Genomic DNA, 142,188 nt, shown 5'->3' with positions numbered 1-142,188 from the left:
ACCCTTTAAGCTCTACACAATGGATCTATCCCTTTATTCAAGTATTTATTATAAAAATTATCTTTTCCATAGAATTATTTTAGCCATTACTTTATATTATCATTCCTATTGGTAAAAACCTCTGCATTGTCAAAGCCAACAACTATTTTGAAACATAAGTCTGCAACTAGATTTTGACATCAATAAAACATCGAAAGATCAACATATATAACCATTTGAGTTCATAAAATTTCTAACTTAAGAGACATATAAATATTGAAAATTTGAAATCAGCAAAAGAAAATGAGCAACGACAATCTTTGGACCAGCCAACAACAAACACTTTGTAAATTTGTAAAATAACCAGCAACGCATCAACACAAGCAGAAGTATCAAGCATTTCGATCACTTAGAACCCGTCTTCCAAGCCTTTGGGTAAGAATACACTGGTAAGCACGGTCTTGGATTGTAGTGATGCCTTTAGTATCTCTTCACCCCGAAATAAAAAACCAGACGAATGCCATAAAACCTGAGTTTATTGTAGCAACTTAAAACTGAAACAATAAAACGACACTCACTTCATTAATGCCTACATCAACCACTTTCTCTTCCAAAGCATCAACTTGTTGAACGTTGAACTTATTGAGCATAGTTATGCTTGAAATAGTTGACATTGCTGTCACTGTCGGATCATCCATGATTGTATACGTAACGACCCCTTTGACGTAACCACCCTCAATTACAGCAGCTGATGAAGTTGAAACCTTATTTGGGGGGTTCACGACTGTTGCAGGGATGTTCATGGCATGAGAGCAAGAAGGGCAAGTAGATGTTGAATCATTTGCATAGTACATATGTTGAAAATTGGACTACCATGCTGCTGTAATATTTCCGGATGAAGTACATGCTAGCAGTTGTGCATGTTGTAGCAACATATTTTTTGTTTTAGTTGCAATGTAATTTAGTTTGGTTGAGAATGAACTTTGATTCTGATGTTCTGATGGTATGATTGAGTGTTGAAAGGTGGCCACAATGCAGCAGCATGCAAGTAACCCGGATGAAATGCAGCAACATGCAAATGACCAAGCCACCAAGCAGCAGCATGCAAATGTCCATGGTGTAATTCGGTTGAAGAACCTTTTTGGTAATAGTTGACTTTTGTTAGTTTGGTTATAATATTTTTATGTAATGTTCAGCTAGGAATTAATCATGTACTTAGCTGATTTAGCAGTCATTTAGGTTGTCTTTAAGCTGATTTAACAGCTTGGATACTTGCACAAGCAAGTTTTAATACTCTCAATGCTGATTAGTGGGGTTAGTTGAATATTTGATGATGTATTTGGCCATAAATGTATTATTTTTCTTATTGAAAAGAATAGCAAAATCAGCTATCAACCATAAGCTCCCTTGCTACACATTTGTGAGAAAGTAAAAATATTTCTTGCATCTTGCTTCATTGTCTTGTTCTGTTCTGTTTTCTTCCTCTGCTGTCAAAAACCCAACAACATACGACAATTGCTATTATGATTTATGACCATTAGGACATCGGTAAAACCTTAGTCTTGTAGATGATTCAATGTTTGGCAACAAGAGAGGAACATTAGCTGCCAAGCTTGAAGAATATTTAGGTTTTGACAAGGTATCCTTGTTTGTTGTCGGCAGAATGTATGCATCGCCCAAATTCTCAACGCTCCCGTAAAGGTTTGCAAGGCATCCAACCATGCCTGCTTCTGAAAGCAGTCTTATAACGGTACCTGCAGCAGGCAATAACAGTATGTTGAAGAGAAAATCAACGATATTTTTGCCAGCTTCAGCTTAAAGAACCCTTCTCCCTTTCGTATCTATCAGAAGCTTCAAGGTCATGGTAATGGCAGCCGTTGCGGTCGCCACTGAAATAGTCGATCTGAAACGGAGGCAAATGCAGAGAATTCCCATCCTATTACTGCTTGCTTTATATATAGAGAGAATTGTAAAGGACAGAATGAGCTTTCACTAAAGAGAACTCTTGACTTTCCACTACTTCATCTATACGTAGTTTGAAACTGCCATGTAACATTAATGGAGTTTCATTACTCCCACAAGAAATCATCAATGACTTACGTTGAATCTGTTACCATATAGAATTAATAGAGGAAAGTTCTTTCATAAATTTTTGCCACTTAAAGTTCAAACCAATGGGCTTCCATGAAATTCATCAAGAAAACTATAACGATCAAAAACCTTGAAGAAAAACAGTCATCAATGTATAAATTAGTTTATATTGGAAATTAGGAATGCAAACCATTTTAAGCTTTTGTTGGGTGTAAATTATGTTAAAGTTACTCTATTTATTCCTAAAAAACAATTTTTTATTTTAAAATTTTGATTAGCATTAAATAATATAATTTTAACTCGAATTCAAACTGCATGCAAATATAAACGAATTTAAAAAGGAGAATGAGAACTAAATACCTTTTTTTATTAGATAAAAAAGTTCATTGAGCTATTTTGGTAGTTTCATAATTATTTTGAACTGAATCAACCCAGGGATTATGGTCAGGCTTCATGGTTGTTGTTGGTCATTTTCTGTAGTTGATTTCAACATTTAGATGGGTATTCTTTCGGTATGAAAAAACCCTGTAAAATAAATATGAAAAACATAAATTATTTTAATCGAGTCAAGCTCAAATTATAAAGCTTGAATTGAGTTTGTCAAGTTCAAAAGATTAAACTCAAATTGCTATAAACAAATTGAAATTGTCATGCTAGCCCGATTAAAGCTCGTTTATCTAATAAAACATTTGTTCGATTCTCATGCTTGGCTTCGTACAGATGAAATAGTGGAAAATCAAGGGTTCTCTCTTCTTTTTATTCTTTTGGCCAAAGGAAAATCAAGAGTTCTCTTTAGTGAATGTTCATTTAATTTTGTCCTTTAGAATTCTCTCAGTATATAAAGCAAGCAATAACATGATGGGGATTCACTGCAATTCCCATCGTTTCATATAGTCTAATTTCAATCCATGGCAACTGACACCACCTCCACCACCGTAATCTTGAAGCTCCTGATTGATACAAAAGGGCAGAGGGTTCTATATGCCGAAGCTGTCAAAGATTTTGTTGATTTTCTCTTTAACATATTGTTATTGCCTGTAGTTACTGTTATAAGGCTGCTTGCAAAAGAAGACATGGTTGGATGCCTTGCAAACCTTTACGAGAGCGTTGAAAATTTGGGTGATACATACTTTCAACCGACAACAAACAAGGATACCTTGTTGAAACCTAACTATTCATCAAGCTTGGCAATCAATGTTCCTCGCTTGTTACCAAACATTCAATATAAAACCACACAAAGCATTTACTGGTGTTCTTATAATTATGGTTCACATTGTGGTAAGTATTATGCAAATGATCCAACATCGAAGTGTCCTTCTTGCACAAATGCTATGAACTCCCCTGCATCATTTGTAAACCCCCCAAATAAGGTTTCAACTTCATCATCGGATGCAAATGAAGGCGGTTATGTGAAAGGTGTAGTTACATTTACGGTCATGGATGATCTGACGGTCACGCCAATGTCAACTATTTCAAGCATAACTATGCTCAATAAGTTCAACGTTCAACAAGTTGATGCTTTGGAAGAGAAAGTGGTTGATGTAGGCATAAATGAGGTGAGCTTCATTATCCCCATTTCTCTATACGTTGCTTTAGACATAGGTTTCATGGCATTGGTCTAAATTTTTGTTTCAGGGCGTGGAGTTACTGAAGGCGTCGCTACAGTCCAAGAACGCGCTTACCAATGTATTCCTTACCCAGAAGGCCGGGAAGAAGCCTTATAAGTGATCGAAATGCTTGTTACTTTCTGCTGCTGTTGATGCGTTGCTGGTTTGTTTACAAATTTACAAAGTGTGTTGCTGTCGGCTTTTTCATTTGTATTTCTATACTTAAATATCTATTTAGTTTTATCAGTTATGAAATCAGTGGTTTTGTTGATGTTACAATCTGGTTTCAGATTATTATGTTAAAATAATTGTTGGCTTGTACAAAGCTCAAGTTTTTTACCAATTGGAATGTTGAACCAGTATCAAGGAATTTTATAACATAAATTTTATCATAAATAGAATTTGATGATTTTCAGAAGTACTTAAAAGAGGGATAGAAGAGCTTAAACTCTAAAATTGCAAATAGTGGAGGAGAAATTTACGCTTAATAATTTTTAATTAATTATCATATCTTATTTTATTATAATCAAAAATATTTTATTATTTTTATTCTCATAAATATTAAAGTCATTATTTAAGTAAAGTTGATTAGTTAATTATTAAAATAAAATAAATTATCTAATTTTTTAATAAATTGAATACCAACAAATTTTGTTAAATTAAATATTGGCCAAAATTTTAAAAGTTTTACGTGAATCAAATAAACTATTTTCAATTATTAATCAATTATTCTTTTCTTTTCTTTTCATTTTATACAATATTGGTCAAAGATCACTTTGGTCTTTACACTTTTTCTTTCTTTTTTTTTGCAATTTATGGAACATTAGTTAAATATCACTTTTGGCCCTTCTATTAAGCCTAAAATTAAAATTTAATCTTTATATTTGAAATTATTCAATAATTGGTCCTATTTTATTTTATAAATTTTAGTCCAAATAGTTAAATTGATAAAATTTTTGAGGTCATTTTTTAAACAAAATATTATTCTAATAAAAAATTTATTTTGGTATGATAGTCGGAATAAGTCTTTTATATTTTAAAAAACCTACATCAACTACCAAAATTATTGACCAACTAATGGTATGATTTTCCCCTTCATTATAAGATAGCGGTAAAATTGCAATTCCGCACTATAGGAAAATAGGGCTTTAGCGGCGTTTTTAACGGCGTTTTATCAAAAAACGCCGTAAAATTTGTAAAACACATAGCAATAGCGGCGTTTTACCAAAAACGCCACTAAAAATAGAGCAATAGCAACCTTTTTACCAAAAACGCCTCGAAAAATGGAGCATTAGCGGCGCTTTTGGAAAAACGCCGCTAAAAACCAGAGCATTAGCGGCGCTTTTGGAAAAACGACGCTAAAAGTCATATAACCCCTAAACCCAAAAAAATCATAAACACTAATCTATAACCCCTAAAACAATAATTATTAAAATTTATGGTTATACAATATATTAAATATTTTCTTATATAATCGTAAAAGAGATAGTATTGAATTTAAAATATCGAATTAATTATCATTATAGTTTATGGTTTATGGTTTAATATTTATAGTTTAGGGTTTATGGTTTATGAGTTAACTATGGTTTAAGATATATGGTTTAGGGTTTAAGGTTTAGGAGTTAACTAGTATTTGAAGGTTTATGATGAATTATGGGTTTAGGGATTATGATTTAAGGTTTAAGAGTTAGGGTTAGAGTTTAAGGTGTAAGGGTTTGGGGTTAAGGGTTAAGGATTTAGGGTTTAGTGTTTATGGGATAGGAGCTAAGAGGTTTAGGGTTTAGATTAATTAGTATTTTTTTAATTTATATATTAAATGATTTCTTATATAATTGTAAAAGAGATAATCTTAATTTGAATATATTAAACAATTGAGAAGTGGACAAATGTACACATTCAAGTGAACATGAAACAATAAAGGAAAACAAAATTGAAGTGCAAAAAAATGAATATATAGAAATACCATTGTAAGATTAATACAGTGAAACAAGGAATAAATTATGTGCAATATTTTTGTATATTTTAGTACCATCATTATTTTTGTATAAGATATATTTTTTATTCTAATAATATCTTAAAACACAAATCTTGTATTATGTATAATTTATTGCACCTATCCTTTACACTTATTAAATTTTAAAATTTATACAACAATTCTAAAATTTTAGCTTTAGCGATTTAATATTCATAATATTGTAGCTCAAATTATGTATGTGCCCGTATATCAATTGTGAATCCTTCTATACTATTGTACTAATAATATATATTAATGTATTATGTGCTGTATATTAATGTTAATGTATTACTATAATATGTAGCTCAAATTGTCAATCCGTCTATATTATTGTACTAATAATATATATTAATGTAATATTGAAGAGTTAATTGATTAAAAATAATAAATGCAAGTACAAAAAAAGAGCAAGGTACGGAGGGGTACAAAAAAGATTCAAAATTACTAACAACAAGATTTGAACCCAGGTACTAAGGTAAAGAGCAAGCAAACTTAACCAACTAAGCTAAATTAACTCATTGTTATATTATAGGAGTATTATTATTATCTTAATTATATTACGTTACGCTCTAATGATTTATTGGACCTATTCCATACACGTGTCAAATTAAAAAAAATACAACAATTTTGTAAAAAAAATCCGGTGTTTACTTCAAATAAGTAAGGAAAATAATGATTTGAATGTTTTAAAATTGAATTTTAAACGGAAAATATCAAAATTTAGAGGGAAAAAAATCTTTTTTGACAAAAAGTGCTGCAAACCGCCTTTGGCAGTTTTTCAGCGCGTAGATCTCGAAAAGTTATTCGAAATAAAAAAAATCATCTCAATTGGACAATCAAGCGAAAAGTTATGGCCTTTCAAAGTTTTCGAAGCTAAAATACATAAACTGTTGATGAATTACTAATTCAAAACTCACCGTTTCAATTGTTCCTACCACGCACCATTTCAATTGTTTCCACCACGCACCGTTTCAATTGATTTTACAGATCCCGCCTCTAATCCTCCCAAAATTTGACATCCCTCCAACTCTACACAACGATTCAAAATGTTTTCCTTTTTCTTTTATTTTTCATTCTTTTCTGTTTGTCAATTTCCTTTGTAGGATTTTATGTTACCTTATTTCTGCTATTTCATTCCTTTAAGCTGTTTCTATATGAGATTTTCTTAAGATTCATAAGTGTTTCTATACGTAAAGTCAGTGGCTTGCCCTTTTCCCAAGTTTTCCCCCCAAAATAAAACTCTTGCTCTCTTGCTCTTTCTCCACCGTCCGAAAGCGCTTGAGGTTAGTCTTTCTTCTTCTTTTTCAATTTATTTGTTTGCTTCGTCAATGTTCTTGTTTGATCTGTAATGATGCTCGAATCTCTTTTGAAATTTAAGCAACCGTCCTTTGAAAGAAGGTTTCACATCGTCGCTTCCGACTTGAAAATGGCGGTTGATTTATCTATATTTCGCTTTATTACATGATCGGAACTTAAGGGTTCTGCTTTAGGGTTTTTCTATCGTTTAATTTTGGGATAATTGATGAGTATGTTTAAAGGATGAGAGAAAAGAATTTGAAAGAAACAAGGAAGATCAATATCTATTTAATATATTTAATTCTAAGTCTGTCCGACTAAGAATGTTTTATGGTCTTTTTCTTCTTAATTTTAGTTTCCCATGATCTCGATTTTAATTTTTCAGGAAAGAAAGTAATGTTCTTTTTTATTCCATTGTTCATAGATTTAGGGTTAATTTACGCATGTTGGAAAGATTTACAATTTTAATTGAGAATTAGAAGTCTAGGCTTGTAAGTGATATTTCTTTACACCTTCATACTTTAGATCGTAGGTAGAAATAATGTGCTTGATGAAGATGAGTTAAATTTAAGGTCTATTGAGAACTGCTTTGATTTGGAATGGATAAGTGCTACTTGGAACTGGCGGTGCAGTTAAATATATCTGCAGATCTTACTAGATACTATCATCTGCGTCTCGTTCCTTTGTTATCATCATGCGGAGGGTCTTATGACTCTTTTTCCTATTTTTTTCTGCAGAGCCGTATTATAGATCTCTGAAGTTCTTCTTGGATATCAGCATCCTTTTGACATGAATTTGTAGCCTTCTTTTCTATTTATTGGTTTTGCTTATCGCCTTTGTCTTTTGGTGGATCATCTTGATATGGACTTGAACTTGGTGGAGTAACTTCAATGAGAACATTGTTTGATCAATTGAATCTCGAGGTTTAAAATGACCTTTGGAGTTTATTCCACGAAGTTCTAGTCCAAGACTCTATATTAGTCACATCTTACGTGGATTAAACCTTGAAAGGTTCATCTTTGCATTTCTATATGAAGATCTTTTGGAGCAATGACGTAGAAGATTCATATTGCTATTCTTTTTAGCATGTTGCTACTACCTAAATTAGTCATGTTTTAAGCCTTTGGCAGTAATAATTAGAAAATGCCTATTTAAAATATTCAGTTCTTGTGATTCATTATTGTCTTTGATGATTATATTCCCTAATTTGATTTTTGTCTTTGGTCTTGATCGTTAATTCTAGTTTGAACCTTGACCACTTGATTAGATATACAATGACTATTGACATGTGGTCCTTTGGTCGCATAGTTCTTGAACTGTTTCTTGGTGCCATTATTCCTGTGTGCTTGAATTTGATCTTCTAAGGCGAATGGTTGAAATTCTTGGGTATGCTTCTTGCTTTGATGGTCATACATATCTCGGCTAACAATTTGTCAAGATTTCTAGGCATCATTTTCTTGCGGTGATTTTATGTATAGCTTTTCTTTGGTTGATCTTATAACCGAAGCGAGATCTTATTGTGTCCAAATAGGAGAATTTCACTTATCATTAAATAAGCGCATGCAATTATCAAATTTCATACTCATTCATCTCTTATTTTTTGTCTATCTTAGAAATTCCAGATTCAAGGCGTGTGTATCTAATGCTTTGACAAGTTTGTAGGCATTCATACTAAAAATTTCCTTATGCTAAACAAAATGTATAAGGAAAGAGAAACAAAAATTTGCATTGATTTTTCAGATCACTAATATTTTTCAACATCACAAATTGAAAGTTCAGTCTACCTCTCTCTCTTCAGTTTCTTTTGTTCTACATAAAAGTATCATTATGACAAGTCGATCCTCTAAGATGATTCCTCTATTGAATTGGCAAGATAGGCATTAATACTTATGAACGAGATCATGCCTTATAAGGGGTGAGTTAATGCTGCATTTTAGGATCAACGTGAATAATTTATTTCTTGTATATAAGAACCTTGAAGGATGTGCTAGAATTTTCAATATCCTTAAGGCTCTGCTTGGTATGGAGGATGGAAAAGAGTGAGGAATGCTTAAGGTACAAAGTAAGAATATGGTTATGAATCTTAACCAATGAAATTTACGAAAACAAAATAAAATTTTGTCCAAAATAAAATTTTCATGCTTACGAAAACAAGTAAATAGAGAAAATTCCAATGAAATGAAGCTTTTTACTGAAATTGCATTAGAACTTCTGCTAGTATGTGCTCATCTAGCTGAGTTAATTCATAAAAGTTCAAAATATCTTTAAGACCCTTCCTACTTGATTTTCTTGAACTATGTTTGATCAGTTGCTGTTTCTTAGTTGTTCTACTATTTTCTTGCATTCAATATAAATATTATGATACTTATTATTTTCTTATTCTTTATGCGTACTTCTTTTTGAAGGGTTTTGTACAAACTTTCATTTTCATCTTGTTTTAACTTATCCTAAACCAACCTGGTTACATTTAGATATAATTAAAATTTGTTTTTAGCACTCATTAGTCATTTCTCATTCAGTTAGTCATATCTTTGCACTTGTTACGAATAGCCTTTTATATGTGGTTATCATGTAGAGAGCAACCCCCTGATTATGTTCTAAAGGAGGCAAAGGCAAAAAACACAAGTAAGTTCTTCAAGTGCGTCGGAGAATCCTATAGGGAATAGTGAAGTTTGTGGCGAAGTGCTTACCAAGTATTAATAGAAGAAGAATATGAAGCCGTAAGAAATTTTTAGTGACTAGTTCTTGTTCATTTACATGTTGCATCTCTTGTCAAGTTTTTCATCCGATATAATTGTTGCTTGTTTCGTTCGGAGGAGTTAAAAACCGTTGATTGGAAAAGAGTATTTCAATCATAAGAATCTTGAAGCGAGAGTTACATGCTATCCTTACCTAAAAACTTGCCTAAAGAAGATATCATTAAAGGTTAGCATCTAACTTCAACATTGAATGTACAGACTTGGAGTGGTGAGAAAATTTTTCTAATGTGTAGTCTGTGGATAACTTACTAAAGTCTGCTGCATAATAAATCTATCACGAGAGTCGATACGATTGGCTTTGATTGATTTCTTGAGGGACTAGTTGAGTTTGATCCGCAAAGCGGTGGTCACCTTTCCGGTAGTTGAAATTTCCCATGAGCACTTCTTGTCATGCTATTCCAACTAAGTATGAAGAAACATAAGAGCTTTAACATCATTGTGCAGGCTTCCAAACACCCTTTTGTTACCGGGGAACCTTTCACACGCCCATATAGGCCTCCCCTTAAGACCCCTCACTTGGTAAGGGACTTACGCATGCAGCTCTGCAATTGAAGAAGATTGAACCTTATGTCATAAATCATAGATTTCTATTTGTATTTTGTTAGATTTCTGGTGTAGTATGATAAGTGCGGTATTTTGTTTGGCGAGATGTATTTATATCATAGATTATTCTTCTTCTCAATATTTTGATAATGAATTTTAATTTTTTTATATTTTTCAGGACTTTTACAATAATTTATAATATATTTTTTTTTAAATTTTTATGACCTTTAGCGGCGTTTGTGGGAAAAGCGCCGCTAAAGGTCCCGACCTTTAGCGGAGTTTTTTCAAATAAACGCCGCAAAATTTAGCGGCGCCATCTATAAAGGCGTTTTTTGCGGCGCTTGTAAAAACGCCGCGAACAGTTTTAGTGGCGCTTAAAAGCGCCGCTAAAGGCCTAAAAAAACGCCGCTAAAAGTCAGTTTTGCTGTAGTGCCGGTTTCTCTACTATGTCCACATTTGATATTTAATATTTGTATTTAAATTTTACATAATTTGGTCATTTACCTTCACAATGAAATTAATTAGTCCAAATAATTCATTTACTTATATGTGATAGATATCTTATTATTTTACTATCATATTCTTTGTATCCTGGCAAGTGTCCAAGAATAAAAAATGTTATTTTTAGTTGAAAGGTTAAAGGTAATTTTTTAATTATTTATAAATTTCTTGGCTAAAAAAAAAAAGAACCTATGAAGGTGGCACAGTTGGCATGCCATTGTATTTTTTAAAATTATATAACAATGGTCAAATTTCAATTTTGGTATCTATACTATGCTAAAATTTAAGATTTAATATTTATATTTCAATTTTTTACATAATTTGGTACCTCAACTTTAAAATGTCATTGATTTGTCAAAATGCTTTATTTTAATTAAAATGATGATGTAATTTTTAAGAGTTGTTAACACTATTAAAATTATCTATTTAATCCACATCCATTACAATTTTTTTCCTATTGCATGGCTACCATGTGAGTATTTTTAAAAAATTTAAAATGTCACTCTAGCGAATTTAATAAAAAATTTAATGGTGTTAACAATTAAAGTTGAATTTTAAATTGAAAAGTAGATGGACTAAAGTCTTAAAATAAAAGTATGATGACTAAATTATAAATGCACAAAAAATATATAGATTTGAAATATATTTTAATTTTAAAATTTATTCTATAATTTAATTAAAAATACTTAACCCAACCTTGGTAGGGAGTTATACTAGTTTTGTTTAAATTGAATGCGCTTCAAAAAATATTTCTATTTTAAAGTAAAATTCTTAATTTTTGTTAAATTAAATATTAGCTAAATTTTTAAAAATATTTACTTGAATCAAATAAACTATTTTCAATTCTTAATAAATTATCTTTTGTTAAATTAATTAATTACATATCAAAGAATTTTATTACTTTCCTTGATTGAAGTTCTTATTAAAGTATGCTTCCTTTAACATGATGGGGATTCACTGCAATTCCCATCGCTCCATATACTCGAATTCAATCCATGGCAACTGACACCAATAACCTTGAAGCTTCTGATTGATACAAAAGGGCAGAGGGTTCTATTTTGTGACCTTAAAATATATATATTTTTCTTCGATAACATTTGAGAACTTAATGGCTTCTGTCCAACTAAAGGAAACTGTCCTTGAGGATGACAGATAACTATTGATTGTTGAATTTTGTAGTGAAGGTGTCCTTTAGTTATCAGTTCACTACAGGAAAATAGACTTTTAGCGGCGCTTTTTTTAGCCTTTAGCGGCGCTTTTAGGCGCCACTAAAACTTTTAGCAGTGCTTTCTAAAACGCCGTAAAAAATGCTGCTATATGTAACGCCACAACAATTTGTGGCGTTTATTGGAAAAAAATGCCGCTAAAGGTCAAGGCTTTTAGTGGCGTTTGTAGGAAAAGCGCCGCTAAAGGTCAAGGCTTTTAGCGGCGTTTGTGGTAAAAGCGCCGCTAAAGGTCAAGGCTTTTAGCGGCGTTTGTGGTAAAAGCGCCGCTAAAGGTCAAGGCTTTTTAGCGACGCTTTTTTTACAAACGCCGCTAAATTTGGCAGATTTGTAATATTTTTTTCACCAATATTCAGCCCTTCTTGTATTAAAATCCAACCAAATACAACAAATATAATATAAAATGCAGCCAAAAACAGCAAATTTAACATAAAAAATACAACCACAAATATTAATTCTAAATGATACTTCAAATTTAACTAAAGATATATGATATAATTAATAATAAAGTATAATTTAAAATATTTTTACAATAATGTTAAACGTGACAAAACTTAAAAACATTCTTACAATATGAAAACTAATGTCTAAGACGGCGGCTTTTGCGATTGTTGAAACATATGCATCATCTGCTGAAGCTGTAGCTGGAGGTCATCGTACTTTTTGCTCTGTTCTGCTACCATCGCTCGTGCCTCTGCCTCTCTCACTGCAGCCCGCTGCCTCCCTCTCTGCTGCCTCTGCTCTAAGTTGTTCTTGGAGTTCTTCATATTTTCGTTGAACCTCGGCAATTTGCTCAACCGTGTTCGCTTGCATCCGAGCTATCTGGTCTCTTAACCTCGAACTTCACTTGAGCTTGACTTAGGAAGGCATGTATTCTTGGGAGCCGGATCCAAAATATTTGGTCGGGTAACACCGGATCCTTGAAATCGAACCCGACCGTACCTTTCAGACCCAAAACTTCGGTGATAATTCATTATCAATGTTCTCAAGATTAACAGAACTATCACTCGAAGCAATCGCTTCATATTCGCCTTCTTCTCCTTTAGTTTCACCTAAAAATCAATTAAAGAGTTAGAAACGAAATATATAATAAAAAGAAATGCAACATAACTTAACATTTTTAAAACTACTAAGGATGAATTGAATTAAACAATTATAATTAAAGATTATAAATATTTAGAATAAATCAAATATTATTAAGTGAATATACCATAATTTCTCCACTTCGGATGTCATCGGAGATCCATCTTTCTTCCTATCGTAATCTCAAAAAGTCAAGGCGTCCAACTTTTGTCCGAATTTGACTTCCTACAATATAGTAGTAAGAATATTATTTAATAATAGAAAGTTATTAATATTTGAAAGAATTAATAAATTCATAATACCTCGGCTCTCATTCTGAAGCAAAACTTCTCGACCGCTGGTAATGCGTGAATTTTTGTTTTGCTGCACGCTTGTTCCAACTCGCTCACGGTCCTACATAATAAAATTATTATTACGTATATAGTAAACACTATACATAAGAGTTTGGAAATACGCAATACCTCTCCTTTCTTTGAATTTCAAAATCTAACCGCATTTTCCCATTGATACCTCAGCATTCCTGGCGGCACATTTCTCAGTTTTTCCTCGAGGCTTATGTCTTTCTTAAAATATTGTTTCTTTAAAGTGCTTTTATTGTCTCTCCATCTTTTACCTAATGCCTTCTTGATATAATCATCGGAGACTTCTAAAGCAAATCTCTCCTAAAAAACATAAGTTTAGAATGTAAATATAAATGAAACTTAAACCAAAGTATTATAAATTGCATTCACATTTTGTTACCTTAATATTAGCGAGAGCTCGATTTTTGTTACTATCGGGCATGTGATGCCATGATTAAGTAGTTGATGGGCAACATATTTGCATTTCGTGCTAAAATGCCCAAATAGCTCGCTAAAAGTCGAGCTTCAGATCCAACAGTGACCATGAGTATTTCTACTTACTTTAGCACGCTCAATGGGATCTAAGTCGTATAAATCTCTAAGTAGCGTCGTCCTCGAACTCTCAAGCGTCCCACCACTTTCAGCTAAAAATGATATACTATTATTATAGTAAAATTGACAAATAATTCAATAATAAAAGTCAACACATGTAAAATGAACATAATATTACTTTGAAATTCTTCAGCTCATCAAGTGTCTCCGCACATTCAAGATCCAACAACCGTCTCATTGTTCACTATTTCTTTCTTCCGAATTTGGAGTATTCGGACAATACTTAAATCTCGTACTCTTCTTCTACGATTTTTCCTGCAATACACATAAAATAATTAAAGTTTTAGTAACAAATTACAACAATAGTAGTACATATAAAATAGTTAAATTATATAACATGACAAAGATTAAAATTATAATATTACATATAATTAAAAATTGTAAAATCTTACTACATCATTATTCGTAAATATCTTCATCCACATCATGTCGAACCCATTGATGTTGTGTATTAGTACTAGGGATATTTTCATCTAAGTTTTGTTCTGGAAAAGGTAATGTTTCTGATCTTTCGACGATGCCATCTCTACTTTCATTACCCATGTCAAACAAGTCTCTAGGGGTGTTCCGGAGTACAACATACCAACCCTCATTAGTTGGATCTGTAGCACCCCAAACCCTGCCCAGAAGTTATGGTCGGATCCGGCATGCCACATCAAAAACGTAAAAAAAATTTCCATTCTAAGTCCAGAAAATCGTACTTGATGTTCAAAAGATTAATTCATTAAGGGTTAAAGTGAATGGAAGCTGTGCACTAGGTAGGAAACTAGAAAAGATGTGGTGAGTCCATCAGACTGCTTAAGTACCAAGCTCCCTTCGGATCCAATCCTAGACATACATACCGCCATTGCCACACCTTAACGTCATGGATATTTCTAGGAAACCGATTTGATTAAGTCATTTTTAGGAAAAGTGATTAATTTTGGAAAATACTTTCATTGCGGAAGCTTTGCTTGTTGCCGTGTTATTTTGAAATCAACTGTTGTTTTTGAAAACGCGCCTTAAAGCTATCCAATTTCAACAGTTAAAATAAGTATTACCTATCTTAGTAATACATATTAAAAAAACCATCAAAAATAAATAAGCGGCCTTATTACATTTAAAAACCCAAAACTTCAAACGTAAATAAAAGGATGTCCAGTTCACCAGAAGAAAATCAAACTTTCAGAATAGGTGGCCACTCCGAATTCCCTCACGACTCCAAGCCCACTATGGTTGGAGATTACTGCGTGGATAAAAATAAAAGGGTGAGTTTGGGGAAACTCAGTGTAAATTAACCCAACCATAGCCTATATCAGCTTAAACCACGAAATAGAATAAGTTGGCCTTAGCCCGAATGAATTCAAAATAAAGCCCATAGGCCCATAATGAACGTAGCAGATATTACATGTTTATGCGAAACCCAACCATATCCAACCGTATACACCCCGTACCAACCTTACACGTGTGGGGAGACAACTCGACCCACCCAACCGCCACACACCACGTAATTTGCAGCATGGCTTCCGAAGCAGATAATGTGACAGAGTCACCAGATCTGAATAATCGTGGCGAGCCACTGTATCAGATATATGTGGCAGAGCCACCAGATCAGATATTTGTGGCAGAGCCACCAGATCAGATATTTGTGGCATAGCCACCAGAACGCTTCCTCCATAATATAACCCATGTCCCCATGCAACAGATATATAATCATGGCATACATCATACAGAATCAGATCGTCATGCTTTTCAGTCAAAATTAACCCTAGGGGTATAACGGTAATTTTACACCTAGGGGTATAATAGTAATTTTTCATACATAGGGGTATTATAGTAATTTAGCTACTTTTAGCGTTTTCATGCATATCCTAACTATTTACGTACTATCAGAACACTTACCGCGCATACTTACCGAATTGGGCCCGTTGGCCCATGAACCGATCTTTGGCCCATTAAGCCCAAATTATCAAAAAGTATGAAATCGCGCGTACTGCAGTTTATTACTTTAGATTACCAAATATACAAACCCAACTATCTTACGAGCATTCGCACACTCGCAAATTCCCAAAATATCGACTTTTCGGCATTTCGGCTTTTCGGCTTTTGCCAATCTAGTCTATGAGAGGGTGTCGATTACACACATTTTTATGACGATATGTTGATTGAGATCCACACACGAAGCGCCTACAATTGGATTACTAACACGTTAATCTAACTATTCAAATACGAACTACGATTAACCCCTTACAATATTCGGCCAACCACACCTACAGATCATAGTAAGCTTATAAGAAATCAATAAGCAACTCATTAACAAATTTTTGTCAATGTTTACCACATAATCATAATTTCACTGCAAGCTGTCTTCCTGAGCAACAGTCACTAAATCATTTATAACTAGAGCTACGAAACTCCAAATCAAGTTCCGTTAATTTTCCCTAAAAATAGACTCATATATCTTCTATCCATAAAATTTTCAGAATTTTTGGTATGGCCAATCAATACCAGATTTTTCTTAAAGTTTCCCATGTTTCACTGTTTGACTAATCTGACCACTCTTTATTACGAATCAAATTTCTCATTGTACAGAATTCAAAATATGTTCTTGTTTATTTCATTAGAAACTAGATTCAATAAGCTTTAATTACATAATTTATTCAGCTTCTAATTCTTCTCCCACATTTTATGGTGATTTTCCAAAGTCACATTACTGCTGCTATCCCAAGCAGATTTATTACCAAATCACTCTTTCAAACACCTATCTTGCATGCATGTTATTTAAACATGTATATCACCAATCAATCATCACATATCTATGATTTTTACTTAAGCATAATCTCCATTTCATCATTTTAAAGCACAACATGTTAGCCGATTTTTCCTTTAGCATCTAAGGCATATGCATGCTCATTTGTTTGGCTCAACTTCACATATCTTCCATTTTTCATCAAAAGAACATGAAACAACAACCATTTCCTTCATTTTAATTCATGACCAAATGCTCACAACACAACCAAAAATCAAAATATACTTCAAGAGTTAAGGTAGAATCAAGAAGAACTCATGAACCTCAAAATAGAAGCAAGGTACCAAGAACTTACCTTCAATTTTCCTCCTCCTAATGACCGAATACTCAAGAGCTTTCTCCTCTCCTTTCTCTTCTCTAACTTTCAGCTATGATGAACAAAGATGGACAAAACTTTGTTCTTTTCACCCCTTTTTCTTTTAATAAAACTTCATATTTCATCCATTTAATTCTTTAATACAAAAGACATGATATTCTTATCATGAAACATTTACCTAACCCATTATCATGAAACATTTACCTAACCCATTATCATGGAACATTCACCTAACCTATTATCATGAAACATTTACCTAACCCATTATCATGGAACATTTACCAAACCTATTATCAATTTGTATCAATTTGTACCATAAATTATGGATATCAAGTGTACATTTTGTCTACAACAACATGATGGTTGGCCACTTCATGTAAAATGGGAGGTTTGTCATGCAAATCCTCCTATTTTGCACTCCTATTTATTTGGCCACTTCAATTTAGCCTATATCATTTTCAAACATTTTCACATAGGTCCTATTTTATAATTTCACCCCCTTTTTCTTATGGAACAAAAATTAACTAAAATTGTCGGGTTCTATCTTAAGTTTGGGCTTTCTAGAGGCCCACTAACATAATTAAACCTATGCCAACATTCACAGGATTCCCGAAAATTGGGGCGCTACAACTCTACCCTCCTTAAAGAAATTTCGTCCTCGAAATTTACCTAATCCAAACAAATGAGGGTATTGTTGTTGCATCGTCTCTTCGGCTCCCAAACTCGAAGTTTCCTTCCTTAACTTGTTGAAAACGAGCGACCAAAGACTCATCGTTCAACTGTTTTTCCTTAATCTCGATCCACCCAAGTTGGCCTCACTTGCAACTCACCAAGCAGACTTCCATCATCATCTGAGACTCAGACGAGCAAACATTGCTCTCGGATCGAATCTGACTCTACGACTTAGAGCATCGGCTACCACATTAGCCTTGCTTGGGTGATACTCGATCGAACAATCATAATCCTTAAGCAACTCAATCCATCTCCTTTGCCTAAGGTTCAGCTCCTTCGAGTCAACAAATACTTAAGACTCTTATGGTCGGTGTATATAATACACCTTTCTCCGCATAAATAATGTCTCCAAATCTTAAGTGCAAATATCATGCCGCTAACTCTAAATCATGAGTCAAATAGTTTCCCTCATGAGGCTTAAGCTATCGTGATGCATATGCAACCACCTTACCCTCTTGCATTAACACGCAACTCAAACCCACGTGTGATGCATCACTGTACACAGTAAAATCATTCCAGCACTCATCGAATTAACACAAGTGCTTCAGTCAAAACTTTCTTCAAATTCTCAAAAGCTTCCTGCTGTTTCTTAGTCCATACAAACGATACTCATTTCCTTATGTGTTTTGTCAGAGGTGCTGCCATCACAGAAAAAAAAACCTTCCACAAACCTTTTGTAGTATCTTGCCAGTCCTAGAAAACTCCGTATTTCTGACATTGACCTAGGCGGCTTCCACTCCAAAATCACTTCAATTTTCCGAGGGTCCACCTTAATCCCCTCAGCAGAGACCACATGTCCTAAGAAGGTTACCTCCCTCAACCAAAGTTTAGACTTGCTGAACTTCACAAAAAGTTCCTTCTCCCTTAACACTTACAGCACTATACGGAGATGCTCATCATGTTTCGTTTCAATTTCAGAATATACCAGGATATCGTCAATAAAGATGACTACGAACTGATCTAAAAATGGTTGGAACACACGATTCATCAGATCTATAAATGCTGCAGGAGCGTTCGTTAGTCCAAATGGCATAAGCAGAAACTCGTAATGACCATACCGAGTCCTGAATGTCATCTTTTGGATGTCTGCCTCCTTGACCCTTAACTAATGATATCCAGATCGAAGGTTGATCTTGGAAAATACAGAAGCTCCTCTAAGCTGGTCGAATAGATCGTCAATCCTTGGCAGTGGATACTTATTCTTAATCGTCAGTTTGTTCAACTGGCGATAATCAATGCACATCCGCATCGTACCGTCCTTCTTTTTCACGAATAGCACTGGTGCTCCCCATGGAGACACGCTTGGCCTAATAAAGCCCCTATCCAACAACTCTTGAATTTGAGCATTTAACTCTACTAACTCCTTCGGTGCCATCCTATATGGTGTGATTGACACAGGCACCATTCCAGGCAACAAGTCTATTCCAAACTCAACTTCTCGATTCGGAGGCAATCCTGGAAGCTCCTCCGGAAAAACATCTTGGAACTCCTTTACGGTCCTAACCTTTTCCACTGTCAGTCCCTCCTCTTCTGACTGATTTACAAATGCCAAATAGACCTCACAACCTTTCCGAATCCACTTTTCGGCTCTTAATGCCGACACCACATTGGACAAATAATCTCTTCACTCACCTATCACCATAACCTCCTCATCCTTCGTGGTCCTTAACACTATTCATTTAGCAGCACAATCCAGAGTTGCTTTATGCTTAACAAGCCAGTCCATTCCCAAAATGAGATCAAACTCTCCGAATGGTAACTCCATCGATCTCCGTGGAAAATCTTACCTTGAGTTTCTAAGGGTACATTCCTATACAGTTTGTCTACCCTAACTGAGTGACCCAAGGGACTTAGTATAGATACCCCACTCACAATCTCCTCGGAGCAGTCCAAGTCGTCCATAATCCGCTCGTGGCCTCCAACCAATATTCCGCCACATTCGGGCTATACCGACACGCCCTAAAGGTCTCCGCTCCGTTAGCTCAAGTCATTCGAAATCGATCCTCGAATTTCGTTGTTCGAACTTGTCCCGCAACCCTTTCCGAACACGAAGCATTACTCGTGACAGGCATCATCCTCGACCGCGATCATGAGACTCTACCTCTGTTGTCGGTGGTACCGGTGCATCCACCGCCGGCATATGTCTCAAGACGAAGATCTCGCTCAAGCACTTCCTCGGCTCCGCCCACGGCCTCTTGTACTCATATCGTATTATCTTGATTCGAATTTTATGCATCAATTAATATTCCGGTGTTTATTACGAGATGTTTTATGAATCGACAAGAGTTCAGAGTTTGTTTTCGCAGAATCGAAGTCTAGCTACAATTTCAGTCTCTTATTAGATTTTTCTATGGTTTCAGTATCATCCTATCTAGAGTATCCTAGCAGGATTTTAGTACGCATGATAAGTCGAAAAATATTCGTAAGAGTTTAGAGTAATACTTACGTGCTTGGTAGGAGATTGAATGCCGACTTCTAAAGATCTAAATTTTGAAAATCGAGTTTTCGCATTCTTTATAAAATTTTTGCTTTCGAAAATCTTTGTTTTGTAAACCCATTCCACACCGAGTTGTTGCAACCTAGGCTCGATACCACTAAATGTAGCACCCCAAACCCCGCTTGAAGTTATGGTGGGATCCGCATGCCACATCAAAAACGTAAAAAATTTCCATTCTAAGTCCGTAAAATCGTACTTGATGTTCAAAAGATTAATTCATTAAGGGTTAAAGTGAATGGAAGTCGTGCACCGGTAGGAAACTAGAAATAAGGTGGTGAGTCCATCGGATCGCTAATACCAAGCTCCTTCGGATCCAATCCTAGACATACATACCGCCATTGCCACACCTTAACGTCATGGATATTTCTAGAAACCAATTTGATTAATTCATTTTAGGAAAAGTGATTAATTTTGGAAAATACTTTCATTGCGAAGCTTTGCTTGTTGTCGTGTTATTTTGAAATCAACTGTTGTTTTTGAAAACGCGCCTTAAAGCTATCCAATTTCAACAGCTTAAAATAAGTATTACCTATCTTAGTAATACACATTAAAAAACCCATCAAAAATAAATAAGCGGCCTTATTACATTTAAAACCCAAAACTTCAAACGTAAATAAAAGGATGTCCAGTTCACGGAAGAAAATCAAACTTTCGAATAGGTGGCCACTCCGAATTCCCTCACGACTCCAAGCCCACTATGGTTGGAGATTACTGCGTGGATAAAAATAAAAGGGGTGAGTTTGGGAAACTCAGTGTAAATTAACCCAACCATAGCCTATATCGGCTTAAACCACGAAATAGAATAAGTTGGCCTTAGCCTGAATGAATTCAAAATAAAGCCCATAGGCCCATAATGTAACGTAACAGATATTACATGTTTATGCGTAAACCCAACCATATCCAACCGTATACACCCCGTACCAACCTTACACCGTGGGGAGACAACTCGACCCACCCAACCGCACACACCACGTAATTTGCAGCATGGCTTCCGAAACAGATAATGTGACAGAGTCACCAGATCTGAATAATCGTGGCGAGCCACGTATCAGATATATGTGGCGAGCCACCAGATCGATATTTGTGGCGAGCCACCAGATCGATATTTGTGGCATAGCCACCGTAACGCTTCCTCCATAATATAACCCATGTCCCCATGCAATGATATATAATCATGGCATACATCATACGTAATCGATCGTCATGCTTTTGGTCAAAATTAACCCTAGGGGTATAACGGTAATTTTACACCTAGGGGTATAATAGTAATTTTTCATACATAGGGTATTATAGTAATTTAGCTACTTTTAGCGTTTTCATGCATATCCTAACTATTTACGTACTATCAGAACACTTACCGCGCATACTTACCGAATTGGGCCCGTTGGCCCATGAACCGATCTTTGGCCCATTAAGCCCAAATTATCAAAAGTATGAAATCGCGCGTACTGCAGTTTATTACTTTAGATTACCAAATATACAAACCCAACTATCTTACGAGCATTCGCACACTCGCAAATTCCCAAAATACCGACTTTTCGGCATTTCGACTTTTCGGCTTTTGCCAATCTAGTCTATGAGAGGGTGTCGATTACACAATTGCTTATGACGATATGTCGACGAGATCCACACACTAACGCCTACAATTGGATTACTAACACGTTAATCTAACTATTCAAATACGAACTACGATTAACCCCTTACAATATTCGGCCAACCACACCTACAGATCATAGTAAGCTTATAAGAAATCAATAAGCAACTCATTAACAAATTTTTGTCAATGTTTACCACATAATCATAATTTCACTGCAAGCTGTCTTCCTGAGCAACAGTCACTAAATCATTTATAACTAGAGCTACGAAACTCCAAATCAAGTTCCGTTAATTTTCCCTAAAAATAGACTCATATATCTTCTATCCATAAAATTTTCAGAATTTTTGGTATGGCCAATCAATACCAGATTTTTCTTAAAGTTTCCCATGTTTCACTGTTTGACTAATCTGACCACTCTTTATTACGAATCAAATTTCTCATTGTACAGAATTCAAAATATGTTCTTGTTTATTTCATTAGAAACTAGATTCAATAAGCTTTAATTACATAATTTATTCAGCTTCTAATTCTTCTCCCACATTTTATGGTGATTTTCCAAAGTCACATTACTGCTGCTATCCCAAGCAGATTTATTACCAAATCACTCTTTCAAACACCTATCTTGCATGCATGTTATTTAAACATGTATATCACCAATCAATCATCACATATCTATGATTTTTACTTAAGCATAATCTCCATTTCATCATTTTAAAGCACAACATGTTAGCCGATTTTTCCCTTTAGCATCTAAGGCATATGCATGCTCATTTGTTTGGCTCAACTTCACATATCTTCCATTTTTCATCAAAAGAACATGAAACAACAACCATTTCCTTCATTTTAATTCATGACCAAATGCTCACAACACAACCAAAAATCAAAATATACTTCAAGAGTTAAGGTAGAATCAAGAAGAACTCATGAACCTCAAAATAGAAGCAAGGTACCAAGAACTTACCTTCAATTTTCCTCCTCCTAATGACCGAATACTCAAGAGCTTTCTCCTCTCCTTTCTCTTCTCTAACTTTCAGCTATGATGAACAAAGATGGACAAAACTTTGTTCTTTTCACCCCTTTTTCTTTTAATAAAACTTCATATTTCATCCATTTAATTCTTTAATACAAAAGACATGATATTCTTATCATGAAACATTTACCTAACCCATTATCATGAAACATTTACCTAACCCATTATCATGGAACATTCACCTAACCTATTATCATGAAACATTTACCTAACCCATTATCATGGAACATTTACCAAACCTATTATCAATTTGTATCAATTTGTACCATAAATTATGGATATCAAGTGTACATTTTGTCTACAACAACATGATGGTTGGCCACTTCATGTAAAATGGGAGGTTTGTCATGCAAATCCTCCTATTTTGCACTCCTATTTATTTGGCCACTTCAATTTAGCCTATATCATTTTCAAACATTTTCACATAGGTCCTATTTTATAATTTCACCCCCTTTTTCTTATGGAACAAAAATTAACTAAAATTGTCGGGTTCTATCTTAAGTTTGGGCTTTCTAGAGGCCCACTAACATAATTAAACCTATGCCAACATTCACAGGATTCCCGAAAATTGGGGCGCTACAACTCTACCCTCCTTAAAGAAATTTCGTCCTCGAAATTTACCTAATCCAAACAAATGAGGGTATTGCTGTTGCATCGTCTCTTCTGGCTCCCAAACTCAGAAGTTTCCCCTTCCTTAACTTGTTGAAAACGAGCGACCAAAGACTCATCGTTCAACTGCTTTTTCCTTAATCGATCCACCCAAAGTTGGCCTCACTTGCAACTCACCAACAGACTTCCATCATCATACTGACTCGACGAGCAAACATTGCTCTCGGATCGACATCTGACTCTACGACTTAGAGCATCGGCTACCACATTAGCCTTGCTTGGGTGATACTCGATCGAACAATCATAATCCTTAAGCAACTCAATCCATCTCCTTTGCCTAAGGTTCAGCTCCTTCTGAGTCAACAAATACTTAAGACTCTTATGGTCGGTGTATATAATACACCTTTCTCCGCATAAATAATGTCTCCAAATCTTAAGTGCAAATATCATCGCGCTAACTCTAAATCATGAGTCAAATAGTTTCCCTCATGAGGCTTAAGCTATCGTGATGCATATGCAACCACCTTACCCTCTTGCATTAACACGCAACTCAAACCCACGTGTGATGCATCACCGCATACGATAAAATCATTCCTGACTCAATGAATTAACACAAGTGCTTCATCAAAACTTTCTTCAAATTCTCAAAAGCTTCCTCATTGTTTCTTAGTCCATACAAACGATACTCATTTCCTTATGTGTTTTGTCGAGGTGCCGCCATCACGAAAAAAAACCTTCCACAAACCTTTGTAGTATCTTGCAGTCCTAGAAAACTCCGTATTTCGACATTGACCTAGGCGGCTTCCACTCCAAAATCACTTCAATTTTCCGAGGGTCCACCTTAATCCCTCAGCAGAGACCACATGTCCTAAGAAGGTTACCTCCTCAACCAAAGTTTAGACTTGCTGAACTTCACAAAAGTTCCTTCTCCCTTAACACTTACAGCACTATACGGAGATGCTCATCATGTTTCGTTTCAATTTCAGAATATACCAGGATATCGTCAATAAAGATGACTACGAACTGATCTAAAAATGGTTGGAACACACGATTCATCAGATCTATAAATGCCGCAGAGCGTTCGTTAGTCCAAATGGCATAAGTAAACTCGTAATGACCATACCGAGTCCTGAATGTCGTCTTTTGGATGTCTGCCTCCTTGACCCTTAACTAATGATATCCAGATCGAAGGTTGATCTTGGAAAATACAGAAGCTCCTCTAAGCTGGTCGAATAGATCGTCAATCCTTGGCGGTGGATACTTATTCTTAATCGCCGTTTGTTCAATGGCGATAATCAATGCACATCCGCATCGCATCGTCCTTCTTTTTCACGAATAGCACCGGTGCTCCCCATGGAGACACGCTTGGCCTAATAAAGCCCCTATCCAACAACTCTTGAATTTGAGCATTTAACTCTACTAACTCCTTGGTGCCATCCTATATGGTGTGATTGACACAGCGCCATTCCGTGCAACAAGTCTATTCCAAACTCAACTTCTCGATTCGGAGGCAATCTCGAAGCTCCTCCGGAAAAACATCTTGAACTCCTTTACGGTCCTAACCTTTTCCATCGTCGTCCCTCCTCTTCCGATCGATTTACAAATGCCAAATAGACCTCACAACCTTCCGAATCCACTTTTGGCTCTTAATGCCGACACCACATTGGACAAATAATCTCTTCACTCACCTATCACCATAACCTCCTCATCCTTCGTGGTCCTTAACACTATTCATTTAGCAAAGACAATCCGAGTTGCTTTATGCTTAACAAGCCAGTCCATTCCCAAAATGAGATCAAACTCTCCGAATGGTAACTCCATCAGATCTCCAGGGAAAATCTTACCTTGAGTTTCTAAGGGTACATTCCTATACAGTTTGTCTACCCTAACCGAGTGACCCAAGGGACTTAGTATAGATACCCCACTCACAATCTCCTCAGAGCAGTCCAAGTCGTCCATAATCCGTTCTGTGGCCTCCAACCAATATTCCGCCACATTCGGGGCTATACCAGACACGCCCCTAAAGGTCTCCGCTCCGTTAGCTCGAAGTCATTCAGAAATCGATCCTCGAATTTCGTTGCCCGAACTTGTCCCGGCAACCCTTTCCAGAACACGAAGCATTACCTGTGACAGGGCATCATCCTCGGCACCGCGATCATGAGACTCTACCTCTGTTGTCGGTGGTACGGTGCATCCACCGCAAGCATATGTCTCAAGACGAAGATCTCGCCAAGCACTTCCTCGGCTCCGTCCACGGCCTCTTGTACTCATATCGTATTATCTTGATTCTGAATTTTATGCATCAATTAATATTCCAAAGTGTTTATTACAGATGTTTTATGAATCGATAAGAGTTCGAGTTTGTTTTCGCAGAATCAAGTCTAGCTACAATTTCATCTCTTATTAGATTTTTCTATGGTTTCAGATCATCCTATCTAGAGTATCCTAGCGTGATTTTAGTACGCATGATAAGTCGAAAAATATTCGTAAGAGTTTAGAGTAATACTTACGTGCTTGGTAGGAGATTTGAATGCCGACTTCTAAAGATCTAAATTTTGAAAATCGAGTTTTCGATTCTTTATAAAATTTTTGCTTTCGAAAATCTTTGTTTTTGTAAACCCATTCCACAGCCGAGTTGTTGCAACCTAGGCTCTGATACCACTAAATGTAGCACCCCAAACCCTGCCCAGAAGTTATGGTCGGATCCGGCATGCCACATCAAAAACGTAAAAAAAATTTCCATTCTAAGTCCAGAAAATCGTACTTGATGTTCAAAAGATTAATTCATTAAGGGTTAAAGTGAATGGAAGCTGTGCACCAGGTAGGAAACTAGAAATAAGGTGGTGAGTCCATCGGACTGCTTAAGTACCAAGCTCCCTTCGGATCCAATCCTAGACATACATACCGCCATTGCCACACCTTAACGTCATGGATATTTCTAGGAAACCAATTTGATTAATTCATTTTTAGGAAAAGTGATTAATTTTGGAAAATACTTTCATTGCAGAAGCTTTGCTTGTTGTCGTGTTATTTTGAAATCAACTGTTGTTTTTGAAAACGCGCCTTAAAGCTATCCAATTTCAACAGTTAAAATAAGTATTACCTATCTTAGTAATACACATTAAAAAAACCCATCAAAAATAAATAAGCGGCCTTATTACATTTAAAAACCCAAAACTTCAAACGTAAATAAAAGGATGTCCAGTTCACCAGAAGAAAATCAAACTTTCAGAATAGGTGGCCACTCCGAATTCCCTCACAGCTCCAAGCCCACTATGGTTGGAGATTACCTGCGTGGATAAAAATAAAAGGGGTGAGTTTGGGGAAACTCAGTGTGTAAATTAACCCAACCATAGCCTATATCAGCTTAAACCACAGAAATAGAATAAGTTGGCCTTAGCCCAGAACAGAATTCAAAATAAAGCCCATAGGCCCATAATGTAACGTAGCAGATATTACATGTTTATGCAGAAACCCAACCATATCCAACCGTATACACCCCCGTACCAACCTTACATCGTGTGGGGAGACAACTCGACCCACCCAACCGCTACACACCATAGAATTTGCAGCATGGCTGCCAGAACAGATAATGTGACAGAGTCACCAGATACAGATAATCGTGGCAGAGCCACCAGAATAGATATATGTGGCAGAGCCACCAGATCAGATATTTGTGGCAGAGCCACCAGATCAGATATTTGTGGCATAGCCACCAGAACGCTTCCTCCATAATATAACCCATGTCCCCATGCAACTGATATATAATCATGGCATACATCATACAGAATCAGATCGTCATGCTTTTCAGTCAAAATTAACCCTAGGGGTATAACGGTAATTTTACACCTAGGGGTATAACAGTAATTTTTCATACATAGGGGTATTATAGTAATTTAGCTACTTTTAGCGTTTTCATGCATATCCTAACTATTTACGTACTATCGTAACACTTATCACAAGATACTTATCGAATTGGGCCGTTGGCCCATGAACCAAATCTTTGGCCCATTAAGCCCAAATTATCAAAAAGTATGAAATCGCTGCATCTTGCAGTTTATTACTTTAGATTACCAAATATACAAACCCAACTATCTTACGAGCATTCAGATACTCAAGAAATTCCTAAAATACCGACTTTTCGGCATTTCGACTTTTCGCTTTTGCCAATCTAGTCTATGAGAGGGTGTCGAGTTACACACTTTTTTTGCGACGATATCTTCGTGAGATCCACACACGAACGCCTACAATTGGATTACTAACACGTTAATCTAACTATTCAAATACGAACTACGTATTAACCCCTTACAATATTCGGCCAACCACACCTACAGATCATAGTAAGCTTATAAGAAATCAATAAGCAACTCATTAACAAATTTTTGTCAATGTTTACCACATAATCATAATTTCACTGCAAGCTGTCTTCCTGAGCAACAGTCACTAAATCATTTATAACTAGAGCTACGAAACTCCAAATCAAGTTCCGTTAATTTTCCCTAAAAATAGACTCATATATCTTCTATCCATAAAATTTTCAGAATTTTTGGTATGGCCAATCAATACCAGATTTTTCTTAAAGTTTCCCATGTTTCACTGTTTGACTAATCTGACCACTCTTTATTACGAATCAAATTTCTCATTGTACAGAATTCAAAATATGTTCTTGTTTATTTCATTAGAAACTAGACTCAATAAGATTTAATTACATAATTTATTCAGCTTCTAATTCTTCTCCCACAATTTATGGTGATTTTCCAAAGTCACATTACTGCTGCTGTCCCAAGCAGATTTATTACCAAATCACTCTTTCAAACACCTATCTTGCATGCATGTTATTTAAACATGTATATCACCAATCAATCATCACATATCTATGGTTTTTACTTAAGCATAATCTCCATTTCATCATTTTAAAGCACAACATGTTAGCCGATTTTTCCCTTTAGCATCTAAGGTACATGCATGCTCATTTGTTTGGCTCAACTTCACATATCTTCCATTTTTCATCAAAAGAACATGAAACAACAACCATTTCCTTCATTTTAATTCATGACCAAATGCTCACAACACAACCAAAAATCAAAATATACTTCAAGAGTTAAGGTAGAATCAAGAAGAACTCATGAACCTCAAAATAGAAGCAAGGTACCAAGAACTTACCTTCAATTTTCCTCCTCCTAATGACCGAATACTCAAGAGCTTTCTCCTCTCCTTTCTCTTCTCTAACTTTCAGCTATGATGAACAAAGATGGACAAAACTTTGTTCTTTTCACCCTTTTCTTTTAATAAAACTTCATATTTCATCCATTTAATTCTTTAATACAAAAGACATGATATTATTATCATGAAACATTTACCTAACCCATTATCATGAAACATTTACCTAACCTATTATCATGGAACATTTACCTAACCTATTATCATGAAACATTTACCTAACCCATTATCATGGAACATTTACCTAACCTATTATCAATTTGTATCAATTTGTACCATAAATTATGGATATCAAGTGTACATTTTGTCTACAACAACATGATGGTTGGCCACTTCATGTAAAATGGGAGGTTTGTCATGCAAATCCTCCTATTTTGCACTCCTATTTATTTGGCCACTTCAATTTAGCCTATATCATTTTCAAACATTTTCACATAGGTCCTATTTCATAATTTCACCCCATTTTTCTTATGGAACAAAAATTAACTAAAATTGTCGGGTTCTATCTTAAGTTTGGGCTTTCTAGAGGCCCACTAACATAATTAAACCTATGCCAACATTCACAGGATTCCCGAAAATTGGGGCGTTACAGGATCTTTCGAATAAAAAACTTGTTTCACTTGAGAGGAAAATACATATGGCTCGTCCATCAATTGTTGTCCAGTGTGAATCAAGCGAGAGAAATTCACCATTGTAAACCCAAATTGATCTTTTTAATTCCTCGAGCAAGATTAACATCGCCCAATCACACCGAAATAAGATAACTTTCCATCTGCCATAGTAATCCAACTCAATAATGTCGGTAAGAAGTCCGTAATACTCCACATTACCCTCAACCGGATTACTATCCCTAGCACTAGCATAACTTGTAATTGAAGAATTAACAACAACTCCACAATTTTGAGTTCTCCTCATTCTCTCGCGATACTTTGTATGAAATCTGTATTCATTGATGAGGAAGGCACTATATCTTTTTATTACTCGTTCGGACCTTGGGAAAGCCATTTAACTTCGTCATTGACGCCCTTCCCACTCCAAACCTATTGAATCGAAAGTAAATTAAATAATTAAAATGTATTATGTAAAAACATTCTTATTTGATTAACTAAATTTCGCGATTATATGTAACTTATTAACTTTAGTTACATACCGCTTGACTTAACCATTCATGAAAAGATTCGTGAATAACTTATTAATCTCTCGATGTTGTAATCTTCGAGAGCGTGCACGAGATCTCAAAATTTGTTTGTACTCGCTATATTAAAAACAAGTTTAATTGGTTAGAAGATAAACAAATCAAAACGCGAATATGTAAGACAATTTTATAACTTACTTAAGAACGGTTCAATTGAATCGTGGTTAAAAAGTACATATCGATGTGCCTGTATCCACGATATATCATCTAATTCTACAATTTCAACTTTGTCGATTGGTTCTCCATAACTTTGAAATAAATAAGTTTCGGCCAAGTCATTATCATTGAGCCCATCATTTCTACTTGGTCTATTCAATCGTGTTTCAGCATCTTCTAAATATCTAGAACAGAAGGTCATGCACTCTTCTGCCAAGTAGCCTTCAGCAATTGATCCTTCTGGATAACGCTTATTGCGACAATATGACTTCAATTTGCTTAGGAACCTAAACACGATATACAATATTTATCAAAAGCTGTAACTAAATGTATAGAGGTGAATGAATGAATACTTGAGAAATAAATTAGCACCTTTCTATAGGATACATCCATCGATAAAAAACTGGTCCACCAAGGATTGCTTCGTGAGGGAGATGGATTACCAAGTGCACCATAATAGTGAAGAAGGAAGGTGGAAAGATCTTCTCTAAATTGCATAAAGTCAAAGCCGCTCGATCCTGTACTTTCTCAAGTTCTTCGACATTCAAAACTTTGCCACAAATAGCTTTCATTATATTGGATAGTTCAATTATACAGGGCGTTACATTTTTTAACATACAGCACCGTAAAGCAATTGGGAGTAAATCTTGCATCAAAATGTGGTAATCATGTGATTTTAATGAATATAATCTTCTATCTTTGAAACTCACACATCAAGATATATTTGACGCATACGCATCTGGGACCTTTATATCCTTCAACACCATGCAGAAAACTTCTTTCTCTTTCTTTGACATTGAAAAAATAGAAGGCGGCAACTGATATTTCCCATTCGAAGTACTTGAGGATGAAGATCACGCCGGATTCTCATGTCAACTAAATCAAGTCGGCTCTGAAGATTGTCTTTTGATTTTCCATCGACATTTAAAATTGTCCCAATTATGTTCTCGCAGACATTCTTCTCAATATGCATGACATCAAGATTGTGGCGTAAAATGTTGTGCTCCCAATAAGGCAACTAAAAAAAAATACTCATTTTCTTCCACAACTCTGCCTCATTAGAATCATCCTCTTCGTCAGTTTCATCATCAAATTCATCCCTCGATCTTCTCCTTGTTTGCGTGATAGGTGGTTGATTCATCTTCCCGTAACTAAAGTTAATATCTTTTAACATAAACAAGATTTTAGATCCAACGGTCTGCTCAGAGCTCCTCGTACTCTTCAAGAGTCAAATAGAGTCCTCTCAAATCTAAATTTATGATTTTCATCTAACCACCGACGATGGCCCATGTAAGAGAACTTCTTCCCATTATACAACCACTTGAACAAGTTTGCAAAGACAACAAGGACAGCATAACGTCCTTTAGTACTCCAACCCGATAAATTAGCATAAGCCGGTAAATCATTAATTGTCCACAATAAAGCCGCACGTAAATTAAAGTTCTCCTTTCTCAATACATCATATGTCTCAACACCCGACCATAATTGTTTTAACTCTTCAATAAGTGGCTGCAAATAGATGTCAATATCATTTCGGACCTTTCTCTCGGGGATAATCATTGATAAAATAAATGAAGATTGCTTCATGCAAATCCATGGAGGCAAATTGTAAGGAACAAGCACTACAGGCCAAGTCTTGCATTTAAGTACTCATGATTTTAAATGGATTAAAGCCATCACCGCTAGCCCAAGCCTCACATTCCGAGGATCGCTTGCAAAGCTTGGAAATTTCATGTCAAATGATTTCCAAGCTAAAGAATCCGCAGGATGTCTTAATAATCCATCATCGGTCCGTTGATCATTATGCCACGTCATAGATTCTACTGTCTTTGAGGACATGAAAAGCCTTTGAAGTCTTGGTATCGGGGAAAATATCGCAAGACCTTGACGGCTTCTTTCTTAATCGTGCCCCACCTTCATCCGTATTCACATCTTCATTACTATTCATCCAACGAGACTTACCGCAAACATGACAAGATTGTTGGTTTTTTGATCACCCCAAGACAACATGCGTCATTTGGGCAACTATGAATTTTATCGTACCCAAGGCCCAAATCTTTTATTAGTCTCTTCATGTCTTGACAAGATCGGGAATTTTGCAAACGAAACATCTCTCTTAGAAACTCTAGCAGCATTGTAAAAGAGTTTCCGGTCCACCTCCCAAACATTTTAAATGAAATAGACGAATGCGAAGGACAATTTGAATATTTTGATCCTCGTAAAGTTCTTCATTCATTTCATTAAGTAAATTGTAGAACTTAGCCGCTTCTTCATTTGGCTCCTCATTAGGTGCACTTGTTCCGCTTTCAAGAAAAAACATTTCCACCAATATTACAATCCTCGATATAATAAAGTCGTGGAAACGATTGCTCACCATGACTACGCATATTAAATGCATCCCGTAACATATCTTCCATGTCATCTTGTCTAACATACCGATGGTAATCGATGATCGGGATAAGTCGGATTAATCGTTGAAGAAGTTCCACTAGATGTACACTCTCCATGGAAAATCCATTTTTATACCCCGAATAAAGCCATCAACAATTAGATGTTCGAGACAACTTCACGAAAATGCCAGAGATGTTGCCACACTTCTTACACGGGCAAAGAATCATATTCTCTTGGCTTGCATTTTGAAATGCAAAATTTAGAAAAGTTTGTACTCCATTTTGATAGGCATTGCTTACCCTTGACAATTTCATCCAACTCCTATCCATTTTGTAGTTCTTGAAATCTAAAGTTGACAACATATTACAAGAACTTAAATGTTCTCAATTGATTTAAATCATATCATTATACTAAATATCAAGTCTCTAATGGGTATAAACTAATTTAGGCAAGTTGCGTGATTTTCGACTATAGATTTAAGTATTATGTAAGTTAAGTAACTTTCGTAAACTAGTTATGTATGATATGATATATATTTAAGTATTATGTAAGTTATGTAATTTATGATATGATATATATTTATGTAAATTATATATTTATCTAAGTTATATAAGTTATGTAAGTTATGTAAATTATGATATAAAATATATTTAAGTATTATGTAAGTTATGTAAGTTATATATTTATCTAAGTTATATAAGTTATATAAGTTATGTATGTTATATAAGTTATGTAAGTTATATATGTTATATAAGTTATGTAAATTATGATATCAAATATATTTATGTATTATGTAAGTTTTTATTTCACGATGTGGAAAATCACATGGATAATACATATCAAATATCAAGTATCTACAGGTAAGTAAGCGGATTAAATAATATTTAATTAAATAATATTTATAAAAATTATTTTAATTAAATAATATACATGTCGTTCGTTTGTATTTGACAAATCACATGTGCGATTAAAATAGTCCACACTTAATTTAATTTATGTTTTACAAGTCATCTTTTCTTAAGTACATATTAAAGCACTGTGTGGACATCCGTATTTAGCTTAAAAGCTATGATTTAGTTTGAATAAAAGTTTAACTTAAATGGTAAAACGGATGATAATATTTGTAATAAAACGGAGAATAATATTTGTGATAAAACGGCCAAAAATATTTCAATAATAATTTAAATTTAAGTTAAAAACTATATAAAATATTTTATTAAATATTTGTATATTAGATGGGACATATTAAATTGAAACATTTGAATTTTTTAAGATTCATCATACGTGGCGTTGTTACACCTAGGAGGATCCATTATATCTTACAGCTCGATATAAGACAACCCGTCAAGTTTCCAAATTTATATACTTTGAATCTTTAAAATATTTAAAATAAGGTTGGAGAGAAGGTCACTATTGGTGTAATTTTGATAAAAAGTAGTTATAACTTTTAAAGAAATTTAGAAATATTAAATATTAAAATAAAACATTATTAATATAAAAAATAGTAATTTGAATATAATAATATCAAAAAGAATCGTAGTTTAATTTTTATAAGTAAATTGGAAATAAATTAAGGTTATATAAATATTCAATAGTAAATGAGCTCGATAGAACTTTTTCAAGTCTTTTTGAATTTTTAAGATTCATCATACGTGGCGTTGTTACACCTAGGAGGATCCATTATATCTTGCACTCGATATAAGGCAACCCGTCAGTTTCAAATTTATATACTTTGAATCTTTAAAATATTTAAAATAAGGTTGGAGAGAAAGTCAGCTATTGTTGTAATTTTAATGGACAAGCAAGCTACACGGTAATAAAATTAATTCATACCTATTCATACTTAAGTTGAATCAAATAATAATTAAGTTGAACCAAATATTTAAAATTAATTTGGAAACAAAATAGTTCTACTCCAAACAGAACTAGCAATTAAATCTTTACAAAATCGCAACCCCAAAATATTAATTTTTCCAAAATCATCATGATAAAACTATTATTGATTAGAATTTTGAAATAAAGCCTACCTTAATAAAACGTACCTGGTTTACTCCACTCCCACCAGCAAACAGAGGCTGGAGTCAAAAAAGTAATATTTGTTAAGTAATTTAAAGTGAAAATGCATAGAATGTAACGCCCCAATTTTCGGGAATCCTGTGAATGTTGGCATAGGTTTAATTATGTTAGTGGGCCTCTAGAAGGCCCAAGCTTAAGATAGAACCCGGCAATTTTAGTTAATTTTTGTTCCATAAGAAAAAGGGGGTGAAATGATGAAATAAGACCTATGTGAAAATGTTTGAAAATGCTATAGGCTAAATTGAAGTGGCCAAATAAATAGGAGTGCAAAATAGGAGGATTTGCATGACAAACCTCCCATTTTACATGAAGTGGCCAGCCATCATGTTATTGTAGACAAAATGTACACTTGATATCCATAATTTATGGTACAAATTGATACAAATTGATAATAGGTTAGGTAAATGTTCCATGATAATGGTTCATGATAATGGGTTAGGTAAATGTTTCATGATAATGGGTTAGGTAAATGTTTCATGATAAGAATTTCATGTCTTTTGAATTAAAGAATTAAATGGATGAAATATGAAGTTTTATTAAAAGAAAAATGGGTGAAAAGAACAAAGTTTTGTCCATCTTTGTTCATCATAGCTGAAAGTTAGAGAAGAGAAAAGAGAGGAGAAAGCTCTTGAGTATTTGGTCATTAGGAGGAGGAAAATTGAAGGTAAGTTCTTGGTACCTTGCTTCTATCTTGAGGTTCATGAGTTCTTCTTGATTCTACCTTAACTCTTGAAGTATATTTTGATTTTTAGTTGTGTTGTGAGCATTTAGTCATGAATTAAAATGAAGGAAATGGTTGTTGTTTCATGCTCTTTTGATGAAAAATGGAAGATATGTGAAGTTGAGCCAAACAAATGAGCATGCATGTGCCTTAGATGCTAAAGGGAAAAATCAGCTAACATGTGCTTTAAAATGATGAAATGGATATTATGCTTAAGTAAAAATCATAGATATGTGATGATTGATTGGTGATATACATGTTTAAATAACATGCATGCAAGGTAGGTGTATGAAAGAGTGATTTGGTAATAAATCTGCTTGGGACAGCAGCAGTAACGTGACTTTGGAAAATCACCATAAATTGTGGGAGATGAATTAGAATCTGAATAAATTATGTAATTAAAGCTTATTGGGTCTAGTTTCTAATTAAATAAACAAGAACATATTTCAATTCTGTACAATAAGAAATTTGATTCGTAATGAAGGGTGGTCAGATTAGTCAAACAGTGAAACATGGGAAACTTTGAGAAATTTCTGTTATTGATTGGCTAAACCAAAAATTCTTAAAATTTTATGGATATAAGATATATGAGTCTATTTTCAGGGAAAATTAACGGAACTTGATTTGGAGTTTTGTAGCTCCGGTTATAAATGATTTAGTGACTGTTGCTCAGGAAGACAGCTTGCAGTGAAATTATGATTATGTGGTAAACATTGACAAAAATTTGTTAATGAGTTGCTTATTGATTTCTTATAAGCTTACTATGATCTGTAGGTGTGGTTGGCGAATATTGTAAGGGGTTAATACGTAGTTTGTATTTGAATAGTTAGATTAACGTGTTAGTAATCCAATTGTAGGCGGTTCGTGTGTGGATCTCACAACATAGATATCGTCGCAAAGCAGTGTGTAACTAACACCTCTTTCTTAGTCTAGATCGGCAAAAGCCAAAATGTCGAAAACCGTATTTTGTAGATTTGCGAAAAGCGAATGCTCGTGAGGTAAATCGATTAATGTTTTTGGTAAGCTGCAATGTTTGGACGCAAAGTGCATGATTTCGTGCCCTCGATATTTTTGGGCTTAATGGGCCAAAATTGGAATGATGGGCCAACGGCCCAATTCGTAAGAAACCCCGAGACGTGATTCGTTAGTACGTGAAAGGTAGGAATATACATGAAAAACCCTAAAATAGATAAATTATTGAAATACCTTTAAAAGTGGAAAATTTACGCTTTTACCCCTAGGAGATAAATTATCGAAATACCCCTAGGGTTAAATTGACCTAAATGCATGTTTGATCGTTGTTATTTATCGCATGCCATGTTATTATCTCGATGCATGGACTGGGATATTGACGGAGGAAGTACTGAAAGTGGCTTGTCCACGTCTTGGAGGCTTTGCCTCAATTTATCGATAATCGAGCAGCAAGGTCACGAATCGTGGAGTGTTGGGTGCGTGGGTTGAGCTATTCCCACATGGAGTGTATGGCTGGTACGGTGGAGTGTAGTGGTTGGTGGGTTGAGTAGTCTCCCAAATGGGCTTGCATATGTTTACCGATGTTACATGTATTTTGAAATGGGCCTATGGGCCATACTGTTATCTGAATAAGGGCTAAGGCCCGCTTTATTGTAATCTGAAAAGGGCTCGCCCAAGACCATATTACTGAATGGGCTTAGGCCCCAATAGGCTTGAGTGACTTGGGCTTTGAATGGGTTTTCCTTACACACCGAGTTTCCCAAACTCACCCTTTTATTTTCATCCACGCAGGAAATCCCCAACCATAGTGGGCTTGGAGCTGTGAGGGAATTCGGAGTGGCCACCCGTTCTGAAAGTTTGATTTTCTTCTGGTGAACTGGACATCCTTTTATTTACGTTTGAAGTTTTTGGGCTTTTAAATATAATAAGGCCACTTAATTATTTTTGATGGTTTTAATATGTATTACTAAGATAGGTAATACTTATTTTAACTGTTGAAATTGGATAGCTTTAGGGCGCGTTTTCAAAAACAACAGTTGATTTCAAAATAACACGACAATAAGCAAAGCTTCCGCAATGAAAGTATTTTCCAAAATTAATCACTTTTCCTAAAAATGACTTAATCAAATCGGTTTCCTAGAAATATCCATGACGTTAAGGTGTGGCAATGGCGGTATGCATGTCTAGGATTGGATCCGAAGGGAGCTTGGTACTTAAGCAGTCCGATGGACTCACCACCTCTTTTCTGGTTTCCTACCTGGTGCACAGCTTCCATTCACTTTAATACTTAATGAATTAATCTTTTGAACACCAAGTACGATTTTCTGGACTTAGAATAAAATTTGTTTTTTACGTTTTTGATGTGGCATGCCAGATCCGGCCATAACTTCTAGGCCGGGTTTGGGGTGCTACATTTAGTGGTATCAGAGCCTAGGTTATAACAGCTCGGCTGTGGAATGGGTTTACAAAATTTAGATCTTCGAAAACAAAAATTTTATAAAGACTGCGAAAAACGCAGTTTTCAAAATTTAGATCTTTAGAAGGTGGCATTCCGAACCTCCGGCTCAAGCCTGTAAGTATTACTCTGAACTCTTCTGAATATTTTTCTGAATTATTTGTATGTACTGAAATCCTGCTAGGATACTCTAGATAAGGTGATACTGAAACCATAGGAAAATCTGATAAGAGACTGAAACTGTAGCTAGACTTCGATTCTACAAAAACAAACTTTGAATTACTGTCTGATTCATAAAACATCTGTAATAAACACTGGAATATTGAATTGATGCATAAAAATTCGTAATCAAGATAAATCGATATGAGTACTAGAGCTACTCAGGGAAGAGACCGTGGTCGAAGCCGAGGTAGTACTCAAGCTGGATCTTCGTCTTCTGAACACATACCCACTGGAGTAGTATGACCACCACCGGTGAATGAGAATGGGCCGTATGATCGGGCTACCGAGGATGATGCCTTGTCATAGGCAATGCTTCGTGTTCTGGAAAGGGTTGCCGGGGCAAGTATGGGCAATGGAGTTCGGGGATCTATTTCTGAACGACTTCGGGCTAACGGAGCGGAGATCTTTAGGGGCGTATCTGGTATAGCCCCGAATGTGGCGGAATATTGGTTGGAGGCCACAGAACGGATTATGGACAACTTGGACTGCTCTGAGGAGATTGTGAGTGGGGTATCTGTACTAAGTCATTTGAGTCACTCGGTTAGGGTAGACAAACTGTATAGGGATGTACCCTTAGAAACTCAAGGTAAGATTTTCCCTGGAGATCTGATGGAGTTACCGTTCGGAGAGTTTGATCTCATTTTGGGAATGGACTGGCTTGTTAAGCATAAAGCGACTCTAGATTGTGCTGTTAAACGAATGGTGTTAAGGACCACAAAGGATGAGGAGGTTATAGTGATAGGTGAGCGAAGGGATTATTTGTCCAATGTGGTATCGGTATTAAGAGCCGAGAAGTGGATTCGAAAGGGTTGTGAGGCCTATTTGGCATTTGTAAGTCAGTCGGAAGAGAAGGGACTGACAGTGGATAAGGTTAGGACCGTAAAGGAGTTCCAAGATGTTTTTCTGAAGGAGCTTCCAAGATTGCCTCCGAATCGAGAAGTTGAGTTTGGAATAGATTTGTTGCCTGGAACGGCGCCCGTGTCCATCGCACCGTATAGAATGGCACCGAAGGAGTTAGTGGAGTTAAAGGCTCAAATTCAAGAGTTGTTGGATAAGGACTTTATTAGGCCAAGCGTGTCTCCATGGGGAGCACCAGTGCTATTCGTGAAAAAGAAGGATGGTACGATGCGGATGTGCATTGATTATCGCCAGTTGAACAAACTGATGATTAAGAATAAGTATCCATTGCCAAGGATTGACGATCTATTCGACCAGCTTAGAGGAGCTTCTGTATTTTCCAAGATCGACCTTCGATCTGGATATCATCAGTTAAGGGTCAAGGAGGCAAATATCCAGAAGATGACATTCAGGACTTAGTATGGTCATTATGAGTTTCTGATTATGCCATTTGGACTAACGAATGCTCCTGCAGCATTTATGGATCTGATGAATCGTGTGTTCCAACCATTTTTTTATCAGTTCGTAGTCGTCTTTATTAACGATATCTTCGTATATTCTGAAACTGAAACGAAACATGATGAGCATCTCCGTATAGTGCTGCAAGTGTTAAGGGAGAAGGAACTCTTTGTGAAGTTCAGCAAGTCTGAACTTTGGTTGAGGGAGGTAACCTTCTTAGGACATGCGGTCTCTGCTGAGGGGATTAAGTGGACCCTCGAAAAATTGAAGCGATTTTGCAGTGGAAGCCGCCTAGGTCAATGTCAGAAATACGGAGTTTTCTAGGACTGGCAGGATACTATAGAAGGTTTGTGAAAGGTTTTTCTGTGATGGCAGCACCTCTGACAAAACTCATAAGGAAAGGAGTACCATTTGTATGGACTGAGAAGCAGCAGGAAGCTTTTGAGAAGTTGAAGAAAGTTCTGACTGAAGCACCTGTGTTAATTCAGCTAGAGTCTGGGAAGGATTTTAGTGTGTACAGTGACGCATCACACGTGGGTTTGGGCTGTGTGTTAATGCAAGAAGGTAAGGTGGTTGCATATGCATCACGACAGCTTAAGCCTTATGAGGGGAACTATCTGACTTATGATTTAGAGTTGGTAGCAGTGATATTTACACTTAAGATTTGGAGACATTACTTGTACGGAGAAAGGTGTAAATACACTGACCATAAGAGTCTTAAGTATTTGTTGACTCAGAAGGAGCTGAACCTTAGGCAAAGGAGATGGATTGAGTTGCTTAAGGATTATGACTGTTCGATCGAGTATCACCCAAGCAAGGCTAATGTGGTAGCCGATGCTCTAAGTCGTAAAGTCAGATTCGATCCGAGAGCAATGTTTGCTCGTCGAGTCTGTCGATGATGGAAGTCTCTGGTGAGTTGCAAGTGAGGCCAACTGGGTGGATCATATTAAGGAAAAAAATAGTTGAACAATGAGTCTTTGGTCGCTCGTTTTCAACAAGTTAAGGAAGGGGAAACTTCTGAGTTTAGGAGCCAGAAGAGACGTTGCAACAGCAATACCCTCATCTGTTTGGATTAGGTAAATTTCGAGGACGAAATTTCTTTAAGGAGGGTAGAGTTGTAATGCCCCAATTTTCGGGAATCCTGTGAATGTTGGCATAGGTTTAATTATGTTAGTGGGCCTCTAGAAGGCCCAAGCTTAAGATAGAACCCGGCAATTTTAGTTAATTTTTGTTCCATAAGAAAAAGGGGGTGAAATGATGAAATAAGACCTATGTGAAAATGTTTGAAAATGCTATAGGCTAAATTGAAGTGACCAAATAAATAGGAGTGCAAAATAGGAGGATTTACATGACAAACCTCCCATTTTACATGAAGTGGCCAGCCATCATGTTATTGTAGACAAAATGTACACTTGATATCCATAATTTATGGTACAAATTGATACAAATTGATAATAGGTTAGGTAAATGTTCCATGATAATGGTTCATGATAATGGGTTAGGTAAATGTTTCATGATAATGGGTTAGGTAAATGTTTCATGATAAGAATTTCATGTCTTTTGAATTAAAGAATTAAATGGATGAAATATGAAGTTTTATTAAAAGAAAATGGGTGAAAAGAACAAAGTTTTGTCCATCTTTGTTCATCATAGCTGAAAGTTAGAGAAGAGAAAGAGAGGAGAAAGCTCTTGAGTATTTGGTCATTAGGAGGAGGAAAATTGAAGGTAAGTTCTTGGTACCTTGCTTCTATCTTGAGGTTCATGAGTTCTTCTTGATTCTACCTTAACTCTTGAAGTATATTTTGATTTTTAGTTGTGTTGTGAGCATTTAGTCATGAATTAAAATGAAGGAAATGGTTGTTGTTTCATGCTCTTTTGATGAAAAATGGAAGATATGTGAAGTTGAGCCAAACAAATGAGCATGCATGTGCCTTAGATGCTAAAGGGAAAAATCAGTTAACATGTGCTTTAAAATGATGAAATGGATATTATGCTTAAGTAAAAATCATAGATATGTGATGATTGATTGGTGATATACATGTTTAAATAACATGCATGCAAGGTAGGTGTATGAAAGAGTGATTTGGTAATAAATCTGCTTGGGACAGCAGCAGTAACGTGACTTTGGAAAATCACCATAAATTGTGGGAGATGAATTAGAATCTGAATAAATTATGTAATTAAAGCTTATTGGGTCTAGTTTCTAATTAAATAAACAAGAACATATTTCGAATTCTGTACAATAAGAAATTTGATTCGTAATGAAGGGTGGTCAGATTAGTCAAACAGTGAAACATGGGAAACTTTGAGAAATTTCTGTTATTGATTGGCTAAACCAAAAATTCTTAAAATTTTATGCATATAAGATATATGAGTCTATTTTCAGGGAAAATTAACGGAACTTGATTTGGAGTTTTGTAGCTCCGGTTATAAATGATTTAGTGACTGTTGCTCAGGAAGACAGCTTGCAGTGAAATTATGATTATGTGGTAAACATTGACAAAAATTTGTTAATGAGTTGCTTATTGATTTCTTATAAGCTTACTATGATCTGTAGGTGTGGTTGGCCGAATATTGTAAGGGGTTAATACGTAGTTTGTATTTGAATAGTTAGATTAACATGTTAGTAATCCAATTGTAGGCGGTTCGTGTGTGGATCTAAATCAACATATCGTCGCAAAAGCAGTGTGTAACTAACACCCTCTTTCTTAGTCTAGATCGGCAAAAGCCAAAATGTCGAAAACCGGTATTTTGTAGATTTGCGAGTGTCGAATGCTCGTGAGGTAAATCGATTAATGTTTTTGGTAAGCTGCAATGTTTGGACCGCAAAGTGCATGATTTACGTGCCTCGATATTTTTGGGCTTAATGGGCCAAAATTGGAATGATGGGCCAACGGCCCAATTCGGTAAGAACCCTCGATGACGTGATTCATTAGTACGTGAAAGGTAGGAATATACATGAAAAACCCTAAAATAGATAAATTATTGAAATACCTTTAAAAGTGGAAAATTTACGCTTTACCCCTAGGAGATAAATTATCGAAATACCCCTAGGGTTAAATTGACCTAAATGCATGTTTGATTGTTGTTATTTATTGCATGCCATGTTATTATCTCGATGCATGGGATGGGATATTGACGGAGGAAGTACTGAAAGTGGCTTGTCCACGATCTTGGAGGCTTTGCCTCAATTCTTTGATAATCGAGCGAGCAAAAAGGGCAAGAATCTGTGGAGTGTTGAAATTTGCGTGGGTTGAGCTATTCCCACATGGAGTGTATGGCTGGTACGGGTGGAGTGTAGTGGTTGGTGGGTTGAGTAGTCTCCCCAAATGGGCTTGCATATGTTTACTGATGTTGCATGTATTTTGAAATGGGCCTATGGGCCATACATTATCTGAATAAGGGCTAAGGCCCGGTTTATTGTAATCTGAAAGGGCTCGCCCAAGTACCACTATTACTGAATGGGCTTAGGCCCCAATAGGCTTGAGTGACTTGGGCTTTGAATGGGTTTTCCTTACACACCGAGTTTCCCAAACTCACCCTTTTATTTTCATCCACGCAGGAAATCCCCAACCATAGTGGGCTTGGAGCTGTGAGGGAATTCGGAGTGGCCACCCGTTCTGAAAGTTTGATTTTCTTCTGGTGAACTGGACATCCTTTTATTTACGTTTGAAGTTTTTGGGCTTTTAAATGTAATAAGGCCACTTAATTATTTTTGATGGTTTTAATATGTATTACTAAGATAGGTAATACTTATTTTAACTGTTGAAATTGGATAGCTTTAGGGCGCGTTTTCAAAAACAACAGTTGATTTCAAAATAACACGACAATAAGCAAAGCTTCCGCAATGAAAGTATTTTCCAAAATTAATCACTTTTCCTAAAAATGACTTAATCAAATCGGTTTCCTAGAAATATCCATGACGTTAAGGTGTGGCAATGGCGGTATGCATGTCTAGGATTGGATCCGAAGGGAGCTTGGTACTTAAGCAGTCCGATAGACTCACCACCTCTTTTCCGGTTTCCTACCTGGTGCATAGCTTCCATTCACTTTAATACTTAATGAATTAATCTTTTGAACACCAAGTACCATTTTATGGACTTAGAATAAAATTTGTTTTTTACGTTTTTGATGTGGTATGCCGGATCCGGCCATAACTTCTAGGCCGGGTTTGGGGTGCTACATAGAAATAAGGAAAAATTTTAGCAACGAAACTTGTACGTACCTAGAACAAATGCCAATGGCTGTGGTGTATTTAGTTGCACCAAATATTAATTCAGGTGCTCGATAGTACCTAGAACAGATGTAAGATTATAAGAGTAGCACCAAATATATTTCAGTTTAAGCAAATATAGAAACTTTACCTATATCAGTTTTGCAAGTGCCTACTTGTACCAGGATCAAAGACACTGCCAATGAAGCTATACACCTTAGCAAAATATGGCAAAACTGCACAGTAAACACATAAGTTGGATAGAAACATGAAAACAGACCAAAAGAACATCTAAAAAACAAAAATGGAATCACCATTAGTATGTAAACATGAAAATGCACAGCTTTAAACAAACCAACTTTGCATGTGCAGAATCATACTCCACAAAACTCATAAACATTAACTTTATGTATTTATTTATCTATCATCAACCAAATATAACATCTCATCACTGCCATTTCCGAAACTAATGAATAAACAAATTACAGTCAAAATGTAATTCAATAATAAACCATACCCAAAACACATCCAACAACCATACTTAATTCACTTGAGACAGAAAAATAACAACCACAAATGCATATCATACCAATTAACAATCTTACCAAGATGAGCTAATTATAAACCATACTTATCATTACTTCATACCAAATCATATATCTAAGTAAAATGATTTTTTTCAAAATCATCATGATGAAACTATTCTTTATATGAATTTTGAACTAAAACGCACCTTAATAATTTCAACAAGTGGTCTACTTCACTCTCACCAGAAGCAGAGGTCGGAGTCGAAAAAATAGTATTTGTTAAGTAATTTAAAGGAAAAATACATAGAAATAAGTTAAGTAATTAAACAACGAAACATGTACCTAGAACAGATGTCAATGGTCGTGGTGTATTTATTTGCAACAACTATTAATTTAGGTCTTGGACAAGTACCTAGAACAGATGTAAGAAAAAACAAAAATTGCTTTATGTTTTCGGATATTTTCATAAGTTCTAAGAATTAAAGGCTCAAAAGAATCCATAGATTCACAATAATATAGCTAAACATCATGTACCGTGCAACCTGAATGATGATGAAAGATGAAGCATATGATTGAGTTCCTAAACTTATTGATGCCCACTTGGAGTATCATTAGCTTATTGATTTTTTAAGAAGATTTCTAGAAGATCTTGTGTTTTGAAGTAGTAAAACCACAAAGTGCAACTGACAGCTAGAAACCAGAGCATAAATAGTAAGGATGGCATAATAACCAAGAACAGAAACAACATACCTGCATATAAATGCTAACAAACGGTTCAAACTTTCTAGTAATATAAATGCAGAAAAGCACACAGCAATGCTGAATGGACAATTAAGAAGCTATGCTATTTAGACTCAAGTGTAACTATCATATGCATACTATATTAGTTTATTTGAGGTCCATTTTATGACGATTTTTATGGACAATAGGCAGTATTGTTTTACCATTGCTATGATTTCTCTCACCAATACATTAATAGTATTACTTGGAATCTTCAGTTTAAGAGCCGAAGTCTTATCAGCTAATCTCTGGTTTAATCCTACTATTACTATGAATCCTGTTATGATCAGCTCCCTAGAAGCTACCAATATAGTACACGGTTAAACTTTTAGAGTCGATGGACTTCTGTCCAAATTGGAAACAGCTTATGATGTGGGATTGACTTCAACTGCTATGCTCAATTGTTTCTTAGAAATATGGCATGCCTTTTAATTGAAATAATGTTGTTTGTGACAGGTAGTTAACCGGTATATTGATGAAGGTGTTACATAGCTTGTACCGTGAGTTTTATTCATTGATGAGGTCTTGTTCTTTTCTTTAGTTGATTTGTTTTAGCATACGATATATGTCCTTTAGATGCATGGATGCAATGTATGTTTCTATGCGAATAAGCATGCAAACAAATGTATATCTAAGATACTTCTTAGGTCTTGACTGTGCACATGCTCAAAGCATTTTACACATCATGCATGTTTATGTTCTCTAAATCATGGTTAGCAGTGCATATGCTAGACATGGAGTGCTTTTCATACTTGAATCGTGCTTTAGAGAGCTCACTATCTCCAATAGTAATTTTGCTACAAATAGAGGCATTTGTAATGTAAGGTAAGTGAAATCGATTTTGTCGAATTTTTGAAATATCGGCTGACTTTTAGAGGGCTAGCTTAGTTTTACATGTTGACTTTCCGGGCATGCGATGCAATTTGAGAATCAATATATTAGACCTCTTCGCAAGATGAATTATAATTATTTTTGTTTTGGGCCTGAGTTATATTTTCTATCATCATAAAAACAAGAACTCAATTCAGTAAAACTAATGTTCCTACTATATTAGTTTATTAGTATAAAATTTTTGGGTAAAACAAATAATTCATAAAATTCACAAACTTCAGAATTTATGTATTTAGAATTATGTATTTATATAAACCCACAAACAATTCATATAAGTTCAATCACGAAGACGACATCTAAACCTGACTAAGTTATAGAACACACACACGGATAAATATATATATATAACTCTTATTAAGCTTTCCAAGAACAAGATTCAAATTTCCAAATTCCAGTTTTCCAGCAGGAGCTATTAAAAGAAAATACAGCTCCACTTAGTACAAAACTGAATCAAGCAACACAAACCCAGATAATAAACTTGAATGAACTTAGATTATAACATAGCAAATAACAAAAATAACCAGTCAAATTGAAATCTGAAGCAGAAAAGAAATATGCTTTTCCGTTGAACCCAAAAATTATCGAGGAGATGAGCAGAGAAGAACTTACAGGTGTAAACGAAAATGGCAAAAGGGATAGTTAGAAACCTTGAAATCGATTTGAGCATTTCAGGTGTTTGGTGTATGATAGTGATATCCCATAAAACCAAATGAGAGAACCCCATCCATTCACAATTCGTCATTGAGAAGAACATTGCACGGCATATTAATTGAAGGTTTCAAAGAAAAGCAATTAAGTAAATCGAAATAAGATAAAAAAACTTTTAACCACTGGGTACTTAGTAATGCGTATATATATAGTGGGAAATGATTTAAGGCTTCATTTTCTATCAATCACAAGAGCTTGAATGTATGGAAGATTAAATTACTTCATAATTTACTAGTGAATAGATATAAAAAGAAAGGGACAAAGCAAAGACAATAAGCTAAAGGAGGCAAATTACATGGAGCAAGGCTTTGCCAATGGAAAATAAACCTCTTTGAAAGGAATAACATATTGTTAAATTGGTTCAAGAATCAAGTAAGCGAATAATCGCAATCCGCTTAATTCAATCTTTTACTCTTTGCTATTTTATTTATTTAATTTTTCTTTTAAAATTTCTTATTAAAGACTAGTCTCGTTTTGCTTGCATGATTAAGTTAAACAACAAGTAGATGCCTAGATGACACTATACATGGACCAAAACATTTTTCCTTTCTTTGATTCAATACATGCATCGCAAGATAAACAAGACGTAATTAAAAAGCCTTCAATATCACATATTTGTAGAGCGTTTATCCTCCAACTTTGACATTATCAAGATCGGTTTAGGTGCATACAATAAAACATTGATACGCCCAATTACTTATCATCAAACCATTCAAATAACACATGCATAGAAACTCTTATCTTTATTTGCGGTAATCACAAATGTAAAAAAAAAAAAAGTCATCTTAAACTTTGGGAAGCTTTACGCATACCAACCCGGCGAACAAGATTAGATTCTGTAAAACCATAAGAACACTTGTAGTTATACAAAATAAAAAATAAAAATAAAAGAGTGCTTGAGAATTGTTGATTGCATGCAACTCTTTACCTTGATACAATCCAAGCGATGTTTTAGGATATACAAGAAATAATAAAGACTGGACACAGTTTGAAGTTGTAGTGTGATAAGCTTGAAAAATATTAACGCAAGAAACAATTCATAAAACAGACGGATGCATGTACTTCATAAAACATTTCAAACCTTGAAATGGCTCAAATCATTAATCGTTGAACTATTTTCTTACCTTAAACTGTTTTCTTCAACCCCGAAGCCAACTTCTGAAACCTTTCCTTTCTTAATCCAATTTTCTATAGATGGAAAATCAATGGCCAGTGGGAAGGGTGGATTTTAGGGATTTCAAACTGGGGAAGAATGGGCTATTTTTGGATGTCGAATTGGGGAAAAAATGTGATGATTCTTTAGGGATTTGGGAGTAAGGCAGAGAGGGGAAGGGAAATGAACTCGGGAGACTTAGACAAAATTTCTAAGTGTTATCGTCAGTAAAAATGAAGACAACAAAATGACGATGTTTTGACAAACTTAATTTAACATTTGCGGCGTTTTTGCAATAGCGCCGCTAAAAGGGTAAGCTATTGCGGCGTTTCAAATAAACGCCACTAATAAACTAACAAAACGATTTACGTTTGAACTGAACAAAATAATATTAGCGGCGTTTATACACTAGCGCCGCTAAATCCAAACCTATTGCGGCGCTTCACAAAAATGCCACTAATAAATCCTACAAAACGCTACCGCTTTTGTTTAAAAGATGATGCTTTTTATGCGTTTTCAATAAGCGCCACTAATTCTATATTTTTTAGTGGCGTTTTTGTAAAAACGCTGCTAATGCCTCTGCACACAATTCATAAAACGACTTCGTTTTGCCTGATTTGAAATTTTTTGTGGCGTTTTTGTAAAAAACGCCTACAAAAACGCCACTAATGCATTTAAATTTTAATAGTTTAATTATTTCTTAAATTCCTTTTAAACTAATTTTGTTTACTTTCAAACAATATATCTAAATTGAAAAAATTAAATTATATTGAATAATTATTATTTAAATATTTAATATTTAAATTTTAGGTAAATAATTTCTAATAATTATTTAAAACATGAAATGAATTCAAATAAAAATATATATATATTCGTATAATACTAAATCCATGCGTAATTATCTGGAATATAAACATATACATCGTAAATACATGTATAAACATGAGATCAAGTATTTAATTAAACCACACTACGAGCACTCCAAAACCTAGATTCAACGAACATCATTTAATCAATTAACCCTTAAACCCTAACACTAACCCTTATAACCTTAAACATTAAGACCCTAAACCCTAAATTAATACTTTAAAACAAGACCAAACCCCAAACAACAAACTAATTTAAAACACTATACCCCAAATCCAAGATAACAAACCTGGCCCATACCATTAACTTAATATAGATACTATACCATTGAACCGGCCTAAACCATAAACTTAAAATATATATATATTAATTCTACCATTGAACCCTAAACCATAGGCTTTAAACCTTAAATCCTAAACCCTAAATCTAAAAATAAATTTAATCAATATTAAGTACTTCTTCCACAATTTATTATAAACATAAGCTTTTACATTAATATCTATATATATACACATCAACATGATCCATATGATTTTTGTGGGGGGTTTAGGGTTTTGGAGTTTATAGATTAGTGTTTATGTTTTATGATTTAAAATTTAGGGTTTAGGGTTTAGGGTTTAATGTTTAAGATTTAAGGGTTTACAGAAAGCCATAAAATGTCGATTTTAACAGCTTGGTAACTTAAATAAAAATTTGTAAATAGTTTAGTTATCAATTTGTAACTAATTTTCATAATTAAGTAACAAAAATGAAACTTTCTCATAGCTAAGTGATGAATAGTGTAGTTCCCATTTTTTTATAAAGTTAGCTTTAAATAAAATAATTAAATTAAATTCAAAATAAAAATAAGAAAATAATATGAAAATTAAATCAGATCAAATCGAAACGAGTGTCGGTTACTCTACTAAAAAATGCCTGCTAAACTTTTTGCGGCGTTTGGACCAAAAACGCCGCTATTAATCAGTTTTTAGTGGCGTTTTGGATAAAAACGCCACAATTGATCAGTTTTTTTGTGGCGTTTGGGACAAAAACGCCGCAATTTAGTGGCGTTTTAGATTAAAACGCCGCTATTGATCAACTTTTAGTGGCGTTTTGATAAAAACGCCGCTATTGACCAGTTTTTAGTGGCGTTTTTGGCAAAAACGCCGCTATAGTTTAGCTTTTAGTGGCGTTTCGGACAAACGCCGCTAATGTATATTATTTGCGGCATTTTTTGTTAAAACGCCACTAAAAGCGCCGCTAAAAGTCTATTTTCCTGTAGTGGTTCCAGGTTTTAGATGTTGAACTCTGAAGAAACCCGAGGGACTATACTTCATTTTGAAGAAACCAGAGAGTACTGTTTGCTGAAGGTAGCGAAGATTTTGTTGATTTTCTATTCAATATTCTTTCATTGCCTGTTGGCACTGAAAATGGAATGGTGTGATGGCTTGGAAACCTTCATTACGGAGTTGAAAATGTTGTGTTCTTGCAATTGTGTCTGTAGGATGGAAATCATGGCATACCCTTCAATATAAATGAATCATATACGGATTATATTCTTAACTTATTTTATTCTTGCATGTCAGTCCAATTGTATAACTACAAACTATAAGACTGCCAATGTTATCAAGGCAGTAACAATATTGCAGTACTGTGATTATCTCACCTTTTATCATTAGCATTTTTTCATGGCTGCCCTCACTCCCAGTCCGACCGCTGTCAGCCTGAAGCTTCTGATACACTCAAAATCCTGTAGCTTTCTGTTTGCAGAAGCTGGTAAAGATTTTGTTGATTTTTTTCTTTAACATATCATGTCATTACCGGTTACAAACTTCCTAAAGTTAAAAATCTTAGCCCTATTTAGAGCTATATGATCTAAAAATATATACCACTTGTATATTATAAATTAAACTTGTAATAAATATAATATGAGACTTGAAAGTGGTGAAAAGAATCCCTTATTGTTTTGTAAGGGCCCAATTTGTCCTGGTCCTAACAGAAACCACGAATAAAAATAAAAACAAAAATTACAATCCAATTACAACATTTCAAGCCCAAAGAAAAAAAAACTAATGGCTCAGATAGCCTAAATTAAGTTTTGAGTAAAATAAAAAAACCTTAAGCCTCTCTGTGCCACTCTTCCTTTTGCCTGCGCATCACCCAAGGCTCCTCATCCCGACACTTGACACACTCTCACTGTCGCCGTTTCACTAAAGTAGTAAAGGGATTTGCCAGAAACAGCAAAGAACAATGGTTAAACAGTAGCAAAAACTGTAAAATATAGTATGTAAATCGGCTATAAAAGCCCAACAATCAATGTATTTTGACACGGAGAAAAAAATAAAAATAAAATCGAATACAAGGCAATAAAAAATTAGAACAAAAACTTCGAAGGTGATTTGTTTTTTTTCTATCTTTTCGAATCTTCATATAATATATATTATAAAGTAAAGAAAAAGGATAACTCACCTGACGTTCTACCTTCCGCCATCACGTCAGAGAGAAGAGAACTGAAGAGGTTTTCCCTTTTTTTCGAATTTCGGCCCTAGTTTTGAACATTTAGACTCCCAAATCAAAGTTCTACATGAAGGAACAAAAAAGGGGGTTTCATTTTAGTCCACCATGGACAGCAAACCCGTCGCCGGTAAACGACGGAGCACGTCAGCTCCCATGGCTGGAGTAGGGGCGAGTTCAGAGAAAAAAACAAAGGCTTACAGATATTTATTTTAGTCCCAAAACGGAGTCGTTTTGATAGGACCCGCTGCCTGACCCAATCCATCCCCTAGGATTCGTGTGTTTTCGCTTGGAGGGGATATTTTTCTTTCGGTCCTTCCTATTTTTAATGGCATTTCAATCCAGTCCTATTTCTTTTTCTTTTTTAATTTTTACCATGAAATTTTGATTTTATTTCATTTTCGTCCCCCGTAGAATGGTGCATTTAGAGGGCCTAGGAATAATTTCCCAGTTGTCCCCCCTCTTTCGCTCACATTCTATTTAGGTCCTTATTTAGGTTTTCTTATTTGATTTATTTTTTTTATTATGATTTATACCTTTAATTGCATTTAAATTTCAATTCAGTCCTTTATTCAATTAATTTCATCTTTTATATTTGTTTTATATTATTTATTTATTTATTATTCTTTCACTCTTTAAATACCTAAAATTAATATTTTTATATTTTTATATCTATTTATTTTTATTATTCTTTTACTTTTTACATACTTAAATTTTATATTATTCATATCTATTTTATCGATTTATTTATTTATTTATTATTCTTTTACTTCTTAAATACTTAAATTTAATATTATGTATATATTTTTCTATCTATTTATTTATTTATTTATTTATTTATTATTCTTTTACTTTTAAAATATTTAAATTTGATATTACTTATACTTCCTTTTCATTAAGCACATTTCATTTTCTTTTTCTTTTTTTTGTGTTAAGTTACTTTATTTGTTCTGTTGTTAATGCCATGAATTAATAATCTTATTATTGTTACATTATTATTATAGCATTTATCCTTTTGTATATTATGCATGCACAAGTAAAATGCATATTGTTTTAAGCATTACATTCGTTTTTCGCACGATGCATAAAAAAGTGAAAAATTTTAAGCCGAGACAAATGTTCATCATTTTGAAATTAGAAAAGTCATCTTCCTAACTTACGGAATATGACTTCCTTCTAAAATCGAGATAATCGGATATCTATTTAAAAAAAAAGATTTTAGCGTTTGTTCTCGTTTACGATAATTTAAGGCATTGTGTCCTAACTTATGGGACATGATCCTTTCTTCTCGATTAACTTGAAATAAGCCCCTTTTCGTGAAAATTAATTTAGTTAAGTAATGTCTTAATAAATGATCATATTTTAAAATCTCTTCAAATTTTCGATCTTCAACACCAAAGACATCAAGTAATCAATTAGGTACCAATTTTGCAAATTTTCGATCTTCAACACCAAAGACATCAAATAATCAATTAAGTACCAATTTTGGGCATAACGAGGGTGCTAATCCTTCCTCATGCGTAACCGACTCCCGAACCTGTTTTTTGGATTTTTGTAGACAAAAAAAATTATTTTAATAAATCAAACCTCTTATTAAAGCAAACAAATTACAAGGTGATCTGATCACACCTCATAAAAAGGATTAGTGGCGACTCCCATTTTCATTTTCAAAATATAAGTCGATTTCAAAAAGGTTTCAACAGCTTGGGGACTCCGTTGGGGACTAAAAATAATAGAGTCAAGCCACGGGTTGATTACTTTTTTTTGTCGAAAATTGATAATTTGGTTTAAATTTACGATCCCTTTATTGCATTTTATCCTTCATGTTCTGATATCTCGGGTTGTATAGCGATCTAGTATATCTGTTTTATTGGTTCAAAAGTTTCTTTTGTGTGTTTTTTGCATATTGCATTTGCATAGCTGTTCGATTTTTCCCTTCTTAAGTGGGAGTGAGAAACTATCCCTTCGTGAGGTCTTCACCTCCGTATAGGATAGTGGATCGCTTTCGAGATACATCCGTAGTTATGTCTTCATAAGATCTTCATCTCTATATAGTCATAGGGAAATGTATTCCCCTGAACTGAGCTCAGCCCTTATAAGCCTATAATGGGTGAGGATTGAGGAATCTATCCGTTCGGCTACCCTTACTTTAGAACTGAACCTCATATAATGAGCCCTAAAAGCCTACCCTAGGTAAAACCATATCGAGCCTCTAGTGGTCACCCAATTAGGTGTTCTATTTATTATTTCTTACTTTAAATTCTAGCTTTGTATGAAATGTACTGGCTTGTTTCATTTTGTTTTGGCTGTGATTGCATTGCATTATCATCATAGAAAAGGGTGTTGGTTCACATTCAGTTGCTAAATAAAGAGCTTGTCATAGAAAAGAAATCTCTTGATAAAGTGGAAGACAATACTGCCGTCCGAATATGGTCTGAGAAGACACAACAAAAGAAAGGTGATAGCTTGACAGAGGGATATATGTCAGAATTGTGGGATTTCACTCGTATCAGTGTAACTCAAAATAATTTCCAAAAGTTAAAAGAAATATGGTACCAATGGGATGACAAGACCAATCAGTTATTCCACTGTAACTATGGTGATTTGCCTTATTCACTCATTGTCAAAGTGGATAAGCACTTGTTTCGAGCTCTTGCCCAATATTGGAATCCTATCTATAGCTGCTTTACTTTTGGGAAGGTAGATTTGGTGCCTACCGTAGAGGAGTACACAATGTTGCTTCGTTGCCTGAGGATTCAAGCTGACAAAGCTTGTTCTAGAGCCACCAACATCCCGACTTTCCTAAAGAAGCTAATGAGCATCACTGGAATTAACGAGCAATGGTTATGGCCCAAATTAAACAAAAGGGAGATAGTAAAAGTATCCCTGTGAAAAGTTTGTGAGATTTGATCTTGGCACATCCGGATACGAAGAAAAAGGTTGATGTCTTCACTTTGAGTATTAGGGCAAGGCCATATATGTAAAATGTATCTGTTTTATGTAAAAAGATTCATTTTCTAGTAAAGTTATTCTAATAGAATTGAATTAGAATCAACGCCTCTTTTTGCATTCATTTTTCATTCATCAGCATTACATTTCATCACATGTATTAAGTTTCATAAAAATACCCCAATTAATCAAAATTATGACAGTTACCCTGGAAACCAACAAGAATTTGCCAACCGAATATTGTTAGGGTACTCGCAGTAAAACCAAAATGCGCTGAATGAGAGAGAGGTCAAATAAGAATGGATGACCTTTCCACATATATCCAAAATATTTATGTCAAGAGAAATCATTTATCCTGAATGAAGAATGGCAGAAAAAGAAAGCCTGGAAGGAATGTTGGGAAACTTGAGTATTAATGCCATATCCGAAGAAGAAATTAGGGAAAACCTGACAGACATTTGTCCTTATATTCTCGAGAGTGTTCTGAACAATTGGACTGCAGAAGAGATCCCTGTAATTTTTAGGACTAATTCAGAGTAATGTTCAAAACACATTTATTTCTCTAAGCCTCAGAGCAATAAGAATACTTTTGTGAAAAAGGCATATGTCAATTATTTTTATTTCAATAAAATACATCTTTATGACTCATTTGGGCAAACATTCTTTTATTCTTTCCATTTCACTCATACTCATACCATACAGATAATTATTCTTAGATTCATTTGTTCTTTGGGTCTTCCTTCATTCCTATAACAGGTCTCCAGATATCAATGATATTAGCGACGCTGCTACTAACTTAAAATCTCCTTTTAAACAAGATATGTGTCTAAAGGAACATCAGGACTTTGAAGATGATCGAGATTGTAACATATCTCTTAATTTGTTAAGAATGGTAGAACAAGAGGAGAAACAGATTCTACCTCACAAAGAGTCAGTAGAAATTATGAGCTTGGGAGACGATAAAGAAAAGAAATAGGTAAAGATCAGAGTTTGCATCACCACAGAGACAAAACGAGACCTCATTGAGTTACTCCAAGAATTCAAAAATGTCTTCGTATAGTCATATCAAGATATGCCTGGGCTAAGTACAGATATAGTGGTACACCGGCTTCCTATAAAAGAAGAATGCAAGCTAGTTCAACAGCATCTCCGAAGGATGAGGAATGTCTTGCTAAAAATTAAAGAAGTCAAGAAGTAATTCAATGATGGTTTCCTACAAATTGTTAAATACTCAGAGTGGGTAGCTAATATAGGCCCCTTCCCTAAAAAAGATGGAAAAGTGTACATGTGTGTAGACTACAAGGATTTAAACAAAGCCAGCCCAAAAGATAATTTCCCGTTGCCTCACATCGACACCTTAATGAACAACATGGTAGGCTATTCATTGTTCTCCTTCATAGGTGGCTTCTCCAGATACAACCAAATTAAGATGCATCCTGAAAATATAGAAAAGACCACATTCATAACCGTGTGAGGAACATTTTGCTATAAAGTGATGCAATTCGGATTGAAAAATGCGGGAGTAACATATCAAAGTGCCATGGTAACTTTGTTTCATGATATGATGCATAAAGAAATCGAGGTTTGCATCGACATATGATTGCAAAATCCCAAACGAAAAAGAAGCATATACAAATCCTAAGGAAATTTTTCTTGAGGTTGAGAAAATTTCAGCTAAAGCTTAATCCAGTAAAATGTACCTTCAGGGCTAGGTCGAGAAAATTGTTAGGATTTGTAGTTTGTGAAAAAGGGATCAAGATTGACCCAGATAAAGTCAAGTATATATAAGAGTTGCCTCTGTCGCGTACTCAAAAAAAGGTTCAGGGTTTCTTAAGGAGATTAAATTATATAGCCCGGTTCACTTCACAACTGACCGAGAAATGCGACCCCATATTCCGCCTCCTTAATAAACATAATCCAAGCGTGAGAGATGAAGAGTGTCAGAAGACTTTCGACAAGGTCAAACATTACTTGTCCAATACCCCAATGCTGATGCCACTTAGCCCAAATAAGTCATTGATTTTGTATTTGGCAGTATTTGAAAATTTCATGTGATGCGTGTTTGGCCAACATGATGAGTCAGGAAGGAAAGAAAGGGCTATATACTACCTCAGTAAGAAGTTCACTGAATGTAAGACAAAACACTCGCCAATTGATAAGTTGTGCTCTTCTTTAATTTGGACAACCCAAAGACTGAGACAGCACATGCTGTACCATATAACTTGGCTAATCTTAAAAATGGACCCTCCAAAGTACATGATAGAGTCAACTACTTTAAATGGAAGAATGGCCCAATGGTAGATTTTGCTTTCTGAATTTGATATAATTTATGTGAACCAGAAGACAATAAAAGGGAGTGCAATAATAGATTTTCTAGCCTGTAAAGCTCTAAAATATTATGAGCCTTTGAACTTTGATTTCCCAAATGAAGATCTGATGTATGTTGCAACCACCAAAGAAGATGCTCAAGAAGGACATCCTTGGAAATTAAATTTTGACGGAGCTTCAAAAGCTGTGGGTAACGGAATCGGGGCAGTCCTGATATTCTCAAACGGAGATCATTATCCTTCTACTAGTAAACTAGATTTTGATTGTATGAACAATATGGCAGAATACGAAGCATGCATCATGGGTATTCGTGTAGCCACAGAACACAAGATCAAAGTACTAGAGGTATATGGGGATTCTGCACTAGTGATCTCTCAACTCAAAGGTGAATGGGAGATAAGAGATCCCAAGTTGATCGAGTATAGAATGCTGGTCCTAGAGTTAATTAAAGAGTTTAATGTCATCACCTTCTACCTTACGCAAGATAAAAATCAGATGGCTAATGCCTTAGCTACCTTAGCTTCCATGGTCAAAATAAACAAATAAGAGGATGTAAAACCAATCCAAATGAGTTTTTATGAGGCTCAGAATCTTTGCTACAACATCGAGGAAGAGGAAAAAGATGATCACCCTTGGTACCACAATATATTACGATATGTAAAAAATCATGAATACTCTGATCAGGCGACCGAGAATGATAAAAGAACTCTAAGGAGACTGGCCAATGACTATGTCTTAGATGGAGAGATACTGTATAAAAGAAAAAAAAAATCAGATACTACTAAGATGTGTGGACGCTGTTGAGGCTAATAAAATTTTAGAGGAGGCACATGCTAATGGTTTTACGATGGCTAGACAAATCATGAGATTCGGGTATTATTGGTCCACCATGGAAGGAGATTGTATCAGTTATGCCAAGAGATGCCATAAATGCCAAATTTATGAAGACAAAATTCAGGTGCCTCATTCACCTCTTTATGTTATGACTTATTCATGGCCTTTCTCTATGCGGAGGCATGGATGTCATTGGGCCGACCTCGCCAAAAGCTTTCAATGGGAATAGTTTCATCCTCGTAGTCATTAATTACTTCACTAAATGGGTAGAAGCCACTTCATATGCCAATGTCACAAAGTTGATAGTCAGCAAATTCTTAAAGAAAGAAATCATATGTCGATATGGAATGCTAGAAAGAATTATATCTGACAATACACTGAATTTGAACAACAGCAAAGTTGTAGAGGTTTGTAGGCAATTCAAGATTAAACACCACAACTCGTCACTATATCGTCCAAAAATGAATGGTGCGGTGGAGGCAGCCAATAAAAACATTAAAAAAATCATGGGGAAAATGACTGAGACTTATAAAGATTGGTATGAGAAACTACCATTTGCCCTCTATGCTTATCAAACATCTGTTAGAACCTCTACTGGGGTAACGCTTTTCTTATTAGCTTATGTAATGGAGGCAGTTTTGTCCATTGAAGTCAAGATTCTTTCTCTTCGAGTTTTGTCAAAGTTGAAATTAGACAAAGCAAAATGGATCCAATCTCGATATAATCAGTTGCACTTGATTGAAGAGAAGAGGCTAAAAGCTATATGTCATGGTCAGATGTACCAAAAACGAAAGATGCGAGCTTATAACAAAAAGGTTAGCCCCAGAGAATTCTATGAGGTAGAATTGGTATTAAAAAAGATCATTCCCATACAAAAAGACTTCAGAGTAAAGTGGATGCCAAACTAGGAAGGACCTTATGTGGTAAAAAAGGCCATTTCTAGGGGAGCGTTGATTTTGACCAAGATGGATGGAAAAAACCTACATAATCCTATGAATTCGGATTCATCCAAGAAAGATTTCACTTAAAAAAAAGAGATGAGAGGGCAAAACAAAAACTCGTAAAAGGGCACTTTGAGACCAAGTGGGTTTTGAGTTGAAAATCGAGGAAAGAGCAATTCAAATTTTGATTAAAGATGGGGCATGTAGTAGTCTTGTCCTCTTAGAACTAACAAAAGAGAATGATGTTACATCTTGGGGCATCAACAAAGTACTCTAGATCTCCTAAACACATATTAAGCTCAAAATGATCCTCAAAAAGTTTGTGCAGAGAAGCTCATACTGCGATATTTGGGGCACTTATTTTCATTTTATTCATTTTGTATTTTATCAATGTTTTCTATTTTGATTAATCCATTCATTTCGAGCCTTGCTTCCAAAAAATTTCAATCTTGTCCATTGTTAAAATCTTTTTCAAGCATTTTTACATTGAAATAATGATTAATGGATTAACAGTACAATGACCTAAAACAGAACCACTGGTCAGAACTAACCAAATATAGGAGTGGGAAATGTTTGGGAATGAATAATTTAAATTGTGATTATTTTTTGGGGTTTTCTGTCAAAGATATCAGCTGAACAAGAAGGTAGGGTAATGCGTTAGTGATAGAACCTTGATGAACGATAAGCAATGTCAACCTAAGCATTAAAAGGGGATTATTATCGAAAAAAATGACATTCTGCATTCGTGCAAATATCATTCATACACATATTTTTAGGAGTATTTGATTCATTTTGATCATAACATCCTAAGTGCTTGGCATAAATATAGGCCTATGAAATGCACTTTATAGGTCATGTTTCCCAGAAAACGACGTAACAAATCAGTAAAGTTACAAATTTTATCTCCCTAAAGTTGCAGTTGAGCAGATTAAAGATAGCAAATCTTATGTTCCTGAAGTTACAGTGGAACAGATTAAAGCTACAAATATTATCTACCTGCAGTTGCAGTGGAACAGATTAAAGCTACAAATCTTATTTTCCTAAAGCTGTAGTGGAACGTATTGAAGTAACAAGTTACAAGCCTTATCTCCCTGAAGTTGCAGTAGAGTAGATTGAGGATAGCGAATCTTATTTCCTTGAAGTTGCAGTGGAATATATTAAAGCTACAAGATACAAATCTTATCTCCCTGAAGTTGCAATGGAGCAAATTAAAGATAACGAATCTTATTTCCCTGAAGTTGCAGTGGAACAGATTAAATCTACAAGTTACAAATCTTATCTTCTTGAAGTTGCAGTTGAGCATATTATAGATAGAGAATCTTATTTCTCTGAAGTTGCAGTGGAATAGATTAAGGCTACAAGTCAAAAATCCTATACCCTTAAAGTTACAATGGGACGGATTGAAGTCATCGTGGCAAATTTTATTTCCCTAAAGTTATAGTGGAGCAAATTAAAGCCACAAATCTTATCTCCCTGAAGTTGCAGTGATAGTGAATCTTACCTCTATAAAGTTGTAGTAGAGCAGATTAAAGTTACAAATCTTATCTCTCTAAAGTTGTAGTAGAGTAAATTAAGGCTACAAATCTAATCTCCCTGGAGTTGCAGCGGAGCAAATTAAAGTGACAAATCCTATACCTATAAAGTTACAGTAGCTCGGATCAAATCTACCATAGTGAGTCTTGTTCCTTAAAGTTACAGTAGAACAGATTAAAGCTATAAGTCACAAATCTTATTTCCCTGAAGTTGCAGTGGAGCAGATTGAAGTTACAAGTCTTATCTCCCGAAGTTGCAGTGGAGTAAATTGAAACTACACTTCCTATACCCCTGAAGTTGCAGTGGGTTAGAATGAAGCTACTTGAAAAAGAGAAGCACCAAAGAAGTCGAGATTCGATAAGACCAGGCAAAATTAGCCATTTTTAAAGTCTTTGCTCCATTCTCGTTACACGACAACAAGCAAAAAGAGGCAGCTGTAAGGGCCCAATTTTTTTCGGGCCCTAAACAGAAACCAAGAATAAAAATAAAAATAAAAATTGCAATCCAATTACAAGATTACAAGCCCAAAGAAAAAAAAACTAATGGTCCTAGCCTTATAGCCTAAACTAAGTTTTCAATAAAATAAAATAAAAAACCCTAAGACTGTTTGTGTTGCTCCTCCTTTCACCCGTGCATTGCTCGAGGTGCCTCGTCCCGACACCTGACACACCCTCTCTATCGCCGTTTCACCAAAGTAGCAAAGGGATCTGCCCCTTTTTCGCCGTTGACTCCACCACTTGCAAGAAAAGAGAAAGAAAAAGGACTACAGAAGCAGAGAAAGAAACAGCAAAGAACAGTGGCTAAACAATAGCAAAAATAGTATAATATATAAATCGGCTATAAAAACCCAACAATCAATATATTTTGACACGGAGAAAAAAATAAAAAAATCGAATACACGAGCAATAAAAAATCAGAACAAAAACTTCGAAGGTGATTTGTTTTTTTCTATTTTTTCGAATCTTTTTATATATAATAAAGAAAAAGGATAACTCACCTGACGTTCTACCTTCCGTCGTCACATCAGAGAGAAGAGAACTGAAGGGGTTTTCCCTTTTTTTCGAATTTTGGTCCTAGTTTTGGCCATTTAGACTCCCAAATCGAAGTTCTACACAAAGGGACGATAAAGGGGGTTTTGTTTTTTTTGGCCACTGTGAACGACAGAGCCGTCGCAGGTGACCGGCGATCGTCACAGCAGAGCACAGTGGCTTCTATGGCCGGAGCAGAGGTGAGTTCAGAGAAAAAAACAAAGGCTTTCAGATTTTTTTTTTAAGCTGGGGTTGGAAATGAAATTTTTTTTATTTTTTTCCTTATATAACCCATGGAAACGACTTTGTTTTGGGATTTAATTTCATACGCCAAAACAGCGTCATTTTAACACGACCCACTACCCGACTCAATCCATTCCCTAGGATCTGTGTTTTTGGCTAGAGGGGATATTTATGCTTTCGGTCCTTTCATTTTTTAATGGCATTTCAATCCAGACCTATTTCTTTTTCTCTTTTAATTTTTACCATTAAATTTTGATTTTATTTCATTTTCGTCGCCTGTAGAACGGTGCGTTTAGAGGGCCTGGGAATAATTTCCTAGTTGTCCCCCTCTTTCACGCGCATTCTATTTAGGTCCTTATTTAGGTTTTCTTATTTGATTTATTTGTTTTTATTATGATTTATACCTTTAATTTCGTTTAAATTTCAATTCAGTCCTTTATTCCATTAATTTCATCTTTTATATTTGTTTTATTTTATTTATTTATTATTCTTTCACTCTTTAAATACCTAAAATTAATATTATTTATATTTGTTATATTTATTTGTTTGTTTGTTTATTATTCTTTTACTTTTTAAATACTTAAATTTTATATTATTCATATCTATTTTATCGATTTATTTATTTATTATTCTTTTACTTCTTAAATACTTAAATTTAATATTATGTATCTGTTTTATCTATTTATTTATTTATTATTCTTTTACTTTTTAATATTTAAATTTGATATTACTTATACTTCCTTTTCATTAAGCACCTTTCATTTTCATTTTTTTATGTTAAGTTATTTTATTTATTTTGCTCTTAATGCCATGAACTAATAATCTTATTATTGTTATATTTACATTATTATTATAGCATTTATCCTTATGTACATTACGCATGCATAAGTAAAATGCATATCGTTATAAGCGTTACATTCGTTTTTCGCACGATGCATAAAAAAGGGAAAATTTTTAAACAGACACAAATGTTCATTATTTTGGAATTAGAAAAGTCGTGTTCCTAACTTACAGAATATGGCTTCCTTCTAAAATCGAGATAATCTGATATCTATTTTAAAATTTAAAAAAAAAGATTTTAGCGTTTGTTCTCGCTTATGAGAATTTAAGGCATTGTGTCTTAACTTAAGGGACATGATCATTTCTTCTCGATTAACTTGAAATAAGCCTATTTTCGTGAAAATTAATTTAGTTAAATAATGTCTTAATAAAGAATCGTATTTGAAAATCTCTTCAAATTTTCAATCTTCAACACTAAAGACATCAAGTAATCAATTAGGTACCAATTTTAGGCGTAACGAGGGTGCTAATCCTTCCTCGTACATAACCGACTCCTGAACCTATTTTCTAGATTTTTGTAGACTAAAAAATATTGTTTTAATAATTCAAACCTCTTATTAAAGTAATCAAATTACAAGGTGATCCGATCACACCTCATAAAAAGGATTAATGGCGACTCCTATTTTCGTTTTCAAAATATAAATCGATTTCAAAAAGGTTTCGACATGCTTCAACTTCTTTTGTTTTAGTTCCAGTGAAGAAGAGAAGCTATATACTTGCTTAGGCCATCCAGTTCCCTTTAGTCTTTGATTGCTTTAAATATAGAGCTTAGACACTACAAAGCATATCTAGGCATAGTAGTAACGATCTATGAAATTTGTATTTTAAATGGTGCTCTTGACATGGCTACTAACACTGTTAGCTTGAAGCTTTTGGTCGACTCAATGAGTCAAAGAGTTCTATTTGCTGAAGCAGGGAAAGATTTTGCCGATTTGGTTTTCAACATTCTGTCATTTCCTGTAGGCACTATGATATGGCTTCTCAAGAAACATAAATGGTGGGTTACCCTGGGAACCTATATGACAGCCTTGAGACTGTAAACGATACCTACGTTCAGCCAACAACAAACAAAGACAGCCTTTTGAAGCTTATAGCTTCCATCAAAGCTGCAATTGTGCCTCCCTTGTTGCCAACAACCGAATCTTCAAAATCAATCAAAATTTATAAGTGTCGAAATAGTTACCATCGTAGCAGTTGTAGTCTGTATATGGAAGATGATTTTAAATCTATCTTTCCTGCAATGATGTTATGAACCAAATTGCAATTGTTGGTTAATCCAAAAAATAAGGATTCATCCTCTGATGAAGGAGGTTATGTGAAAGGGGTTATTACTTACATGATCATGGATGACCTTGTTGTAAGGCCTATGTCTACCATTTCTTGTATTACTTTACTCAACAAGTTCAATATCAAGGACATAGGGGTTCTTGAAGAGAAAACCATTGATATCAGAATGAGACTAGACATAATCCCATTTCTTTCCAGCCTTAATTTTAATATATGGGTTAAGGGTATGATCCTCACATATATGGCATTGTCCTAAGGTTTTTGATTCTCATGATTTTTTCTTGATGAATCTATATATTTTGTTCATGCAGAGCCCCTTTATTTTGAACTTGAGGACTAATTTTTTGTTGAACAAGTGGCAAATAAAAATTTTCCTCTATTGATTCTATATGATAACAGGTTTAGTTAACTTTAAGTCATTGATGATTTGCTGTAAAAGTAAAGAAACTCAATTAAGGTTATATGACAAGTTATACGTACAGATGAACCATTGGAAAGTCAAGAGTTCCTTTAGTGAATGTTTAATTTTTCTTTTTAATTCTCTCTAAACATCATTAATGCTAAAAGAAACCTCTACATATAAAGCAAGTAGTCATAGATGGGGGTTTACTACAATTCCTACTGTTCATATGAGTAATTTAATCCATGGCTACTGCCACTACCAAGTGCATGAAACTTCTGATAGATACAAAAGGGAAAAGGGTTTTGTATGCTGAAGCTAGAAAAGAGTTCATTGATTTTTTTTTTGACCTATTCTTATTGCCTGTTGACTATTAAAAGGCTGCTTGCAAATCAAGCCATAGTTGGATGCCTTGCAAACATTTATGACAACATCGAAAATTTGGGTGAAGCATACATTCTGCCGATAACAAACAAGGACGCCTTGTTGAAACCTAAATTTTGTTCAAGCTTGGCAACTGATAATGTTCCTCTTATTGCCAAACATTGAATTGTCAACACCACTAGGGTTTTACCGACGTTTTACCGTCGTGGTAACAATTGTCGTATGTATTTTGCCAAAGATCTAACATCTACTTGCCCTTCCTGCTCTCGTGCCATGAACTCCCCTGCAACTCTTATTGTTGAGTATAACTCTTATTTTAGTCAAATTTGAGAAATAATCTTTCAGTTAAACTCTGTTTATTTGTTTCAATCAAACTCTGATTAATCTAGATTATTTTATTATTATTTGACCTATGAATTTAGCCTATAAATAGACTCTTTTACAACCTTAGAAAATACACCCATTAGAGATTAGAACTCATAACACATTTAAAGAATTTTGTATTTACGTTTTGAGAGTTCTTTGTTTTTGAGTTTTTGGGGTTTAGTTTTTATCTTTGTCTTTTGTACTCTCCGTTCTTTTGCCATTATAGTAAAATTATATTTGCCTGTGATTTTTTATACTTTTTGGAAGGGTTTTTCCACGTTAAATTTCTGTGTTCAATTTCTCAATTTATTCTACTATTTTTTTATTTGTTGCTTAATCGGGTCAATCCCTAACAAGTGGTATCAGAGCTAGTTCAATTTTTATAGATCGGCCCGTTCAGAGATGACAGCAACAAGGTTTAAAATTGAGAAGTTTGATGGTGAGACAAATTTCAATCTGTGACAAGTTCGAATGATGACAATTCTAGTTCAAACCGACTTGAAAAAAGGTTGTTACCGAAAACAAGCTTGAGAATCTAAATCAAACAGAATGAGAAGAGCTTGATGAAAAGACCTTGTCTGCAATCCAGTTGTGCCTCATGAATACGGTATTGCAGGATGTATTGATGGAGAAAACCTCATTCGCCTTGTAGAAAAGGTTAGAAACTCTTTATGCGACTAAGTCTCTAGCTAACCGTTTAGTGTTGAAACAACATCTATTTGCGTTTCGCATGAACGAATGAGAGTTTCTTAGAGATCACATCAGTTAATTCATTACTCTTTTAAATGATTTAAAGAATGTTGAGGTTTAGATTGACAATGAAGATCAGGCTATACTATTATTGTGCTTTTTACCCCCTTCATACACGTCTTTTAGGGAGACTCTCATTTATGGTAGAGACAAACTCTCGTTCGAAGATGTGAAGGGTCATTTGTTGAGTAGAGACAAACTCAAAAATGAGTTTGGTTTGGATAGCAAGATAGATAAGCATGCTTCCATTTTGGTAGCATCAAAGAAATGAGACAAAAGGTGTCGCTATTGAAAAAAATTAGGTCGCGTCAAAGCATATTATTATAAACTGCAAAATAAAAGAGCTGTTGAGAGTAACAAGGAAGATGTAACTAGTGCTAATTTGGCCAATAAAAGTGGTGATGATTTCTTGTTAGTGTCAACGAGCGATAACTCTAAGCTTACGTCCGAGTGGATCCTAGATTATGGATGTTCTTTCCACATGTGTCCCAATAGAGAATGGTTCTCTACATACAGTTCGGTTGAAGATGGAGTTGTGCGCATGAGAAACGATTCATCTAGTAAGGTAATTGGTATTGGTACTGTTAAAATTAGGATACACAATGAAACGACTAGGACACTCTCAGATGTTAGGTATGTACCTGATGTACAAAAGAATCTCATCTCCTTGAGTATTTTAGACTTGAAAAGATGCAGAATCAATATTGAGTCAGGACATTAAAGTATCTCGTGGAGCTCTCGTTTTGTTAAAAGGTAAAAGAACTAGTAGTCTTTATATTCTGGAAGGTTCTACAATGACCGGTGAAATAGGACGTCCCTCGTTCGTTACGTAGTCGAAGTCAACTCGTTTGGAGTAGGGGCAACTTGGTCATAGGAGGGAAAAATGTATGACCGTTTCGTTTAAGAAAGGTTCTCTTTTGGATACAGGTTTTGAAAAGTTAGGGCACTATGTTTGTGAAAATCAGACTCGGGTTAGTTTTAATTTGAAAATGTACAAGTCGAAGGCTCAACTCAATTAATTCCCTACATAGTTCAAGAAAGACCTGTAGCGGGCTTTGGCAAAGATGGCATTATGGAAATATGAGCCAATCTCGAGATTTGTTGAGTATGTCTCCTATCTCAGTCAAATTTGAGAAATAATCTTTCAGTTAAACTCTATTTATTTGTTTCAATCAAACTCTGATTAGTCTAGATTATTTTATTATTATTTGACCTATGAATTTCGTCTATAAATAGGCACTTTTACAACCTTAGAAAATACACCCATTAGAGATTAGAACTCATAACACATTTAGAGAATTTTGTGTTTACGTTTTGAGGGTTCTTTATTTTCAGATTTTCAGGGTTTAGTTTTTATCTCATCTTTTGTACTCTTCGTTCTTTTTCCATTATAGTAAAATTATCTTTACCCATGGTTTTTTATCCTTTTTAGAGGGGTTTTTCCATGTTAAATTTGTGAGTTCAATTTCTCAATTTATTCCATTTTTTTTTACTTGTTGCTTAGTCGAGTCGATCCCCAACACTTGTAAATCCTTTAAATAAGGTTCAACATCATCATTTGCTGCAAATGAAGGTGGTTACCTTAAAGGGGTCGTTACATATAAGATCATGGATGACCTGACAGTCATATTAATGTCAACCATTTCAAGCATAGCAATGCTCAATAAGTTAGATCATCAACAAGTTAATGCATTAGAAAAGAGAGTGATTGATGTAAGCATTAATGAGGTGAGCTTTGTTTTATTTTATTTCAGTCATTTTCCTTAACCAAAGATTGATGAATTGGTTCAGTTTTTTTTTTTTCAGAGCACTAATGTATACCTTACCCAAAAGGCCAGGAAGAAGGGTTCTAAGTGATCGAAGTGCTTGATGCTTCTGCTATTGTTGACATGATGCTTGTTCGTTTACAAAATTACTAAGTGTTAGCTGTTGGCTGATCCAGAGATTGTCTTTGCTCATTTATTTTGTTGATTTCAAGATTTAATTGTCTTTTAAGTTAAAATAGCTGAATAATTATTTTGAAGTAATTTGTTGAAAATGGCCAACCATGTTGCTGTTATGTTTTTGTTAAAGTGCATGCTACTATGATGATTTTGTTGAGTGCATACTGCAACATTTGTGCATGTTGGAGCAACATATTTTCTGTTTTAGTTGCAATGTAATTTAGTTTGGTTGAAAATTAACTTTGATGTTGATGTTTTGATGGGATGATTGAGCTGATAAGTCAACTTATCCATGTGTATAAACAATGTTTTAATAGTCCCATTGCTGATTAGTGGGGTTAGTTGAAAAATTGGTAATATGTATTTTGACTATAAATGTATTGTTTTCATATTGAATAAATAAGCAAATCAGTTGTGTAAAGCAGATTGCTTCATTGCTGTACGTTTGTGAACAAGTAAATTGTTCTTTGTTTCTTCCTCATTTGTTCTCTGTATTGTTCTTTTCTTTTGATGCTGTCAAAAACCCAACATATTTGTTGGTATAGACCAAACAGAAGTATTACCAAATGGAATGATGAAGTAATGGTTAAACGAAATTTTATACTATAAATTTCATCATGATAATTTTTGGAAGAAATACTTAAATAAAGGGATAGATTCATTGGGTAGAGCTTTAAAGTGTAACTGTATTTTATAAAGATGAAATGTGATGGAGTATGTGTGGCTTGCCAAGGCTTAAGAGATCCAGAAAGTAGCAGGATCCCACATCCCTACTAAACAGACAAGGGAACTTAACCAACTTCTATAAATTAAAGTGCAAATGACTTAGCAAATGTACAAAGCTGTACGGTGAGCACTAAGCGAACTATTCTTTAGCCTTTTACTAAAGAATATTGAGTGCTCGTAGCCCAAAGTGGCATACCATTATTTTTGGAGGCATAATTCCTTTTCTGGAGTGGCCCATCAAACTACAGTTTAAATTGATTGCAACTAGCTTCTTCTGAAGTACCAACTAAGAGCTCTTTAATCAGTTTTTTACTCTTGTCGTTTGTAACCCTAAATGTATGGTTTTCTTCTAGGTAATTGTCTTTGAGGATGACAGATGGTGAATTTTGTAGTTAAGGTTCTTTAATTGTTAGTTCCGGGTTTTAGATGTTGAACTTTTAAGAAACAAGGGAATGCTGTTTGCTGAAACTAGCAAAGATTTTGTTGATTTTCTATCCAATATTATTTCATTGCCTGTTGGCACTGAGATAAGTGTACCTACTGAAAATGGAATGGTGAGATGCCTTTGAAACCTTTATTACAGAGTTGAAAATGTGGTGTTTCTTTTCTTCAAAAAGAAAAAAAAAAGTGTGTTCCAGCAATTCTCTCTAGGATGGAAATGATCTCATGCTCTTCAATCTAAATATACGGATAATGTCCTCATCTTATTTTATTCTTTCATGTCAGTCCAACTGTCTAAACTGAAATTATAAGACTGCCAAAATTATCAAGGCAGTAACAATATTGAAGCACTGTGATTATTTCACCTTTTATCATTAGCATATTTTCGTGGTTGTCCCCACTACCAGTCCTATCACTATCGACGTGAAGCTTCTGATACAGTCAAAATCCCACAGATTTCAGTTTGCTGGAGATGGTAAAGATTTTGTTGAATTTTTCTTTAACATTATGTTATTACCTATTATAAACTTCCATTAGTTAAAATGTCTGTTGACCTTTGGCCTGCAATGCAACAACGGAGAAGCATTGAAGTTCAACCAGTACAGCAGCAACATTTTGTTTATATGTAACTAGCTTTAGTTCTTTTGTAATTTGTCTTTAAAGTTAGTAAGATTAGTTGCTGATTTGAATGATATCCAATGTGATGTAATAGCTGATAAATCAGTTGTATTTTGTGTGTAGTTTAAGCTATGTTTTAGTTAAGAACAGTTATACCTTAGGAAACTACCTTGTAACTTATATGTTTTTAACTTAATGAAAGTTAATATGAAATCAGTTTTTCAGATTTCATTTTATTCAATTCTCTTTGCATCCGTTTTCTTTGCTTCAATTCTCTTTAGTTTTATGCCAAAACCCCAACATATGGTATACAAAGTCTATCATCTTTGAGGACCTCTATGTTGGTAGCTGTTTTTGTGAGAAACCTTGAAGAGAAAGAAACCGAAATTGTTGTTTTCATTGTTGCTGCAACATGATTTTTACACCACCACCTGTCTTGGCTGGTGAAAACTACCACATTTAGGTAGTGAAGATGAAGACTTACTTGTAAGCACATGACCTATGGAATGTGGTTGAGAATGACACGGTGTTAAGAAGCAAAAATCAATGTCATACTTGCAAAATGGAGTGTCTAATGTGATTTTTACTCGAATAATGGCCTGTGACACTCCAAAGCAAGCCTGGGAGAGGCTCAAGGAAGAGTTTCTGAGGTCAGACAAAACTAGGCAGCAGCAGTTGATCAACCTCAGGAAGGACTTTGAGAATTTAAAGATGAGAGTGTCTGAAACCATTAAGCAGTACTCTGATAGAATAATGGCCACAGTCAACAACATTAGGCTCCTTAGAGATGATTTCAGTAAGAGTAGAATTATTGAGAAGGTCATTACAATCCTTCCTGAAAAATTTGAGTCAAAAATCTCCTCATTGGAGGACTCAAGAGACTTATCAACCATTTCACTGTCAGAGTTGATAAATGCTCTGTATGCACTAGAGAAAAAAAGGGCCAATAGGCTGGAAGAGCATCCAGAAGGAGCTTTCCAAGCAAAAACCAAAGAAAGCTTAGATTCGAGCTACAAAGGAAAGAAACCATGGCTTAACAAAAGGGAGAAATCAAATAGGGATGTTGGGAAGAAAAGGTTCCCACCATGCATTCACTGCAAAAAAGCCCACACTTAGAGAGGTACTACTGGTATAGGCCTGATATTCAGTGTAGGAGCTGCAAGCAATTTGGTTACATTGAAAAGGTCTGCAAGAATAAGGAAATGCACAAACTCAGCAGTAGAATCAAGCACAAGCTACTGAGGATATTCAAGCTCAAGAAGAGCATGTTTTTACTGCATCCTGTTTTGCAACCTCAATCAAGGTCAGAAGGGACTGGTTAGTAGACAGTGGCTACACTCATCATATGGCATCTGATGAAGGGTTATTCAAAGATCTTGATAGCAGCTTTGTTTCCAAAGTTAAGATTGGAAATGGAAATCTCATTGAAGCCAGAGGTAGAGGCAATGTTGTAATTAGCACACATTTAGGTAACAAAACAATTTCAGATGTCTTTTTTGTACCTGATATAAACCAAAATCTTCTTAGTGTTGGCCAGTTAATAATGAAGGGTTATTCACTTATTTTCAAGAATAACTCCTGTATTATTGAGGACTCACTTGGTCAAGAACTAGTCAGTAGCCATGACTGAGAGATGTTTTATGCTGGATATGGATTAGTTGGAAATGAAGGCCTATATTAGTCTAGCTGATAAAGCTAGTTTATGGCATAAAAGGTTAGGCCATGTTAATTATAGATCACTCAGTTTGCTGTACAAATTCAATCTGATTGAAGACATGTCCAAGGATAAAGTCAAAGATAGAGTTTGTGAAATTTGCCAACTTGGGAAGCAAGTGAGACTGTCATTTCCAATTAACAAGGCTTGGAGAGCTCAAGACAAGCTTCAATTGGTTAATAATGTCATTTGTGGACCAATAAAGAGCTCTTCTCTAAATGACAGCAAATACTTTGTGTTGTTCATAGTGATTATACAAGGTTCTGCTGGGTGAATTTTCTGAAACATGAGTCAGAAATACCTAAAGTATTAAGCAAGTTCAAAGCCTTAGCTGAGAATTAATCAATTTGCAAGCTTAAGGCCTTGAGATCAGAAAGATTTTAGAAGTTGTGTGAGCAGGCTGGAATTCAATATGAGCTGACAACCATATATACACCTCAGCAAAATGGAGTTTGTGAAAGAAAGAATCGAACAATACTTAACATGGCTAGATGCCTACTGTTTGAAAGCAAATTACCAAGTAAATTTTAGGTTGAGGCTGTGAATACTTCGGTATACTTGCTTAACAGATTACCAACAAATTCAATCAAAGAAAATACTCCATTTGAAGCTTGGTTTGGACTTAAGCCAATAGTTTCACACCTAAAGGTGTTTGGTTATGTTTGCTATACACTTATTCTAGTTGAGAAGAGAACCAAACTGGAAAAAGATCTATGCCAGGGGTCTTTGTTGGTTACAGCAGCACAAAGAAAGGCTATAGGGTCTTTGATCCCTCCACTAAAAAGATTATGATGAGTAGGGATGAGAAATTTGATGAGGGAAATGGAATGGTACAAATGCAAGCTTGTGTGAACAAGGTCAACAAGATAGCAATCTGCAACCAGCTGAAGAAGAATAGCTAATTAGTGATGAATTTGATGATGTACCTGTGAAAGGCACAAGAACAATCACTGACATCTATCAAATATGTGATGTGACAATACTGGAACCTACAAGTTTTGATGAGGCTGCTAAAGAAGAGAGTTGAAAAAGAGCCATGGAAGCTCTTATGTGATTTGAATGAAAATCAAATTAAAGCTAATGAGATTAGAGATGACAATTAGTCAACTGTTACCATAGAAAAAAATCCAGTGTTTCATGGCAAAACCAAGCATTTTAAGATTAAATATCATTTTGTTAGAGAGGCTGAACAATCAAAGAAAGTTAATCTGCTTTATTGCAACTCAGAAAATCAGGTTGTTGACATCTTAACTAAGTCTCTCGGTGCTACAAGGTTTGATAAATTAAGAAGAAGTATTGGTGTTTGTTTGCATACAGTCCAAGACTTTGGCCTGCAATGCAACAACAGAGAAGCATTGAAGCTCAACCAGTACAGCAGCAACATTTTGTTTATATGTAATTAGCTTTAGTTCTTTCGTAATTTGTCTTTAAAATTAGTAAGATTAGTTGTTGATTTGAATGATGTCCAATGTGATGTAATAGTTGATAAGTCAGCTGTATTTTGTGTGTAATTTAAGCTATGTTTTAGTAAAAAAATTAGTAGGAGCAGTTATACATTAGGAAACTTTTTAACTTGATGAAAGTTAATATGAAATCAGTTTTTCAGATTTCATTTTATTCAATTCTCTTTGCATCCGTTTTCTTTGCTTCAATTCTCCTTAGTTTTATGCCAAAACCCCAACAAAGTCCTATCCCTATTTAGAGCTAAATAATTTAAAAATATATACCACTTGTATGTTACAAACTTGTAATAAATATAATATGAGACTTGAAAGTAGTGAAAAGAATCCCTTACTACTCACTTCAACTCCATTTGTTTGTGCCCCAGTGTGTAGAGCAGCTATATATTTGCTAAGGCCATCCAGTTTCCTTTAGTCTTTGATTGCTTTCAGTATAGAGCTTAGACATTGCAAAGCATATCTAGACGTTGTAGTAAAGATCTGTGAGATTCGTATTTACAAAAGTGTTACCACCATGGCTGCCAACACTGTTAGTTTGAAGCTTTTGGTCGAGTCAACGAGCCAAAGAGTTCTATTTGCTGAAGCCGGGAAAGATTTTGTCGATTTTCTTTTCAACATTCTGTCATTGCCTGTTGGCACTGTCATATGTCTTCTGAAGAAACAAGAAATGGTGGGTTGCCTTGGAAACCTATACGACAGCCTTGAGACTATGAGCGATAGCTACATTCAACCAACAGCAAACAAAGACACCCTTTTGAAGCCTATAGCGTCCATCAATGCTGAAAATGTGCCTCCCTTGCTGCCAACAACCGAATCATCAAAATCAATCGAAATTTACAGGTGTGTTAACAATTACAGTCGTAGCAGCTGTGGTCTCTATGTCTCCTATGATTCTAAATCCAATTGTCCTGCCTGCAATAATGTTATGACCCAACCCGCAAAATTTGTTAATCCAAAAAAGAAGGATTCATCTACTGATGAGGGAGGTTATGTGAAAGGGGTTATTACATACATGATCATGGATGATCTTGTTGTAAGGCCTATGTCAGCCATTTCTTGTATCACTTTACTCAACAGGTTCAATATCAAGGATGTAGGGGTTCTTGAAGAGAAAACCATTGATGTAGGAGTCGATGAGGTAAGACATAATCCCATTTCTTTTGCAGCCTTAATATTAAGTAATATACGGGTTAAGGGTATGATCCTCATATTTATGGGAAAAAATAGACAAATTTGAGCATACCCCCCATTACTTTCTATATTAAAAAGTGAATGCTAAGAATGTGACCAACTTTCATTGTTGATAATATGACACTGGTTTTAAACTTGCTTTTCTGCAAATAGGGTGTGAAGTTGCTAAAGGCATCTTTGCAGTCCAAGACTGTGCTCACTGATGTGTTCATTGAGAAGAAGGTGGGCGAAACTGATGCTAGCAATTCTGCTGGTGTGGTTCATTCAATCGAGATATAAGAAATGCTGGCCGATTTTCAGTTTGCAAGTTTGTTTTATGAGTCTCAGTCTAAGAAGGGATGCTCATTGGTTTTTCTTAAAACCTTAGCAGTCTGTATGAGGATCCTTTAAGCCTCTTTTGTGTTTTAATTGCTATAGTCTTTGAAGCCTAACTTGGTTTTTACTTTTTAACCAATGTTAAAACCTTTTCTAAGCCAAAAAGTCTTAGCCCTTTTTGGAGCTACCATTTGTATGTTATAATAGAAACATAATATGGAACTTGAAAATGGTGAAAATTAAAGCAACCCTTATTTTTCAATTCAATTCAATTTGTTTGAGACCCAATGAAGAAAAACTAGTCGGATATTTGCCTAGGCCATCCAATTCTCATTAGTCATTATAAAAGCAGTAACTATATTCAAGTACTGTGACTGTCTCACCTTTTATCATTAGTATTTTTTGTTGGATTTTTTTATGGAGAGGTTGAAATAGAAGCAAAAAAGATGAAAAATGGAGAAGTTAATTTTTGGTGAACTATTTCATTAAAAAGTACTGATACATAATTTACATGAAAAATCATGCTTAAATAAACTAAAAATAATAATCAAATATTACAACTTAGCTTAATTCAGTTACTAGATTCATGTAACTTTCTTTTTTCATTTGCTGGTTTTTGTCTAATTACCTGCTAAAATGTTTAATCAAAATTTATCCCTATTTCAATGTAAGTTGGCAAGTTGGCAATTTGCAAAGTGAAAAGCTCTCAAGTGAGCTCTCATGCTTGATGAGCTCGCAGGTGAGCTCTTATGCTTTGGTGAGCTCGTGATCTTGGTGAGCTCGCACATTTGGTAAGCTCGTAGTTCTTGGTGAGCTGTTCTGGTGAGCTCGCATCTTTTGGTGAGATCGTAGTTCACAGTTAGCATGTATGGTCATTTGCAACATTTTTTTCATGGCAGCCGCCACTCCTAGTCCCACCACAGTTAGCCTAAAGCTTCTACCCAAAATCCCACAGGCTTCTCTTTGGTGAAGTGAAGATTTTGTTGATTTTCTTTCAAGCATTATGTCATTGCCTGTTGGCGCCGTGATAAGGCTCCTTAGTGAACAAGGAAGGGCGGGTTGCATCAGAAACATCTACGACAGCATTGAAAATCTAGGCAATTCCCACATGTTGTCAGCAGCATATTAACAAAGACATCCTTTTGAAGCCACAAGCATTTAACTATGCTGTTTATGTACCTCCCTTGTTGCCATCCATGAAACCCCCAACTTACACCAATTTTTATAGGTGTACTAGCTCCTATCCAAGAGACAGTTGTCACAATGTGGCAAATGGTCCAAAATCCCGTTGTCCTTGCTGTACCAGCGTTATGGACAGTAATTTCACTTTTGCGAATCTGCCAAAGAAGGTTGGGGGAGGTTTTGTAAAGGAAACTGTAACTTATATGATTACAGATGATCTGGTTGTGAGGCCTCTTGCCACTAAATCTATTATCACTTTGCTCAACAAGTTCAACTTTAAGGATGTGGTTAAAGAGAAATTCATTGCCGTGGGAGTTAATGAGATAAAAGAATATTTTCTTGTTCCTTAACTTGTTTATTTATGTGAAGTTAACTTCAAGCATGTCAGTCCAATAGTATAACTTGAAACTATGTAATCCTCAAACCTTCAATTATAATAACCTCAATCTTGGGATCCAAACAATACTTGGATTTCATGCTAAAGAAGGTAGCCATATCTCCTCAAGGAAGGAATTGAAAAAATTGCTGTTGTCCGTAAATTTATCCCTCTCTTTGAGCAGGCATCGAATCTCCCTTGAAGTTGAAAACCTTAGCCCTATACTTAGAGCTAAATGATCTAAAAGTTATACCATTTTCATGTTATAATAGAAATACTATATGAGACCTGAAAATAGGGGAAAGAATCCTTGTTACTCACTTCAACTCAATTTTTGAGATCCAATGAAGAAAAGTTTCCATATATTTGCTGGGGCCACCCCATTCCCCCCAGCCTAGCCATTATAAAGAGCCTAGAAACTGTATCCACCACATGGCTATCAACACTGTTAGCTTGAAGCTTCTCGTTGACTCAACAAGCCAAAGAGTTCTATTTGCAGAATCTGGAAAAGATTTTGTCGATTTTATGTTCAACATTCTGTCATTACCTGTTGGCACTGTTATAAGGCTTCTCACCAAAGAACAGATGGTGGGTTCCCTTGGAAACCTTTATGACAGCCTTGAGAATATGAATGATACCTACATTCAGCCAACAGCAAACAAAGACACCCTTTTGAAGCCTATAGTTCCAGACAATGCTGCAAATGTTCCTCCCTTGTTGCCAACAGTCGAATCGTCAAACTCAAAACCCACCGGAATTTATAGGTGTGGTAATAATACTTACCATTTTAGCAACTGCCGTCTCTATGTGGCAAATGATTCTAAATCCATTTGCCCTTCCTGCAAAAATGTTATGAACCAAATCGCAACAGTTGTTAATCCAAAAAAGAAGGATTCACCTACTGATGAGGGAGGTTATGTGAAAGGGGTTATTACATACATGATCACGGATGATCTTGCTGTAAGGCCTATGTCAGCCATTTCTTGTATCACTTTACTCAACAAGTTCAATATCAAGGATGTGGGGGTTCTTGAAGAGAAAACCATTGATATAGGAATAGATAAGGTAAGAAACAATCCCATTTCTTTTGCTTCTTTATATAAGAATGTAAGCCTCTTTTATTTGTGATTATACACCACTGGTTAAACTTGCTTTTCTGCAAATAGGGTGTGAAGTTATTGAAGGCATCGTTGCAGTCCAAGACAGTGCTCACTGATGCGTTCCTCGAGAAGAAGGCAGGCGAAAGTGATGCTAGCAACTCTTCTGGAGTACATTCAATCGTGATATAGGACATGCCGGTTGATTTTCAGTTTGTATGAGAATCCTTTGAGCCTTCTATGTAATAATGGTGTGGTTTGAACGAGTCTTAACCTATTTTAGTACTGCAATCTTTTAGCTCCCTGTTGGAGTGTGGATAATCATAAACTTCCTCTATAAGTAGTTTTATTGTTTACTTAATAGGGTTTAGGTTTAGGATTTAGGATTTTAAAGTTTAAGGTTTAGAGTTTAGAATTTAAAATTTAGGGTTTGGGGTTTGAACGAGTCTTAACCTATTCTAGTACTGCAATCTTTTAACTCCCTGTTGGAGTGTGGATAATCATAAACTTCCTCTATAGGTTGTTTTATTGTTTACTTAATAAATGTATGTAGCACTCGTCAGGTCTGGTTCAAAAATATGACAGCTCAAATCTATGAGTACTCATAAATAATCTTTTAATCCTTTTGAGTTTTAATTGCTAGGATGATTCAAACCTTCAAAGGCTCAAACCTTATTCAATATTCCTATCTTTGTATCCAAGCAAAGCTTAGTGCTAACCATACTCTAAACCACAGCTAAGTCAAGCATATGATAAGATACCAAATCAAGCTAATCTTCTCCCTTTTCTTCTTTTTCATCCCAAACCTGGCTCATACTTTCTATTAGTGTTGCAGTTTCATGGCCCTATCAATACTTTGAGAAAAGGAAAGTTTAGAGGGCCTCTGTAAGTATTAGAACAAGCATACCAGATTTCATACAAAGAAGAGATTGATACAAGAGATAATAAATCAATTGATTGATCTAAAAAACAGATTAGCCTGCAATATTCCAAAGTTTAAGTATGTACAAGAATATCATAAATCAATTCCAAATCACATATTAGACAGTATTACTAGAATCAAATTTACGAAAAAGTTATTTAGCGAATTTACCCTAACATCTTTTCCTCTTTATTTTGAGTCTATAGATTGTTTCAGTGTACATTTTTTATTATTTGCAGGTAAACCGAATCTGGACATGATCTTGTGGCAATTCACCTGGTTGTACAACATTGTTAACACCCTTGTAACCAATAATCTATTGTTTCACAGACTGTTTACTGTATATTCAGTGTTACTAGAATAAAATGTATGAAAAAGTTAAGTACCAAAAACATATATGAAAAAAAATTGAATATGCATATGTACTGATATTCGGTTACTCACTGTCTGTATGGAAACAAATTAGAATGAAATAAGAATTCGCCACGGTTAAAAAGCTGTAGAAAAGAGCAGAATCCCACATCATAGGAAGAAGACAAGGAGCATTCAACCAACTCTTATAAATCAAAGCGCAAACAGGGCATAAAAAAATATGGAGCCGTGCGGTGAGCATAGAGCGAACTATTCTTTCGCCTTTTACTAAAGAATACCGTGTGCTCGCCGTCCAGACTGGCTTACGCTTATTTTTGGAGGCTTAATTCTTTCATTGGAATGGCCCCTCAAATTTTAGTTTAATTATTTTTATAGTGTTCTTCTCGGCTCTAGATCAAGGTTTCGCTCTTCACTAACAAATTCTGTTATGGCTTTTATTTATTTGATTTTAACTGAGGCAGGTTTACTGATGTCGTTTATATAGAGCCTGCACTGTTGATTTTGTCTTCAACATTTTGCCAATGTCTGTTGGCACTGTCGTCACTGTCGTGAGGTTCCTTACTGGAAAAGTGTTGGGTTTTTGACACACTTTAACCGGGTAAAGTAAGAATTTTAAACAGAGCACCAGCAGCAACTTATTATACCCGGGTAAAATATGAAGGAAAAATTCTTGAAGTTCAAGCTTTTAGCTACTGTCAAGAATGGAGAACAGAACTTAGAATTTTTAGAAGGCAAAAGAAGAATGGAACATATGGAAGAAAATCTGATGATTTCATTCATTTGAAATATTGGCTTAAAGCCATTACATATACCAGTCATTGGCTGGTCAAAAGATCAACAAATTCATCACCTAAACACTACCTAACTCCACTTATTACATTGGAACTTACAAAACTAAACTTGTACATTTAAGTAAAGTTGGTCATCAGCTCCTACATCATCAAACTACATCAAATGTAGGCTTAAACTAAGTTCAAAACGAACTAGAACACATTTCATAGACTTGATTACAAAAGAAATAAAATAAATGATTCGATTACATTACTTTACCGGGTAACTTATGTGTATGAATCCTTGCACATACTTTACAGGTAACTTATGTGTATTTGTTCTTGCGTGCTTGAATCTGCATGGGCTACATATCCACCTTTGTTTTTGCATGTGTTGCATCGCTCGGGCTGCTTCTTGACATGTTGAAATTCACATCTTTGCATGCGAGCCAATTTCAACACTCCTCCTTGGCTTGCATGCTGCAAACTCTTGTTCATTAAGCATTCTCTAATGATTTTATTCACTATATCATTTTTCTCATCTCCTTTTGCTTCCAAATCTCTTTGAAGGTCCTCGACCATTAGCTTTAACTCAAATTTTTGATTCTCTATTTCATTCAATCTTTCGGATGACTTTTGTTTCTTTCTATCAAACTGCAATTCTAGTTTTGCCTTCTGGATATGAAGAGATTCCATTCTTCCGCCGCAATGTGTTTACCTCATCCATTAACCTCTGTACTTGATTTGATGCTTCATCACCTTCAAATGCCAAATTTTCTTTCAACAGAGCCTTCTCAGCTTGCAAAGTCTCCTTCTCTGATAGCAGATTAATTTCCTGAGCAGTCAAGTTCTTCATACCAGACAATGATTCACTGTTATCATCCTTAAGTTTCTTCGTGAGAATAAAAAGTTCTTTTTCTCTCTTTTCCAACATTATTTCGAGTTCTGAAATGCAGGATTTGAGTCTTATATTTTATTCTCCCAGTTTTTCTGCTTCAATTGCTTTGTTCTCTAACTGCTCCGCCATATCTCTGTTAGTTGCTTGCAATGATTTCAACTCAAGTTCCAAGCTAGTTACATGTGCCTTTAATTCTTTTATCTGAGCAGATGATTGGTTCCCATGCATATCATGCACCTCTTTGAATGTCAAAAATTTCCTTTCTTTCTCAACCGAATTAGTGAAATTTTTAACCAAATCTTCTTTGGTTAGCTGAGCCATTGACATGTTGTTGGCATGGCTAAACCTCTTGTGACACAGCATGGATTCATCTGCAGCAGCTGTGTAGGCACTATCTGGACTCTTATTCCATCCACAATAAAACTTTTTTTCATCATAGCTATGTCATGAGCTTGGATCCACTAGGATCACTAATCGTGCATTCTTTGCCTTTGAATACAACCTGAATAGCCCTTCTCAAGCGGTTGAGCAATGCTAAGCAAATTTCTATCAATTTCGTGCACTAACAAGACATTTTTAACAAGTTTGGTACTGTAGGAGTGCTTATCAAGACATCTCCTTTGCCTTCAACTTTGATGAAGTGTCCATTTCCGACCTTCACATTTGTTTTGAAGCTTCTGTCAATTGACTTAAAAATGCTAGCATCAGGGGTCATGTGGTTTGTGCAACCACTGTCTATCAACCATCCATCTGTAGCTTTTCCTTTAACAGCTGAACAAGAAACTGCAAAAACTTGTTCTTCTTAATCATTGTCTTCTTCTACTACTTGAGCTTCAGCTCTTGGCTGCTGGGGTTGGTTGTATCTTGGTCTGCCCTTATTTTTGCAAACCCTTTCTACATGACCCATCTTCTTGCAAAATCTACACTGCACATCAGGCCTGAACCAACATACTTTACCCAGGTGACTTGCCCTTCTGCAGTGTGGACAGGGTGGATATCTTCCTGCACCATCTGCTTTAAGCTCGTTTGACCAGGTATTCTTGCCTTCGTAGGCAGAGGTGCTCGAGGCAGATTTGGCTTCGACTTGAAAGGCACCTTCTTGGTGCTCCTCCGATCTGCTGGCCCTCCTTTGCTCTTGTGCATACAGAGCATTGATCAGCTCTGTTAAAGAGATGCTGGTTAGGTCCCTTGAATCCTCTAAGGAGGATATTTTTGCTTCATACCTTTCTGGTAAGGTAGAGAGCACTTTCTCCACAATCCTTGCCTCATTAAATTGCTCACCAAGGAGCCTTATACTGTTAACTACAGCCATGATTCTGTCAAAATACTTCTTGACAGTTTCTTCTTCCTTCATCTTCAAGTTCTCGAACTCCCTTCTCAGATTCAACAACTGTTGTTGCCTTGTCCTCTCTGTACCTCGGAACTCCTCTTTGAGTTTGTCCCAGGCCTGCTTTGGAGTCTCACAAGCCATGATCCTGGTGAAGATAACATCAGAAACACAGTTCTGAATGCATGACATAGCCTTGTGCTTTTTACTTTTTTCTTCAGAGTACTGCTTCATTTGAGCCACTGTTGGATTTACTCTCAATGGTTCTGGTTCAACATCTGAGTTAACCACCTCCCATAGATCAAATGCCTGGAGGTAGGTTCTCATCTTGACTACCCAAATGTGATATCCTTCTCTATTGAAAACTGGAGGTGTAGCTGGTGAGAAGCTTGATGAAGCCATCGTTTTTTTAAAGTTTGCTAGAACAGGTCCCTTAAGAATGCAGCTTTAGATACCAATTGTTGGGTTTTTGACACACTTTAACCGGGTAAAGTAAGAATTTTAAACAGAGCACCAGCAGCAACTTATTATACCCGGGTAAAATATGAAGGAAAAATTCTTGAAGTTCAAGCTTTTAGCTACTGTCAAGAATGGATAACTGAACTTAGAATTTTTAGAAGGCAAAGGAAGAATGGAACATATGGAAGAAAATCTGATGATTTCATTCATTTGAAATATTGGCTTAAAGCCATTACATATACCAGTCATTGGCTGGTCAAAAGATCAACAAATTCATCACCTAAACACTACCTAACTCCACTTATTACATTGAAACTTACAAAACTAAACTTGTACACTTAAGTAAAGTTGGTCATCAGCTCCTACATCATCAAACTACATCAAATGTAGGCTTAAACTAAGTTCAAAACGAACTAGAACACATTTCATAGACTTGATTACAAAAGAAATAAAATAAACAATTCAGTTACACGTACTTTACCCGGGTAACTTATGTGTATGAATCCTTACACATACTTTACCTGGGTAACTTATGTGTATTTGTTCTTGCGTGCTTGAATCTGCATGGGCTACATATCCACCTTTGTTGCTGCATGTGTTGCATGGCTCAGGCTACTTCTTGACATGTTGGAAATTCACATGCTGCATGCAGGCCAGTTTCCAACAAAAAGGTATGGTGGGATGGCCTTGGAACCCTTTATGACAGCATTGAAAATTTTGGGTGATAGCTACATGGAATCAGTAGCAAACAAAGGCACCCTTTTAAAGCCTATGATTTTGTAACTATGGTGCTAATAGTGTACCACTCTTGTTTCCAAACATACAATTCTCCGCATCCACCACCAATCTTCATAGGAGTAGGTACCATCAAAGTGGCAGCTGCCGCATGTATATGTATATTCTGTTCGACACTTGTCCGCTTTTAATAGGTAAAAGTATAATGGAAGCCCCTATACTAGGGGTCAAATTGTATTTTGTCTTCTCTACTCATAAAATGGACAAATTAATTTTTGTACGTTAAATCAAGTAGCAAATTAGTCCTTTCTGTTAAAAATTTCATCCATTTCTATTATTAAAAGTTGGTGTGGCTGACGCAGACAGTTACATACAGCGTACTACGTGTATCTCATGCTAACATATAAGGATCGATTTTTAACCGAAAAATGGACGAAATTTGTAATAGAATAACTGTTTTGCTCTTTGATCTAATGTACACGGACTAATTTACCCATTTTTTGAGTTGAGGGGGCGAAATGCAGTCTGACTCCTAGTACAAGGGCTTCCATGGTGCTTTTACCTTTTTAATAAACATTGGCTTAAACTTTTTAGTAACATTGCAATCCAAGAGGTGCTTACAGTTTTATTTCTTGGGAAAGAAGAAACTAAAGTATCAAATTAAGTGGTTTAGTGTTCATGCAATTGTGTTTCTATACTGGAAATGATGTTTATGCTCTTCAATATAAATAAATGATGGATTATGTTCTTAACTTGTTTTATTCTTGTAAATTGAACTTCAAGTATGTCAGTCCAATTACCATCAACTATTCACTGAATTCTTTCCCAAAATGTTCTATTTATAGCTACAATCTTGGGATCTAAACAATGCCTAAATTGATCAAGGCTTGGATCACCCTTACCCAAATAAAAAATTTTCTACCATATGTATATTATAATAGATATAACCTTGAAAGTAGTTGAAAGATTCTCTTGTAATCACCTCTGCTCCATTTGTTTATATTTGCTTTGGCTATCCATTCCCGTCAGTCCTTTCATTGCTTTCCAAGTATAGGGCTTAGACAATGCAACCACCATGAGCTTGAAGCTTTTGATAGATACAAAAGGGCAAAGGGTTCTATAGCCGAAGCTGGAAAAGATTTTGTTGATTTTCTCTTCAACATATAGTTATTGCCTGTTGGTACTGTTATAAAGTTGTGTTGAGCTTTGAATTACAAACAAGATCAAAAGAACTAAAAATTGTGTTGAAAGATAAAAAACAGAAGCAAAAATCAGATGAAGAAAAGATTAACTTTATTACTTGAATAAGCAATATGCCATATACATAAGTAGTTCAAATTACATTGGTAAAAAACAAAACTTGCTGTGCAAGTAACTAAGCTGTAAAATCATCTTAATGATAACCTAAAACCTACTAAAAACTGCTAAGTACTTGGCTAACCTTAGCTAATCAAAAGGTTGCTATCAAATCAAATACAAGTCACATGTTACAAAAGTTCAAATACTGAAATACTCCATGAACATTTGCATGCTGCATGCATGCTACTTCATTTCTACTTGGACACTTGCATGCTGCTGATATGTTACTAACTTCCAGCACTCCTCCTTGACTACAAAGCAGTAGACTCCAATTTCTTTCTTCAAATACTCGAACCTTGTGGCAGCTAATGGCTTAGTCAAAATGTCTACAAATTGAACCTCCGAGCAGCAATTGACCAAGTTGATTTCCTTTAACAACTCTGCCTCCCTCACAAAATAATACTTGATCTTGAAATGCTTAGTCTTGCTATGAAACATAGGATTTTTGGCAATTGCAACAGCTGACTGATTGTCAACTTTGATCTCTGTTTGCTTCCATTTGATCAGCATTCCTAAGCCAAATGGCCTAATTAACAGCAATAGCAGCTGCAATATACTCTGCCTCTACAGTGGATTTAGCCACTGTTTGTTGCTTTTTAGAACTCTAACTAAAAACTCATGAACCTAGAGTGAAGAAGTAACTCGATGTGCTCTTCATATCATCAATTGAACCAGCCCAATCACTGCCTGAATAGCCAATCAGCTTCAGTTCTTCAGCTCTCTCAAACTTCACACCATAGCCTAAAGTCCCTTTGACATATCTTAAGACTTTTTTAGCAATCTTGAAATGAGCTACATTGTAGGAATGTATAAACCTCAATAGAAGGCTAACAGCATACATGATGTCTGACCTTGTTGCTGTCAAGTAGAGTTGGCAACCAATCATGCTTCTGTAGCTATTTTCATCCACACGATCATGTTCACTATTGTTTGAGAGTTTTTCTCCTAGTGCCACAGGAGTGCTAGCAAGCTTGCTGTTTGCCATGCAAAATTTGCTTAGAACCTTCAATGCAAAATCTTGCTGGCTTATAAAAATATCATGCTCATTCTGATTCACTTCCATACCAAGGAAGTAGGTCATCAAGCCTAAATCAATCGTCTTGAAAACATCTTGCATCTGTTTCTTGAATTCTTCAATCAGATCACTCCTGTAACCAGTAACCAATAAGTCATCTATATACAGAGACACAATTAGTAAGGTTTCTTTCTCAGCCTTCTTCACATAGAGTGTAGGTTCACTAATACTCATCTCAAACTCCAACCTTGACAAGTATGCATCAATCCTGTCATATCAGGCCCTTGGAGCTTGTTTTAGGCCATACAATGCCTTCTTGAGCTTGTAGACCTTGTGCTCTTCACCAAGGACCTTGAAACCATTAGTGTTTAACAAAGATCTCTTTCTTGATAAATCCATTCAGAAAAGCTGATTTAACATCCAGCTGGTGCACTTTCCAGTCAAGGACCTTGGAGCTTGTTTTAGGCCATACAATACCTTATTGAGCTTGTAGACCTTGTGCTCTTCACCAAGGACCTTGAAACCATCAGTGTTTAACAAAGATCTCTTCCTTGATAAATCTATTCAGAAAAGCTGATTTAACACCAACTGGTGCACTTTCTACTGCTTTTGAGCAGCCAAGGCAAACAACAGCCTTATGGTGTCCAACCTTGTAACCGGTGCAAAGGTTTCAAAGAAATCGATGCCATGCTGTTGATTGTACCCTTTCACAACCATCCTAACCTTGTGCTTATTCAATGATCCATCAGCATTGTGTTTGGTCCTCAACACCCATTTCACACCAATGATCTTTCTGTTTACTGGTCTATCAACAAGCACTCATGTGTCATTCTTGTAGATCATCCTCAATTCAGCCTCCATTGATTCTTTCCAACAACCCTCCTTGCAACATCATCAAAGTAGAAAGGCTCAACAATGGTCATATCACATCTCTCATAGATGTCTGCATCATCATAATCATCTTCTATTTCAGCTTCAATCTCAACATACTGCAGATCGAGATCATGCTGGTCTTGCTCATACAAGCTTGCATTTGTTCCATCCCATTTTCAATAGCTTTCTTTATTGAACTTCACATATCTGCTCACAACAATCTTCTTAGTAAATGGATCAAAGACCCTATACCCTTTTTTTACATTGCTATAGCCAACAAAGACTCTAAGTATGAACCTTTTTTCTAGCTTGGTCCTATTTTTAGCTGGCACCAGTGTATAGTATAAACAACCAAACACTTTCAAGTGTGAGACATTTGGTTTTTGACTAAACCAGGCTTCAAAAGGTGTTTTACCTTTGACTGCATTAGTTGGTAGCCTATTTAGCAAATACACAGAGGTATTTACTGCCTCAGCCCAAAAATTGTTAGGCATTTTACCTTCAAACAAAAGACACCTAGCCATATCAAGAACAATCATGTTCTTCCTCTCACAAACACCATTCTGTTGTGGTGTGTAGATGATGGTCAATTGATGCTGAATTCCAGCTTCATCATAAATCTTTGGAACCTTTGAGATACATACTCAGCCCTATTGTCTAACCTTAAAGTCTTCAATTTACAATTGGCTTGATTCTCAGCTAATGCCTTGAACTTGCAAAAGAAGTCAGCCACATCTGAATTTTGTTTCAGAAAGCTTACCCAATAGAATTTGGTGCAATCATCTATAAATAAAGTAAAGTACCTACTGTCATTTAAGGAGGAGGTCTTTATAGGTCCACAAATGTTTGTATAGACCAATTGAAGCCTCTCTTGAGCTCTCAAAGCCTTGTTGACAGGAAAATGTAGTCTGGTCTGCTTGAAAAACTGACAAACCTCACACACATTATTCTTAGGCTCTATCTTGGACATGTCTTCAACTAAATTCATCTTGTACAGCAAACCAAGTGACTTATAGTTAAATGCCCTAACCTTTTATGCCACAAACATGATTCATCAATCAGAGTTGTATGTGCCTTTGCTTCTAACTGATTCATATCCAAAATAAAGGATTTATCATGCATGGCTACTGTCACCAACACTTGATCAAAAGGATCTTTGATTACACAAGTCTTTCCTTCAAAAATAATAGAGTAACCCTTCTCCAACAACTGACCAACACTAAGTAGATCCTGGTCAATATCAGGTACAAAGAGAACTTCTGAGATAGTTTTGTTACCTGACTGAGTGCAAATCACAGCCTTTCCCTTGCCTTTGGCCTCGATGAACTCACTATTTCATATTCTGACTTTGGACACAAAGCTGGTGTCTAGCTCCCTGAACATGCCTTTATCTGAAGCCATATGATGAGTGCAGCCACTGTCTATCAGCCAATTCTTACTGATTTTGCTTGAACTTGCAAAGCAGGAGGTAGTAAAGACTTGCTCCTCTTGAGTTTGGACATCCTCAGTAGCCTAAGCTTGATTCTGCTGCTGTGGTTGTGTTTTTGCCTTGCTCTTACAAACTTTCTCAATGTGGCCAAGTTGTTTGCAACTTCTACATTGAATGTCAGGCCTATACCAGTAATATTTTTCCAAATGAGTGGACTTCTTACAATGAATGCATGGTGGAAACTTCTTTTTGATAACATTCTTCTTCCATTTCTCTTTCTTTTCTAGCCAAGGCTTCTTGCCCTTGTAACCTGAGCTTGAACTTGAGCTCTCTCTGCTCTTGGCCTGAAAGGCTCCCTCAGAATGCTCTTCCATTTTGTTTGCTCTTATTTCCTCTTATGCATAGAGAGCATTTATCAACTCTGTTAAGGGTATAGCTGATAAGTCCCTCGAGTCTTCAAAGAAGAAATTTTTTACTTATACTTCTCTAGTAGAGTAGTAATGAATTTTTCAACTATCTTCTTGTCGCTAAACTCATCTCCAAGCAGTCTTATGTTGTTTACTGTGGCCATAATCCTGTTAGCATACTGCTTGATGGTTTCAAACTCCTTCATCCTCAGATTTTCAAAGTTCCTTCTCAAATTTATCAACTACTACTGCCTGGTCTTGTCTGACCCTTGAAACTCTTCCTTAAGTCTGTCCCAGGCCTGCTTTGGAGAGTCACAAGCTATTATCCTTGTGAAAATAACATCTGAAACTCCATTTTTAAGGCATGACATAATCTTATACTTTTTAGCAGTGTCATCATTATGTTACCTAATTTAAGCTATGGTCAAATTAACTTTCAAAGATGGTGGTTCTGTGTCAGCAAGAACAACACTCCACAGACCATGAGCCTGCAGATATGTCTTTATTTTCACAGCCCAAATATTGTAGTTTTCACTAACAAAGACACGTGGTGGTAGTGGTGAAAAGCTCATCCTTTTGCAGCAACTGAACAACCCAACAAAGATAGCTTATGTTTCTTTTTTTTTCAAGCACAAGTTACTCAAAAAATCAACACAAACAATTAACACACAATAAAGGCCTTCAAAGATGACATGCTCTTGATACTAGTTGTTGAGTTTTGAATCACAAACAAGATCAAAAGAACTAAAATTTGTGTTGAAAGATGAAAAACAGAAGCAAAAATCAGATGAAGAAAAGATTAACTTCATTACTTGAATAAGCAATATGCCATATACATAAGTAGTTCAAATTACATTGGTAAAAGACAAAACTTGCTTGTGCAAGTAACTAAGCTGTAAAATCAGCCTAATGATAACCTAAAACCTATTAAAAACTGCTAAATACTTGGCTAACCTTAGCTAATCAAAAGGTTGCTATCAAATCAAATACAAGTCACATGTTACAAAGTTCAAAGACTGAAATACACCATGGACATTTGCATGCTACATGCATGCTGCTTCATTTCTTCTTGGACACTTGCATGCTACTGATATGTTGCCAACTTTCAACAAGTTGCTTAGGAAAGAAGGCATGGTTGGATGCCTTGCAAACCTTTACGAGAGCGTTGAAAATTTGGGTAATGCATACATTCAGCCGACAACAAACAAGGATACCTTGTTGAACCCAAAATCTTTAAGCTTAGCAATCAATGTTCCTATCTTGTCGCCAAACATTCAGTCATCAAAACCACAGATTATACCGGCGTCATTTGTATCATGTAAATGTTCAAAAACCTACATGCCCTAATAGCGGATGATGAGATGGACGACCCTAAAACATTTGTAAACCCCCCCAATATGGTTTCAAGTTCATCATTTGCTGCAAATGAGGTTGGTTGCATGAAAGGGATTGTTACAAACACGGTCATGGATGATCTAACAGTTACCCCTATATCAACTATTTTGAGCATAACTATGCTCTGTAAGTTCAACATTAATTGGAAGAAAAAGTGGTTAATGTAGGAACTACTGAAGTGAGCTTCGTTTTATCTTGTTTCGTTTATAAGTTGTTGTAAGAAACAAATGTCTTATGGCTTTGGTATGGTTTTGGTTTTAGGGTGTGGAGATATTGAAGGCATCACTACGGTCTGAGACTCTACTTACTGATGTATTCTTTACCCAAAAGGCCAGGAAGAAGCGTTCTAGGTTATCAAAATGAGAAATGCTTCTTCTGCTGGTGATGCATTACTGGTTTGTTTACACATTTTAAAGTCCTTTCTGGTGCTGATCCAAAGAACATTGTTGCTCTTTTTCTTTTTTTTATTGAATATCTATATACGGTGATCTTTCAAGATTTTGTTGATATTTCAGACTACTGTTTCAAAATAATTGTTAGCTTGGACAAAGCATATGTTTTACCAATTGGAATGATGAACCATTATAAATGTAACAGTCAAAAGCAATTTTATAATGTAAATTATCATCACGAAAATGATAATTTTCAGAAGAAATACTTAGGGATAATTTCGTTGAGTAGAGTTTAAAGGGTGAAAAATAAGAGGAAATGTGATAGAAGTATGTGTATCTTGGCAGAAGAGTAGAGCTAGAAAGAAGTTGCCAAGGTTTAATAGCTTCAGAAAGGAGCGGGATCCCACATTCCTTATAAACAAACAAGGGCACTCTACCATTTTAAATAAATGAAAGCGCAAGTAAACTTGTTAAATCAAGGGGCTGTGCAGTGAGCATAGAGCAAACTATTCTTTCTCCTTTTACTAAAGAATACCGTGTGCTCGTCGCTTATGGCAATCTATGCCTATTTTTGGAGGCCAAATTCCTTTATAGGAATGGTCCATCAAATTGTAGTTCAAAATATTTCTTTGTCGTTATACTTCTATGTTGTCTGTTACTGCAAACTAACACCCCTATACTTAAAATCTGTAACTGTCGAATAATATAACTACATGTAGTCAGCAGCAATCAAAGACAACCTTTTAAATTCTATCTTGCTGCTAATAATGTACCACTCTTGTTTCTAATCCTCAGCATTTGCAATTAATCTTTATAGGTGTAGCCACCATAAAAATGGCATGGGTCGCATGTATGTGGCAAATGATCCAAAATACTTTTGTCCTGCCTGCAGCCAGTTTTTGAACCAAAATTTGTCTCTTGTGATCAAGGGTTAATCCTCAGGTGAGGGAGATTATGTCAAGGGAGTTGTTACTATCACTTAGCTTAACAAGTTCAAAGTTCAGGATGTTGGGGTTCTTGAAGAGAGTCATTGATATGAGAGTGGATGAGGTAAATGATCCCTTTTAAGTTTTGATGCAATTTTGTAAAGGAATGTAGTTTTTACACTTTTACTTTGCTTTGTGCAAATAGGGAATGAAATTGCAGAGGGCATTGTTGGTATCCAAGACGGTGCTTACTACTGTGTTCGCTGGGAAATAAGATCAAAAGTGATGTGGTGTTCTTGCAATTGTGTCTCTAGGATGGAAATGATGTTAGGCTATATCTAATCCTCAAAGCTTTTATGTATGAGCCCTGAAACTTCTATTTGTGACAGTATTCCTATAATGGCCGCCGATACTGTTAGCTTGAAGCTTTTGGTGGCATTTTTTACATGTAAAAAACTTGTGATGCTAAATTTGAAGCTTGAACCCCCCTCCAACCCTGAAAAATGGAACATTATAATATTGTGAGAAATTGTTTAATATATATAGTTACATCTGTTTGTCGATTAGTATACAATATTGGATCAATTGGAATTAATCTGATTATCGGACCTGGTGGTAATTTGAAGAATGGAGTTGGTAAAAGGAAATATGGATAAGATCAATAATTACTGTGAAGGTTTTTACTGTCCCTTGGAATTCAACAAAACTTGTGTTATTCGCAATGGCAATTCCACTTCTCTATGGGCATTGGTTACTGCAAATTAAGCTCTATATAAAACATGAACCCTGCCAAAATTATAAAGCCAGTAACAGTATTACAAAAGTACTGTGATTCACATTCTAACAATAATATTTTTTCCATGGCTGCCACCAAACCAACCACAGTCAGCTAGAAGCTTCTGATAGACCCAAAATCCTACAAAATTCTGTTTGCAGAAGCTGGTAAAGATTTTGTTGATTTTCTTTTCTATATCATGTCATTACCTGTTGGAACTGTGGTAAGGCTCCTTGATAAACAAAGAACAATGGGTGCTTTGGGATCATTTATAAAAGCATTGAAAATTTGGACGATTATTACTACATGAAATCAGCAGTTACAAAAGAAATACTTTTGAAGCCAATGGTTACGACCTATACTTCTAATATAGCTCTCTTATTGCCAAGCATGCAATCCTCAAAATACACCAACCTTTACTGGTGTAAAAATGTTGGGGATTTGGCATACTTTAACCGGATGAAGTAAGAACTTCAATCTGAACTTTAACAGCAGTGTATTATACCCGGATAAAGAATGAAGGAAAAATGCTTGAAATTCAAGCTTTGAGTTACTGCTATGAATAGAGAACGGAATTTTGAAGGCAAAGAAAGATGGAACATATGGAAGTAAAATCTAATGATTTCATTCATAAGAAACATAGGCTTAAAGCCATTACATATACCAGATATTAGCTGGTCAAAACAATAAATTCATCACCTAAACATTACCTAACTCCACTAGTTACATAGGGACTAGGTGATTTTGCTTGCAAATATAAACAAAGCTGGTGATCAGCTCTATCACCATTAAATTACATCAAACATAAACTAAACTAAGTTCAAAATGAACTAGAACACAAAATATGGACTAAACAAACTAAACCATGAAAATTGAAACAGTAGCATGGTTCTTCATCTGGTTAACTCATATTTTTACCGGATAACTTATGCTTTGTGATCAACTCCTTATCTGCATGAGCTGCATATCCACCTTTGTTGTTGCATATGTTGCATGGGAACTAACTTCAACACACCTAGCTGCTTTCTCGGTTTTATAAATCTTAACACACTAAGGGCCTTTGTGAAGATATCAGCAACCTATTCCTCTGAATTGCAATAAATCAGCTTCACCTCTCGATCTTGTTCCATCTCCCTTATCACATGTAACTTGATGCTGAAGTACTTCATTCTACCATGGAAGACAAGATTCTTTGCAATTGCAACAGCAGACTTGTTATCACAAAAGATCTCTGTTGCCTCCCTTTGATGTAGGTTAAGATTAGTTAGAATTTTTCTCAGCCAAATGGCTTGATTTACAGCATTGGCAGCTGCAACATATTCAGCTTCTGCTGTTGATTGGGCTACCATCGGTTGTTTTCTTGAGCTCCAACAAAACATGGTTGAGCCAAGGGTAAAAGCATATCCAAAAGTGCTTTTCATATCATCATTTAAACCAGCCCAGTCACTATCAGTATAGCCTTTCTTCAAACTTTCAGCTTTGTTGAATAACACACCATAGTCAAGAGTGCCTTTGATGTACCTTAGCACTCTCTTTGCTGCTTGAAAGTGTTTCTCATTGTAACAATGCATGAATCTTGAGAGCAAACTGACAGCAAACATAATATCTGGCATAGTAGCAGTTAAATATAGCAAACAACCAACTAGGCTCCTGTAAGTAGATCATTGACTGGTTCATGATCTCCTTGGTTTGAGAGCTTCATTCCAACAGCAATAGGAGTGCTTGTTGGCTTACAATTCTCCATTGAAAACTTAGACAAAACCTTCAAGACAAATGTTCTCTGTCCCAAGAATATTTTTCCTTCTGCTTGGCGCACCTCCATTCCCAAAAAATATGTCATTAGCCCCAAGTCAGACATTTCAAACATGTCCTTCATTTTAGCTTTGAATTCAGCCAACATGTGTTGATCTCCTCTAGTTACCAAAAGGACATCGACATAGAGGGATACAATAAGCTGTATTTCAGCTTCATTTTTCTTGACATATAGTGTTGGCTCACTAACACTTCTGTTAAATCCCAAACTGACCAAGTAACTGTCAATTCTAGCATACCAGACTCTAGGAGCCTGTTTCAGGCCATACAATGCCTTCTTAAGCCTGTACACCATTTATTCTTTGCCAGACACAACGAAGCCTTCAGGCTGATCAATGTAGATCTCTTCTTCAAGGAAGCCATTTAGGAATGCAGACTTGACATCTAACTGATGAATGGCTCATTGCTTTTGTGCTACTAAAGCAACTAGCAATCTGATGGTGTCAAGTCTGGCTACTGATGCAAAAGTCTCCAAGTAGTCTAGGACATATCTTTGACTAAAGCCTTTGACAACAAGTCTGCCTTTCAGCTTGTTTAAACTGCCATCAGCATTTTGTTTGGCTCGATAGACCTATTTAACACCAATGATCTTTCTGTTCGTAGGCCTTTCAACTAGCTCTCATGTTTGATTCTTTTGAATCATCTTGATTTCTTCAACCATGGCCTGTTTCCATCCTTCATCAGCTTCAGCTTCTTCAAAACTGTATGGCTCCAATGTGGCAACTTGTGCTCTTTCATAAATTTCAGCCAAAGGTCTAGTGCCTCTGACTGGCATATCATCAATGTCCATTTCAGAACTAACTTGATTAGGTTCAGCATGATCATCCATCAGCTCTTCAGAAACAGCCTTTGGCTTATTCTTCTCCCAATTCCAGCATTCTTTTTCATCAAAGATCACATCTCTACTTACTTGAATTTTGTTTGTTAAAGGGTCCAAGATCCTGTAGCCCTTCTTGACCATACTATACCCAGCAAAAATACCAGGAATAGCTCTTTTGGACAACTTATCCCTCTTTACAGCTGGTATTTAGCTGTAACATAGGCAACCAAAAACTTTCATATGAGCCAATGATGGCTTGAACCTGAACCAGGCCTCAAAAGGTGTCTTGTGAGCAAGTGCTTTGGTTAGAAGCCTATTCTGAATGTAGATAGCAGTATTGACTGCTTTAGCCCACATGGTCTTGGGCAAATTCTTCTCAAACAGTAAACATCTGGCCATATCCATCAAGCTCATGTTCTTCCTTTCATTTACACTATTTTGTTGAGGTGTATAAGTGTTAGTGAGCTGGTGTTTAATACCTGCTTCATTACAAAAGGTATTAAACCCGGATGAAGTATACTCTGTTCCATTATCAGACCTAAGGGTCTTGAGTTTACAACCTATTTCAGTTTCTGCTACAGCTTTAAATTTCTAGAATATTAAAAGTACTTCACACTTATTCCGGTGAAAGTATGCCCAACAATACCTGGAGTAATCATCAATAAATAAAATGAAGTATCTGCTTCCATTCAATGATTCAGTCTTCATGGGGCCATACACATCTGTGTGTACAAGCTGCAGCTTCTCAGAGGCTCTACATGCTTGATTGGTAGAAAATGGTAATCTTGCTTATTTTTCCAATTGACAGACCTCACATACCTCTTCTTCCTCAACAGAGTTGGTGAAGTTTTCAACCAAGTCTTCACTGATCATCTGAGTCATTGATCTGAAGTTGGCATGCCCAAGCCTTTAGTGCCAAAGCTTGGAGTCTTCAGAAGAAACAGTATAGGCATTATCAAAGCCTTTATTCTAGTCCACAACAAAGCTCTTTTCTGTCATGGCTACTGACATGAGCATAGATCCACTTAGATCATTGATCTGACATTCATTTTCTTTGAACACCACAGTATAGCCTTTTTCAACTAACTGAGCTATACTTAACAAGTTTCTGTCAATTTCAGGAACTAACAAAACATTTGAAATGATCTTGTTACCTGTTGGAGTGCAAATAACCACATCTCACTTTCCTTCTGCCTTGATAAAGTGGCCATTGCCAACTTTAACTTTTTTTTTATAGCTTCTGTCTAACGACTTGAAAATAACTGCATCTGGTGACATATGGTTGGTGCAGCCACTATCGAGAAGCCAACCATTTGAGACTTTCTTCTGAGCAAATGAGCAGGAGACTGCAAAGACCTGCTCCTCATTGTCACTGCCTTCTTCAGCTACTCGAGCTTCAGTCTTTGGCTGCTGTTGACTCTACCTTGGTCTTCATTTCTCTTTGCAAACTTTTTCAACATGGCCAATCTTTTTACAGTGTGCCTAAACCAGCATTTGGCTTCTGGATAACCAGGCCTCTTGCAATACCTGCAAGGTCTTTCCCATTTTCTTAAAGTATCTGACTTAGATTTATCCTTCCAAGTCTTCTTTCTTTTATAGGCAGTGGTGCTTGAGCCAGTATTTGTTTTAGCTTGGAAGGCACCCTCCTGGTGCTCCTCCTGTCTACTGGCCCTTCTTTGTTCTTGTGCATAGAGAGCATTGATCAGCTCAGTTAAAGTGATGCTGGTCAAGTCTCTTGAGTCCTCTAATGAGGATATTTTTGCCTCATACCTTTCAGGTAAGGTAGAGAGCACCTTCTCCATTATTCTTGCTTTATTGAACTGCTCTCTAATGAGCCTTATGCTATTAACCACAGCCATTATTCTGTCTGAATACTGCTTGACAGTTTCTTCTTCCTTCATTTTCAAGTTCTCAAAGTCCCTTCTTAAGTTTAGAAGCTGTTGTTGCCTTGTTCTTTTAGTACCTTTGAACTCCTCCTTCAATCTGTCCTAGGCCTATTTTGGTGTCTCACAAGCCATAATCCTTGTGAAAATCACATCTGACATAGAGTTTTGGATGCATGACATGGCTTTGTGCCTCTTGGTCCTTTCATCAGCATGCTGCCTCATTTGAGCCACTGTTGGGTTGGCTCTGCTGGTTCAACATCTGAGTTGACCACCTCCCATAGGTCGAATGCCTGTAGGTAGGTCTTCATTTTAACCACCCATATGTGATAGCCTTCTCCATTGAAGACTGGTGGTGCAACTAGTGAGAAGCCTGATGTAGCCATTGTTTTGAAGGTTGAAATATGACAGGTCCACTAAGAAATGAGCTCATGATACCAACTGTTGGGGATTTGGCACACTTTAACCAGATGAAGTAAGAACTTCAATCTGAACTTTAACAGCAGTGTATTATACCCGGATAAAGAATGAAGGAAAAATGCTTAGAATTCAAGCTTTGAGTTACTGCCATGAATAGAGAACAAAATTTTGAAGGCAGAAAGATGGAGCATATGGAAGTAAAATCTAATGATTTCATTCATAAGAAACATAGGCTTAAAGCCATTACATATACCAGGCATTGGCTGGTCAAAATAATAAATTCATCACTTAAACATTACCTAACTCCACTAGTTACATAGGGACTAGGTGATTTTGCTTGCAAACATAAACAAAGCTGGTGATCAACTCTATCACCATCAAATTATATCAAACATAAACTAAACTAAGTTCAAAATGAACTAGAACACAAAATATGGACTAAACAAACTAAACCATGAAAACTGAAACAGTAGCATGGTTCTTCATCTGGTTAACTCATATTTTAACCGGATAACTTATGCTTTGTAATCAACTCCTTATCTGCATGAGCTACATATCCACCTTTGTTACTGCATGTGTTGCATGGGAACTAACTTCAACAAAAAACAATCAAAATTACAATGGTGGCAACGCATATGTTGCAAATCATCCAATAGACAAATGTCCTTCCTGCGGACATTATTTTATGAAATCTAATGATGTAGTTTTTGTGAATCCCACAAACAAGGGCATACCAGACTCGGGTGAGGAAGGTTTTATCAAGAGGGCAGCAACTTTCATGGTAATGAATAATCTGGTGGTGAGGCCTATGTACACTAGTTTTATTATCACTTTGCTTCACAAGTTCAACATCAAGGATGTGAACGATCTTGAAGAGAAAACCATTGGTGTGGGAGTTAATGAGGTAAAACAATATATTTTGTCTTAATATAACTTTAAAAGCTTTTTTTACCTTTTTCTTTTTTGCCTTGTTTGATACTCCATTCTTAATACCATTAGCTTAAATTTGTTATATTGGTGCAATAGGCGGTTGAATTTCTTTGGGCATCGATGCAATCCAAGACAATGCTTACTGATGTTTTCCTTGGTGGGAAGAAACAGTCCTCTATGAAATATGAACCTATTATGCACTGAAGTCTTGGATTTAATGATCAATATGTTCAAACCTTTCATTTTAGAAATTGAAACCTATAAATTAAGGTATCATTTTGAGAAGTGGTTCTTTTTGTTCTTGCAATTGTCTCATCTAGAAACAATGTTCAAGAATGTCTTCAATTTTATAACTTGAAGCTATATGCTTTTATCTAATCCTCAATAGCTTTTATATATAAGTTTCCCTATACTTAAAGAGTTCAAAGTGAATATTATTTATATGCAATAATTGAAATATAATATGGGACATAAAAATATTGGAAAGAATCCTTTAAGTACTCACTTCAACTCTGTTTAAAAGTAGTTGTATGTTTGAATAGGCTATCCAATTCACTAAATAGCCTACACACTGCAAAATCTACCAAGGCATGGCTACCATGACTGCTAACTCTATTTGCCATGTCTTAAACTCTACTTTGTGCAACTAGGGAATAAAATTGCCAGGGCATCGTTGCAATTCTTTTAATTGATAGAGATCCTTGATTCTAGGGACCCTTTTAGTAAAACCTTACAAATAAAGAAATCTAATCTCCTAAACTATCTCTGAATCCCTAATTGAAAGCTTCAAATCCCTTATTGACGGGTTATGTTAATTATCCAAGTCAAACATATTTTATTCCTTACTTAAAATTGAAAACCAAAGCCCTATACTTAGAACTAAATGATCTAAAGGTAATACCATTTGCATGTTATAATAGAAACACAGTATCAGACTTGAAAATAGTGGAAAAAAATCCCTTGTTGCCCTCTTCAACTCAAATTTTTTGAGACCCAATGAAGAAAAGTAGCCATTTATTTGCTTAGGCCATCCATTCCCTTTAACCATTATAAAGAGCCTAGACACTGTTTCAACCAAGGTATGGATGCCAACACTGTTAGCTTGAAGCTTCTTGTTGACTCAACTAGCCAAAGAGTTTTATTTGCAGAATCTGGGAAAGATTTTGTTGATTTTATGTTCAACATTTTGTCATTACCTATTGGCAGTGTCATAAAGCTTCTCACCAAAGAACAGATGGTGGTTTCCCTTGGAAACCTTTACGACAGCCTTGAGAATATGAACGATACCTATATTCACTCACCAAAAAACAAAGACACCCTTTTGAAGCCTATAGTTCCCAACAATGCTGCAAATGTGCCTCACTTGTTGCCAACACTCGAATTTTCCAAACCCATCGGAATTTATAGGTGTGGTAATTACCTTCGTAGCAACTGTGATCTTTATGTTTCCAATGATTCTAAATCTATTTGTCCTTCCTGCAATAATGTTATGAATCAAACTGCAACCAATGTTAATCCAAAAAATAAGGATTCATCTACTAATGAGGGAGGTTATGTGAAGGGGTTGTTACTGTTGAAGCTGGCTTACATGCAAACCATGAAGCAGACCAAGCTGCCCCGAGCCATGCAAGTTGTTGCTGAAGATCATGCAGATGTTTTGTTACTTAGTTAGATATGAACTAAGTTGTTAGCATGTTTGACGTAATTAGGTGCTGGTAGATTGATAAATCAGCTTTACCAAGTGTACAAGTTATGTTTATCAAGTTTCTATGCTACTTAGTGGAGTTAGGTAAATGTTTAGGTAGCATTTTTCATCATTTTGGCTAGCTAAATGTTTCGTATATGTAATGGCTTTATGCCTTTATTCAATGTAATGAAAATCTTTCAAATTCTTCTTTATTTTCTGGTTTTACTTAAGCACTTTTAAGTTCACAAAACTATAGCCGATTCTCTATTTGATCAGCAAGAAATTGAAGCTTATTGCTTAAGTTTTTATCAAAGTTTCACATTTTGTTTTCTTAGTTCCAACAGTTATATACATTATCATGGATGATCTTGTTGTGAGGCCTATGTCAGCCATATCTTGTTTCACTTTACTGAACAAGTTCAATATCAAGGATGCAGGGGTTCTTTAAGAGAAAACCATTGATATAGGAATGGATGAGGTAAGACATAATCTGATTTCTTTTGCTGCCTTAATTTTTTATGTAACAAGTGAGAAATTTTAAGAATGCGAGCACTGGTTTTAAACTTGCTTTTCTGTAAATAGTGTGTGAAGTTGCTAAAGGCTTCATTTCAGTCCAAGATTGTGCTCAGTGATGTGTTCCTCGAGAAGAAGATGGGCGAAAGCAATGCTGGTAGCTCTTCTGGAGTAAATTCAATCGTGATATAGGACAAGCTGGTTGATTTTCAGTTTGCAAGATTGTTTTATGAGTCTCTCAATCTAAGAAGAGATGCTCATTGGTTTTTCTTTGAACTTTATGTTGAAATATGTATATATTTTAAATTTAATTAGGTAGATAAATCTTATTTGGATAGATAAGTTTTATTCATATTCTAGAAATATTTTTATTTTATCTTTTAGTAGTTTACTAGAATAAGGGACTATTTTCTTTTTATGTTTTAGTAGTTTATTAGAATAAGGAACTATTTTTCCAATTAGGATTAGGACTTTTTTCTCTATTTAAGTTCAATTCTTTAGTTAATAAGAGAAGTACAATTTTATTCAAAGCTCTCTTGAAATCTTTCATGGCATCTGAGCTAGGTTAAAATCTCTAGTAACATCATGGTTAAAACAACCTTTCTTGAAGATAAGAGGTCCAACAATCAAACAGAGGAAAAAGTTCTACAGATTGAAACAACTACCGAGAGTACAATGACTCAAGGGACGAGGCGTCTCACCTTTCTTTTCAACCGACATCTCACAAGTTGAATGGCAAGAATTATCTCGAAATGGTCGCAATCAGTAAAATTAGCAATTGATGGGCGGCAAGCTAGGTCATTTAAATGGAGAAGTTGAGCAACCACAAGTGGGTGATCCAAAGATGAGCAAGTCGAGGTCGAAAATTCTATGGTAATTGCGTGGCTTATTAATTCCATGGAATCTTCCATAGGTAAACCTTTTCTTTTTCTCCCAAGCGCTAAAGATGTTTGGGACGTGTGAAAGACACCTATTCAGATTTAGAAAACGCTTCATGATTTTTGAGTTAAAATAAAAGCGTGGAAAGCTAGGCAAGAGGAAAAGAAGTTACTCTTTATTATAATGAGATGATGTCTCTTTGGCAAGAAGCTGGATTAGTGTTATAATGATGAATGAGAGTGTCCGGAGATGGTGTAAAAGCTATGAAAAAGAAGAGAATGAAAGAGCTTATTTGTTTCATTTGGTTTAAATAAAGAATTTGATGAAGTGAGATCTCGGATCCTAGGGAAAAACCGCTTTCAAAACTTCGTGAGATTTTTTCTGAGGTTAGAAGAGAAGAGACAAGGAGAAAAGTAATGTTAAAGCCGTGGTTTGAAGCTAATGATGATAATTACGCTCTTGTAACTATTAAAAATAATGATGATAGTGAAAAAAGAAAAACCTTGGTGCGATCTTTGCAAAAAATATTGGCACACTCGTGAAACGTGTTGGAAGCTCCATGGGAAACCGACAAATGGAAGGAAAAAGAATGGCAATGGTCATGGTTCACAATCAGGGGATAGCAGAGCTTTTCAAACAACTAATGGAAATTATGAGGGCCAAAGTTCTCTGGAAGGGTCTCCATTCATTAAGGAACAATTAGAGCATCTACACAAGTTTTTTCAATCACCACAATTTGGATGAATTCTTCTATTCCTAACTCATCCAATAATCCTTCTTCCTCTTTTGCCCAATCAGTAATCGATTTTTACTTTTTTTCAAGTGTCAAGCCTTGTAAAACAAACACATGGATCGTCGATTCGGAGCTAGTGATCACATGACTAGCAGTCATTTTCTTTTTCAACTTACACACCTTGCGCAGAAACAAAAAGATCAAAGTAGCAGATGGGTCCTTCAAAGAATAGCGGAAAGGCCTTGTTAAAATTTTATATTCCTTGGTTTTACATGATGTTTTACATGTGCCAAATCTAGCTTGTAATCTCATATCGGTCGAAGAATTATCCATCCTTAAATTGTCATGTTATATTTGACTCCTCTATGTGTAAGTTTCAGGACATGGTCTCGGGGAGGATGATTGGCAATGCTAAAGAATTTGGTGGAATTTACTTTCTTGAAGACGACCATCTAAGTCAACCAACAACTACTTTATGTTTAAATTCTTTTTCTGATTTTGATAAGGTTATGATTTGGCATTATAGGCTTGGACATCCTAATTTTTATTATTTAAGATATTTGTTACCTAATCTATTTAAAAATAAAAGTCCTTCTTCATATCATTGTGAATTTTGTGAATTGACTAAACATCATCGGTCATTCTTTCCACCTCAAAAATATAAAGCCTCCAAACCTTTTTTGTTAATTCATAGTGATGTTTGGGGACCTTCAAGAGTCTCGACTTTTTCAGGAAAACGTTGGTTTGTCACATTTATTGATAATCATACTCGACTTTGTTGGGTGTTTTTATTAAAATATAAGTTCAAAGTTAAAAATGTGTTTCAGTCTTTTTATGTTATGGTGAAAACACAATTTGGTGTGAAAATAGAAGTATTTCGAACTGACAATGGTGGGGAATTTTTTAGCGACCAATTAGGTATTTTCTTAACCAAACATGGAATAGTCCACCAAAGTTCTTGTACAAATACACCACAACAAAATAGGATTGCAGAAAGAAAAAACTGACATCTTTTGGAAGTAACTAGAGCCTTGATGTCCACTAGTCAAGTACCACGTTATCTTTGGGAAGCCTTGTTAATGACTACATATCTTATTAATAGAATGCCCAATAAAATTCTAAATTATAGAACTCCTTTTAGTCTCTTTAAAGATAACTTTCCTAACTCTAAATTGATTCTGATTTATCCTCCGAGTTTTGGGGTGTAGTGTTTTGTTCATCTTCACAACCAAGATAAACTAGATCCTAGAGCAAAAAAATGTGTCTTTGTTGGTTATGCTTCTAATAAAAAGGGTTACAAATGTTATAATCCAATTGATAGGAAGATTATAGTTACCATAGATGTCACATTTGTTGAAACAAAATCTTATTTTCATTCTAATCTTCGTGGAGGAATTATACTAAAAAGATTCTATAATTGATCAAGAAGAGACTAGGAATATACAACATAGGGATTCTAATAATGGGAAGGCGAATTTATAATTAACACAAAAATTAATGATGTTAATGTTAATGAAAAGGAGGATAAAGGTGTAGAGTCGATCATGAAAATAAAGAACAAACAAAGGAGTTAATTGTTTACTCAAGAAGAAATCGAAATCAAGAAAGTGGAATCCACCAGATTCATCACCAAGAATTCGACCGCAAGATCTGTCAAAAGCCGGTAAAGCTCATAATCCACCAATGAATTTTTCGATTTAGATATTCTAATTGCCAAAAGAAAAGGTGTTAGAAATATTGTCAAATATCCCATGTCTAACTTTGTATCCTATAAAGCCTTATCTTCGACATTCTCAACCTTTGTTTCGTGTCTCGATCTCGTCCAAATACCAAAAAATGTGAAAGATGCTTTACAGGTTCCTGAGTGGAAGGAGGCTATTTTAGAGGAGATGCGTGCTCTTGAAAAAACAGGTACATGGGAAACAATGGAATTACCTGTAGGGAAAAAAACAGTGGGCTGTAAATGGGTGTTCATAACCAAATTCAAACCAGATGGATCTTTAGATAGATACAAAGCCCGGTTGGTAGCAAAAGGGTACACTCAAACATACGGGATAGATTATCTTGAAACATTTACTCCAGTGGCCAAATTAAATTCCGTCAGAGTTCTTTTATCAATTGATGTTAATCTTGATTGGTCTTTACAGCAACTAGATGTGAAGAATGCTTTCCTAAATGGAAAACTTGAAGAAGAAGTTTACATGGATCCTCCTCCAGGTTTTGAAGAAAAATTTGGAATTGAGTATGTAAACTCAAGAAATCTTTATACTGATGCAAGCGGTCTCCTCGAGCTTGGTTTGAACGATTCATTCAAGTTGTTAAAAAACAAGGTTACTCACAAGGGCAAGCTGATCACACAATGTTCTATCGACATTCACAAAAAGGTAGAATAGCTGTTATTATAGTTTATGTCGATGATATCATTCTTACAGGAGATGATGTGGATGAAATAAGACGTTTCAAGGAGCATCTAGCATTGGAGTTTGAGATCAAAGACTTGGGTCCTTTGAAATACTTTCTTGGAATGGAAGTTGCTCGATCAAAGAAGGGTCTTGTGATCTCTCAGAAAAAAAATGTGATTGATCTTTTAAAAGAGGCTGGGATGAGTGGTTGCCGCCCAGCTGACACACCAATTGATCCAAATGTAAAATTTGAAACTAAAGAAGGTCAATTAGTTGATAAAGGGCAGTACCAAAGATTAGTTGGTAAGTTAATTTACTTATCACATACAAGGCCAGACATAGCTTTTGCAGGAAGCTTAGTGAGTCAATTTATGCACTCCCAATAGAGGAACATAAAGAAGCGGTGTTTGAATTCTAAGATACTTGAAGAGTTCAAGAAAGGGCTTATTCTTCAAGAAATCGAACAAAGAGGAATTGAAGCTTATCTGAGATGTAGATTGGGCGGGCTTAATAATGCATGTAAGATCTACATCAGGATCTGTACATTTGTTTGGGAAACCTTGTGACTTGGCGAAGCAAAAAACAAACTGTTGTAGCAAGTAGTAAAGTGAAGTGAGTTTAGATCAATGGCTCAAGGAATTTGTGAAATGGTTTGGTTAAAAGAATTATGGAAGAGTGAGGAAACCAATAACTTCACCAATGAAGTTGTCTTTGTGATAGCAAAGCGCCATTAGCATTGCTCACAACCCAGTCCAACATGAGAACTAAACATGTTGAGATTGATAAACACTTTATCAAGGAAAAGATTGAAGAAGGCCAAGTGTGCATGCCATTTGTTCCTTCAAAAGCAAGATTGTTGACATACTCACCAAAGGACTCTCTAAGACAAGCTTTGATTTTCTTGTAAGCAAGTTGGGCATGATTGATATATATGCACCAACTTGAGGGAGGGTGTTGAAATATGTATATATTTTAAATTTAATTAGGTAGATAAATCTTATTTGGATAGATAAGTTTTATTCATATTCTAGAAATATTTTTATTTTATCTTTTAGTAGTTTACTAGAATAAGGAACTATTTTCTTTTTATGTTTTAGTAGTTTATTAGAATAACGGAACTATTTTTCCAATTAGGATTAGGACTTTTTTTTCTCTATTTAAGTTCAATTCTTTAGTTAATAAGAGAAATACAATTTTATTCAAAGCTCTCTTGAAATCTTTCACTTTAGCAGTTTTGTATGAGAATCATTTGAGCCTCCTTTCTGATAATAGTGTGGTTTTAACGAGTCTTAACTTATTTAAGTACTACAATCTTTTAGCTTCCTATAGGAGTTTGGATAACCTGTATCTCAAATATAAGTAGTTTTCTTGTTTACTTAAATATGTATGTATGCATGCATGTAGCACTTATCAAGTCTAATTCAAAAATATGAAAGCTCAAATAAGTACTGATAGATAACCTTTGAAGCCTTTTGAATTTTAATTGCTATAAAGATTCAAACCCTCAAAGGCTCAACCCTTATTCTATATTCCTATCCTTGGATCCAAGCAAGCCTTACAATAAATGTTTTTTTGAGAACCTGAGTTTACTTGGTTCATTTAATCACCTTTAAGAAATGTTTTCAATTCATCTCCCTAATAGGAAGAGCTGGTTTGAGGTGACAAATGGCTATGAACATGTATCTTTAGTTAAAGAAAGACCAAAAAAAGGACACTAACGGTTAGTGTTGCAGTTCAATCGCCCTATCTATACTTTTGAGTAAAGAAATATTTAGAAGGCCTCTGTTAGTATAAGTATATTGAACTTCATACAAAAAGGATGTCGGTTCAAGCGATTACAAATCAATTGATTGGTCTTAAAAAACAGATTAGCCTGCAATATTCCAATGTTTAAATATGTACAAAGAAGAATCATAAATCAATTCCAAATTACATATGATACATATATGGACCAACCAAGAAGTCAGGTGCTTCTCTCTTACCTTTCAATTCAGCAAATTTACCCTAACATCTTTCCCTTTGATTTTGAATCTATAGATTGTTTCAGTGTAAGTTTTTTATTGTTTGCAGGTAAACTGCCTTTCGAAAGGATCTTGTGGCAATTCACCTGGTTGTACAACATTGTTAACGACCCTGTAACCAATAATCATTTGTTTCACAGACTATTACTGCATATCTAGTGTTATTAGAATAAAACATGAAAAAATTGAAGAAAAAAAAAGTTGTAGAAAAGATCAGAATCTGATATTATCCCTAAGAAACAAGGCACTTAACCAACTATTATAAATTAAAGCAAAAATCGGCTGATAAAAAGCACAGAGCCGAGCAGTGATGTTGAAAGTTGTCAACAATGCAGTGGCAAGTAAATGTCCACAAGAATGCAGCAGCAAGCTAATATCCATTATGTATTTTGGTTGTTAAACTTTTGTAACATGTGACTTTTATTGGTTTGATTGTAACCTTTTGTTTAGCTAAGGATTAGTCAAGTACTTAGCTGATTTAGTAGCTTTTTAGGTTATCATTAAGTTGATTTTACAGCTTGGATACTAGTGCAAGTTAAATTTGTTTTCTTCCAATGTATTTGAACTATTTATGTACATGTTATATTGCTAATTAAAAGTAATGAGATAAGTCAATACTTTTCTCTCATCCAACATCCATTTTTGCTTCTGTTTTTCATCTTTCAAACACAAATTTTTGGTGTTTTTGATCTTTGCATACTGATTTAAACTCAACAAGTAAAAATTCCTTTGTTGGAATGGCCTTGGGACCCTTCATGACAGCATTGAAAATTCGGGTGATACCTTACATGCAGTCAGTGGCAAACAATAACACCCCATTAACTTTTGTTTTGTGCAAATACAAAATGAAATTGTTGAGGGCATCATTGTAATCCAAGGGGTGCTTACTGATGTGTTCCTTGGGAAGGAAGTAACTAAAGTATCAAATTAAGTGATTTGGTGTTCATGCAATTGTGTTTCTATGCTGGAAATGATGTTTATGCTCTTCAACAAAAATAAATGATGGGTTATGTTCTTAACTTGTTTTATTCTTGTAAATAAACTTCAAGTATATCAGTCCAATTACTATAAACTATTTATAGCTCTAATCTTGGGATCTAGATAATGCCTAGATTGAGCAAGGCTTAGATCACCCTTACCCAAATAAAAAAATTTCTACCTTATGTATGTTTATAGATATAACCTTGAAAGTAGTTGAAAGAATCCCTTGTACACATCTGCTCCATTTGTTTATATGTGCTTTGACTATCCATTCCCATCAGTCCTTTACTCCTTCGATTGCTTTCAAGTATAAAGAGCCTAAAGACTAAATCCAATTATACCACTTTATAACTTTTTGTTTGATTTTTTATGCAAGAGCGTTGAACTACTGAAGGCGTCACTACTATCTAAGACAGTGCCCTCTGATTCTCATTTTTATCTTATGGTTTATTAAAGTGCCCTATGCTCCTTAAATCCTACGCTTTGCCGAGAAAACAAGAGCAATTATTAAATGAATTTTATTGTGGTAGCCAAGAAACCAACATTGGTTGCTTATACTCTTATGTTATAAGGTTTTGGAAAGAATGAGAAGAAAGGCACACAAAATTAAATGATAAGAGGCCCTATTTATGCAAGTAGAATTGTAGAAAACTAAGATAATTTCTCTTTTCAAAAACAACAAAAGAAAAAAAAACGTTTAAAATACAAATTAAATTCAAAATTTAAAAGGAGATAAAAACTAAGAAAGACTTCGTCAAAGCTCATATCACTTATATATGTAACCTCATAAGTAAATAAGAGATAATTATCGATTATTGAAGTCCCAAGACAGTAATTATCAGCATTAGTTATCAGTTTCTGGAAAAATGTGTTATGCGCCTTGGCATAAAATCTAGTCACAGGTCTAGACGAGAAAGTATTCTTGCTTCGACCTATGGTTACTCAAAGATAGATTCGTGTTTGACTGAACCCCCTTCCCAAACTAACGTTTGTGATAAAAAATAAACTCCCCCTTTGTTTCATAGTGGTAGCCTTTTTATAGGCTGGTAATTACAAAGGAAAATCCTTATCTAATTTCTAATTTAAAGTCCTAATAGAATTCCTAATTTAAAGTTTATAAGAAAATAGAAAACCTAGTAAAACTAAAACTCCTAAAGAAATTAAATAAATGTAAAACTCTAATTCCTATTCCTCCGTTGATATTGTTTTCCAATGAAAACATCTATATCATTACTCCCCCTCTCAGAGTTGAGCTTGTCCTCAAGCTCAAATTCAGGATAAGCTGCTCGAAAATTATCAATTGGTTCTCAAATGGCATATTCTTGAGGACATCCTGCCTATTGCACTAATAGTTCCCGCCGACCTCAATTAAGCCTGGTATTAATAATAGCTTGTGTAGTAGGCAAGGCCTTGCCATCATATACTAAGGGCAAGTCTCCTACCACATCTGGTTGAGGTCTCTTGTATTCTTTGAGGAAAGAAACATGGAATACATTATGTATTCTGCTGCCTGTAGGTAATTCAAGCTGATAGGCCACTGATCCTATTTTGTTCAAGACTTTAAAAGGACCAAAATATTTTGGCAATAACTTGTGATGCTTCTGTTTAGTTATCGTCAATTGTCGATACTATTGAGCCGTAACCAAACCCAATCCTCGACTTTAAAATTCAACTCTCTGTGTCCCAAATCATAAGTGGCTTTCATTCGTTGCTGAGCTTGCAAGAGTCTATCCCGAGTATTGTGTAAAAGTGCATCCCTATCTTGTAGAGCCTTATCCACAGCTTCAATCCTTGTAGAACCAGCTGAATAGGAGAGAAGTCGAGGTGGATCCCTACCGTATACTAATTGGAAGGGAGTGGCCTTTAGGGCAGTATGATATGAGGTGTTGTAGCAATACTCAGCCCATAAAACCCAATCTACCCATCGTCGTGGGACGATCACTAGAGAGGCATCGAGGTACATTTCTATTGTTCGGTTAACTACCTCATCGACCATCGATTGGGGATGGTATGTTTGAGGAAAAGCGAGCTTAGAACCACTTTGACGAAATAATTCCTTCCAAAATAGGTGAGGAAAACTTTATCACGATTCAAACTATGGATTCCAAAGCAAGCCATGAAGTCAGAATACCTCTGCAAAGAAGACGGTAGCAACAGATATAGCAGTAAATGGATGGGACAAAGGTAAAAAATAAGCGTACTTCGACAGTCTTTCCACAACCACCATAAGTACCGATTTCCCTTTTACTTTGGGTAGACCCTCCACGAAATCCATAGAGGTATCAGGCCAAACATGTTGTGGTATTGGAAGAGGTTGAAGTAAACCTGCAGGCTGTAAATTTTGCCATTTGTGGCGTTGGCATACTAAACAATGTTGCACAAATTCTGAGGTTGCAAGCTTCATTCCTTTCCAAAAAAATCTTGGCGAAGACGATGCAATGTTTTCAATTCCCCTTCATGTGCCATAGCATGTATGGAGGAGATAAGAGTGGGAATAATTGGTGAGGTAGGTAAAAGGTACAACCTCCCTTTGAAGAAAATCAACCCATCTTGTGCAACCCAATCAGACCCCAACTCTCCTTGTAGAATTCTTTACTGGAGTTGTGATAATTCTGGGGAAGCTTCTATTTCTCGTTTGATGGCTTTAAGAATTTCAACTTGAGGGAATGAAACAGTCATGAGGTGTGGTAAGTCTTCGTCTTTTCTAGATAAAGCATCTGCATACTGCTCAACTTTCACCTTTATATTCCACTCCAAAATCAAACCCCATTAGCTTGCTGATCCAATGTTGTTGTGGGGATGTCGTAAGTCGTTGGTCTAACAAATACCTAAGACTGAAGTGATCAGTACGGATGAGGAAGTGCCTTCCCCAAAGATAGGGTCGCCAATGAGTCACTGCCTTTGCCAAACCAATTAATTCACCTTCGTAGGCAGCCAACTTAAGGTGTCGATTTGCAATCTTGCAACTGAAAAAAGACAATAGGGTGTCCCTTTTTGTTGCAGTACGGCTCCAAACCCACTGTCCGAAGCATCACATTCAACCACAAATTCCTCCGCAAAGTTGGGTAATTGCAAAACTGGGGCTGCTGAAAGAGAAGTTTTTAATTGAGTGAAAGCAACATCAGCTTCCTTAGTCCAGTTGAAGGCATTTTTCTTTAGAAGAGATGTTGAGGGTGCAGCCACTTGTCCATAATTCTTGATGAATTTTCTGTAACATCCTGCCAACCCAAGAAAGCCTCGTAGAGCCTTGGTAGTTTTTGGAGTTGGCCAATCGGTGACATCTTTAATTTTAGTGTGATCAACCTCAACCCCTTCACCATGGATGACATGACCGAGGTAGGTTACCTGAGACTCTCCAAAGAAACACTTGGATTTCTTTAATAACAACATATTATCCTGTAAGAGTTCAAAAACTAATCTTACATGATGCATATGTTCAGTCCATGTTTTGCTATAAATTAATATGTCATCAAAGAAGACTAAAACAAACTTACGCAAGTAAGGGCGAAAACGTCATTCATCAAACTCTGAAATGTGGAAGGGGCATTGGTAAGCCCGAATGGCATGACAAGAAACTCAAAGTGTCCATGGTGGGTTCGGAAGGCTGTCTTTTCTACATCAGTGGTTGCCATTCTAATTTGAAAATATCCCGACCGTAAATCCAATTTTGTAAAATATTTTGCCCCATGAAGTTCGTCCAACAATTCATCCACGATAAGAATCAGATATTTTTCTTTAACAGTGCAAGCATTAAGCTCTCGATAATCGATGCAAAAACGCCATGACCCGTCATGCTTCTTTACTAATAGTACTAGAGAAGAGAATGGTGATCTACTGGGTCGAATGATTCCTTGTTGTAACATTTGATCACACTGCTTCTCAATCTCATCCTTTTGAAAATATGGATATCGATAAGGCCTGACTACAATTGGTCCCGTTCCTGGCTTGAGAGTTATACGATGGTTACATTTGCGGTTAGGAGGTAACCCAGATGGTTCTTGGAATAAATGCGCAAATTCTACCAGTAGTTTATCTAATACTATATTAGTTAAATCCTGTCCCTGTATCAAACTAAGTCGTAGAACTTCCTCTGGGTGCTGCCCTTGCCAGAGTATCTTCTTCTTGTTTACTGCAAATTGCATAGTTAAGGAGCTGGAATCCTATAAAATTGGACCAAGGGTACACAACCATTTAACCCCCAAAATCATATCAAACCCTTCTAATGGTATTGTATAAAAATTAGCTTGAAAGTTGTTATTGGCCACAACGAACTGTACTGATTTATAAATGCCAATGCTAGGAACCCGTTCTCCGTTTGCTACACATACTTGCAACCCCAATTTCTTTTGTATTTTCAGTCCCAATCTTGGCACTAGACCTTCACGTAGAAAGTTATGTGTACTGGCTGAATCAACGACAACTAACACTGTTTTCCCTGACACCTTTGCTGGTAGTTACATAGTAGATGAATTGCAAGTTCCTCTAATGGCATGTAAGGAAATTTCAAGATCATCTACCTCATCATCTTGCTCATCTTCAATATCTGGTACTTCTATCCAAAATAGCCTTTTACATTTGTGCCCCATGGAGTAAGACTCGTCACAATTATAACACAATCCCTTGGCCCTTCTCTCCGCCATATCTGCTGGTGTCAATCTTTTGATAAATGGTGCGGAAGAGCCTATTTTGCTGTTATTCCCCATTGGTTTCGTTGTTTGTCCTCCTCCCTTTGCAAAGCTCTTAGTTGTTGGAGAAATTGAAGTGCTGCCAGCGTTTTGGAAAGCTGACCAGTTTAGATTGGTTTGAGATAACATCTTGGAAGAGACTTTTTGTTTACGTTCCAAAGTTCGAGCCATATTCATTGCAACTCCAAGGTTTCCCGGTTGTTGCATCTCGATATCAATTCTAAGTTCCTCTACCAATCCGGCAATAAAAAGGTTTACTTGTTGTCGAGGTTTTAGATCAGTAGTCTTAGCCTGTAGTGATTGAAATTGGCGTTGATATTCTTCTACCGTCCCAATTTGTCTTAAGTTTGCAAGTTCCCCTAAGGGGTTATTACTCATAGGTGGCCCAAACCTGACATGACAACACTCTCTAAAGCGCTCCCAATCCAGATTTGTCTCCTCTTCCTCGATTTGATCAAACCACAATTGTGCTTCTCCTAAGAGATGGAATGAAGCTAAGCCGACTTTGTCTTCTTCGTTGGTCCGCTGATTGCCAAAAAAATTTTCTCATCTTTTTAACCATCCTAAAGGATCTCCAACACCATCATAAGTGGGAAATTCCATCTTGGAGTATCTTGGCACCATGCCCACATCGTGCCTTGTTCTTCATTATTTTTTTCTGAATTCCCTTTCGTTGTCTTTTGGACCGAAAGAGATAAGATCGCCATCTGCTCCTCTAATGCTTGTTGCCTTGTAGCCATTTGTTCCATGAATGCCTCCACTTGGTCATCAAAGTTTTTCGTCACCCATGACGGTGACTCGATACCAAGTTGTTATGCGCCTTGGCGTAAGATCTAGTTACAGGTCTAGACAAGAAAGTATCCTTGCTTCGACCTATGGTTACTCAAAGGCAGATTCATCTTTGACTGAACCCCCTTCCCAAACTAACATTTGTAATAAAAAATAAACTCCCCCCTTTGTTTCATATTGGCAGCCTTTTTATAGGCTGGTAATTACAAAGGAAAATCTTAATCTAATTCCTAATTTAAAGTCCTAATAAAATTCCTAATTTAAAGTTTATAAGGAAATAGAAAACCTACTAAAACTAAAACTCTTAAAGAAATTAAATAAATGTAAAACTTTAATTCTTATTCCTCCGTTGATATTGTTTTCCAATGAAAACATCTATATCAAAATGTTGGAGGCCAGTTGTAGATATAGATCATTGGGAAGTATCACCCTTGTAAATCACCAAGACTTATTTACTAGCATTGACCATTCCACTTCTCTGTGGCCCTTGGTTACTGCATATTAACCTCTCTATATATAGCACTGATATATTTAACCTCACAAGTAAATAAGAGATAATTATAGATTATTGAATTCTCAAGACCGAAATTATTAGCCTTAGTTATCAGTTCCTAGTCAAATGTTGGAGGCCAGTTGTAGATACATAGATCATTGGGAAGTATCACCCTTGTAAATCACCAAGACTTATTTACCAATATTCCACTTCTCTGTGGCCCTTGTTTACTGCATATTAACCTCTATATATATATATAGCACTGATATATGTAACCTCATAAGTAAATAAGAGATAATTATCGATTTTTGAATTCCCAAGACAGTAATTATTAGCATTAGTTATCAGTTCCTGGACAAATGTTGGAGGCCAGTGGTCGATATATAGATCATTGGGAAGTATCACCCTCGTAAATCACCAAGACCTATTTACTATAGCATTGACCATTCCACTTCTCTGTGGCCCTTGCTTACTGCATATCAACCTCTCTATATATAGCACACAACTCTTTCAAATTTATCAGGGCTGAAACCGTAATAAACAACATTGACGAACTCGCATTCAAACGATAGTTTATTTTTCAATGGCAGCCCCGACTTTTTCAATGGCAGCGCCGACTCCCAGTCCCACAGCTGTCAGCTTGAAGCTTCTGATAGACTCAATAACCCACAGAATTCTGTTTGCTGAAGCAACTAAAGATTTTGTTGATTTTCTCTTCAATATTATGTCGTTACCTGTTGGCACTGTGATAAGGCTCCTTAATAAACAAGGAACAGCGGGGTGCATTGGAAACATTTACGACAGCATTGAAAATTTGAGCGAATCCCATATGCTGAAAGCATCAGAAAAGGACATCCTTTTTGAAGCCAATGGTTATGAACTATTCAGCTAATGTAGCTCCCTTGTTGCCAAGCATGGAATTCTTAAAATGCACCAAGCTTTATATGTGTTGCAACAGGTACGTGACAAATTATCAGACTACCCGCTGTCCTCGCTGCGGTAAGGCTATGAACCATAATTTAACTTTTTTGGATACGACAAACAAAGCTCCAAACTTGGGCGAGGCAGGTTTCGTTAAGGGAGTAATGCCTTACATGGTAATGGATGATCTGACAGTGAGGCCTTTGTCTGCTAAATCTATTATCACTTTGCTCAACCACTACAACATCAAGGATCTGGGTGATCTTGAGAGAAAGTCATTGCTGTTGGAGTTAATGAGGTAAAACAATAGTTTTTTTCCTTTTGATTCTTGTTTGACACTCCATTCTTAATAACGTTGGCTTAAACTTGCTCTATTTGTGCAATAGGGATTGGAATTGCTTAGAGCATCCATGCTTTCCAAGACAGTGCTTACTGATGTTTTCCTCGGTGTGAAGAAAAAGATCTTTGTAAAGTCTGATCCTATTATTCACTGAAGTCTTGGATTTAATGATCAATCTGTTCAAGCCCAGATAATTTCATTTAAGAAATTGAAACCAGTAAATTGTAGTATCATATTGAGAAATGGTTCTTTTTGTTCTTGCAATTGTGTCATTGTCAAACTCGGAATCTAGGAAAGAGATTTGCAAAATTGTGCTGTTTTTTTTTTTAAGTTTTACCTCTTTTTGTGCAGAAGATCAAATCCCCCACCTTAGTCCTATGCTTAAAGTGATCTAAAAATTGAACATGCAGATGTACCGGTATTCTATTTGTCCCAGATTTGGATAACATGGATTGTCTATATGGTAACAGATTCGATTAAGTTCAGTCATGTATGATTTGCTGTGGAGGTTAATCCTAATAAATCAACTCCATTTATGTTACATGGCTGGTTCCAGTTATTTGCTGTTGGACATATTGTTATTTCCTGCTGGTACTGTTATAAGGTTGCTTACTATAAAATCCGTGGTTGGATACATTGTTGAAACCTCAAAATCTCTTGTTGCCAAACATACAAATGCAATCAACAACACACTATACCGGCATTTGGATGCTTGTAGAGCTAATCGTCAATTTTATAATGAAATTGATCTAACATATACTTGCCCTTCAAAAGCCAGTTTCCTCATATAAATAGACCATGGAAGAAAAAAACATATAGTTTCAGGAAGAAATACCTCAATATTAGCAGAGAAGGGAACTATGTTTTGTAAAAATAAAGCATGAAAATAAGGGAAAAAGCAGTAAAAGCTCGAGGAAAGCAGAATCCCACATTCTGAGAAAAGAAAACAGCACCCAACAGACAGCTATAAATGAAAGCGCAAATCAACTGATTTACTCACGGAGCTGTGCTGTGAGCGCAAAGCGAACTATTCTTTCGCCTTTTACTAAAGAATACCGTGTGCTCGCAGCTTAAGGCAGCATACGCCTATTTTTGGAGGCTTAATTCCTTTATTGGAATGGCCCACAAATTTAATTTGAACTTTTTATGGCTGTCTTTTTTTTATTTGCTTCAAGAATAAGAGTTTATTGGTTTTATGAACAAAGAAAGCAAAATAAAGAAGATTAGCAATCCAAAATGATTTTTATATTTCATCCTCATTTTCAAATATAAATTATATAGTGTTAGAACTTCATTAATTCAATTAAAACAAATTTTGAAAAAAATTTGTTTTATCTAACACGTGTAATATAACTTGTGCAACATGCACCAAAATATTTCCATGCAATTGGCGAATTCAATCCACATGTCTTCAATCCGCCAAATGGTCGGCAGCTTCACAGTACAGTTCGCCATACAATGCGCAGCTTGAGCATCGGCGAGCTTGTTCTTACTTGTCGCATATGGAGAGTCCGTCAACATTCTTGCACTTTCAGACTGTCCACCAAATGACTTAGACTTGGACTATTCGCCAGATTGCTTATAACCTGAACTGTGCCATATGTATTTGCCACTTTATGGTTGGCCATCTCGAAACAGAGTTGATGACGCTTTATACAATTATTAATTCAATGGAATCAATTCTCAGTGTCTTTTGTAAAATTCTATTGAAAAAATTTCGAGTTACAATTCGAGTTGAATTTTATAATTCAAATAATTTAAATAACATATTCAAATAGGGACTGAAATTGCCGAGGACACCATCGCAGTCCAAGTCGGTGCTTAGTACTGTGTTCTTGTTGAAGTTGGCCTGCATGCTGCACATGAAGCATCAAGAAGCAGAACAATCTGCCCGAACCATGCATGCAAGAGCTAAAGCACATTGCTGCTGTTGTATTTCATTTTGTTTTGTTACATTAATTGTTGTTTTGTAACTTAGTCAGATTTGAACTAAGTACGAAACATATTTGATGTAATTAGGTGAAGCTTGAGCTGGTAAATCAACTTTGCAAAATGTACAAGTTATGTTTAACAAGTTACAATGTAGTTTAGTGGTGTTAGGTAAATGTTTGGGTGACATTTGCTTGATTTTGACCATCCTTTATTGTTAATGAAAATCATCAGAATTTATCATCCAATTCTCTTTTCTTTGCTTTCTTTTATTCTTCAAGTCCAATGCTGTTTTGTTTGCTCAGCAAGTATCGAGCCTTTAAGCTCAAGAAACTGTTAACTTCATTCATCTCTCATTCTTAGTTCCAACAGTTCTTGGGTAAAGAAGAAACTATAGTATCAAATAGGTGACGTTTTGTTCTACTAATTGTGTCTCTTGGATGGAAATTTTAAAAACGAAGATAAATCCTATGATAAAGGAAATTTAAATAACAAATATTCAAAATTCAAAAATAAAGTTAAATAAATTTAAAATAAAGGATAAAGGAGTTTAAAGTTTAAACTAAATTAAAGACTTGGTCTTTTAGTATATCTTGAGTGAAGTAGTTATATATTTGCTTAGGCCATCCGTCCCCATTAGTCATTGTAAAGAGCCTAGACACGATATCTATCAAGGCATGGCTACCAACACTATTACCTTGAAACTTCTTGTTGACTCAACTAGCCAAAGAGTTTTATTTGCAGAATCTGGGAAAGAATTTGTCGATTTTATGTTCAACATTCTGTCATTACCTGTTGGTACTGTCATAAGGCTTCTCACCAAAGAACAGATGGTGGGTTCCCTTGGAAACCTTTACGACAGCCTTGAGAATATGAACTATACCTACATTCACTCACCAGCAAACAAAGACACCCTTTTGAAGCCTATAGTTCCCAACAATGCTGCAAATGTGCCTCCTTTGTTGCCAACAATTGAATCATCGAAACCCATCGGAATTTATCTGTGCGGTAATTATTACTATCGTGGCAACTGTGGTTTCTATGTTTCCAATGATTCTAAATCCTTTGTCCTTCCTGCAAAAATGTTATGACTCAAACTGCAACCATTGTGAATCCAAGAAAGGGTCATCTACTAATGAGGAGGTTATGTGAAAGGGGTTGTTACATATATAATCATGGATGATCTTGTTGTAACGCCCATGTCAGCCATTTCTTGTTTCACTTTACTCAACAAGTTCAATATAAAAGATGTAGGGGTTCTTGAAGAGAAAACCATAAATATAGGAATAGATGAGGTAAGAAATAACCCCATTTGATTTGCTGCCTTATTTTTTATATAACAAGTGAGAAATTTTAAGAATGTGAGGCTCTTTCATTGTCGATTATGCAACGCTGGTTTTAAACTTGCTTTTCTGCAAACAGGGTGTGAAGTTACTAAAGGCATCTTTGCAGTCGAAGACTGTGCTCACTCATGCCTTCCTCAAGAAGAAGGCGGGCGAAAGTGATGCTAGCAGCTCTTCTTGAGTACATTCAATCGTGATATAGGATATGCTGGTTGATTTTCAGTTTGCAAAGACCGTCTTATGAGTCTCTCAGTCCAAGAAGGGATGCTCATTGGTTTTACTTTTGATTTTCTATATGGTAACAGATTCAATTTCATTGATGATTCGCTGTGGAAGTTAATCCAAATGAAGCAGCTCCATTTAGAGGTTCCATTAATTTGCTGTTTAGCGCATTGTTATTACCTGCTCATACTGTTATAAGGTTGCTTCCTATAAAATCCATAGTTAGATGCCCTGCAAACCATTAATAGAGCGTTGAAAATTTGCTTGGTATAAACTCAGTATAAAGTAGTTAATAAAAGGCTCGGGGAAATCAGGAAGCTTTTCAAAAACCAGTTTCTTCATATAAACAAGGCCACGGAAAATATATATATAGTTTCAGGAAGAAGCACCTAAATATTACCAGAAAAGGGAACTATGGCATGAAAAACAAGGGAAAAGTTGTAGAAGCTCGAGAAAAGCAGAATCCCACATGTCTAAGAAACAGAAAACAGCACCCAACAAACTCCTATAAATAGAAGCAAAAATAGACCGTTTCATTCATGGAGCTGCGCTGTGAGCACAGAGCGAACTATTCTTTCGCCTTTACTAAAGAATACCGTGTGCTCGCAGCACAATGCAGTATACGCCTATTTTTGGAGGCATAATTCCTTTATTGGAACGGCCCATAAATTTAACGTAAGTTGTTTATGGTTTTCTTCTCTATAAACATCAAGATTAATTTATTTTCTTACTTTAAAAATAATTAAAGAATATATAAAGATACAAATTTGGAAGCTTTTTAAATAATAATTTTAACAACCTAAATAAAAGTTATTTATTTATCAACCTTATATTTTTATTATTCTGTTTTGATTAAGCTTTTAAATATTTGTAATTTTAAATTTATGTGTTTATACTTTCACAATATTTTAATTTAATTTTTTATTTTATTTAAAAATTTACTCGGAAAAATTGATATTTTTCGACGTGTTTATAAATTGCACTTGCTGAAGAAACAGCCTATTCTAAAGGAATTTAAACCATCACTGTTGCTGAAGACCATATGGCAAAGATTGTGTTGATTTGAGATATTTTATAATAGAAATATAATCACGAAATCAGTTGAAAGAATCCCTTCAATTTGTTTATATTTGTTAACAGTATGGAAAAATACACTCTTTACAAAATGCTCGAAAGTTCTGTTTATGATAGCTGTTAGCTTGAACCTTTTGCTAGCGATCTTACATAAAAAAATGAGGTAAATGCCCTCTTTACTATTAACACCCTCTCTCCTCTGCTGAGAAAACTGCTGCTGTCTAAATTTTGCACTTGACTGTTAATTTCCCCACAAGATTGTTTGATTAGTATACAGTATTGGATTCACTGGATTAGTCCCTTATTTCGACTTGGTGCTGGTTCGGAGAATGTAAGCTGGTACAAAGAACTATCAATATGATCGTTGAATTCTCAACACTCCAATCAGTAATTATTGTGGAGGTTTCTAAATGTCCCTTGAAATTCAACAAAATATGACGTACATGCATTAGCCATTCCATTCATCTTGGTTACTGCAAATTAATCTCTATATATAAAGCATATACTCTGCGAAATTTAACAACACAGTAATTGTATTGGAGACCTATATTATTCTATCTATTGCATCTTTTCATGGCTGCCTCCAATCCCAACACTGTCAGCTTGAAGCTTTTTATAGACCCAAATTCTAACAGACTTCCGTTTGCAGATGTTGAGATTTGGCCTGCAATGCAACATTGGACCGTTGGCAGCTTGGAAGGATGCATGAAGCAGTAGCAGCTCAGCCTAAAGGGCACAATCGAGCTGAGTTCAAAAGCAGCAACTAGCTTAGCTGCCTTGTTTCGTTTTGTTATTTTGGTTCATATGTAACTTGATCAAGTTAGCTTGTAACTTGACATCAAAGTTTGTAATTTTTTGTTTAGTTTTTTTATTTGAGTCTGATGGATGTAAGGCTGGCCATACCAGTTTGCTTTGTCTTGTAATTTAAGTTAGCTTAAGTCTCTTATTAGTGGGAGTCGGTAAATTATTAGGTAATGGTCATTTGACTTGTTAACTTTGTATTTATTTTCATCATCAATCAATGAAAATTGCTGCTGATTTTCTCATCCATTTTTAGTGCTCAAGTTCGTTGCTTTGCTCTTGGTTTCATTTTAGTTCTTAAGCAAATAGGATATTATTTTTATGTGTTGTTGCTGCCAATGTTTCAACAAATGGTATCAAGAGCCTAAGTCTTTGAGGGCCTTCTTTTGTTGGTTGTTGTTTGTTTTTGAAATCAAGCTTAAGAAAGTAGGAAACCGAAGCTGTTGAACTTGTTGCAGCAGGATGAGCTTTACACCACCTCCACCTCCTGTGTTCACTGGCGAGAACTACCACATTTGGGTGGTAAAAATGAAGACATACTTTCAGGCATATGATTTGTGGAGTGTAGTGGAGAATGATGTCGAGCCACCTCCATTGAGAGCCAATCCCACTGTTGCTCAGATGAGACAGCATGCTGAGGAGTCTGCCAAGAAGCCTAAAGCCATGGCCTACTTGCAGAATGGAGTGTCTGATGTGATCTTTACTCGCATTATGGCATGTGACTCACCTAAGCAAGCTTGGGACAGGTTGAAGGAGGAATTCATGGGGTCTGAGAAGACTAGACATGTAATATCCTGATTTTAGGCCTAGTCCGAATAGTGGTTTCGTGACCACAAAATCCGAGATAGAAAATTTATTTTATGATTATTTTGGGGTCTATGATATGATTGCATGATTGTGTGAAAATTTCGTGAAGAAATTTTATGCATAAAGTGCTTAAATTGAAATTAGGGACTAAATCGAATAATTTGTAAAACTTTCATTCTAGAAGTTTCTAGTATGAAATTGTATTGAAATATTAATTAGGAGGTCTTAAATAGAAATTTTACCAATTTCTAAGTCTATGGACAAAAATTGGATAAGGATGGAATTTTTGGAAAGTTTAGTAGTAAGGGCATTTTGGTCATTTAGGGGTAAAATGAATTAAAATACAAAATTAAAAGCCAATTTTGCTCATCTTCAACCCCATGGCCGAATATAGCAAGGAGAAACCATGACTAGGGTTTTTCAGCTTCCAAGCTCGATTGTAAGTCCATTCTAGCCCCGTTTTTCAAGTTCTTTACATTTTTGGAGTCCCGGTAGCTCGATTAAGCTTATGCTAGCAATAATTTAACCTAGGGTTTATATTTGGAAAAATACCCATAGGTGAAATTTGTGTATTTTGGTGTTTTATGATAGAATATGAGGTTTTAAATTATGTTAGACAATTTGTGCTACTCGGTTTTAAGCGAAAACTAGCAAAAGGGCTTAATCGGTAAAAATACCTAATAGTCATAAGTACATGTTAGAGTGAGAATTTGATATTGCCATAGAAGGGAAAAATGATCAGCATGTCATAAAACATAAGAAAATAGGCTGAAGTTTAATTTACGAGCTTTGGGGCAAAAGTGTAAATATGTAAAAGTTTAGGGGAAAAACTGTAATTTTGCCAAAATATGATTTTGGGTCAATTTGAATAATGTGAGTCCTAATTAGACTATATTTTAAATGATAGAGCAAGGAAAACTAAAATTCGGGCTAAAATGGGGAAAATACCAAGTTGTGGACGAAATGGTAAAAGTAGCCATGTGTAAATGTAGTAACATAATTGTCATTTTAAGCAATTTAATATTGTTTATATGATATGATGTTGATTATTATCATGAAATATTATGCTTTGTGGTTATTGTTGAATAATATGTAATTGTGTGAATTACTTGATGAGTATGAACTATCACCGAAGTATCAATTTCGATATTCCATGGAAGATGGCAAAGATGTGTGATCGAGGAAAACGCCCGTTTGAACCTTAGGAATAGATTAGGATACAAGTGACATGTCACTAGGATGGTTGAGCATCCGAACTCGTTGAGTTGAGTCCGAGTTCACTTATGGATGCAAATGTCCGAACTCGTTGAGTTGAATCCGAGTTCGTGAGATGTAACTAGGCATCCGAACTCGTTGAGTTGAGTCCGAGTTCACTCATGGATGCGAACGCCCAAGCTCATTGAGTTGAGTCCGAGTTCGCTTATGGGCGGGTTACATAGTAGCTTGGCTACATATGTGGCACTTATGTGCAAACTTTCCATGTATCCGAATTATATTCCGATGTGTTCAACGGGTAAAATTTTACTCAAGCGGAGGAATACTCGAGATGAAATAGACGTATTGGTAAGTGTTGTGAAATGAATACTTTGAACAGGTATGTACTTAACCCTCGGGTTAAAAACTCGATATAACAACAATATGGTAAGATGATAAATGAAAATGTGATATGAATGTCTCGGTGATGATTATGCAAATGATGTTTTATGTTTGCTTATATAGTTATGTTACTTGCTATTTGCATGTGAACTTACTAAGCATTTATGCTTACTCCCTCCTTTTCATTCCTTGTAGTGTTGACAAGCCAGCTCGGAAATCGGAAACGGTCGGAGGCACGCTCACACTATCCATATACCATCTTGGCATAATGGCTTGTATATTTTGAGTATGGCATGTATAGCATTACAATCATTTTGTGTATATGGTCTTATGATATGGTTATTGAGTGGTATGGAAATGATTGGTAATGATTAGCCATTGGAATGGCTAATCATGATCATATTTGGTGTTATGTATGCTAAATTGCTAGCTAATCCATGGAAACCATGAAATAGGTAAAATTTATCATAAAATAGATTCAGACAGCAGCAGTGACGCGAGTTTGAAAAATCACTAAAAATAGTAGAGATACAATTAGATGATGAATAATATATGGAATTGAAGAATTATGAGTCTATTTTCATATGGATGGAACAAAACAGGTATATGAGTTATATTTTATGAGATGTTTAAATTTTTGTGAAACAGGGCCATAGAAATTTCTGGATCCCCTGTTCTGACTTTGGAAATTCACCATAAATTTTTCAAAGATAATTAGAAGTCATAATTTATATGTACAGATTCCTTATTGAGTCTAGTTTTATTAAAAGCAAACGTTATAGTCATTGAAACTCTGTACAGGGAGATATTTGATTCGTAATACACAGAGGTCAGAGCAGTTAAACTCTGAAACAGGGAGAATTTAACTAATAAACTGTACTAATTTTCTTGACCAAAATTCTATAAAAAAATTAGTAAATAGATATATGAGTCTAGTTTCAGGGAAAATTTACATAATTGGATTTCGAGTTTTGTAACTCGAGATATGAATTTTTAAGCGACTATGACACAGATTGTTAGCTTGACTGAAAATTTTAAAAATAAATTGTTTGAGCTGTTTAAGTAATGAATTAAGTCTATTAACACCTCGTGTTCGACTCCGGCGACGGTCTCGGGTACGGGGCGTTACAAGACAGCAACAGCTGATTAATCTGAGGAGAGATTTCAAGAATCTCAAGATGAAAGATGCTGAGACCATTAAGCAGTATGCAGATAGAATAATGGCCACGGTGAACAATATAAGGTTGCTTGGTGTAGACTTTCTTTGAAAGTAGGGTGGTTGAGAAGGTAATCACCACACTTTACGAGAGATTCGAGTTTAAGATATCCTCATTGGAGGACTCGAGAGACCTCACCACCATTTCTCTATCAAAATTGGTGAACTCACTCTATGCTTTGGAGCAGAGAAGGGCTAATAGGCGGGAAGAACACTCGAGGGTGCCTTCCAAGCAAGGGCAAAAGAAAGCTCAATGCAAATCAAAAAGGCAAGAAGCCTTGGCTTGACAAAAGGACAAATTCAAAAGGATTCAAGTAAGAAGAGCTACCCACCATGCACTTATTGCAAAAGAACCACACACTCGAGAAAGAAACTATTGGAGAAGACCGGATGTTCAATCTTTGGAAATACAAGCAATATGGTCATGTTGAGAAACTTTGTAAGAACAAAGGCAAAGTACCAGATCAGACAACAAGATCGGGCACATCCTGCTGAGGATCACCAAGCTCGGGAGGAGCATGTTTTCAGCATCTTCCTTGCAACCACAAGCAAAGCCAAATGTAGTTGGCTTGTAGATAGTGGTCGCTCACATCACATGGTCTTGATGTGAACTTTAAGGAGCTTGACAGAGTTTCACTCAAGAATCGAATTGGCAATGGGAGCTTAATTGAAGCTAAAGGCAAGGGTGATGTGTTGATTAGCTCAAGCTCGGGCAATAAGCTGATTCTTGATGTGTTGTATGTGCGATATAGACCAAAACTTGCTCGGTGTTGGTCGGTTGGTTGAAAAAGGCTCTTATTTTTCTTTAGAAGTGGTTCTGTGTTATTGAAGATTTTCTTAGTCGAAATTACCAAAGTACCTATGGCGGACAAGTGTTTCATGTTGGATGTTAGTCGACTTGAAAAAAGGCATATTTGAGCCAAAGTGACAGTGCTGGCCTATGGCACAGGAGGCTAGGCCATGCCAATTTTAGGTCACTTGATTCGCTGCATAAGCTTGGTTTGGCAGAGGATATGACCAACGTCGAGCCACTTGAAGGTGTTTGTGATGTCTGTCAACTTGGCAAGCAAGCTAGGCTTCCTTTTCCAGTTGATCAAGCATGGAAAGCTCGAGAGAAGCTTGAGCTGGTGCATTCTGACATTTGTAGCCTAATGAAGACCCCTTCACTGAATGGAAGTAAGTACTTTGTACTTTTCATTGATGATCTAACCAGATTCTGTTGGATTTTCTTCTTGAAACAGAAGTCTGATGTGTTTGAAGCTTTTGGAAAGTTCAAAGCCATGGTTGAAAACCAAGTTGGTTGTAGGATCAAGACATTAAGAACAGACAATGGGGCTGAGTATCTGTCTGATAGATTCAAGAGGCTATGTGAGCAGGCTGGGATCTATCATCAGCTAACCACAGTGTATACTCTTCAGCAAAATGGAGTGTGTGAAAGGAAGAATAGGACTGTAATGGATATGGCTAGGTGTTTGCTGTTCCAAAGTAAGCTTCCAAACTCATTTTGGGCAGAGGCTGTCAATAGCTCGGTGTACCTGGTCAATAAGCTCCCAACACATGCTGTCAAGGATAAGACACCCTTTGAAGCATGGCATGGACTCAAACCATCTGTCTCTCATTTGAAGGTCTTTGGATGTGTGTGCTATGTCCTTATACCTGCAGAAAGAAGGACCAAGCTCGAGAAGAGGTTTGTTCCTTGTATTTTTGTGGGCTATAGCAGTGACAAGAAAGGTTATAGAGTCTATGAACCTTGAACAAGGAAGATTTTGGTAAGTAGAGACATCAGATTTGATGAAAAGAAGATTTGGAACTGGGATGGTTCGAATGCAAGGCAATTTGAAGAGGATTCGGCTGAAGGCAACTTGGAGCTAATTGAAAGTGAGCCTAGTAATGGCAATGTTGATGACCTTCCTGTGAGAGGTACTAGGTCCATTGCTGATGTTTATCAGAGATGCAATGTAGCCATTGTGGAACTTTCGAGCTATGAAGAAGCAGCTAGGGACATGAATTAGAAGAAAGCTATGGAAGCAGAAATGGACATGATTCAAAAGAATCAGACTTGGGACTTGGTTGAGAGATCAGACAAGAAGGTTATTGGAGTTAGATGGGTCTTTAGAGCAAAATTCAATATTGATGGCTCATTAAACAAACACAAGGCAAGGTTGGTGGTTAAGGGGTATTGCCAGCAGTATGGAGTTGATTTTGAGGAGAACTTTGCCCCAGTTGCAAGGTTGGATACCATCAAGCTACTGTTTTCTTTGACTGCACAAAAGAAATGGCAAATACATCAACTTGATGTTAAGTCAGCCTTCTTGAATGGCTTTCTCAAGGAAGAGATTTACATAGAGCAACCAGATGGCTTCCAAGTCCAAGGACAAGAAGACAAGGTCTATAGGCTGAAGAAGGCTCTATATGGGTTGGAACAAGCACCTAGAGCATGGTATGATAGGGTAGATGCTTACCTGTCTAAGCTCAGGTTTGAGAAAAGCCTGAATGAGCCAACCCTTTATGTGAAGAAATCCAAGGATGAGACATTGTTGATTGTCTTGATTTATGTCGATGACTTGCTAGTGACTGGAAGCAAGGATGTTCTGGTCAATGAGTTCAAAGCACAGATGCAAGAGGTATTTGATATGACTGATTTGGGGATCATGACCTACTTCCTTGGTATAAAAGTGAACCAGACTGATCGAGGGATTTTCATTAGCCAACATGCATTCGTCTTAAAGATACTTGACAAGTTTAGCATGCAAAATTGCAAGCCTGTAAACACACCTATGGCTCAAGGAGAGAAGCTGTCAAGCATTGGTGATCATGTAAGGGTCAATGAGAAGGAATATAGGAGTTTAGTAGGTTGCTTGCTCTATTTGACAGCAACCAGACCTGACTTGATGCATGCTGTGAGTTTGTTGGCAAGGTTTATACATTGTTGTAATGTAGTGCATTTCAGGGCTGCCAAGAGGGTGCTGAGATACATTAAAGGAACTTTGAGGCTTGGTATGTTGTTTAAGAAAGAAAAGGAGCTGAAGCTGGTTGGTTATTCAGATAGCGATTGGGCTGGTTGTATTGATGATATGAAAAGCACATCGGGGTACTTTTTCACCCTTGGCTCGAGTGTGTTTTGTTGGAGTTCAAAGAAGCAACAAACTGTTGCTCAATCCACTGCAGAGGCAGAATACATAGCAGCAGCAGCAGCAGTGAATCAAGCCATTTGGCTCAGAAAGTTACTGCACGATCTGAATTAGAACCAATGTGATCCTACTGAGATCATGGTTGACAATCAGTCGACTGTTGCCATAGCCAAGAATCCAATCTTTCATGGCAAAACCAAGCACTTTAAGATAAAGTTCCACTTTGTTAGAGAAGCTGAGCAATCTAAAGAAGTCAGCTTAGTGCATTGTTGTTCACAAGACCAATTGGCTGATATCTTGACTAAGCCACTTGGTATAGCAAGGTTTGAAACATTAAGGAAGCTAATAGGTGTTTGTTGCATACAGTCCAAGGAGGAGCTTTGAGATTTGGCTGCAATGCAACATTGGACTGATGGCGACTTGGAAGGATGCATGAAGCAAGAGCATTTCGACCTAAAGGGCACAATCGAGTGAGTTCAAAAGCGACAACTAGCTTAGCTGCCTTGTTTCATTTTGTTATTTTGGTTCATATGTAACTTGGTCAAGTTAGCTTGTAACTTGACATCAAAGTTTGTAATTTTTTGTTTAGTTTTCTTATTTGAGTTTGATGGATATAAGGCTGGCCATACCAGTTTGCTTTGTCTTGTAATTTAAGTTAGCTTAAGTCTCTTATTAGTGGGAGTAGGTAAATTATTTGGTAATGGTCATTTGACTTGTTAACTTTGTATTTATTTTATCATCAATCAATGAAAATTGCTGCTGATTTTCTCATCCATTTTTAGTGCTCAAGTTCTTTGCTTTGCTCTTGGTTTCATTTTAGTTCTTAAGCAAATAGGATGTTATTTTTATGTGTTGTTGTCGCTAATGTTTCAACAAAGTAAGTGGTAAAGATTTTGCTGATTTTCTATTCAAGACTATGTTATTGCTGTTGTACTTGTGATTAGGCTCCTTAGTAAACAAGGAACAGCAGGGTGTATTGGAAACATTTACGACAGCATTGAAAATTTGGGCAATTCCTATATGCTGTCAGAAAAAATAACAGACATCTTTTTGAAGACTCAAGCTTTTAACTATGGTGTTTACGTACCTCGGTTGTGGCCATCCATGTCATCGTCAATATACACCGAATTCTACAGGTGTAGTAACTACAAACCAAAAGAGGATTGTCGCAAGTATATGGCAAATGTTTTGTCTTGTTGTTCTCGCTGCTACCATCCAATGTACCTTTATTTCACTTTTGTGAATTTGCGAGACAAGGTAGGGGTAGGTTTTGTTAAGGAATCTGTAACTTATATGATAATGGATGATCTGGCAGTGAGGCCTATGTCTGCTAAATCTATTATCACTTTGCTCAACCACTTGAACATAAAGGATGCTGGTGATCTTAAAGAGAAAGTCATTGCCGTTGGAGCTAATGGGGTAAAACAAGATTTTTTTTCCTTTTGATTCTTGTTTGACACTCCATTATTAATAACATTGGCTTAAACTTGCTTTGTTTGTGTAATAGGGAGTAGAATTGCTTAGGGCATCCATGCAGACAAAAACGGTGCTTACTGCTGTTTTCCTTGGTGGGAAGAAGGAATCCTCCATAAAGTCCGAGCCTATTCACTGAAGTCTTGGATTTAATGAGCAATCTGTTCAAGCTCATATAATTTCATTTTAGAAATTGAAACTTGGAGATTATAGTATCATATTGACAAGTGGTTCTTTTTTGTTCTTGCAATTTAGGTCATTTGGAAACAATATTGAGATGTTAAATTGATAATTTTAGCATTACTTCATAACAAGTTATAGCATTGGACTGTAGCGAGCAACCCTAAACGCTGAAACCAAAACCAGACCAAAGTCATGAAAATTTTGTTTATGATAGCAACTTATAAATGAGACAAGATAAAACGAAGCTCACCTCATTAATGCCTACATCAACCATTTTCTCTTCCAATGCATCAACTTATTTAACATTGAACTTACTTAGCATAGTTATGCTTGAAATTGTTGACATTGGTGTGACTGCCAAATCATCCATGATTATATAAGTAATGACCCCTTTCACATATGCACCCTCATTTGCGGCAGACGATGATATTGAAACCTTATTTTGTGGGTTTACAAGTGTTTCAGGGAAGTTCATGGCCCCAAAGCAAGAAGGGCAAATAGACCATACGACCATCGGTAAATCCCTAGTGTTGTTGATGATTCGATGTTTGGAAACAAGAGAGGAACATTGGCAAGCAAGCTTGAAGAATATGTAGGTTTCAACAAGGTATACTTGTTTGTTGTCGAGAGAATGTATGCAACGCCCAATTTTTCAATGCTCTTGTAAAGATTTCCGAGGCATCCAACAATGCCTTCTTGTGTAAGCAGCCTTATAACAGTACCAACAGGCAATAACAATATGTTGAAAGAGAAAATCAATAAAATCTTTTCCAGCTTCGGCATATAGAACCCTTTACCCATTTGTATCTATCAGAAGCTTCAAACTCACGGTGGTGGCGGTCGCCATGGATTGAATTAGTCGATAAGAAATGGTAGGAACTCCGGTGAATCCCGCTTGCTTAATATATTGAGATATATCTTTTAGCAATAATGATCCATAAAGAGGATTGGAAAGGACAAATGAAGATTCACTAACAATATCTTGCCAAGAAACCCCAGGCTGAGGAATTAAATAACTAGTAGCCGGATAATGATTTACGATGGCATACCGATATCAAAAAATAAAACATAATCAATCGACAAATCATGAAATATAACAATAATACGTGTTAAACTATAATAGAAACTCTAGAGAAACAGTATACATCAAGAAGACTGATTCATATATTTCACTCTCATTGTTTCTGTACAGCATATGTACTTATATAACAAATACAAGTGAGTTTCTCAACCGACTAAGCGCTATGAGACTTACCAAAACTAACCGACATCGAACCAATCCTTAGTTAGTTACTCTAACATTCTCCGGTTTTCTCAACTCCTTTTGGTGAAAAAGAAACATCGTATTGGACAACACACAAAAGAGCGACGAAAAGTTGCAAACCGCTTGGGAGTGATGGGTTTAGTCGAACATCACCACTGTTTTCGAGAGGAACAAAGTTGACCAAATAGGTACCATCAACTACCTTCTCACGAACAAAATGATGGTCAATCTCGACATGTTTTACACGAGCATGGTGAGTAGGATTTGCACCATTGACACGGTAGAGGTGTTGTCGCACTGCATAACCGAGATCGGCAGGAGGCATACCCACTCATCGAGCAACTGTTTAACCCACATAATTCAGCCACACGATTAGCGAGACTACGGTATTCACCTCGAGAGGAGGATCGAGAGACAACAGTTGCTTTTGGAGCACCATGTAATGGGATTCAACCCTAGATAGATAACATAGCCAGTGGTGGAACGCCAATCTTCCACTGAGGAAGCCCAATCAGCATCAGAATAGCCAACTAACTCAAACTGGCCTTTGGAGAGAAACAATCCATGATCTAAAGTACCTAGAAGATATCGCAACACCCGTTTAACAGCCGTCCAATGAGCTTCACTAGGAGCGTTCATGTATTGACTAAGCTTATCAACACAGAATGATAAATCAGGACGAGTAATGCACACATATTGAAGCATGCCGACTATGCTTCGGTACAAGGGGCCATCAGCAAATGGCGGGCTGTCATCAAAGGCAACTAGCTTTGGAGTGCTGACCATAGGTGTTGGTGTAGTCGATGCGCCTGACATGCCAGTCTTGTGAAGTATGTCTGTAATGTATTTTTTCTGGCTTAAGAGCAACCCTTGTGATGTATGATGAACAGAAATACCCAAGAAAAAGTGGAGTTGTCCCATGTCTTTTAGAGCAAATTGACGATAACTATAATAGAAACTCTAGAGAAACAGTATACATCAAGAAGACCGATTCATATATTTCACTCTCATTGTTTCTGTACAGCATATGTGCTTATATAACAAATACAAGTGAGTTTCTCAACCGACTAACTGCTTAACAGACTTACCAAAACTAACCGATACTGAACCAATCCTTAGTTAGTTACTCTAACAATACGGGGGTTCTGATACTAGTCAGATAAACCATTTTTGAAGCAAACACTAATGACTAGGCAAGAGATGAACTTATTAGCGAACTTGCTGAGTAATGACCGGATCTAATGCAGGGCCGTCGTAGCACCTGCGATTCCTAACAATCTCATCAAGATATAAATTGTTATGTAAGAACCAGCTGCTACCATACCAAAAGAAACCAATGGCATTCATGCGACAATTTTCAAATGTACCCAGACTATTTCATATACAGCAATCATATATTTCGAGTGCAAATACATATGAACTGATATAAAGAACAATTTATTTGATTCAAAATAAAATACCAATTATACATAAGTTTCTATAAAACTAAAATCATCCAACTTAGCCAACTCCAGAGAACTGATAATGACATTGTATAGTTACGATGGAAATGCAACAAGGATTTGAGATTACATGTTAACTCAAACAGTAACCTCTAAATATATATATATTATTTTCAGAATTTATTTAAATCAAAGATTCAATTTTTAATTTTAGTTTTAACTTTTAATTATTTTTCTTGATGAAAATCTAATCCAACTTTTCTACATTTATATTATATTTAAAAATTTACTCAATTGAGTAATTCTCGACAACTATTCTTTTATAAAAATAAATGGTTTCAAGGTAAATAATAATAAATGTTTTTGTGGTGATATCTATTTTATTATTTCAATTAATGTGGAATCTAGAAAATTACATTTTACAGTATTTGAGCACAAAATATCATAATTTTTAATGCGTATATAATTTCAATTAATGCTTCATTTAATTTTTAAAATATTTTTATAAACACATTTGTTTTTTTTTTCTGAGTATATTATAATCTAATTATTAAGTCACCGACTAAAGATTTCATCACCGACTAGAAAGTTGTCATCATCAAGTCAGACCCGTCGTCAAATTCTTCTTCTTCCTCAGTGAATGGCGGTTTTAACCAGGGGCAAAGTCAGAATAAATTTTTAGGTGGACAAATAAAATTTTAATTTTTTATAGTCTATGTATTTATAATTTCTAAATAATTAAATCTAATTTTTATAATTTTAGGGGTCTAAAGTGTAATTTTATTTTTACTAATCTAATTTTTTTAAAAATTTAAGGACTTAAATAATAAATTTATATTTTAGGGGAAGACAGGTCCTACAACCCCAGATTTGCCACTAGTTCCCACCTTGGAACCATTGATACCCAACCTTAAACATCGATAGGAATTCACTTAAATTTCAAATCCTAAAACATTTTTAAAGTTAGAGGAGTGAACGAGAGATTGGGAGGAAAGAGACATCACCACATTATTAAATTAAATTAAAAATTTTAATTCTAATATTAATTTCTGAAAAAAATATATTATGAAAATATCATAGCCACATGCGTGGCAACTTCTCATTGGGCGGATTTATTTTTTTAATGGCCGTTTATTTTTGGATTAAAAACTATTTAACCCTTTAATACTTTTTAAGTACTTAATTGGTAAGGGATACATCAGTAAGCACAGTTTTCGACTCTAGCGATGCTCTTCAACAACTCCAAACCCTGAAACAAAACATAAGAACAAATCAAAGCTATCAAACCTGTATGTTTCTTACAGCAACTTATAAACAAATGGGATAATAATGCCTACATTTTACCACTTTCTCTTCCAGAGACTCGACTTGCCCGAGGTTGAACTTATGTAGCATAGCTATGATCGAAATAGTCGACATCGGCGTGACCGTAAGATCGTCCATGATCGTATACATAACGACCCCTTTCACATAACCCTCCTTTGTAGTAGGCAACGAAGTTGAAACTTTGTTTGGTGGGAGGTGTACAAATGTTGCAGGGATGTTCATGATCCCAGAGCAACAAGGGCAAGTAGCTGTCGAATCATTTGTGTAATACAAAACAACACCTCCTACCGCACAGTCCATCATAATAATCATACGATGATGATCCTTTACGACCATATGAACACTGTAAAAGCTTTGTGGTGTTGATGATTGAATGCCTGGCAACAAGACAGGAGTATTGGCTGCTAATCATGAAGAATATTTAGGTTTCAACAAGATGTTCTTGTTTGTTGTCGGCTGAAAGAATGAATCATTCAATTTTTCGACGCTTTCGTAAAAGTTTCCAAGGGATCCAACCATGCATTTTTTTTTTCAGCAACTTCATAACAGTACTAACAGGCAATAACATTACGTTGAACGGTTGAAGAGAAAATCAACAAAAATCTTTTCCAGCTTCGGCGTATATAACCCTTTGCCCTTTTGTATCTATCAGAAGCTTCATGATCACGGTGGTGGAGGTGGCGAAATATGAGATCGTTGTCTTTTATAATGATATCAACTACAACAATTGTTCTATAATTCAAATCAATCCGAATTTATATTTGGTAGATAATTTTAGGTGATAAATTTTTCTCAATTTTTTTAATAATGATTATTTATTGAAATAATATTTTCTTCATCATTTAAATAATTTGAAAAAACAGACTTATTTAAAATTTTCACCTAAAATAATCTATCAATTATAAATTCTAGTTAATCGAATTTGTGATATTCTTTCAAGAGACAACAATCTCTTTATAAATTCAAGTGTCCAAATAAACCAAAAATAATTACAAATATCAACATATACCATTGGATGAATAATCTCAAAAGCAACAAGTAGAACGATCCTATTTGCTCTAATCATGGACTTGGTGCTTCCCTACCAGCAGCAACAAATGAAGAGATAAAAACCATGAAAGCTAAGATTGAAAGATTACAAAAAAATTTGGAGAGCTTGTTGATGCCATTGCAGGGACAACACCCTAATCCTTTAGAGGTATAGTATGTATATTTATCGTTTTTTTTTATTTATTATTAATGTAAATGTGTAATATGGATGCCATAAAGGTATAGCATAGATACTTTATTGTAATGTTATTATTAAGTCACTATATATATATATTTTTTTTTTCATTTCTTTTAATAGGCACTTACTGTTGTGCTAGTGTTTCAGAAATCGCCTTAAAAAACAATCGTTTGTCTCATACAACATATCAAGAAAGTCAAAATGGAAACAATCAAAATGAATCATAAAGGAATGATTAGTTATAATATCATCATCAATCTAGGTAATTATTCTAATTTAAATACATTTTTTATTTTTTCATTTTCCCAAATTTGCCTACAACTTTAACTATTGTTTAATTGACGTGAGTGCTCAACTATCCCAAGTTTAACTATCATTTATTTATTTTTCATCTAATTGAGAGAATTGATATGCTTGACTTTGATGGGAACTTTCAATAACCCCACATTTATTATTCTCCCATGGTTGTCAAAGGAGATTCCTCATCACAGTGCAAGGTATATTGTAGTGAAGGGTTGGTGTATACTGATTTAATAACCAACAGAGAGTAGATTTCCTTATAAATTGTTAGAAGCTTTTTTTCTTGATTCAGTATAGCAGAATGCGATTTTAATGTAAGACATACAATAAAGATTGTTTTCTGTGAATATCTAATTGAGTGTATACATATACAAATAGCATACGTTAGAGCTCAAGGAACACCTATGGTTCTAAATTCTAACAAGAAAAATTGTAGTTTTTAGAAACTTTGTTGGGCTTCAAAACTTACTTATATTATGTTGAAATGTTTACAAAAGTTAGAATCATAGATGGCATATATACACTCAAGATAACCATTTCTCTTTTACTTTCATTTACTACTTCTATCCGAACATTCAACTTTTTTACCTAATTGTTAAAAGGTAAACTGATCCGTGTCATTTCTATCAACTTATTTAACATAATATATTAAAAAATAAGCCTTGCTATCATTTTTGATAATAGGAGAAGATTAAAATTCGAAAACCTCCACCAATGAAAAATAGCACCTTCAGATTAAAATACCAAGAAATTATTTAAACTAAAAATTTATTGGGCGTTCTTAAAAAGAACAACCCTCCAAAAATTAGCGTATGTCGCTTTAAACGGCGAGCACACGGTATTCTTTAGTAAAAGGCGAAAGAATAGTTCGCTCTGTGCTCACCGCACGGCTCCGTGCCTTTCAATCTCTCTTGAGCTTATATTTATAATACTCTGTTGGGCGTTGCTTTCGGTCGTTAGCGATGTGGGACTACTCATCTCTAGCTTCTGCAATTCTTCTGACAATTCACACACTTCACCACGTTTCCCCTTATTGTTCATGCGTTATCTTTTTATAAAACACGTGCCCCTTAAACTCAACACAATGAATTTCTCCCTCATTGAAGTATTTCTTCCCAAAACTATCATTTTCATGGCCGAATTTATACAATGAAAATGGTTTTCGACAATCCTTGTTTGCCTCTTCGTTCAAAGAAATATAAATAACAACCATCTTAAGTTCAAAACAGATTTCAAGAGATATAACTGTAGGCGATGCCTTCAGTAACTGTAGACCCTGAAAAAGAACCAGACCGGTGCCATGAAACCTGTGTTTCTTACAGCATCTTTTAAATAAATGGGATAATGATCCTCCCTCAACCACTTACTCTTTATAAGTAAGGAGTAACGACCCTTTCATGTTTGCAGCAGATGAAGTTGAAACTTGAAATCTTATTTGGGGGGTTAGTCGTCTTTAGATCAAGAAGGGCAAGTACTATATGTTGGATCACTTTCCTAATAAATAAATTACCATTGCTAGCTGAATGCAAGTACCACTCAAATTTTCAGCTGTCTCATAAAAGTTTGTAAACCCAGAAGCTTCAAATTCAGGTGGTGGTGCTGGCGGGGGTGATCGGAATTCAGTGAATGTCCAACACAAAACTAAGCCAAACCTTTAAAGTTAATGGCCATAGAAGGCAATAATCTACATCTTTTCAGTGACCCACCACAAAAACATTCAAGCCTGTGACCTTTTTGTCCACCCAACTACGACTGAAAAAGATTTTATTACTGTGTCACCTAGGTGAAGAGCCACGGCTACATTAAGCTTCAGAATCTGTGTAGAATTTTGAGGTTCACTGCTGAAAACGCTCAACATTATGTGCTTGTGCTTTTACATCTTGCACCCATTCTCGTCATGCACCATAACTGAAGTCTGGTTAATAAAACGAAAACAATGGCGTTTTTATGTCAAATTGTGGTTATAGTCCCTCTAATTTGTTTAAATTTAACATTTGACATAATTCAATCCCTCGTCTTTTATTAATCTACATAGTTCACACGCTTAATTATTTTGATTAAAAGTGTTGAAGTCGATTTTTTTCTTAAAATAATCATTTCTATTATGTCAAAATAGATTTCTTTGACTTATTTCATATCAATATTTTTATCCAAATGTTGGACCAGCTAATATCATTTTGGAATAGTAGATTACGAAAATTAGAACCAAAATATGAGCAGAATAGAAGGATCAAAAGTGAAAAAGACCATAAATATTTAAATAATAGAATTTAATGTCTCTACACTTCAATTTTCCAACATATTTGTTAGATTCTTTTTGGTGCTAAAACGTGTTTAAAAAAATAATGCTAAATTATAATATAAAATTAGATCTCTAACTAAAAAATAATTAAAAAGTATTGAAAGCGAAGACATTTGTTTCTTAAAAGAAAATATTTGAAAATAAATAAATAGCACCATAACACTTAAAACACACAAAATTCAAAGTTTCAAATATTTCGTCCAAGAGAAAATTTCATAAATACAATAAATAAATAAATAAATAATGTTTCAAGACTAGAAATTAGTGAGGCGTTCCAAAAAAGGACCAACCTTCCAAAAACTGGCGTATACCGCTTTGGGCGGCGAGCACACGGTATTCTTTAGTAAAAGGCGAAAGAATAGTTCGCTCTGTACTCACCGCACGGCTCCGTACTTTTATCCTTCGCCTGCGCTTTTATTTATATTAATCTGTTGGGCGCTGCTTTATGTTTCTTACTCATGTGGGAGTCTACTCATCTCTAGCTTCTACGGTTCTTCTGCCAATTCACACACTTCACCAACCTCATTTCCCCTTATTTTTCATGCGTTATCTTCATAAAACACAGTACCCTCTAAACTCTACACAATGAATTTCTCCCTCGTTGAAGTATTTCTTCCCGAAATTATCATTTCCGTGGCCGAATTTATATAATGAAAATGGTTTTCGAAAACCTTGTTTGCCTTTTCGTTCAAAGCAACATAATAACAGGAACCATTTGAGTTCAAAACAGTTCAAGAGACATCTAAAATATGAAATCAATTAAACAATACATCAGCTGGCAGAGGCTTGGACTGTAGGCGATGCCTTGATTAACTCCAGACCCTGAAACAAAAACCAGACCAGTGCCATGAAACCTGTGTTTCTTACAGCAACTTATAAACAAATGGGATCATGCTGCTCCTCTCATTAATGCCCTACAGTAACCACTTTCTCTTTATAAATAACAAGCCCTTTCACGTAGCCACCCTCTTTTGCACCAGATGAAGTTGGGAGCTTACTTGAAGGGGGATTACAAATGTTGCAGGGTCGTTCATGTCATTAGAGCAAGAAGGGCAACTATGTGCCAGATCACTTTCATAATAAAATCGACAAATGTCTCTACGAGCATTCAAACACCAGTATAATATGTGTTGCCGATGATTGTATTTGTATGCCTGAAGATTTAGATGTTTCAACAATGTATCCTTGTTTATTGCTGGCTGAATGCAAGTATCACTCAAATTTTCAGCTCTCATAAAGCTTTGCAAGCCATTCAACCATGTCTTTTAATGCAAGCCAACCTTACAATAGTAGCTTTGGCATACAGAACCCTCCTCCCTTTAGCATCTACTAGAAGCTTCAAACTCATGGTGGTGGTGGTGGTGGTGGTGGATGCCACGAATACAGTAGCCAACGGGAATTCCATTGAATGCCCAACCCTGTTAGTGCTTCCTTGTATAAAGGGCTTTTTAAGTACGGGTCATCCTAGAAGGGCATTTGAAAAGGACAAAATGAACATTCACTAAAGAGAACTCTTACTTTCAAGTAGTTTATCCATACTTGAGAGATTGTGTTTCTTGATCCATAAAACCTTGAACATGTTCAATTCTTGAACTGATGGGCAAATTTCAAGCCCATAAAATGGCAGAACAATATATCTTATATAAGCAAAACAAAGAAAGAGAGAGATAAGATCTGAATCCAGCATTTGCATTTAGAGAAAAATGACTGTTAAAACCTGCCTATGCAGAAAGTAGTGAATTGAACAGTTTGTGCGAACTGGAAGACATAAAGTAGCCCAAAAGATGGGAAATTACAGGCTATCTATTTTGTCTGGAACAAATGATTCTACCAACACTTAATATACAATAACAGTCTGTGAAACAAATGACTAACAGTTATGGCGGTGTTAACGATGCTGTACAACCAGGGTGAATTGCCACAGGATCCTTCCAAAGAGCTGTTACCTGCAAACAATCAAAAACATTTCAATATATAGATTCGAAATGATGAGGTAAACATGGTAGGGTAAATTTGCCTAGATTTTTCAATATTGGTAAGAGAAAGTAAATTTTTTGACCATCCTACTTGGACATTAGTACAGTGAAAAATATGCAATTGCAAGTTTTTCCCAATACAAACTGAGCCAAAACCATTAAAGTGACGGTGGTCAAAAAGGTGAATGGCCATAGATGGCAACAATCTACGTTTTTCGGTGCGTACCACAAAAACATTCAAGCCTGTGACCTTGTCCACCTAACTATGACTGAAAAAGAATTTATTGCTAGATCATCAAGGTCCACAGCCACAGCTGCATTAAGCTTCAGCGTACACTTGTAACTCTAAACTTCACAGCTGAAAATGCTCAATATTACATGCTTGTGCTTTTACATACATGGAGAATTTTTTAACATTTTTAATCACTCCATTCCACACCTCTAAAGAATAGTTTCATAGACAACATATTCTGATTGACATCTTAAACTCATTCTCCTCATGTACTAACTATATAACTGAAATCTAGTTAATGAAGTAAAAACCAACCTGGAAGTGAACTTTTACAACGAATATGAAAAGATATATGCAAAAGTCTAGCACAGCCAATCAAAATGGTTGCGCATAGGTCTTATTCATGCTTTCATACTGACAATGGAGTGGTGCAAAATTTAGCTCCCGAGTAAACACTGAAAATGATGGGAATGAAATCCTGTGGTAGTCTAATTTGATATTCTATCACAAGAAACTACCCCTCTAATGATCAATTGAGGCCTAGAAAACCATAAGAATATCAATGTTTCAGAATATCTGCAAAAAATTTAACCTAGTTGAAACATTACATGGAGTATCTTAAAATCCTTGCATACAACTGATGCTGGAAGAAGCATAAGCTTACCATACCAATCTGCATGAAAGCTACCAAACCAGAACTATATTGCACAGATATAGCAGAATTTTTTTCTGAAACTACATACAGCAAGTAAGATATTATAAAAGAAAAGGTTAAGTACCACATTGGTTTTGCCATGGGAACTAGGCTTGATGCCTGAAATTCCAGAGCAAAATTAAGCCATTTGAAGAAACGGGAAGATGATTTATAAAATCTATTGGCTTGTAGGTTTCTCCTTAATTGCAGCAGAGCTAAAATGTCCTCAGCAACTCAAGAAATTCTGTTGGTTCTTCATCTTCTTTGACAATCTGTTGATAATCAATGTACAAAAAATAGAAGGTTAGAAAGTAGTACAGATTATTTGTTTCTTTTCTATGGGCTGAACATAACAAAATCAAACAGAATGTGTCGCAAAAAGAGTTCAGTGACTAATCTTATATATTTCTCCTATTAGTAAACAGGCTTTCTACATCTCCAAAAGCATCAAACTCAAAGACAACAAGAGGGATCCAAACTTGATTTGACCCTGGCATAAACATAACTATATCCTTTGATTTAAATAGCAAATCAATTACCCTCATAAATATTTATAACATTAATCCATACCTTCACAAGGATGTCCTCTGGCAGACCCACTTGAGTTAGAACATCATAACCAACTTGGTTCCAGTCAATATCATCTCTATCCCTTAGCACCTGCCTGCTATCTAACTGAATCAAGCTTTTTTCATGATGATAAAACTTCCCTATCCAAAAGTACAGAATCCTATCTTCATTTTTGCCTACAGCTGTAGCTGGAGAAAAAATTGCAAAAGCAGATTTTGAATCTAGATCACTTCTATTAAATTTTGTCATCTTGTCTATACTGGGCCAGCGCCATACTAAAGGTTGAATTACACCAGGACATGCTGGAAAACTTTCCTCCATTAAAACAAAACCATCCTGGGGAGAATGAATTTTTTGAGGTTCATATGTACTAACAAAAGTAGATCTCTTATCATGTGGATCAATATTAGCTATTCTACATGGAGATATCTTCAAATTGGAGCCTTCAATCACAACATCCCCTCCATTTCCCACACCATGCTTGGAATCAAAGACAATTTCAATATCAGACTCACAAGATGAACTAGTATTGTCATTTCTCCTGTCCCTGACTTTCTTGACAAGAAAAGATGACCGATCACTTGTTTCTCGTACATTATCACTCGGCACTGGCAGCTTGAGAGACTTTGATAAACTGCCTCGCCTTTCTGCAAGGAATGTTGAAACCTTTTTTAGGGGCGAAGATGCAGCCTGAGGTTGAGAAGTGAGACTGACACTGACAAACCCTGAGCTATTAGACGTGGGGTGTGAAGAAGTTTGTGATGAAACATAAGACAATTCGGAAAAACCATGCAAAGGTGATGAAACTTGAGAAGAATTTGAAACAGCTGAAGGTGAATCCAGAGAGGACTCTGAAAAGTAGGTTGAACAACTACTGGAATCAGGAGAGGGATACAGAGGGGAGGAAGACGAAGAGGACGATGTTGACGATGGTGATGATGAACGAACTATCATCATGGAATCTGAATAAATCCTGGATAGCAATATCTTTGGTGCAGAGACAAAGTCCTTCATTATGACAGAGGCAAACTTACATCTAAGCATGCTCCAACTGCTTTCTCTGGCAGGAAGGTGGGTTTCATGTTCATTCTCCGATGAAGCAAATGGAGGAACAATACCTCCCTTTATAGCCTTCTCGAAAACCTCAAAATCAACATTATAAGAATCCACTTTCCTCTTACCAGGGCAAATCTTAACTGCTGACTCCCCCACCCCAACTATATTTCCAGATTTGTCCATCAAAGGTAAATTATTTGAAAAGGAGTTCCAAAAATTGATTGGTTCCTCTCCTTCCTTTATCATCATTAAAGGCCCCTGCACTTTCTCATACCGAACAATCTGACATACAGATCCTCGTGCATCCCTTTCCATTATAGATTCACAGTTTTTACCAATCCAAATATATACTGCAGAAGGTATCTGAACAATAAATGCACCTCTAGAATCCAGTACAGAAGGGGATGGATCATTCAGCATTTTAGGGACTAGATGCAAAGGATCATAAGGTGAATGAGGCGCAATTCTATACATCCTCAGTAAGGAACTAGGGCTCAACGGGAAAGCATGAACCCTTTTTTGACACTGTAACAACTGGCAAGCAAAACCCATATTTGGATCTGCAATTCCTCTTGCAGCCTTCACATACTGAAAGGCATCATCAAAACTCTGTCCCTCTCTCCACATAAGATACGCTATCACCAGTGATGTGGACCTTGATACCCCCTGGCAACAATGAACAAAAACTCTTCCACTTTGTTCCCTAACATGCTCAAAATAATCAAAAACATCATAAAGTATGCTAGTAATATCCTCTGATGGACTATCTTGCAACCACAGAGTTCTGTACACAAAGTCGGCCTTGAAATACTCAGGACAAACAAATCCCACACAGTTCAAAACATGAGTAATCCCATTCTGTTTTAATATTTCCCTATCCTTTGCAACGGCATCTCCACCAAGATAAATATGTTCAGCCACTTTTGAGCATTCTTTATCAAAGAAAGCAATCTTTTCCCTTTTCATAAGCCCGCCATTCTTATCATTACTCCGCTGAATCGATGATAAGTCAAGCTTCAACCTCTCACCACTCTTGTTCCCACTTGGTGTGGGTGGCTGTGGCCACTCACCAAGATCATCAGAACCAGCCTTCGGCCACTCATCCAAACTTCTCCGTGCAATTGACAACGGCTGCAGAGGTGGCAAACACAACCTGGCCTTAGAATTCTGTTGCGAACGTGGGGTTAAGGGAGGAGGAGGAGGATACCGACGAGCTTGTCCATCATTAGTACCATTGATAACATTAGTATCTGCTCCTATATCTTTATCAGTTTCAGGAATTTGAAGACTGGTTCTGGATGAGGACCACGAAGCCGAACGCCAAAACATTTTCCGAGAGCCAGAAAGTTGACATGATGGAGCCGTAGGAGTAGGATTAACAGGAGCATCCTCTTTGCCCACCATTCCCACTTCACAATATCACCTTAGCTAAACTTGAAAAATAAACACAAAGAACCAACTAAACCCTACTACCTATTCACCATGATTCCAACATTACAAATACCTTCATAAAACCATAAAACAAATATAACCAAAATCTAAAAACCTAACAAAAACTCTAACTTCCCACTAGTTTCAACGTTTTCACCATACCTATTTTCAATACCCTCACTTGAAATCTTCAGACAAAACCTAGAACCATTAAAAAAAGATACAAGTTGGGAATAAAAAAATCTCACTTGAAATTACGAGTGGACATGATAAAATCGAAAACCCATGTCAGATCAGCCATGAGGAACAAGTCACTGCAAATACAAAAATTAAAGAATAAAACAACTTCCCATCTTATAAAGAACAAAATTTAATAAAAAAACAAACAGGTAAATAGAGGAGAAAAAAGTAAACCCAGAGTTCCAATTCAGAGCAAATTAACAACAATGAAACAAAAAACGGTAAACCCAATTTGTAAATCTATCTAAGCAACTTCAGAATAACATAAAATTTAAAATATAAATACACGTAGAAGAAAGCCTTAGAGAATAGAGAAAAATAAAAAAAAAAAGAGCGAGATTGGGGCTTACAGGGAAAGGAAAGGAAGAGAAAGAAGCCATGGGAAGAGTGAAACTGAAGAGGAAGAGAAAGAGAGAGAGAGAGAAAGAGGGGGAAAATAAAGTAAAAAATAAAAACGAATAAAAAGAAGGGGAAATGAAAGGAGGGGTCAGGAAGTGCGGTATATGTTTACCAGTCTTTTTCAATAATTTCCCTTTTTCTTTTTTTATTTCTATTTTATCAGAAAAAATAAGGTCAAATACTCATTTCTTAAAAGTTCCTTGTTCTATGAGTTTTGTTTTTTTTTTTTTTACAAAGAAAATGATTAAATCATTACTTAAATTATCATGTAGTAACTATAGGACTTCATCCGATAGTTCCATGAAAAAGTACCTACTCACCAGTTTTGATAATGTCATTAATGCTAATCATAAGTTATCTTGTTATTCTCTCTGAAAATATGAGTAACTTTAATCATTCAAGGAAGTTGTAACATGTTCTTAATATTACGTGTCAGAGCTAAGTAGTGTTGATCAACAACATTTTCTTGAATAGCTTCAGTGCTATCCAACTAGAGAATTATTCGTTTCAACCCAAGGTTCCAAGTGAGTTAAAGACCTTTCAGAGCTTCCCAAAGTTCAACATCGATAACTGAACAGTGACTAATATTCCTTGAGAAACCAGAAATCTACATCCCATGTTGATCATAGATTAGACCACCTACAGTAGCATTCTCGAATACATTACAGATCGTACCATCAATATTCACTTTATGTCACTCATCATCCAGTGGAATACATTTGATCAACTTACAAGTTTTAGCTTTTGAATGCCTTAAGGCCCCTATCGATCCAAAGTTTGAACAGAGATAACTTTCCCTTATACGGTAACTCTTTTCCAAAACACTTAATTTCATTTTCAATAAAGTCTGCATTAAACACATAATTGTTCCTCCTTATCCAAAGCTACTACCAAATAATACCAAAAAAAACCTACCATTCAGAAATATCGTATGCAAAATTATTAAAACCAGATATATTAATTCCTAACCAACTTCCAAAACTAATAGAGAAGAATATGCACAAATCACACATCTTGCATCTGGGGTAAGATTTCTTCTCATTCAATTGTCATTGGTCAGGGCTTTATTCACTTTATGTCATTCATCATCCGGTGGAATCTACCTGATCAACTTACAAGTTTTAACTTTTGAATACTTTAAATCATCAATCCAAAGTTTGAACAAAAATAACATTCCCTCATAAGGTAACTCTTTTCCAAAACACTTTCATTCTTAATAAAGTCTGCATTAAACACATAATTGTTCCTCCTTATTCAAAACTGCCAACAAATAATACCAAAAACGGTCTGCCATTCAGAAGGATCGCATGCAAAATGATTAGAACTAGATATATTAATTTCCAACCAACTTCCAAAACTGATAGAGAAGAATATCCAAAAATTATACAATCTTGCATTTGGGGTAAGATTTCTTCTCATTCATTTGTCATTGGTCAAAACCTTATTTACTATAATTTATCATTTTAGTTTGATTTGATTATATCTACAGTTATTGTATTTATCATATTTTTAAAATTTATTCTCTATACTTTTTATTTATGGAACTTCAATATCTCTTTTAACTAATTTAAAATTAAAACTTAATTGACAATAACTTTAGTTTACTATTATTAAATTTAAATATGTTAT

At 35.5% G+C, this 142,188-nt stretch overlaps 11 protein-coding genes and 7 non-coding genes across 20 annotated transcripts; 12 read left to right on the top strand and 6 right to left on the bottom strand.

Annotated features, from left to right (window-relative positions):
• The first annotated feature begins 2,944 nt into the window (after positions 1–2,944).
• Positions 2,945–4,042, top strand: LOC108488176 (uncharacterized). Its single transcript, XM_017792472.2, has 2 exons — positions 2,945–3,626; positions 3,706–4,042. Exons 1-2 carry the CDS (start codon positions 2,979–2,981, stop codon positions 3,796–3,798), a joined length of 741 nt encoding a protein of 246 aa, XP_017647961.1. The 5' UTR covers positions 2,945–2,978; the 3' UTR covers positions 3,799–4,042.
• A 63,639-nt stretch (positions 4,043–67,681) lies between these two features.
• On the top strand, positions 67,682–67,796 carry LOC128283245 (U5 spliceosomal RNA). The gene has a single exon (XR_008273586.1). It is a non-coding gene; the product is annotated as a U5 spliceosomal RNA (small nuclear RNA).
• Positions 67,797–69,220: 1,424 nt separating this feature from the next.
• On the top strand, positions 69,221–70,256 carry LOC108488014 (uncharacterized). Its single transcript, XM_017792334.1, has 2 exons — positions 69,221–69,702; positions 69,935–70,256. The coding sequence occupies exons 1-2, from the start codon at positions 69,221–69,223 to the stop codon at positions 70,254–70,256; spliced, it is 804 nt and encodes a 267-aa protein (XP_017647823.1).
• Positions 70,257–72,218: 1,962 nt separating this feature from the next.
• LOC128281375 (uncharacterized) lies at positions 72,219–73,573 on the top strand. The gene is made up of 2 exons (XM_053019615.1): positions 72,219–72,938; positions 73,145–73,573. The coding sequence occupies exons 1-2, from the start codon at positions 72,315–72,317 to the stop codon at positions 73,268–73,270; spliced, it is 750 nt and encodes a 249-aa protein (XP_052875575.1). The 5' UTR covers positions 72,219–72,314; the 3' UTR covers positions 73,271–73,573.
• A 1,586-nt stretch (positions 73,574–75,159) lies between these two features.
• LOC108488013 (uncharacterized) lies at positions 75,160–77,783 on the top strand. Of its 2 annotated transcripts, XR_008272846.1 has the most exons (3): positions 75,160–75,929; positions 76,031–76,212; positions 77,123–77,783. XR_008272846.1 is itself a non-coding variant. In XM_053020702.1 (2 exons), exons 1-2 carry the CDS (start codon positions 75,297–75,299, stop codon positions 76,151–76,153), a joined length of 756 nt encoding a protein of 251 aa, XP_052876662.1. In that variant the 5' UTR covers positions 75,160–75,296; the 3' UTR covers positions 76,154–76,505. The 2 variants fall into 2 exon arrangements, 1 of the variants encoding a protein (XP_052876662.1); XM_053020702.1 differs by lacking the exon at positions 77,123–77,783 and having other exon boundaries at positions 76,031–76,505.
• LOC128283187 (U5 spliceosomal RNA) lies at positions 77,480–77,596 on the top strand. Its single transcript, XR_008273529.1, has one exon. It is a non-coding gene; the product is annotated as a U5 spliceosomal RNA (small nuclear RNA).
• Positions 77,784–79,725: 1,942 nt separating the features above from the next.
• On the bottom strand, positions 79,726–80,652 carry LOC108488012 (uncharacterized). Its single transcript, XM_017792332.1, has one exon. The coding sequence runs from the start codon at positions 80,650–80,652 to the stop codon at positions 79,726–79,728; it is 927 nt and encodes a 308-aa protein (XP_017647821.1).
• Positions 80,653–82,986: 2,334 nt separating this feature from the next.
• Positions 82,987–84,052, bottom strand: LOC108488011 (uncharacterized mitochondrial protein AtMg00810-like). Its single transcript, XM_017792331.1, has 2 exons — positions 83,428–84,052; positions 82,987–83,315 (listed from the first exon to the last, which is right to left on the bottom strand). Exons 1-2 carry the CDS (start codon positions 84,050–84,052, stop codon positions 82,987–82,989), a joined length of 954 nt encoding a protein of 317 aa, XP_017647820.1.
• Positions 84,053–88,795: 4,743 nt separating this feature from the next.
• On the top strand, positions 88,796–88,913 carry LOC128283233 (U5 spliceosomal RNA). The gene has a single exon (XR_008273575.1). It is a non-coding gene; the product is annotated as a U5 spliceosomal RNA (small nuclear RNA).
• An 8,048-nt stretch (positions 88,914–96,961) lies between these two features.
• LOC108488010 (uncharacterized) lies at positions 96,962–97,552 on the top strand. Its single transcript, XM_017792330.1, has one exon. It carries the CDS (start codon positions 96,962–96,964, stop codon positions 97,550–97,552), a length of 591 nt encoding a protein of 196 aa, XP_017647819.1.
• Positions 97,553–107,688: 10,136 nt separating this feature from the next.
• On the bottom strand, positions 107,689–110,521 carry LOC128282166 (uncharacterized). The gene is made up of 5 exons (XM_053020335.1): positions 110,363–110,521; positions 109,614–110,306; positions 108,591–109,256; positions 108,019–108,492; positions 107,689–107,835 (listed from the first exon to the last, which is right to left on the bottom strand). The coding sequence occupies exons 1-5, from the start codon at positions 110,519–110,521 to the stop codon at positions 107,689–107,691; spliced, it is 2,139 nt and encodes a 712-aa protein (XP_052876295.1).
• Positions 110,522–113,326: 2,805 nt separating this feature from the next.
• On the top strand, positions 113,327–113,443 carry LOC128283176 (U5 spliceosomal RNA). The gene has a single exon (XR_008273518.1). It is a non-coding gene; the product is annotated as a U5 spliceosomal RNA (small nuclear RNA).
• Positions 113,444–114,930: 1,487 nt separating this feature from the next.
• On the top strand, positions 114,931–115,344 carry LOC128282165 (uncharacterized). The gene has a single exon (XM_053020334.1). It carries the CDS (start codon positions 114,931–114,933, stop codon positions 115,342–115,344), a length of 414 nt encoding a protein of 137 aa, XP_052876294.1.
• A 1,017-nt stretch (positions 115,345–116,361) lies between these two features.
• LOC128283199 (U5 spliceosomal RNA) lies at positions 116,362–116,475 on the top strand. Its single transcript, XR_008273541.1, has one exon. It is a non-coding gene; the product is annotated as a U5 spliceosomal RNA (small nuclear RNA).
• Positions 116,476–124,581: 8,106 nt separating this feature from the next.
• Positions 124,582–126,055, top strand: LOC108488007 (uncharacterized). Its single transcript, XM_053020333.1, has 3 exons — positions 124,582–124,766; positions 125,388–125,862; positions 125,951–126,055. Exons 1-3 carry the CDS (start codon positions 124,582–124,584, stop codon positions 126,053–126,055), a joined length of 765 nt encoding a protein of 254 aa, XP_052876293.1.
• Positions 126,056–132,435: 6,380 nt separating this feature from the next.
• On the bottom strand, positions 132,436–132,551 carry LOC128283131 (U5 spliceosomal RNA). The gene has a single exon (XR_008273472.1). It is a non-coding gene; the product is annotated as a U5 spliceosomal RNA (small nuclear RNA).
• Positions 132,552–134,124: 1,573 nt separating this feature from the next.
• LOC108489535 (protein-tyrosine-phosphatase MKP1-like) lies at positions 134,125–140,643 on the bottom strand. Of its 2 annotated transcripts, XM_053020172.1 has the most exons (5): positions 140,511–140,643; positions 137,434–140,234; positions 136,949–137,135; positions 135,242–135,907; positions 134,125–134,783 (listed from the first exon to the last, which is right to left on the bottom strand). In XM_053020172.1, exons 2-3 carry the CDS (start codon positions 139,891–139,893, stop codon positions 137,079–137,081), a joined length of 2,517 nt encoding a protein of 838 aa, XP_052876132.1. In that variant the 5' UTR covers positions 139,894–140,234; positions 140,511–140,643; the 3' UTR covers positions 134,125–134,783; positions 135,242–135,907; positions 136,949–137,078. The 2 variants fall into 2 exon arrangements, with proteins under 2 accessions (XP_052876132.1, XP_017649648.1); XM_017794159.2 differs by having other exon boundaries at positions 134,125–135,907.
• Positions 134,231–134,348, bottom strand: LOC128283143 (U5 spliceosomal RNA). Its single transcript, XR_008273483.1, has one exon. It is a non-coding gene; the product is annotated as a U5 spliceosomal RNA (small nuclear RNA).
• Positions 140,644–142,188: the final 1,545 nt, after the last annotated feature.

Source organism: Gossypium arboreum, chromosome 10 (assembly GCF_025698485.1).
Source record: "Gossypium arboreum isolate Shixiya-1 chromosome 10, ASM2569848v2, whole genome shotgun sequence".
NCBI classification, from domain to species: Eukaryota; Viridiplantae; Streptophyta; class Magnoliopsida; order Malvales; family Malvaceae; genus Gossypium; species Gossypium arboreum.
This window is presented reverse-complemented; position numbering and strand designations above follow the sequence as displayed.

Excerpts from the sequence above, each read along its gene's own strand:
- LOC108488176 (XM_017792472.2), top strand. The coding sequence starts at position 2,979 with ATGGCAACTGACACCACCTCCACCACCGTAATCTTGAAGCTCCTGATT. Across the intron at positions 3,627-3,705 it reads TTGATGTAGGCATAAATGAG|GGCGTGGAGTTACTGAAGGC; the intron begins GTGAGCTTCATT and ends TTTTTGTTTCAG.
- LOC108488014 (XM_017792334.1), top strand. The coding sequence starts at position 69,221 with ATGGCCTGTGACACTCCAAAGCAAGCCTGGGAGAGGCTCAAGGAAGAG. Across the intron at positions 69,703-69,934 it reads AGGGATGTTGGGAAGAAAAG|AAGGGACTGGTTAGTAGACA; the intron begins GTTCCCACCATG and ends AATCAAGGTCAG.
- LOC128281375 (XM_053019615.1), top strand. The coding sequence starts at position 72,315 with ATGGCTGCCAACACTGTTAGTTTGAAGCTTTTGGTCGAGTCAACGAGC. Across the intron at positions 72,939-73,144 it reads TTGATGTAGGAGTCGATGAG|GGTGTGAAGTTGCTAAAGGC; the intron begins GTAAGACATAAT and ends TTCTGCAAATAG.
- LOC108488013 (XM_053020702.1), top strand. The coding sequence starts at position 75,297 with ATGGCTATCAACACTGTTAGCTTGAAGCTTCTCGTTGACTCAACAAGC. Across the intron at positions 75,930-76,030 it reads TTGATATAGGAATAGATAAG|GGTGTGAAGTTATTGAAGGC; the intron begins GTAAGAAACAAT and ends TTCTGCAAATAG.
- LOC108488012 (XM_017792332.1), bottom strand. The coding sequence starts at position 80,652 with ATGGCTTCATCAAGCTTCTCACCAGCTACACCTCCAGTTTTCAATAGA.
- LOC108488011 (XM_017792331.1), bottom strand. The coding sequence starts at position 84,052 with ATGAGTATTAGTGAACCTACACTCTATGTGAAGAAGGCTGAGAAAGAA. Across the intron at positions 83,316-83,427 it reads GAGTTACTTCTTCACTCTAG|GAATGCTGATCAAATGGAAG; the intron begins GTTCATGAGTTT and ends CATTTGGCTTAG.
- LOC108488010 (XM_017792330.1), top strand. The coding sequence starts at position 96,962 with ATGGATGCCAACACTGTTAGCTTGAAGCTTCTTGTTGACTCAACTAGC.
- LOC128282166 (XM_053020335.1), bottom strand. The coding sequence starts at position 110,521 with ATGGCTACAAGGCAACAAGCATTAGAGGAGCAGATGGCGATCTTATCT. Across the intron at positions 110,307-110,362 it reads GGAATTTCCCACTTATGATG|CGGACCAACGAAGAAGACAA; the intron begins GTGTTGGAGATC and ends TTTGGCAATCAG. Across the intron at positions 107,836-108,018 it reads TAAGTTGGCTGCCTACGAAG|GTGAAAGTTGAGCAGTATGC; the intron begins GTGAATTAATTG and ends TGGAATATAAAG.
- LOC128282165 (XM_053020334.1), top strand. The coding sequence starts at position 114,931 with ATGGCTACCAACACTATTACCTTGAAACTTCTTGTTGACTCAACTAGC.
- LOC108488007 (XM_053020333.1), top strand. The coding sequence starts at position 124,582 with ATGGTTGACAATCAGTCGACTGTTGCCATAGCCAAGAATCCAATCTTT. Across the intron at positions 124,767-125,387 it reads AAGCCACTTGGTATAGCAAG|GCTCCTTAGTAAACAAGGAA; the intron begins GTTTGAAACATT and ends ACTTGTGATTAG. Across the intron at positions 125,863-125,950 it reads TTGCCGTTGGAGCTAATGGG|GGAGTAGAATTGCTTAGGGC; the intron begins GTAAAACAAGAT and ends TTTGTGTAATAG.
- LOC108489535 (XM_017794159.2), bottom strand. The coding sequence starts at position 139,893 with ATGGTGGGCAAAGAGGATGCTCCTGTTAATCCTACTCCTACGGCTCCA. Across the intron at positions 137,136-137,433 it reads CAGAGGACATCCTTGTGAAG|ATTGTCAAAGAAGATGAAGA; the intron begins GTATGGATTAAT and ends GATTATCAACAG.